This window comes from Odocoileus virginianus, chromosome 34 (assembly GCF_023699985.2).
Source record: "Odocoileus virginianus isolate 20LAN1187 ecotype Illinois chromosome 34, Ovbor_1.2, whole genome shotgun sequence".
Lineage (NCBI taxonomy): Eukaryota > Metazoa > Chordata > Mammalia > Artiodactyla > Cervidae > Odocoileus > Odocoileus virginianus.
Window position 1 is genome coordinate 15621314 of NC_069707.1, and position 144179 is coordinate 15765492.

The window sequence follows — 144179 nt, forward strand, 5'->3', positions numbered from 1 at the left end:
CTACAGTCCATGGGATGGCAGACTCAGACATGACGGAGACAGTGAGCACACACACCCTGTCATTATCATTCCAATCAATCCCCCCAGCGCACCACCCTGCGAGGCGCTCTCAGGGCCCTGACCTGACCTTGCTGAGCCTCTCTGACCCAGGTGCTTGTCTGCAGACCCGGCTCCATCAGGGCTGCCCTGGTGGAGGCTGCAGGTCGCAGCTGTTTGGGATGCAGGCTCCTTGGGCCATAGGGCCCCCACCCTCCTTTCCACCACTGTGTCCTGTGGGACTGGGGGCAAAAATAAAGGTCCTAACCACCTCCTCCAAAAGACGGAGTGGGGTTTGGGAAGGGAGCCTTTGTGCTTTTCAACATTAAATCACAAACAGAAAGGAATGGAATGGAGATAAAAGAGATAGGCGGAAAGGAGAGAGGAGACAGAGCTGGGGGAGAGAGGGGGTGGAGAGAGGAGATGAGGCTCTAAGAGGGACAGAAGGAGAGGGGAGGTGGGGAAATGGGGGAGGAGAAGGGAGGGGATGGGAGCAGAAGGGGAGCTGGAAGAGAGGAAGGGAGAGGGGGGGAAGGGCAGAGGAGTGGTGGGAAGCAAAGGGGAGCCCACACGAGAGGGACACTCCAGGCCCAGGCCAGGTCTGGGAGCTGTTCCAATGACTCCCCGCATAAAAACAACCCATGACCACCAACCTCCCCAGCACCAGCTGTTTCCACTTCCGTAACACATGTTCCCTCACGTAAATTGTTTACTAACTTCACATCCAGATTTTTTTAAATAGAGGAAAACCTGGGGTTTGTCTGCACCCACCAGAAGAGCAGAGATAAGGGGGGAAATTCAACAACAAACAAAAGGAAAAAGCAGAACGAACGATCCAGGAGATCCCCCGACTTTCTGCAGAACAGCCACAGCTCCTTCACTCTGCTGGCTTCCTGAGTCAGTGAGGGGCCGCCTCCTCCACGCGGCTGCATCTGCGTCGCACCCACAAAGCCCAGCATCCCACTTCCAGAGCAAGAGGAGAGCCAGCACCAGGGGAAGGGCAGAGCTGGCACCCACAACCCTGGCAGCAGCAAGCAAAGCGCCACACTTGAAAGCCCGGCTCACCGCGAGAGGACACTGAAACCTCTGTTGGGTGGTGTTGAGAGCACGGGGTCCCAAGCCAGACCTCCAGGTTTGAGTCCCATCTCTGCCACTTGGGAGCTGTGTGACCTGAAGTGAGTTACCGAACCTCTCTGTGCCTCAGTTTTATCATCTATTAAAGGGGAGAAAAATAGTCTCCATCTGCTGGGGTGGCTGTGGTGTAAAAACGAGTTAAAATAAAGCACTAAGAATAGTGCCTTGGGTTTTACTAAGCCGTTTACCTAATTTTACAGACTAGAATTTTTTACCTAATTTTTAAAACTAAAGTTTTTACCTAATTAAAAAGATTAGAATTCTCTGCATCTCTTTGATATACTCACCCCAGATTTATCATGGGATTCTAGTTGAACATGATGTTCCCAAAGAAACATCAAAATCACAAAAGTGGTCAGAAACATTGCATATGAGGGTCATATGTGAAGCTCCTAGCAGTATACATACTCTTTCAAAATGTATGTAGGAGGAAAATACAAGAATTTCAAAATTGAACAAAGATTAATGTTCAGATACATTATGTCATTGGTCTAAATCTCTAAAAGAATATTTCTGTTCCCAAAGTGAACAGAAAGTTATGTATTTCTAGCCACAGTTCTTTCAACCCTTAAGTAGCCAAGACACTAGATATTTATCACAGACACTGCATTTGAGCATTAAAAACAGTACTTTGCTCCATCAAGGGTCCTTCAAAGGCAGTTTATTTACATCACCTCTCTGATTCCACAGCAGATACACTGAGGAGAACGGGATGATTGTATTATTGCTCAGTCTTACTCCCAAGTGTATCTTTAGTTCTTTGCTAAAATTTGTCCACATTCAAATATTAATTACTTCCAAGTATTATTCTAGATTAGTAGTCTGGTTTCATTATTAATTTTCTAATACTAATTTTTCTTATTTTATAACTAGCACATACACATGTTACACAGGTTTTATTTGCTTCCTCTAATTCATTCTCCACTGATCACAGCCCCAGGATGGAAGTATCAAGGTGTTTCTCAACTCATTGGTACTGACGATGTTGTTTGTATTTCCATGTGTTTTTGGCATGTGGCCTTTTCTTATATTTAATATTCAGAAACTTTGCAAGCTTGTATTATTTTGGGTTTAAGGGTGAAGCAATAGTGTGTCCATGGAAGTTGGTAAAAGATGCATCAGGAATATCAGGCATGACATCATATTAAACCAGAATCCCGTGATAAACCTAGGTAGAGAATATCAAAGAGAAGTGATGAATTCTAATTTTTTTATAATTTGGTAAAATTCACTTGTGCATGCTAAGTTACTTAAGTCATGTCTGACTCTTTGTGACCTCATGGACTGTAGCTTGCCAGGCTCCTCTGTCCATGGGATTCTCCAGGCAAGAATACTGGATTAGGTTGCCATGCCCTTGGGCTTCCCCTGGTTTGATTCCTAGATCTGGAAGATCCACTGGAGAAGGGATAGGCTACCCACTCTAGGTTTCTTGGGCTTCCCTTGTGGCTCAGCTGGTAAAGAATCTGCCTGCAATGTGGGAGACTTGGTTTCGATCCCTGGGTTGGGAAGATCTCCTGGAGAAGGGAAAGGCTGCCCACTCCAGTATTCTGGCCTGGAGAATTCCATGGACTCTATAGTCCATGGGGTCACAAAGAGTTGGACATGACTGGGTGACTTTCACTTCCTCCAGGGAATCTTCCTGACCTAGGGACTGAACCCGCATCTCCTGCACTGCAGGCAGATTTTTTACTGTGAAACCACTGGGGAAGCCCCAAAATTCATGTGTACATATAAAAAAAATAATGCTTGGTAAAGCCCAGGCACTATACTTGGTGCTTTAACTCATTTTATCCCACAGCCACCCAGGAGGTAGAGACTATTTTTCTCCCCCTTTGGTAGATGATAAAACCGAGGCACAGAGAGGTTCGGTAACTCACTTCAGGTCACACAGCTCCCAAGTGGCAGAGATGGGATCGAACCTGGAGGTCTGGCTTGGGACCCCATGCTCTCAACACTCCCAACAGAGGTTGCAGTGTCCTCTCGCGGTGAGCCGGGCTTTCAAGTGTGGCGCTTCGCTTGCTGCTGCCAGGGTTGTGGGTGCCAGCTCTGCTCTTCCCCTGGTGCTGGCTCTCCTCTTGCTCTGGAAGTGGGATGCTGGGCTTTGTGGGCGCGACGCAGATGCAGCCGCGTGGAGGAGGCGGCCCCTCACTGACTCAGGAAGCCAGCAGAGTGAAGGAGCTGTGGCTGTTCTGCAGAAAGTCGGGGGATCTCCTGGATCGTTCGTTCTGCTTTTTCCTTTTGTTTGTTGTTGAATTTCCCCCCTTATCTCTGCTCTTCTGGTGGGTGCAGACAAACCCCAAGTCATCCATAACTGATCGTGGTCCAGCGAATCGCATGGTGAGTGTATTTTGTGTATATATCAGCATGCTTTACATCCTTTCTGGTGGCTCAGAAATGAAGAATCTGCCTGCCATGTAGGAGACTTGCAGGAAACAAGGGCTCTATCCCTGGGTTGGGAAGGTCCCCCCGAGAAGGAAATGACAATGCACTCCATTATTCTTAGCTTTCCTGGTGGCTCAGATGGTCAAGAGTCTGCCTGCAATGCAGAAGACCCAGGTTCGATCCCTGGGTTGGGACAATCCCCTGGAAAAGGAAATGGCAACCCATTCTAAAATCCTGGAGAGTTCCATGGACAGAGAAGCCTGGGGGGCTACAATGCCCGGTGTCGCAAAGAATAGGACAGGACAGAATGGCTAACACTTTCACTTTCAGCGTGCTTTTGCTTCCAAAAGCCTGCACCTACGGGCCTTCTGCAGAGCCTGCCATGGGCTGCTGGGCCCCTCCGTGAACACCAACAGAGCTTGCACAGCCCTGGGGGGCCTTGGCCAATGGCTGATAAGTCAGAGCTCTGAGAGACCAGCTCCGAGGCATTCGGGCAGGACAAATCGAAGGCATAAGTGACACTCCAGAGTACTGTGCAGCGATGCTCCTTGGAGCTTCATCTCAAATTGCACCCCAGCTGACTTCCTGTTCCTTGTTTCGCCTTCCCCACCGCCCTCCTGGTTTCTCCTGGGGGCATCTTAACAAAAGTGAAATGTGAAGATCACTCAGTTGTGTCTGACTCTTTGCAACCCCAGGGACTATACAGTCTGTGGAATTCTCCAGGCCAGAACACTGGAGTGGGAAGCCTTTCCCTTCTCCAGGGGATCTTCCCAACCCAGGATCAAACCCAGGTCTCCCTCATTGCAGGCAGATTCTTTACCAGCTGAGCCAGCAGGGAAGCCCAAGTCTTAATAAAAGTCTTCACCCAAATCCCCCCCTCAGGGTCTGCTTCGGAAGAACCCAAGCAGGAGGAAGAAGCGGGCTTAAGTGGAGAGCAGAGTGGTGTCCGTGAATGGGAGGGGAGGCAGGGAGAACTTGGGTGTGGGACGAGAAGGATCTTTCTGGGTGTTTCTATGATCTCAGTCATTAAAAATACTGTCTCCCACAGACATAGAGAATAGACCAGTGGACACAGCAGAGGAAGGAGAGGGTGGGATGCATTGAGACAGTAACACTGAAACATATACTTTACTATGTATAAAACAGATAAGCCGGTGGGAGTTTGCTATATAACACAGGAGTGCAACCCGGTACTCTGTGACATCCGAAAGGGGTGGGATGGGGTGGGAGGAGGGAGGGAGGTTGAAGAGACAGGAGACATAGGGATACCTGCGGCTGAATCACATTGTTGTATGGCAGAAATCAACATGATATTGTAAAGCAATCATCCTCCCATGGAGAATTTTAAAAAGAGAGAGGAGAATTCCTTGATTAATAGAGGTAAGGCAGTTTCGATGGTTTCTAATAGCTGAGAGAATAAACACACTCTATGGAAAAAAATACAAAGTCTCCAGTTGCTAGGGAGTAAGAGGGGTGTGAAACAATTGGCTGCAAGCGTCAGAGCGTGACTGCTGTGAAGAAATCTGGTGAGGCTTCTAGGCAGTGGGCATTGATGTTCACCAGCCACATCGGCTTCTCAGTGCAGGCTTGAGAAGGTGGGGGGTTGGATTGACCAAGATTGGGGTTATTATAGGAGAGTAGGCTGAAGCGTGGAGGGAGCTATCCTGGTGGCTCAGACGGTAAAGAATCTGCCTGCAATGCAGAAGACCTGGGTTCGATCCCTGGGTCGGGAAGAACCTCTGGAAGCGGGAATGACAACCCACTCCAGTATTCTTACCTGGAGAATCCCATGGACAGAAGAGACTGGTGGGCTACAGTCCACGGAGTCACAGTCGGGTACAACAGAATGACTAACACTTTCACTTTTCAGGCTGGAGGGAGAGAAGTTGAAGGGTGTTGGGGCAGATGAAGGGGGGGTGGCTATGATGATGAAGGACCTTTGATGGATATAGAAGGAAATGACAACATTGGAAGGGTGACCTAGGAAAGTGAGTGAGAACAGTGGATTGTAGATCCTGGTGAAGTTCGAGTTGTCGGTGGAGTGGTCACAGGCTGTTATGATGGGAAGTGTTGGGCAGCTGGTGGGGCACCCAGAAGACAGGCTACAGAAGTGATGAGGTGATCATCATGTCAGGGTCAAAAGTGGGAGGCTGGCATGGAGGAGAGAGTCAGACCACCAACTGTTAGAGGCTCGACTCTCTGAAACCTTGTAACTAAATGTTTAGATATTCTATACATTTGCCTTTTAAATTTGTTTTTGCTTGTTTTTCAAGACTTTAGCAAAGGGATGAGGAGCTGAGGGTAAAACACAGAGAATGAGATGGTTGGATGGCATCACCGACTCGATGGACATGAGTTTGAGTAGGCTCCTGGAGTTGTAATGGACAGGGAGGCCTGGCATGCTGCAGTCCATGGGGTTGCAAAGAGTCGGACATGACTGAACTGAAGCTGGAACTCAAACAAGCTGCTCCCAACCTGTTCTCACTGGATCCGTACTGTGCCCTGGAAGGCGGCCATGACCCCTGCACACACACACATTTGGATGTGGTAGCTTTCACTTCACCCCAGAGTTTCTCTCAGCTTTGACTGTGAATTCTTCAGATCAGTAATCTCTAATTTCCATGGTTTTCTTCCAAGTTGGTTTGAGGGGAAAGAGCTGTGAGCCTTGTTCTCAAATAGACTTTGAGCAATTATTCAATTCTATTGCGCTTCCCAGGTGGCGCTCGTGGTAAAGAATCCGCCTGCCAATGCAGGAGATGCCAGAGACTCAAGCTCAGTTCCTGCGTTAGGAAGCTCTCCTGGAGGAGGAAATGGCTACCCACTCCAGTATTCTTTCCTGGAGAATCCCATGGACAGGGGAGTCTGGCAGGCTACAGTCCATAAGCTCGCAAAGAATTGGACACAACTAAGGGACTGACTGAATTACTCTACACACCCTCTTGAAAGCCAGGCCTTTGTCTCTACCCTCCCCTCCTTTCTGCAGAAGTTCAATCTTTTAGAAGGAAACTCATCTCCTACAATCAAGTTAGCACTGCGGGGTCTCCTTCAGTTTTCCTGGTAACACTTAGTCTTGGCGGCCCAGTGACTCTGACTAGCTTACGACAGAGTGACACCAGAAAGGAGGCAGAATCTCTTTTCTCAGCATCTCTAAACCAAGCATCACTTCCTCCATCATACATGCACATGCAGACACACATGTAGTGCACACAGGCTTGTGAGGACCTCGTATAACCCAAGGAATGATTTCCAAAGCAGAAGCACTGGCTAGGATGGCTGAACAGTAGAAGTCAAGAGAAATGGGCATGCCCCATGACTCTCTCCTGGTTTTCAGATGAGATGTGACCTATGCAAGTGAATCCTCAAGCACTGTGAGGTGAGAATATACTTTTCTCCAAAGTGCTGAGCATGGCAAGCAGGAAGGGGAAGGCCAAGGAGATGCTGGCAGCATCCTTTTCTGGATCCAGTGGTGGCCCTGAGACTGAGCACATGAATGATGCAACAGCCAACCTGGAGGGCATCTGGCAGCACTTGGGGCTTCTCTGCAAATGTTCTTCCTGCCCTCCTACCAAATACGAGTGCGGGATAAGGGAGATACTGGCTGTAAAGATCTTTTCTTTCTTTTGAACATATGCCTGTGTCATGTGGCTGTAACTGAAATTTTTTGTCCAAATGGCTAAAGTTTTTGAGAACCCCCGTGAGCACAGTTAATCCCCCTGCACAAGCAACAATTTCAGCAATGAAGTTCTTAACATGAAAGGTGTTGGAAGAGTTTCTGCGTTGAACTTTGCTTCATGCCTGTGAACAGAGCAGTCACTGCCACCATGAATTAACTTTTTCTCCCAGCAGCTTGCCAGGTGGCACTAGTGGTAAAGAACCCACCTGCCAATGCAGGAGATGTAAGAGACTCAGGTTCAATCCCTGGGTTGGGAAGGTACCCTGGAGGAGGATATGGCAACCCACTCCAGTGTTCTTGCCTGGAGAATCCCATGGTCAGAGGAGCCTGCTGGGCTACAGTCCATAGAGTCACAAAGAGTGGGACATGACTCAGAAGTATCACTTAGCAGAAGCTAAAAAAGATGGAGAAACTCCAATTTTCTCTTCAATTAAAAAAGCTTGGCTCCACTCCTGTCTTGTCTAAACATACAGTATGTATGATTCTTTATTTACCACCTGAAGCCTGGACTCTGCCTTTTACCAATGTCAACTATAAATATTGCATCCACTAAATTTATTTTCCAATATTTATCCAGCGATCTGCAGAGCCAACTCCCCATTATCCGTGGTGCAGGTTACCTGGGCTCTGCAGAGCACCTCTCGGTCCCCTTGGCTGGTCCAAAGCCTCCTTCCAGTCTTCACAGCACCATGTGTTGGATGCTGGATCTGTAGAGCTCCCCAAAGAGCCAGCCACCCTTACAGAGAGGGTGATAGAAAGCATTAGGATGTGGATGGAGGAAGAAGTGGGGGGGTACCTACCACATCGACTAGTTTCATTATTTCTCCTTCCTCATTGTCAATTGTTAAAATGTTAACACACATGCTTAACATGTTACCTCCAGTCTTACTGAAGTTACCTGGATTATATACTATGTTCAAATTAATTTCTTCCTAAAACCTGATGCAGAACCATGAAGCCGGGAAGTTTGTAATATGTGTTCTATTTTAGGATAACATTCAAAGCCATGCAAACCTGTCTATCACTGAAAGGTTCATTTCAAGTCGTGTTAATTGAAGGCAAGTTGATTCATTTATACACAACAGTTCTCTCATTTCCCTTTGAGCAATTGTCAAGCGTGCTTGACGCAGAGCAAGTGACCTTCAAATGCTAGGCAGGGAGGTGGGGGTGTTGGTCTGGACTGTCAGTGTAGATTTGGCAGCATGAGTTGCTCCAAAGAATCCTGATTTCTTATGCATGAACTATTGACCCTGGCGCTGGGGCTGGGAGAGCAGGACGGGAAGGAAGGTGAACTCCCGCTGATTCAGGGGGCCCTCCCAGGCTGTCTTTTCCACGCTGTCAGCGTTATTCACCTCACTTTCCTCTCCTCCCTCTTCCGCCCCACCATTAGTCCTGTCCCTGGAAGCACTTTTCAGTTGCCAGGAATCAGGAACATTGGGAAACCATCCAAAAAAGCTGGGTGGCTACTTTGTTTTCCATGGCCCGCACGGTAACACATGGCCCCGAGCTTAGCACCGGGTCATAGGTGCGGACACAGCATGGCTTAAAGGAAGGAACGCAGCATCAGAAAGAGAGGTCTTCCGAGGCTTGGGTACCAAACAAGCATGGGACCTGGAGACCAGCCTTCCTTACAGGCCTGTCCAGGTGAAGATGGAGAAATGTTCCCTAGGGGTTTCAGGATTTTCTCCTTCAGCTCCTTTACTTGGAGCAATGCTTCTCATTTGAAGCTGCTGGTCTGAGGACCACTTTTTCAGCAGGAGGACAGCAGGCCCCCCAGCCGTCTAATTTCCAGGAGGTGGAACTACCATGTGTGGAAGAGAGAGCTCGTGGGAACCACAGGGAGGTCAGCGTGGTGCTCTGTGGTAACCTAGAGGAGTGCGATGGCGGATGGAAGGGAACTCAACAGGAAAGGGATATATGTATGTATGCATACACCTGATTCACTTTGTTGTACAACAGAAACTAATGCAACATTGGAAAGCAACTATGTGTGTGTGCATGTTCTAAATCACTTCAGTCATGTCTGACTCTTTGCGACTCTATGGACCGTAGCCCACTGGGATCCTCTGTCCATGGGATTCTCCAGGCAAAAATACTGGAGTGGGTTGCCATGTGCTGCTCTAGGGGATCTTCCCAACCCAGGGATCGAACATGCGTCTTCTGCACTGGCAGGCAGATTCTTTACCACTGAGGCATCTGGGAAGCCCCTTAAAGCAACTAAACCCCCACCTTGCCCCCCCCAAAAAAACAGGGAGGAAATTCCCAGAAGTCAATGTGCCTGCCCACTGAGGATCATAGGAAATGCCCTTGAAACCAATATCAGGTCCTGAGCTGAAGAAACGTCTCCTGTCTTGGCTTTCAAAATATTGCAAACGTTCCGCTGTGTAAGAAACACGTCAAACGCCTCCACTGGAAAAACAGGCTTCAGAGGCAAAACGGTGCCCGTTGCCCTTGATTCGTTCAAGCTGCTGCCTGGGGACCAGTTGTTGCATTTCATTAGCTCTCTGATGACAGGTGTAGCTCAACTGTATGTCAAGCAGCAAGGAACTCAGTTCTGTGAGCAAACATCCCTTGTTCACATCTGACAAGTCTTTCTATTAAGTAGTGAGGTGATGAAACCTTCCTAGCTCCTCTCTCACTGGCCACCTCATCCCCTCACCTGCCTCTGACTCTCTCATCCTCTAACCTGGTTGCATGGATGCAGAAACTGCAGATTCCTTCTGCCAGTGCCTTGGTCATTCAAAGATGCCCCTATAGGTGGCCCATGAACAGTCCTGTGTGTGAGCACATGGCTGTTACTGACAGAGTGCCATGGGTGGTGAGCAGTTCTTTTCACACTTCAAATCTTTGAGCTTATCCTGTGAGGTGCGTGGGGAGCACCTGTTGGCCTGCTCCCCTCCTCCCCCGCCATCTGAGATTCTGCCTCTTAGACCCCTGGGCAGGGCAAAGCCCTTTTTCTCTCCTCTTAAAGCACCAGCTCATTCCTGACTTCTGTGTGTCAAGGTGGTATGTCTGCTCTGCTTGTTAAGAGTCATTAGATTGCTGTATAAGAGAAACTAACACAACGTTGTAAAACAACTATACTCCAATACAAATTAATTTAAAAATAAGGGGAAAAAAATACTCTTTAAAAAAAAAAATGCTCCTTGGGAGTAGCCAATATGATCATCCATTTAAGGGAATTCCCTGATGGTCCAGTAGTTAGTACTCCAAGCTTTCACTGTTGAAGGTCTGGGTTCAATCCCCATTCATGGAACAAAGATCACACAAGCTACTCGGTGCAGCCAAAAAAAAAAAAAGATCAGTCATGTAAGTATTTTCTGCATTCTACTTTAACAGTAAAGAGGCCATGCAATCCAAGGAAACAAACATCTAATGACTTTTGAAAAAATAAACAAACAACAAAACATCTTCCAGAATGAGTTGATTTCAACACAGGTTTAACCTGGTTTCTTACACTTGCTTTACTAACTCAATAACCTTACCTGATGTTTAGAGAAAGCAGTTGTTCTAGGACCCCTCACCAAACATCAGAAAGCACTAATAAATTCAATATTTTACCTGAAAGCAGGAAATCAAACTAAATTTTTAGAAATAAATAGCAACTAACAGAGTGACTAGCAAAGAAAGAGAGGGACTGATGCATCCTTAGGGAAAAGCTCATTTTCTGATGAGTATAACAGAGAGCTCAGTTGCTCAGTTGAGTCCAACTCTGTGCGACCCTATGGACTGTAGCCCACCAGGCTCCTCTGTCCACGGGATTCTCTAGGCAAGAATACTGGAATGGATTGTCATGCCCTCCTCCAGGGGATCCTCCCAACCCAGGGATCGAACCCGCAACTCTTTTGTCTCCTGCATTGGCAGGCAGGTTCTTTACCACTAGCGCTACCTGGGAAGCCACCTATCCTCATAATGGTCATAAACACAGCCCGCTTATCATTACTCAAGGTTTCTGACACCCATATCACCATTCTTCCCAGCAGCCCAGAGACGTGGGTCTTCTTATTCTCCTTTATCCACAGAAAGACTGGAGATCACCCGACAAACTGCCTGGTCTTTTGGCAAGAAGGCAGGACAGACGTATTTTCAACTGAGGCATTCTGGATGCCAAAATCCATGTTGGTGCTTTTATGATAAGAAGTCAAAGCAAAGTGTTTACTAAATCTTAACAGTCAATCTAATTCAGCAGTTACGGAGCACCTACCATCTCTTGGTTGTGATAAGGAGGACAGAAATTCATGTTAACAGCCTTCAGTTGAGCAAAAAACGCTTTCTTTTAGGGAATCTTTCAGAATGAACACTTCCAGAAAATTTTCCTAATTGAGCTTGAGGTACTAAATTGACCCTTCACTCAATTTTTCTTAACCAACCAACTGAATTATCAATAGTTTCAAAATGACAACTCCCACACAATTAAGCATTCTGTGTTTGGTTGTTCATTTAACCCGCCGACTAATGAAAAACTTTAATATTATTTCTTCTAAAGAAGGAAATGGAAGCGTCTTTTCTTGTCACACCATAAAGACAAGTAAACATCTTATATTAATCATATTTGTTTCAGATTACAACTAGAGACTGCCATATATAAGACAGAATTGAAAAGAAGCAAAACTAAGCCTTAGCCCCAGGTTTTCTATGTAACAGAGTTGGAGTATGGTTTCTAAAAACTTATAATTTCATGTGCATAGTGGCAATTGTGACAGGAATTCTGGAACAAGAGTTAATTATGTGAGTGAAATTGCTTTGTATTTCAAATTACACAGTAAGCAGCCTCCATGGCCCAGAAGAAGTTCTTCAGAAGAAATTGCTAAACGTGTCTGTTTATGAACATTTTTGGTGTTTTAAAGTCTCCTGAAGCACCTGGGACCTCTGTGGGAAAAAACACAGAGTATAAACAGATCTTTGTTTGTTAAGTCCTCAAAGGATGTTTTTTGAATCTGCTTCTGTAGGTGAATAAAGCTGGTGATTGTGGAGCCTTTCTTCACCAAAAAATAACAACGCTGATTTAGTAGGCTGTTTTGGAAAAGAGCCCAGTAAAATCTGTTGCAGAGTTAAGATATACTTTGAAAAAATTTTCTGTTTTTAGAAGTAGGCTGATGGAGTATTTTCTTTCCTTAAGTGATATTTGTCAATCTGCTTCAAATCTGTTCTGAAGTAAAACTGGACATTAAAAACTTCATATAATCATTAAGTTTAATAAAATATAATTTAATAATGCCCATGTTTTCTAATATCCAAAGTATTTGATCTATTACAAGCTTACCAATAGTAACCATCTCTTAAGTCAATGTCTAATCTGTTATGACATCATCCAAAGAAAAATAATTTTAACAAGACTAGAATAAAGTTTTTTTAACTGCTTTTATGAACCTGTATTCAACCAAAATAAAACTTTGGATGTGACAGAAAGTGTATAAACAGATGAAGAACCAATTTAGCAACCTCTGAGTTGACTTGTTTAGTTTCTAATTTGTGTCTGACTCTTTGTGACCCCATGGACTGTAGCCCACCAGGTACCACTATTTATGGGATTTCCCAAGCAAGAATACTGGAGTGGGTTGTCATTTCCTTGTCCAAGGGATCTTCCCGACCCAGGGATCAAACTCACATCTCTTGCGTTGTGGGCAGATTCTTTACCACCGAGCCATAGAAATTAGCCATAGAAAAATTTGGCTTTATTACAGCCAACCTTAATCTGGGCCCAGATGAATAGCAGCATGAGGTTAGGAAGTGTTTGAAAGTGTCTGAAAAATTGTGGGGCAGGTGGAGAGGACAATTTATTTAATTTTCAAAATCTTAATTTACTCTGTGTTAGTGCTTTTCGGAGTTCATTATAGTCATCAGTGCACCTAGAGTTCATAGGACTTTAATTAGCTAATTTAGAGATAAGAAAACTGAGGCAGGGAGAGGCTGAATAAGTTGCCCAAAGTCACACAGAGCTAGTGCTGCAGCCAGGATTCAAATCCAGGCATCCTGGTTCCAGAGTTTTCACCCTTCACCACTGTGCTAGGCAGCCTTCCAGATATGCCAACTGTGTGTGTGTGTCTCTGTGTGTGTGTGTGTGTGTGTGTGTGTGTCTGTGTGTGTGTGTGTGTGTGTGTGTGTGTGTGTGAACACTTACAACACTGACTTGGTGTCTGTGCAACTGCCCTAGACCTCCCCTGCCCACCTGACTGTAACTTTCAAAAAGTCCTGTGGATGATGTATGGTTTCTAGAAGGACACTACTGCAATGGCAATATATTAACTGGGAAAGAAAATTCCAAGCCATACGCAGTGACATTCAGAGGAAACCGTTTTCTTCTAAGATATGAGTCATCAGAAAGAGGTCAAGGCTTTCAAAAATAAAGCACAAGATCACTTTGAAGGTAAAAAGAGAAGACAAATGAGCTCACATCAAGTCCTGCTAACAGAGGAGGTCTGGATGCAGACTCCTGAGAAGCCTGAAAAGAATTTTGAGAAATTAGGCCTATATAAACTCATGGAAGCTTTATTTTTAATAGTGAGAAAAATAGAAACATGCAAGAATCCATCAACAGGGGATTGATTAGTTTATATGCATGTGATGAGCTGATCCATTTAACCACTGAAAGATGAGATTCTATACATTAAATCAGGTATGATCCTATTTGGTAAATATGTACATAAATTAGTGCTGTGAATGTATGAAAAATCTCAGAAGAATATACTTATATCAGCGATTATCTTTGAGGGATCAGATTTCTGAAAATTATACATTTTGTGCTTTATATTTCAGAATTATTTGCACTTTTGTAAAGAATATGTGTACTTTTATAAGAACAAAAAGTCATAAAGAAATGGGTCTTTTTTATAGAGACAGTAAACACTGTGTGCTAAGGGGGAGGAAGGGAGAAGGGAGAGATTTGCAACATTAATGAAGAGCTGTGCCTTGGAAATTCAGAAATCACTCTGCTTTCTCTCCCACATCAACTCCTAACCCCACAAACAATGCTTTTATTCAACTGCACTTTGATGTTATCCCATGGGCCTCTCCCCCGTGGTTCAGCTGTAAAGAATCCGTCTGCAATGCAGGAAGCGCAGGAGATGCAGGTTTGATCCCTGGGTCTGGAAGATCCCCTGGAGGAGAAAATGGCAGCCAACCTACTCCAGTATTCTTGCTGGCCAATCCTATGGACAGAGGAGCCTGGCGGGCTACAGTCTACAGGGTTGCAAAGAGTTGGACATGACTGAAGAGACTGAGAACATGTGCACATGTGGGCCTCTGGAGGAACATAAGAAACAGGTGCACAAAATTTGTCATTATATCTATCGAAGAAAATGTTGTTGAGGATGGTGTCCATTACATCTCGGTTCTTTTCATGTGAGAATTTATAGGAGACATTTTTCTCGGGTCTCATTTTCATGAAAAGCTACTTTCCTCGACAGCTGGGCACCTTACCTGAAGGATGCTGTGACTGGTAAGGCATCTTGCATAGCTCTTTGCTTCAGTTACTGGGAAGCTTAGAGACAAAATTCTCACCTGTCCAGCAGCTGGCACAGATCTGAGTATGCTCTTTTGACAGCCAACTTGGCTCTGATTTTTTTCCTTTCTTTGGTTCTTCTGTATTTTCTGTATGTTCACAGGTTACATCAAAGAACCTGTTTCCAGAGTAAGTCACTGTTGAATAGTAACAGGCATTACTTTTGCAAACACACACCTTTGTAAAGGACATCCATCTGGGTGGAGAGGAACCTCGTGTTTCATGTAGGTGTTATAAGGGCCACATCTGCTTTTATCTATTCTACAGACTGGGATTATATGTGGAACTTCAGTTAATAGAAGAATTCAGCTTCCTGAAAAATAGGTTTAAAAAAAACAACCCTGAAATAGAAGCCAAGTTGTATGCATTTTAAGGCATGAACTTGAATTGTTTTATAAAACACATTTCAGGTATTGAGTTACACACAATATTCTTTCAATATCTTCACCTGTATATTATATAAATATACATATACATACACACGATTTACTGGTTACTTTAACCTTGACCACATGTATCCCTTCTGCCAAGTCCAACTCCGTTCTCTGGTTCAGAGCCAAAGTTCTCAAGACCTGTCTTTACCCACAGTCTCCATTTGCCCACCCCTTGCTCACCACCCAACTGTCTGGCTCATTGTTTCCCTCATCATCCTATTAAAACCAACCTCAAAAGCCTCAAGGTCATTAAGTCCCATGAACATTTTTCAGCTTTCTGACTTCTCAGCAGCACTAATGCAGTGGACTGTGGACCACCATCACACTTTTGACTATTTCTGGAGACTCTGGCTGATTCCCTTCCTCTGTGAGCTTGGTGGTGGTAGTCGCTCAGTCGTGTCTGACTCTTTGCAACCCGTGGATTGTAGCCCACCAGGCTCCTCTCTCCATGGAATTCTCCAGGCCAGAATACTGAGTGGCTTGCCATTCTTTTCTCCAGGGGATCTTCCCAACCCAGGGATCGAAACTGGGTCTCCCGCATTGCAGGCAGATTCTTGACCATCTGAGCCACCAGGGAAACCTCTGTGGGCTTACCAGCTCCTCATAGCCATTAAGATCATGAATTCTGCAAGGCACTGCCTCTGTCCACTCTTCTTACCTGGCTCAAGTCTTCTGATGATCCCATGCCTGCCTGTGTTTTCAATGATAATACCCCAGGGTCTCCCAAACTCGAATCTCCATCCCCAATCCTTCTTCTTATTGCAGACCTACAAGTCTGATGGCTTATTCAAGATCTCCATTAAGGTGACTTCACACCCTAGAGGACCAAGACTACACTAAGAATGACCTCATGGTCTTCTGCATCAGCCTGTTCTTCGTGTAGGGTTTACTACCTGACTGACTGTCTCTTCCACCTGGTTCTACAAGCAGAAGCTGAGGAATTCCTTGCCCCTCCAACTCCCAATTTTTGCCCATCTACATGGTTCTCACAGATCTCTCTACACCTCTTTTCCTCCACAGCCACCACTTCAATCTAAGCCACCATCTCCTCTCACTAGAGTTATTTTAATGGCATCTTAACGGGTCCTCCTTAATCTATGCTTATCTGTCTTCAGCATCATTCTTCATGCTTCAGTGAAAGTGAAAAAAATCTCATCATACCCATTCACTAACATTCTCTTCCTGGATTGACACATGGCTTCTCATTGCTCTAACAGCAAAATCTTTAAAGTGACCTTAAAGGTCCTGCATTGTATCACTTTACCTAAGTCTCTTCTATACTTTCTTTGCTCCAGAATCTTGAGCCTTCTTTGAACATGCCACAGAGCCTTTGCTTATGATGTTATTTCTGTCTGGAATGTTCACCTGTCTTATCTCACCTACCTTACCCTTCTCTGTTAATCTTTACTCTTACTCAGATGTCAACCCAACATTACTTTCTTAGAAAAACCTTGCCTACTCCCAGGATATCTCTCATGTCATGACTTAACTATCATTTACAGCACATATCACACTTTGTAATTATACATTTACTGACAAGATTATTGTTCAATACTTGTATTACACACCAGGCCACAAGCTCAGGATTGTAGTGGAAGTATCAATTATAGTTCATTATTACATTTATAGCATCTAGAGCAGAATTTGACCTCTGTACGTGCTTGGGAATATTTCTGAAATGATTAATGAATGAAATAAATCCTTCTTTTTATATACTGATTATGTACTAATCTGTGTTTCATTGGGCCCTAAATCAGATGGAATTTTTTATTAGATTATAGATCTAGTGTTATTTTGGCATGTATTAGGTTATTAGTATATATGAAAAGGAGATAAAAGATATTCCCAAACTAAAAAATTTTAACCAAAATACTGGGATGACCCTTTAAGAGGATAACAAAAATTATACCTTATACAATCAAGACCACATTTAATGATCACAGCTAACTAGAAAACAAAATAATAAATAACTCAATATAAATTATTAGAGTTTTATTATTAAAAAATGATGTTAAAATTTAACAGCATGATATACTCTTAGGTAATAATGTTGAACAATCTTTGTTGACTAAGCTGTTACCCTTCAAAACATAATGGTTGAACTTGAAAAGCAGAAGACCAACAAAATGAGCAGATATTCAGATGAACAGTTCACTAATTGCTTTCCTTTGCATCAGTTTTCATGTCTTTAAAAGCCCATGCCCTTCTTAATACACAGAGAGACTGAGGTGCTAAAGCAAATCTTCAAAGATCGGTATTACCGACTGATTTTTTTCTTTGTGAATGACTGAAGACTTCTGTGCTTAACTCTCCTTATTTTAGATTACAGTTCACTTCTGTCCCCTAAATTGTGCATGCTATCTCATTTTTATTACCAACATTAGAATGAGTGAAGTAATAGAAAAAGAAGATTTATTCTTTACAAAGGGTCTATTGTGGCTTTGCTGCTTCTTGTTCTACCCTTCCCCAGTCTTTGTCAAGACTCTGACAGATGAAGATGCTATACACGCAATAGATTCTGAGTTACTCAGTATGATTTATTAGATGAGTTACTTTTCATGTATTTGAGTAAGTGCTGTAAGCGGGAAGACAAGACTGAAACCACACGAAAGCCTGAGAGCTGCCAGCCACTGAAACATAAAACCAGTTCAGAAGAGACTCGCTCTAATACAACACACATGTCTCATAAATTGATACACTGACCTTCATCAAAATTAAAATGTTCTGATAACAAGATGCTGTTTTAAAAAGATGAAAAATTTAAAAAGCAAGCCAAAGATGAGGGGAAATATTTGCAAAATCACAGATCTGCTAAAGAACTGTGTCCAGAATAGATAAAGACTCTTACAGCTCAATACTAAGCAAAAAAACCAATTTAAAAATTAGCAAAAGCTTTGCGTAGACACTCCATCAAAGAAGATATACAAATGACAAGTATATGAAAAGATGCTCAATATCTTCAGTCATCGGGAAAATGCAAATTCAAACCACAATTAGACATCACCGTAATAGAATGGCAAAAAACCAAACCAAACCAAAACAGAACTGACATTAAGCGAGTATGTGGAGCAACTGGAATTCTCACACTGCTGGTGCAAAATGGCACAACTCTTAGCAGTTTCTTGTAAAATTAAGCATACACTTCCCATACAACCCAGCAATCCCACTCCTACATCTACATCCAAGAGAAATCAAAACTTATATTCACACAAAAATCTCTACATGATTGTCTTGGTGACCTCATTTTTAATTGCCAAAAACTGGAAACAACTCAAATGTTCATGAACTGGTGAATATGTAATCCATCTGTTTTACATCCATACATTGGAATACTATTCAGTAATAAAAAGGAATAAAGGGCTGAAACAGAGGCAATGCGGATTAATCTTTTCTATCCTCTATGCCCCCAAAGGATGTCAAATCAGAAGTTCAAGTTCACCTAGGTGGGCAAATGCTCTCAGAGCAAAAGGAACTTTGGTGCTTCTCCTTGACCTTTCTAGGTTTCAGTTTTCAATAATATTCTGACCTGATCGTTCCTTACTATCTTACTGATGCTTTAATAGTTTTAAGAAGATAGTTTAAAATCTTTTCATCCAGAATTTTTAGTTGTCAGAAGAAAGACTGATCCAAATAACATAGTCCACCATACTACCAGAAGTAGAAGCTGAGTACCTGTATGGAGTAACAGCCAAAGAAAGGACTTGGTATGGGTGGATTTCAGGAACGTGGAAGGAGATTCAGGAAACATCTTTAGGAATAAGAAAAGCTTACTCATGTCTCCTCAGAGGATGGTGGTGTCTAGCCATTGTGCTGGGTGGTGGCAAGAGAAATCCCATGCCAAAGCAGTATCTTTCAGGGAACAGCATCAGAATAACCTGCAAGGGAATGAGTCAGTTCTTTACTTTTCCTTAATTCACCACCACTTCCCCCAGTCCACATAGCTAGAACCATAGGAAAATGGGACCGCGATGCTCTCTCCATCGCCTCCAGCAGCACCACTTGCAGTGTTCTCATCTCACCTCTCTAGACTCATTTCCCCCCTCCCTTCCCCAGCTTCTTTAAATGTGGCCCTCTTGGCATTTAGTTTTGGTCCCCTCCTGGGTCTGTGCCCCTCATGCTTCCTGGCTCCACCTGCCCCTGGGCTGCCCGCCTGGGTGAGCCCCCTCGGAGGATGGCCTGCTGCTGACGTTATCAGAGCCTTGAGCAGCAGCTAGATGGTCCATGAAGGCTTCATAGCCCTTTGCACTAGAATCTTCTACTCAAATTCAAACGTGAAAGTTAATTCAATCCTCACAACCTCTCTTCACTGTCAAGTGATCCGTTTCTAGGGTCAAAGGCATTTTAAATGCTACTGGAAAGTGCAAGTTTCAATTTCTTACATTTAGCATCTTGTGTGACTCATTTAAGGGTTTCTCTGGTAGCTCAGCTGGTAAAGAATCCACCTGCAATGCAGGAGACCCTGGTTCGATTCCTGGGTCAGGAAGATCCCCTGGAGAAGGGATAGGCTACCCTCTCCAGTATTCTTGGGCTTCCCCAGTGGCTCAGCTGGTAAAGAATCTGCCTGCAATGTGGGAGAGAGACCTGGGTTTGGTCCCTGGGTTTGGAAGATCCCCTGGAAAAGGGAATGGCTACACTCCAGTATTTTGGACTGGAGAATTCCATGGACTGTACAGTCCACGGCGTTGCAAATAGTCAGATACGACTGAGTGATGATTAGCTAGCTATGACTCATTTAAAAATTCAAATGGAAATGAAGTATATGCCAGTCTGATTTTAATATCTTTTGTGTGTAGTCTCTACACCACTAAGATACAAAGATCAGCTTTGGGGGCATCCAAGGATAAACGATTAGAATCATATTGTGTTGGCAATTAAATGACTGTTTCTCAATATCAATATCTCATGCAATAAAGATGTGTAATTGTATCACAAAGCCCAAGTCTGCAAGTCGATGCCTTGGGTCAGCTTGGTGTCCTACAGGCCCCAGGCTCTTTTGCTCTACTCTGACGCCCTCATGAGACGCCTCTGTCCAGGGCGAGTCTCGCACATCACAGGATGGCTCCAGAGCTCCAAGTCCCAAGGCTTCACACATCACGTGCCAGGCAGCAAGAGGGGAGGCCGCTCCTCACAGCCCTCTCTTTTCATTATTAGGGGGACAAGTCCTCACTGAGCATGTGGACCAGAACACACTACGTTCAGGCCCCAGGGCTGCCATGATAAAGGACCACAGGCTGAGTGGCTTAAGCACCAGCGCCAGCACTGGATTCTCTCCCAGTTCTGGAGGTCGGCCGGCTGAAATCTAGGTGTCAACAGGTTGGTTCTTTCTGAGGGCTGAGAGGGAGCCTCCATCCCAGGCCTCTCTTCTTGGACTGTCCACAGCCATCTCCTCCCACTGTCTTTCCCCTGTTGCATGTCTGTCTCTGTGTCCAAATGAAACAGAAGGAGAACCAAGGACATAAAGAACAGACTGGTGGGTGCCAATGGGGAGAGGTTTGGGGCAGGGATGGAGTGGGAGGTTGGGGTTAGCAGATGTAAGCTTTTATATACAGAATGGTTAAACATCAAAGCCCTACCGTATAGCAAAGGGAACTATATTCAATATCTTGTGATCAACCATAATAGAAAAGAATAGTAAAAAAGATGTATATATACATACACACATATATGTGTAACTGAATCACTTCGCTGTATAGTAGAGATTAACATAACATTGTAAATCAACAATACTTCAATTAAAAAAAAATTAAAAAAAAAAGAAATGACCATTGCCTTGATGTCTCATGATTAAAATGAGGTAATACAGAAGAGAATAAGAGGAGAAAGTATTGATCGGACTGCAGTCTCCTGTGGCCCAGACATCCTGCGGTGAGAACTCTCTAAAATAGAATCTGTTCTCAAAAATGAAATCGTCAGAATTCAGCTGGACCTTGCAAGCAGTCCATGCCACACTTGCCAGTGCCACCCACTCATTTTCCTCCTTGACTGACCTTCTGTTGAATTCTTCTCTTTTCCTGAGTTCAGGAGGCCACATGCACGTACAGTTCCTCCAACTTAATGTACATTCACAGGAAAAAGAAAACACAATAGGAACAGAGGAACAAATGCAAATTAAATGAAATCAAATTCTCAGGAAAAACAAAACACAGTAGAAGCAGAGGAACAAATGCCAATCAAATGAAATCAAATTCTCAGGAAAAACAAAACACAATAACAGCAAAGGAATCAAATGCCAATCAAAATGGAATCAAATGTGATTGCAATGTGACTCCAACCAAATGGGAATCAAATGTGGCACTGGAATCAAATGTCAATCAAATGGAATTAAGTGCAAATATTAAATAATGCAGATATTTAACTATATATTGAGTTGTCTCCTGTACATGTGGCACTTCTTGGAATAAATGATGACTTGCTCCCAGACTGTCCTCAGAAATCCTGCAATGTCTCTGAAATGTAAAACTATGGTGTGTGTACATACATATATGTATGTGTATGTGCACGTGCACATATATACTAGGTACATAAATGTGAAAGTGTATATACACACATGTACACGTACTATGCACGTAGTACAAAAGCATGCACACATACTATATATGTAAGTAGAGATTAGGGGTGCTGCCCGTGTCCTTGGCTCTTCTTCATCACTTCCTGTCATGTTCTGGCCTCTCACTGGCCCCAAGTGGGCCCAAGAAAGGAGAGCAATTGACTTCCTCCCTCACGGATCATCAACAGAGCCTGACTCATGGGTCACCAGCCCTTTTTCATGTTTCAGAAAGGAACCTATAGCTCCCTAGTATACAACAAGAGTTTCATTTAAGGCAGTGACTTCATGCTTTAATGACTTCACACTGTCCCTTCATTATTGGTTTCTCTGCCTCATTCCATGACCACCAATATTTTTATCATTAAGATCTGTTTTTGGATTGTTCAAAAGGACTATGAAAGATTGCCCATGAACTTGGGCAAACTCTGGGAGATGGTAAGGGGCAGGGAGGTCTGGCATGCTGCAGTCCATGGGGTCTCAAAGAGTCAGACATGACTGGGTGACTGAACAACAACAGAAGGATTATGACCTGAAGGAAGATGACATCAAGGTCACAAGTAACTGAAATGTTAGAAGCAAAAAGAGAATATCTGTCTGACATTGCTCTGTCCATGTTATTTCTTAAGCTTATTTGCTGCTGCTAAGTCACTTCAGTCATGTCCGACTCTGCGTGACTCCATAGATGGCAGCCCACCAGGCTCCTCTGTCCCTAGGATTCTCCAGGCAAGAACACTGGAGTGGGTTGCCATTTCCTTCTCCAATGCATGAAAATGAAAAGTGAAAGTGAAGTCGCTCAGTCTTATTTAGAGGTGACATAAATTGATCTTTCCACATATGGCCTTATCCTTCTTATGCAGTTTTATGGGGAGGGGGAAACCGACAGCATGCAATCTCCACTCTTTCCCAAACATCCATCAGAGGTAACTTTCAAGCCATGTGGAAAGCAGCTGAACCAAGTGATCAATTTTAAGGGTTTTGAATTGATACAGGGAAAACTGGTATATGCTAGGCCTAAGGCAATCTACCTGTAATATTAAACTTAAGCTGCTATTCAATATCCGGAGAAGGCAATGGCAACCCATTCCAGTACTCTTGCCTGGAAAATCCCACGGACGGAGGAGCCTGGTAGGCTGCAGTCCATGGGGTTGCTAAGAGTCGGACACGACTGAGCGTCTTCACTTTCACTTTTCACTTTCATGCATTGGAGAAGGAAATGGCAACCCACTCCAGTGTTCTTACCTGGAGAATCCCAGGGGTGGGGGAACCTTGTGGGCTGCCATCTATGGGGTCGCACAGAGTCGGACACGACTGAAGCGACTTAGCAGCAGCAGCAGCAATTCAATATCATACTTTAACACACCAGCTGTTGATGTGTGTGTTTAGGCAGAGAAGTATCCAGAGCACCAGACCAGACAGAGAGGTTCTTAAATTTCTGAAAACTGACATTTTGGTAAATCTCCACCCAGATATACAAGGCTCTGACTCCCGTCGGTGGCTATTTAAGTTCCCTACTTCTCATTCGTTCATTATATGCTAATCAGGCATCTATATTCCAGAACTTTCTAAAATTAAGAATAACTCTTTCTTCTGAAATAGACTACCTTTTGACTCTCTTACTAGCAATGAAATGGAAATTTCAGGACATCTACACACAAAGTTCCATAAAAGGCTTCACATCCCTCTTAATCCCTTTTGAGGGTAATGTCTGTGCTGCAGGGACATGGAGGAGGCTGGGGTAAGGATGGCTATGAGGAAGGGAATCTGCCATATTCAACTCAAGATGCCTGTTAGACATCCAAGAAGTGAAGTCAAGTTGGCAGTTACCTAAGGTCAAGGAAGAATTACAGATACAAGCTTGAAAACCACTAGTACACATGTGACATGTAAACCCATGGCAATGGTTGAACAGCCTTGGGAAGGCTGAGGACTGAGTTCGAGAGCATTCCAACAATGACTAGGAAGAAGAGACCAGAGAGGTCAAAGGAAAATAAGGTAAGTGTGGTGGCCTGGAAGGCAGGTGTTTAAGGAGATGTACTTACCTGGTTTGATGCTGCTAAGAGATCAAGTGAATGTCAACGGAGAACTGTCCACTGAACCTGGTCAGATAAAAATGGTACAGAAGACTTCAAGGCTCATGTCCATGGAGAGGTGCAGGTGAAAATCTGATGGGGTTGAGAAGTGAATGAGAGATGGAGCGCTGGAAACATATGGATGATTCTTTTAAGAAATTCTGCTGTAAAGCAAGCAGAAACTACCTCTAAGAGACAGGTGTCTTTTACAAGGGTTGATCCTTCAATTGTCCCCTCTAATTTAAGCAGCTGCTTTTGTTTGTTTTTTTAACTTTTTATTTTGTATTGGGGTAATGCTGATTAACAATGTTGTGATAGCCTCAGGTGAAGAGCAAAGGGATTCAGCCATACATATACATGTATCCATTCTCCCTCAAACTCTCCTCCCATCCAGGCTGCCACATAACATTAAACAGGATTCCCTGTGCTATACAGTAAGCCCTTGTTGGCCATCCATTGTAAATACAGCAGTATGCACATGTGCATCCCAACCTCCCTAACTATCCTTTCCCTTCATCCTTCACCCCAGCAACCATAAATTCGTTCTCTGAGTCTCTTTCCATTTTGTAAGTTCATTTATATCATTTCTTTTTAGATTCCACATATAAGGGATGCCCTTTGATACTTATCCTTCTCTGTTTGACTTACTTCATTCAGTATGACAATCTCTAGGGCCATCCATATTGAGCGGCTGCTTTCTTGAACCAGTTTCCTCTTGTTCTGTTTGTACCACAGTCCAGGGTAAGGCACTCTTAAATGCCTCTCCTATTGGTGGGTATCTTCCAGGTTGGGTGCCAACTAAACAATGAATCCCATTGGAGACAGAAATCAGAACACTGAATAAAGTTTTCCTGAATAAAGCTATTTGTTCATCACCCCTCCTGGCTGCAGGTTTTGATTTTGAACCACTTCATGTTTCTTGTGACAGGGCCTAAGGTAAAACAAGAGTTGGATTCATTTCAACATTGTTGTTGTCAACAAACCAGATTTTATGTGGTTTGAATATTTTCTTTTCTAAATTCAGTTTGAGGTAGAAATCTGAGTTAAATACAGTGCCGAAACATAAAGTTAGGCTATAGATTTGGGTCTTCCCAGTGCACCAGGTCCAAGCACTTGTCTCATGCACCCAACCAAGGCTGGTGATCTGTTTCACCCTAGATAATATACATGTTTCAATGCTGTTCTCCTGAAACATCCCACCCTCGCCTTCTCCCAGAGTCCACAAGTCTGTTCCATACATCTGAGTCTCTTTTTCTGTTTTGAATATAGGGTTATCGTTACCATCTTTCTAAAGTCCATATATATGTGTTAGTATACTGTAATGGTCTTTATCTTTCTGGCTTACTTCGCTCTGTATAATGGGCTCCAGTTTCATCCATCTCATTAGAACTGATTCAAATGAATTCTTTTTAATGGCTGAGTAATATTCCATGGTGTATATGTACCACAGCTTCCTCATCCATTCGTCTGCTGATGGGCATCTGGGTTGCTTCCATGTCCTGGCTATTATAAACAGTGCTGCGATGAACATTGGGGTGCATGTGTCTCTTTCAGATCTGGTTTCCTTGGTGTGTATGCCCAGAAGTGGGATTGCTGGGTTATCTTCTTCTAAAAGGGAAAATTCTAGCTGTGCATTACACTTCGGGATAGGAAAGCAGAGCCCTAAAGATCCTGCAATTGCATTGCAGGTGAGTTACAGCTTTAGGAAGTCCTGTCCTCCTGTGGATAAGGAAGCAAGCCCTAGTGACACAAGCAGGTTTGGAGGGAAAAGGCTCTTGGACATGTGATAGTAACCTCCACCAAAGGGCCACCATGGGGTGTGCATGCCCCCCCAAACCCACCAGCTCCACACCTTTTATATGAACATGGTTGAATGAAAGACAAATAAGTGAAATGCCTTTCTCACTTTTGGTTCCATTAGAATAAACCTAAGTCTTATTATGGCAGAAAGCAAAGAAGAACTAACAAGCCTCTTGATGACCATGAAAGAGGAGAGTGAAAAAGTTGGCTTAAAACTCAACAATCAGAAAACTAAGATCATGGCATCTGGTCCCATCACTTCATGGAAAATAGATGGGGAAACAGTGGAAACATTGACAGACTTTATTTTGGGGGGCTCCAAAATCACTGCAGATCATGACTGCAGCCATGAAATTAAAAGATGCTTGCTCCTTGGAAGAAAAGCTATGACCAACCTAGACAGCATATTAAAAAGCAGAGACATTACTTTGCCAACAAAGGTCTGTCGTCAGAGCTTTGGTTTTTCCAGTAGTCATGTATGGATGTGAGAGTTGGACTATAAAGAAAGCTGAGTGCTGAAGAATTGATGCTTTTGAACGTTGATTTTGGAGAAGACTGTTGAGAGTCCCTTGGACTGCAAGGAGATCCAACCAGTCCATCTGAAAGGAAATCAGTCCTGAATATTCATTGGAAGGACTGATGCTGAAGCTGAAAGTCCAATACTTTGGCCACCTGATGTGAAGAACTGACTCATTTGAAAAGACCTCGATGCTGGGAAAGATTGAAGGTAAGAGGAGAAGGGAACGACAGAGGATGAGATGGTTAGATGGCATCACTGATTCAATAGACATGAGTTTGAGTAAACTCCGGGAGTTGGTGATGGACAGGGAAGCCTGGCGTGCTGCAGTCCATAGGGTTGCAAAGAGTCAGACCTGACTGAGCCACTGAACTGAACTGATTCAGGAACAGATTGAAAACCCAACCAAAAAAAAAAAAGTGTTCCATTATGGAAAGAGGGCCAGAAGTGTAGACTCGGAGGAGTCTAGAGCTGGGGGGGGTGGTGGGCACCATCAGAAATTATGCAGCAGAGCCCCTCCTTCCACAGGACTGAGGCTGAAGCCTCCCCAGAACACAGCCTCGGGGAGGAAGATGAGAAACCTACTCTCGGGGATCGCTGTAAAAATCCCATGACCCTCATCTCTCTTTAAACATTTTCAAAATTGTCAACTTTTATCATATATCCCAAAGAACCAACATATCATATACGTACTGTTCCCTCCTCCTTCTTTTCTATATTTTTTGTAGAAAAAAAAAAATCCAGGATGAAAGAACTAGCCTTTTGCACATCAGTGCTCAGAAGGGAGTGGGGATGACCAAGGTGGGAGAGCCAGATGTCATGCGTACATAAGCATTACTTACCAGGTAGGCCTGGGTAGCTTGATAACCCCTGATTCACTCTGCATTATCTCCCTCTGCATCGTGGCTGGTGGGGCCAATGCGGGGCAGGAATCTGGGCAGGGCCAGTCCCTTCACCCAACCTTGCACCCCTAGCAGCTGGCTGAGCAACACGGTAACAGCACAAGGCTGGAGCAGCAACCATTCTTCTTGTCACTGTTGAAGCCGTGACCTCTTCCTGCAAGACAGTCCACAAGGACAGGACTGCAGGAATCCCCTAACTCTGCACAGCTTAATGCACATATTTAAAGGCACCAGGCACATACATAAATTGGTTATCTGCTCTTTGGAAAAAAATTTTAGAGCCATAGATCCTGGTTCTTAATTCGTAAGGTAGAAACCCTTTTATCCAAACATTATTGATTAAGGGACCAGGGCATCAACTGGTCATCTAGTTAAAAATAATCCAACTGAGTGGATTGCATAATCCTAACAGCATTGCAGAAGTTGCCCTTTTATTGATTCTTAACAAATCCTATGATTCTCATGGGTAAATGGAGTCATTGTCCCAATGGGTTGCGTGCCCCACACAGCTGCCTCTTCACCCCTGGGCTTGGCACAGAAGTTCCAAAAGCACCTTCCTGCCCCAGGGCTCTTCACTCCCGGGATATTTGCAAGCTACACCTCTCCAACTCCCTTGCATCTTCTCTGTGGCCAAACTTCATCTTAAAATCCACCCGACACCTCAGCTCTATGAGCGAAAAAGGACCTTCTTCACCCAGGCCTATTTCCACTCTGACTCCAGGAGCCAGGTCAAAGTCCAGACCCACCTTCATGTGTCTGAGGGTTGGATGACCATGAACGCCTCACACTCCAGACTCCCGGAGGCTCCAGCCTGTCCCCAGACATCCTCGCTCATTGTGCCCTTGGGGCTGGTCCTGCGGCTACCTCTAGTGCCTCACCAGGATGCGGTGTGTCAAGAAGGAGACCCTTCTCTTGCCCTTCACTGTTCTGAGCAATAGAACAGGTCTTTCGGGCGCGGTGTTCACAGTCTAACTGCAGCTGCAGGAACTGCGGCTGGAGATGAGAACCCACCAAAATGGCGCCTTCAGCTTCACCACGTGGCTTCATCTCTTCCAAGCCCAGAGATACGCACCCCAACCGGAGGCCCTCCTGCCCCTTCTCCCACTGCTGGGCTTATATGGGCCACATTCATGTCCAAGTTTGTGAAAATAAGTTGGGGAAAGAAGGGGGAATCTCTGATGGGAACGTTCCTGCCTCCCTGATCATCAAGATGGATTGTTCTCTATTCTTTTCCCGTTTTGCTACATGACCACTTAGTGTACTCGCTGAGGCAAAGTGTCCTTCCCCTGCGGTTTTGGGCGTGGCCACATGAACGACTTCAACCAATGAAATGTGAGGAGGCACCACCCACTCGGGCAACTTCCTTCGATGTTCTCGTGAGCTTTGGCTCATCCTCTCGTCGTACGTCCGCCTTACTCCATCCTGAGGGCGGTTTTTGCCTGGCGCGCCTATCAATGTGGTCATTGCCAGGCGCCTATCTGTGTTCTCATTACCTGGCTCGGGAGTAGAGATAGATGTGGGAACTTGGAGAGTGACGAGGAGTGATCAGCCTCTTTGCCCACCTAGTACCTCCGCTTAACCCGTGTTCAGGTGCTCCAGGACCCTCCTGCTCCGGCCTTTACCAAGACCTCTTTGGTTTTTCTGTCTCTTGTGGAAGATGTCTCCGCAGGTTCCTCTACTACGTCTAGGGCTGCTACATCCTTTAATCTGATCCCACTTTCGCTTTGGCTCTCAAAACTTGAACGATTTCTGTCATCAACTGACCCTTTGCCTTATACCTCAAATCACTAATTGCTTTTCCTACTAACTTGTCACATAACATCAGTGAGACAGTTTTTCAATAAAGCACTTAAAGAGACCACACTTTTGAGTATAATAGCAGAGGGCAGTGAGCACATTTCTATTAAAGGAGAAAGCAACAAAGGAAATGGGATTTGGAAATATCTAAGTGTATTTTCAAAACCCATTATATCAAAGATTTTTAATTTTTTTTAATACGAAAGTGACACAATTCCAAAGTGTGTTAAATCTTGCCAGCCTGGGGACATTTGCAGACACGTGTGTGGTACTCAGGCAGGCCTGGACAGCTCTTCCCCAGCATAAGCATCTCACAGGCGAAAGTCCACTTGTGCCAGTTCAATATATATGTTAGAGGAAAATTCATTCCTTTGCAGGATTATAGAAAAATTATTCCAGGGCTGTTTAATCTTGCTCTATAAGACAAATTCTTAGTGAGTGAATTAACTCTCTCGGAGTAAATTAGACACATTTTGGAAACTGCCTTAAACCCTCAACGGGCATGCCGCCTGTTCGGTTACCCAGGGCCTGCACTCCGAAAGAGACTGCTCCTGCGCTAGGAGTCTTGGAATTCTTAATAATCATTGAACAGAGGCCTGCATTTTTCAGTTTGTACTGGGCCCCAAAAATCATGTAACTGACCCTACTTTCAGGTCCCTATAAGAAAGAGAGAGGTTCTAAATAGTCCTTTGGTATTTTTTGTTCCCTAATTGTTTGTTAATCCATGTGTATTCTTGGCATCTACTTTGGTGACTGAAACCCTCTTCCACAGTAGACCAAACTTCTAGAAACCATCTTTCACCTCTTTTAATCGTGGCTGGAAGAGTCATGGGAGTGGGTCTGATGTCACTGGTTTAATGGCCAGTGGAAATATCACATTCCCTCATCAATTCACAACACACCCTTTGCTTTATGTTCACTGTCCCCAAGCCTGCTTTTCTGATGCCTGCCTTCTTCCCAGAAATAAACGGTGAGAATTTGCTCTTTAGGGAAAAGTGGCCAGTTCAGCCATCTTAAGTTTGTTTGCGCTTGTGGCAATGGTTTAAAAAGGAAACCGCCCCCCAAAAAGAACATGGTAGGCAGTGAAGAGATTCAAAGGACTGTTGACTTGCAATGCGGGTATGGAGAGAGGACGGGAGGTGGCCATCAGCAGGTGGCTCTGAGGGAGATGAATGTCCCTTAAAGAAGAGGCAGGCAGCCCACCTCCTCCTGGAAGAGTGCCTGTTAAGGATGTGGGATTGTGCATATGAATATTTAATTTGTGCCTTTTAATGGGTTTGTTTTTAGCATCTTTCTTATTTAAAAATAATTCTGACTTCATTTCCCCCCCTCCCCCAAAGGTAAATAAAGGCAAAATAACGCTGAGAAAGCATCTCCAATGGTTTCCGAGTCATTTTGCTTGTTTAATGCCTGAGACTCAATGCTCCTCGGGTGTCCTTGAGGTTAAAAAGATTCTCTGAAGCACACCATCTTTTCTTGCCCTCCTCCCACAGTTTTTGTCCTTCACCTTTTACAGGAAGATCATCTAAATGACAAATTACCAAAGAGAGATTAGATTAGCCCTGGATCTTTAACCTCCCCCACCCCAAATATTCGGTATAATTATCAAGGCAGTTCGTCTTGTGGATGATGGTTATGCTGGTCCTTCTCCAACAGAGACAAATGGCAAGAGGTGATTAGCCTGTTTGCCAAACTGATAACTCGTAGACTCGACTACCTCCTGAGGGTCACTCAAAGAGCAACACAAGATGAATGGAGAATAAGCACCTTTAGGCTGAACTGCCAGTGGTGAGAAATATTGAAGGAAAGACAATATTTAACCATCTGAACTGTCCCTCTGTGACCTGGCTCTAATCTAGGCTCAACTGATCAATAGCAGCTGACATTGATGTAGGTTCCTACTGATTATAAAGTGCCTTTGGGTACATTATCGTATCTTCAAGTCCCTGATCTGAGAACATGCAAAAGGGTAACTTCCCACTGGAGAGACTCATTACAGACTTGGAAAATAAATAATGAAGACAAGCCCTTTATTCATTTCAACTAAGCATCTGAGGGGCTTCCCTGGTAGCTCAGCTGGTAAAGAATCCTCCTGCAATGTGGGAGACCCTGGTTTGATTCCTGGGTCAGGAAGATCCCCTGGCGAAGGGATAGGCTACCCACTCCAGTATTCTTGGGTTTCCCTGGTGACTCAGATGGTAAAGAATCTGCCTGCAATGACGGAGACTTGGGTTTGACCCCTGGATTGGGAAGATCCCCTGGAGAAGGGAATGGCTGCCCACTCCAGTATTCTGGCCTAGAGAATTCCATGGACTGTATAGTGTATGGGGTCACAAAGAGACGCTTTTGCTTTCACTTTCAAGCATCTGAAGGGGCAGTGATGACTTGACAGTAATGCCTGGGTTATTGCGGTTGCTGTTCTGCAAAATTACCTAGTGGGTGGGTTTCCTTCATCCTTCTTGGCTCCTTTTCCCTGCTTTCTGTACTCTTCTTCCACCTTTAGGTGCCAGTCTCAGTCTGTTCCATGACTGACTTGCACCGTCCCCACCTGGACCTTGGTTCCCATTGCCACATCTTCCTGGTTCAAAGCTTCCTCCCCATTCCATGCATGGCACTGTCTAAGTGAAAGCCTTGACCACTCCATGATGTGACCCTGGCCTCATTTCCTCCTCTCTCTTCCTCACCTCCATGCCCAGATCACACTACCCACAACGGGCAGCTCTCCATGTACACCATGGATTTTCTCACCTGGAGCCTCTCCCACAGTGTCCCTTCTATCTGGGAAGGAAGTCAGCACTTTCTGCTCAGAAGAAGGTCACTCTCAAGGGCTTGAGAGTAAACATTTGAGGATTTGCCTGCCACAAGGTCTCTATGGGGGCAACACAACATGGAAACAGTCATACACAATACATAATTAAGCATTCTGGGTTCCACCAAAACTTGATTTTGAGACATGAAGATCTGGAATTTCATATCATGTTCACATATTGTAAGATAGTTTTCTTCTCTTGATTTTCCCCCCAATCATTTAAAAATGTAAAAATTTCTCTCAGGTCATGGGTTGTGTGAAAACCAGGAGCTGTCTGAATTTGGCTCACGGTATGTAGTTTGATAATTCCTTGATCTAGACTAGTATTAGCTCTTCACAGCCATGTCAGGTAGTGTCTTCAGGAAACTTCTCTGAATGTTGGGCACGTTTGGCAAAAAAAAAAAAAAATTCTTTGTCTGTGCTCCTGTGGGACCAGTTCACATTTTTTCATCTCTTCCCATGGGATCTTCCGGTCAAGTGCCCTGCCATTGAGATGCAGCTCCATACCCAAAGCAATTGGCAATGACCTGCTTTTGTCCCTGACTTCCTGCTAACAGCTCAGTCCCCCAGGGCAGAGCTGGAGCCTGCCTGCTCCTGAGCTCCAGGCCCAGCCCTGTACCCCCAGCTGGGTCAGGGCCTAGGCTCTGAGTGGCCCCTGGGTGGAGCTGGGCATTCTGGGGTGGTGTCTGAGCCATCTCCCCTGGTTTGCCTGGGCCTTGCAGGGCAATGGGCTACCCAGGTGGCACTAGTGGGGTAAAGAACTCACTGGCCAATGCAGGAGACCTGAGAGATGGGTTTGATTCCCTGGTCGGGAAGATCCCCTGGAGGAGGGCATGACAACCCACTCCAGTAACCATGCCTGGAGAATCCCATGGACAGAGGAGCCCGGTGGGCTACAGTCCATGCAGTTGCAAAGAGTTGGACATGAGTGAAGTGACTTAGCACACACACATGCAGGGAGAAAAACCACTGTAAATAAGAAAGCAGTGTATAGCCTACACTGTGAACCAGACAGTTACTTGATCCAGACAGAAGGAAGCAGTGATTATGGGAAAAAAAGAAGCGCCATGTACTTGGAACATATGAGAGCTCTGGAAAGGAGAGGGACTCTCAAAACATGGGGCCTGTGAAGGGGAGGGCATTTCCCTGCCACTGAACTCTCCTGAGAGCCAAAGGTGCCCTTCTGCCTCAGAATCACCAGCCTCATCTCAAGTCTACAGCTCAGAATGGCCAGGGAAGCTTGGGGATCTGCATTTTAGTTAGCTATTGATACAGAACAAATTGCTCCTAAATTTAGAGGTTCAAAATAAAAATAACCATTTATTATCTCACTCCATTGCTATAGATCAGGAATTGGAGAGTGGCTTAGCTCATAGTTCAGCTGGTAAAGAATCTGCCTGCAGTGCAAGAGACCCCAGTTCAACTCCTAGGTTGGGAAGATCTCCTGGAGAAGGGAATGGCTACCCACTCCAGTATTCTGGCCTGGAGAATTCCATGGACAGAGGAGCCTGGTAGGCTACAGTCCATGGGGTCATAAAGAGTCAGACACAACTGAGTGACTTTCACTTTCGCTTCACTTAGCTGAATGGTCCTGTCTGTGGCTCTCTCAGAAGATGATGGCCAAGAGGTCAACCAAGGCTGTGATCACCTGAAGTCCCAACTGGAGTTGGAGGATTTGATTCACAATGGTATACCCAGTGGTCCACAAGTCGGTGCTGGTGGTTAGCAGACCTCCTTTCCTCCTCAGGTGGATCTCTCCATGCTTTTTGTTGTTGTTGTTTGTTTTTTTTTACTGCTTCATTTTACCAGTGTTTGTAATATGGTGTGATAGATCTGATTTTGAAGATGTTAGGATTGGTGGCCTCTTTTCATGAGCATCTGAATCCATCATGTTGCTTAGGATCTTTCTTCTTCACAAGGGATTTTTTTTCACCCATTCACCACAAGCACGCAGCTCCATGCCTGGTAGCTTCCTCCACCGGGGCTTCTTGGATGTCCTTAACAACATGGCAGTTGGATTGCTCCAAGAGACAAGATGGAAGCTGCAATGGACCTCAATGTCACATTCTTTCATTTTCACAATGTCTGTGGTTACCCAAGTCAGCCCCATCCCAGCATGGCAGGAAATGGTACCAGAGTGTAACTCTCAGGAGGCAGGAATCACTGGTGCCATCTTGTATGCTGGACATGGTAACAAAGGACTTAGAGCCTGTTTTCTTAAGGGCTAGATTAAAACAACTTAAAAAAAATTATGTATGCTGTTTTATAGAAAAACTTCCTTGATACAAACTTCATCAAGATTCCTTAATCTAGACAAATGCTAAAAAACAGGAAGCTATTTCCCAGGGCTAGCTTTTGCTTGTGGCTGACTGGGTCTGGTATGAGTGGACTGGGTTTGGGGGAGTGGAACATGACATTTCTCACCCTGAAACAAATAGTTTTAACAATAGTTTTATATCTTATGAAAATCTATATTGCTGGTGTGTATGTATAGTAAATGGGCTTCCCTGGTGACTCAGGTGGTAAAGAATCCTCCTGCAATGTGGGAGACCTGAGTTTAATCCTTGGATTGGGAAGATTCCCTGGATAAGGGAACAGCTACCCACCTCAGTACTCTTGCCTGGAGAATCCCCTGGACAGAGGAGCCTGATGGGCTATAGTCCATGGGGTTGCAAAGAGTTGGACATGACTGACGCAACTTGGCACACAGACACGCTTGTGTGGTAAACACTGGACTATTTTACATCAATATCCAAGTTCTTCTCTTCCTGGCAGGATTCCTGAAACTAGTTCTTATTGATGGAAGGTAAGCAGAAGTGGTGTACGTTACCTCCACACTGAGGCAGTTAAATGAAATAGGATTTACCCATCCTCCTCCTCTCCTGGCTGCTGATTGAATGCAAAGCACTGATAGAGGAAACCAAAGCACTAAAAAATGGCAGCCCACCAACTGGATCCCTGAATGCCTGGAGCCAGGCTCCCTCCCTTTCTCCTGAGAGACTCATGTTAAGCTGTGAAGAAAGTGAGAAATAAACCTCTGCTTTGTTAAACCACTGAAACTTTCAGGTCTTTGTTAGTGGAGCCAGCACTGCTTGTTATGACTCATGCAAAGTATAAATCTTATGTAAATCTTTGCTATCCTAGAATTGAATTGAATTTTTACAAAACTGAATCTCTGCCTCCTTTCTTTCATATTTGTGCTTTCTCATAATATATTTCATTTTTAAACTAATAACAGCACCAAAGCCCCAGACTGTTCTGGATCTTTATGATGGGTTTGTAACAGCTGTTGAAGGCCTTTAGGGGGAAAAAGTGTTGCCTTCTGGGTTATAGCTTATGAAGTACAAATGTATTATATAATGTCACAACATATGACATGACATCTGGATTAAAAAAAGGAAAGTAGGGATTAAAAATAAAAGTAAATAGGGGTTATTAAAAATGATATCCTGTATACAAATTGATCCAGTATATTCAAAAATTGAAATAACTCTACTTCTTCATAAATGTCAGAGGACCACAAAGTTCTTTTTATATCCCAAGGACCGAACCAATAAAAACAAAACAAAACTTTAACCATATACTTCTAGAATTAAAGGTCGGCTCTGAAAACTTTTATAACAGACTTATAAATACTAACAGTTCCTAAAATGTTGTCTGCATAATCAAGGACTGTTTCTCAATCCTGCTCTATAAAGAACTAGATCACACCCTTGTTTTGAGATTTAGACTATGATTTTTTGTCTTTTCCTCGTGGAAACCGAGCTCCACAAGAGAATTGAGGAAAGCACGGTCAGCGTGTCCCCTTTATTCCATCCATCTTTGACCCTCTTGAGTCTACTGTCCCTTCACACCACCTACTCCAGGGGCCACCAACACCTCCAGGGGCCTCTCCTTCCCTTTCTTGGCTCAGCAGCAGGGCCCCAGCCAAGAGGTGGGCCTGCCAGCCCCCAAGCTGTCCAGCTTTCCACTGCCACACAGGTAGCCTCTTTGTGGCCACATTTGTGGCTTGGTGATGTCAGACTAGCTAACTCTAATTTCTCTCTTCCGGCCTCTAAGTCTCTCTGTTAGTTCCCTTTATTGGCTCTGGACTTATTCCACATGCTGTCCTACCAAACTTTTCCTCTGGGGGCCTGTGTCTCGCTTTAGAGGGGGTGCTGGCTGGCGCAAGGGTTAGACTGGGAGATGGCAAATCTCAGTGATCACAGGCTCGTAACATAGCTGGTCTCGCTGGTTCAGCTCCAGACTGTGAATATTTCCTCTTCTCCCCACTTCCTCTTTTTTCAAAAGGCTAAGGCAAATAAAGCTGAATAAAGAGAACAATCATTTGTTTTGTATCTTGGGACATTTCTCTAACATCTTTCCAAAAGCTGAGCCCCTTACATGCAAAATAAAATGAGTGGCATCTTTAAGAGGGTTGGGGAATTGATACAAGACAATTTCCAGAACGTTCAAGAGCATAGTTTTCCTCTCCATCAGTGTGTGTATGAAAGAAAAGAGACCCAGATCACTGATGTAAGTGGATGAAAAGTAAAACAATGTGTGGCAAAGGAACAGTCAGAATACTTGAACTGAAGACAAAGGAGAGTGATCATTTTTACAGCCTCGCCTTAGACACTGAACAGTTGATTCGGGTGACTAACTCTAGCACATCTGTACTTACATGATCTGGAAACATAAATTACGAACACACAGGAAAATTCGGGGGTTGCCCGCGGAGAGAGAAAAGATAGTATCTGATTGCATTGGTGAGTCTTTGTCCTTATCTATATGAAGTCCTGGTCTAGCACGCGTGCGCCATCTGGTGGAGTCACAATACCTACCTTCACTTGGAAATGGATTCAGTTCAGCAAGATGCTTTGAATTTCCCATCAACTGCAATGAAAGGGGATTGAAAAAGTGTTTCTGTGGCAACCACATGTAGGGTATTTCCAAATTATGTAAGCCAATGGTGAGTGAAAACTTAAGAACTTCATGCAAATGCCTGGTTTCTTCATCTAAAGGCACCCATTCAATGTCCATCCATTGATGGACATCCATCCAAGGCATCCATCCAATGATGTCTCTGGACACCAAAGACACCTACCAGCTCTGCAGATGGTTCCTGCCTTCCAAAGCAGTTACAGACTTTTCCCTTCTGTTTTCAAGGTACTAAGAGGTAGTGATAGTACTAGAGGCAGCTAATAAAGATAGAGAAGACGAATCCCTAAACTCAGTAGCCATCCTTCAAATAACCCAAGGCTGATGTTTGCCATAAAGCAATAAGCTTGACCTACCAAATCTCTTGCTCTGAAATTGTGATTTGTTTTTTTTTTTTTGCAAATATTTGCTCTAAATGTGAAGCCTTCCCACACCAACTCTGACTCTCTCTTTCTTTAAACCATTTTTTAAATTAAATTTTTATTGGCATATGGTTGCTTTACAATGCTATGTTACAAAACTATATTAGTTTCTACTGTACACCAAAGTGAATCAGCTATATGTGTATATATATCTCTTTTCTGGATTGCCTTCCAATTTAGGTCACCCCAGAGCACTGGAAAGCATTCCCTATGGTTCTCATTAGTTATCTATTTTATACTTTTATACATACTAGCATATATATGTAGGTTCTCATATACATATACAGTGGGTTCTCATTAGTTATTTATTTTATACTTTTATACATACTAGCACATATATGTCAATCCCAATCTCCCAATTCATCCCACCCCCTACATTCTCCCTTGGTGTCCGTATTTTTTTCCTCTATGTCTGTATCTCTACTTCTGCTTTGCAAATAGGATTTCTAGATTCTGCACGTATGTATTAATATATGGTATGTGTTTTTCTCTTTCTGACTTACTTCGTTCTGTATCTGATTCGCTATTTACTTGGGGTCTCCTGCTCTCTCTGACTTGTGTTCTGAATGTCATCAATATCCACCTAAAGTTGTCCCCAGCCCTCAAATTTCCCTACTTCTGCGCAATTCTCTGATCAGCTACTTAAACACTCTCAACTGTACCACCCACAAGGAAACAGTCAGAAGGAACTCAGGGAAGAGAAAATAGAAAATATCCAGAGTTTTTTTTTGCAAGTTGCTTTGAAATGATTGCACATTTTATATGGAATCTACAAAAGCATAGAAATATACAGAAAGGTAAAATAGCCGACATGAGAAAGAAGCAAGACTGGGGAAAATATCTCAGCAACTTTTGGAAACATTGGAAAAGTGGAAACGTGCCAAATTTTTAAAACATGGATTTTTAAAACACGAAACTAGAATATTTTAAATAGTTGATGATGTTTGTTGGTTTATTTACTGTTTTGTTGTCGTTGAGACATAATTCATATAACATAAAATTTACCATTTTCAAGTATATAGTTCAAAGTTTTATTTTTCATTCACAAACTTGTGCAACCATCACATCAAACCAATCTTAGAACATTTCCATTACTCCCCAGAAAAACCGCACACCCCATACTTCACTCCCTGTTCCCTCTTCTCATACCAGCCTCTGGCAACCAGTAATCAATCTACTTTTTATCTCTACAGATTTGCCTATTCTATATACTCTGTGTAAATGGTAGCATATAGTAAGAGGTCTTTGGTATTTAGCTTCTTGGCTTAGCACATTCAAATTTCATCCATTTTATAGCATTATAGTCCATTGTATGAGTATATAACACATCATTTTTCATACATTCAGTAGTTAATGGACATCTGGATTATTTCTACTGTTGGTTTTATTGTGAATAATGCTGCTATGAACATTCATATACAAATTTTTATATAAATATACATTTTCAATGCCCTTGAGTGTATATTTATATCTATGAGTGGAATTGATGGGTCACGTGGTAATTGTATGTTTAACTCTTTGAAGAACTACAAAGCTGCTTTTCACTGTGGCTGTACCATTTTTACAGTTTCAACAAAAATGTATGAGTGTTCTAATTTCTCTGTATCCTCACTAAGACTAGTAATTTTCTGTTTTAAAATTACCATTATTATTATTGCCATCCTACAGGGTGTGAAGTGATCATTGATTTTTAAGAGTGAGTATTTCAGGTGGTGCAATGGTAAGGAATCTGCCTGCCAATGCAGGAGGTGCAAGAGACACAGTTTTGATCCTCGGATCAGGAAGCTCCCCTAGAAAAGGAAATATATTCTCCAGTGTTCTTGCCTGGAGAACTCCAAGGACAGAGGAGTATGGCAGGCTACAGTCCGTGGGGTTGCAAAGAATCAGACAAGACTAAGTGACTGAGCACACACTCAACACACGTTAATGCAAATACAGACTAGAAAACAAAGGAGATGATCTTGGGCATAGAAAAGAACTTTATGTTTCTATATTAAGGTCAACTACATACTTGGCCCTCATCTAACCCAAACAAGAATAATTACCCAGCTTGTTTACCTAAGTATTCTGCTACCAGGGCGTTTATAGAATCACAGAGTCTTGGAGTGAAAACTGCCATAGAGAAGATTCCTCAACTGATGCTACAGTGTCTGAATTGCAGAAATTTCTCTACAATTTACCTGACAGTTAATCATTTCATTTCACTCATACAATGACAGGGAACTCTTTTCTTCACAAGGCTTCCCATTTTATTTATAATTTCTAGACTAGCTTGCCTTCTTGTAACATCATGTAAATTTTGAGACCACATGAAAAATCTTGAACTCCATTAGACCACCTGTCATGTCCTTGTGGGAGAAGAAAATGGCAACCCACTCCAGTATTCTTGCTTGGAGAATTCTGTGGACAGAGGAGTCTGGAGGGCTGCAGTCCATAGGGTCTCACGACTGAAGTGACTTAGCATGCGTGCATGCATTGGAGAAGGAAATGGCAATCCACTCCAGTATTCTTGCCTGGAGAATCCCAGGGACAGAAGAGCCTCGTGGGCTGCCGTCTATGGGGTCCCACAGAGTTGGACATGACTAAAATGACTTAACAGCAGCAGCATGTCCTTGTCCTCAATATTTCTCTTCATCAGGCTAACTATCTTCAGATTGTTACCTGTCCTATAAAGTCATGGATTTCATTCCTTCACCATCTCCGATGTCTTCCTCTAGATATTAAAATGGGTCTATATCCCTCTAAACATGCATCACTGAGGCATAAGCCCAGCACGCTCTGGACAGTGGGGAATATGGTGAGAGCATTATTTGGCTGTGATGCTGTGCTTCCTCTAATGATGTAGTCTGAGACTGCATGCTTTTCTGCAACTGTGTCATATGTTTGCTCAAACTGTGTTTGAGCCAATCAGCTAAAACCCCTCAAACTTTTTAGAATGACCTGCTCTCACTCCCCTGTTCTTGGGCAGTTGGTTTTCAAAGCTTGTAGAACTCTATCCTTTTTAAATCTCATCTTTCAAATTTTAGTATCTAATTCCAAAGATTGTGACAATCTTTTGGACTCCTGAGTCTTTTTCTACTTCACTACCTCTCTCAGGTTTTGTGCCCATCACAAATTAGAAAGACATTTTTGTTGGTCTTTGATCAATTCATGGTTATGAACCATATATCCAGCCTGCTCTCCTGGATGGCATCTGTTCTCACAGGCAGCACCACTATGCAGTTCAAACACCTGTTCACGTGTCTTCCTATTAGATTGGACTCACATTGTTCTTTTAAGTACTCATCATTCAGTAAGTTTTGTTGAATCGAGTTGGACTGAATCTCCTTTTCAAATGCCAGCTTAGAGTTTTCTTGATAGGACCACTTGCCAAACACGTGAGAATATCTCCTGTCTTGCTAAAATCTCACTAATTAGTTATGTTAAACTATGGTCGAGGGGGAGGAAAAAGCTGTTCATTTATACCTTCTGCTTAGTTAATAACTCATTTTCTAATACATCATCCTTCATCTGCTAAGTTCTTGTAATGATATGTGCTAGGATCTGTGCTTTTCTATGTGCTAGGATCTGTACTAAGCATTTTACATAGATGAGATGAGATAAATTTCATCCTTAAAGCAAACCTGTCAGGTACAATTATTTCCCAGTCTAGAGATGAGGAAGCTGTGGCAAAGGTGTGATTTAAGTAAACCATTCAGGGTCGCATGTCTAATAACTAGCCAAGCAAGCATCGAAACTCAAGTCAAGTCTACTATGGAGCCAGAAAGCCAATGGCTATGCACCTCGTCACCTTTTATGAAGTCATGACTTTCACCCAGAAAAGAGATGAAATGTTATTATAATGTGTCACTGAGAACATCCATTTCCTTATCGGCATCCACAGATTCCTGCTGGTGATTAATACCTTCCATTCAAAGTGAACCACAGAGAATGGTTGCCTCAGAAAAAGGAAGGAAAAACTTGAGACCTTGAGACCATAGAGGGTCTAATGAGATCTTAACATGCATTTCTAATGCTTTGTTTCTTGTATTTTAAAATAAAGAATACAAAATTACACAATGCAAATACTCACTAATACAAGGTGCTGGATTCATGTGTATTTTTATGTTCTCAATACTTGCCTGCATTTTTCAAATTACCAAAATAATATTTCAAAACAAAAATCTGTAGATACATGGACATTTTGATACATGTGAAACTGCTGATGCCACAGTTCCTTTTGATGTGGCTAAATGAGGTGGGTCACAGATTTTCCTGTTTCATCACAACAGGTTTAATGTACATCAGTAAAAAACATAATTTAAAAATCACTTCAGGCTGTTTAGCTGGATGTATATAATTTCTTCCAGAACAGCAATTCACTTCCCAGCACTAGAGGAGAGAGGGAATACCCAGAATCCTCTTGGCTTTGTGGACTCCTTGCTGGAGTCCCAACAATTAAGTTCTGTTTGAAGAGCTAGGCTAAGCCATTAGAAAATGAACTAATATGCATTCTTAGTGCTGCAAACTTATTACACACGTTGGCAATGGGAAGAAATAAAAGGTTCCCAAAGATTATTTCTAAGTCATAAGATCAATGGAAGATTTTTTTTCATATTCTTTATACATGTGCCAATTTTTCCACAGGAAAAAATAAAACTTTAATGTATTCTCTTTTGTCCTCCAATGTTTTAATTTCATCTAGAGGTTTATATGCTCTGAAACAGTGATACTGTTAAACACTACTGAAGTTGTGAGCACTTTAGATAATTAACCGTCCCCAGGTTGCTAGCAGCTAAGTGCATTGAGGCTTCTATCTGTCTGTTGCCTCACTGGTAAATGGTCACATCTTTCTTAATGTTGCTTCTTCCGTTTTTTGTCACCTTCCAAGTTCCTATTTCGTTCACTGTATCCTAGGGAATTAAACGAATATGCTTTTTAGACCTGTTTGTAGAGTAAATAGACCTGACTAAAGGTCTGAAGACCTTTGTCGTGGAGGACTGCTCTGGATCTTTAGGGTGGGTTTGTGACAGCTGGTGAAGGCCATGAGAGGTGGGGAATGTTGCCCTCTGGATTTCAACTTGTGAACTAGAGGATTGAGATTTTTTATAAATCCAAATATCTGTCAAGTGAGTCATTTCCATACTTGATATAAACTCTATTTTTTTTGTTGTTTAGTCGCTAAGTCATGTCTGACTCTTAGAGACCCATGGACTGTAACCCTCAGGGCTCCTCTGTCAAGGGGATTCTCCAGGCAAGAATACTGGAGTGGGTTGCCATTTCCTTCTCCGGGATTGAACCAGAGTCTCTTCCATCGGCAGGCGGATTCTTTACCGCTGGGCCACCAGGAAAGGTGCATATACTCTATACACATCTCCTTTTTACCTTTAGAGGGTGTGTGGAAGAAGTTATATGCTTGCTGCTGAAAATAGAGTTTTGAAATCAAAGCAAAGACACATGAGCTTTGTGAAGACATTACAAACTTTTCTCTATTTTTATTCTTTATTAGATGAAGAATGCCAAACTTCTGATTTTTTTAAAAAATCTAGTATGTTTTATTTGGAGCAAGTCTAGTTAACAATTTATGCCCTGGGATTAAGTTATGAGATTAGACATTATAGATTGATTTTTGAAAAGTACCATCTTAGCATATTATCACTGTAGTTGTTGAGTGTTTAAAATACGTTTTATACATTTGTTTATATTTCCCCCAAGAAGCCCATGATTGGATCTATTGTGTGTTGAGACTTCAGATCATTGGAAAAAGTTTTGATTTTCAGAGATTAGGGAACTGTTTTGACTCCACCGCAAGGTGTTTATTTGACTTGCTGTCTGTCCAAATAGAGACCAATGATAAATGGATCCATTTCAGAGGGATATACTTTGGGTTATTCTTTAGGAGTAGGAATAGTTTGCAATGAATCGCCATCATTTCTGTCTTCACTGTGACTGTTGCATCTCATATATAGATGATACTTTATAGCTTCAAAATATGAATCATCTCAGTTGATTCTAACACCAAACAGTAGGAGTGATTACCCACCCCCCAAAGAGGAAGAGCCCAGAGGTTGTCTCCTAATTCTTGGTATAGGCAGCTTCTGACTGCTCAGGGTGGCAGAAAGTGTCTGCTCCTGAGACGGCTGGTTTTCTTCAGTCTAACGATCCTGATTGGCCTGTGTTGGCTCAACGGTTTTATCTGTATTTGCTTCTTAATTGTCAGCTATGACAAAGAATCCTCACTGTTAAGTCTTCGTCTTATAAATTAATAATTCCAAATGAGAAACAGTGAATCTCACACATACGTTTTAGAAGAATGTCAGTGAGCTGCTCAGAATCTCTCCTTCTAACCTTGACTTTGAGAAAGACTGATCTGGTAATTGGCTGGCACGTATTCGAGTTTACTTTTATGATCAATCATAGAAATATGGCTTAGAAAAAGGAAAATGGCATTTTAAATCATACCTATTTGTTTGTAAGGCTTGGAGTTGGTTTAATACTTCAATATAATTCATCATTTTGAAGTGAGCCATTTTTCTCAATGACTGTGGTATGTAGCTTCTTCTATGAGTAATATGCCATATATCATATTAAAATTGTCAAAGACTTCAGTTTTCTGTGATGAAGAGCAAACACTGAAATATTCTTTAGAAAAGCCTTTCCATACCCAGACTATTGTCAAAAGGTCTTATGTTTAGATAACAATGTAATGTGGTCATTTGACCCTAAGAATGGTGGGAAAAGCAAAATATCGCAGAAATCGCCTTTGTTATTGCCTCTGTTGCTCCCATTTTCTGTTTGCTTTTTTAAAAAAGAAGTCTCAGTAGTGTCAGCTGCCTTCAATCTTTATTGAAAGTAGATATATTAAAAAATAAGGAAGAGAGATTCATGCATTTAACAAATACCCTTGTGTGCACGCCTGCTCAGTCGCTCAGTCGTGTCTGACTCTCTGCGAGCTCATGGACTGTAGCCCACCAGGCTCCTCTGTCCATGGGACTTTCCAGGCAAGAATATTGGAGTGGGCTGCCATCTCCTCCTCCAGGGGATCTCCCTGACTGAGGGGTCAAACCAGTGTCTCCTGCATCTCCTGCAGTGGCAGGTGGATTCTTTAACCACTGAGCCACCTGGAAGCAATAAGTAAGAGATTCATGCAGTTAACAAATAACCACATGCCTCAAATATGGATGTAGCCTTGAAAACTAGGGTTTTGATACAAAGTCTTAAAGAATTAAAGCTACCATCCATTACTTTTGATATTCATGCCTGTATTAGTTTTAATTAGTGGACATCTGCCTCTTTTAAGCTTTATTTTCCTCCAGCTTCTCCCCCACAATTTTTACCTTTATACCTTTATAGGTCACTACTAGAGTTCACGCTGTCTCTGGTTTAGTTTCTGCCTCTAAGCTATGAAACTCTGAATTTGACCTTCAGCATAAAAAAAAAAATATTCATGCAGTGGATAAAAACTGGCATAAGTTAAATCACTTCACTCCCTTGGACCTTAATTAAGGAAATTGCAGAAGTGTTTATTTAATTACATTTAAATACCTAATTGAAGATCAGAAGTCCACTAGCTTCTAGGCACACGAGTTTCTGATGAAAGTTTCTTCATTTCAATGTTATGAACTGAATCATTGAAGCTCACATGCTTGATATGGTCCTTTTTTGTTTCAATAGTTAATAGTCTGAGCCTAAGACCATGAGCCTCCTGGGATCACTAGCTCAATATTTATTCTTTCAGAAATTAATACTATAGAGGTAAAGAAAGAAGACCATATATCAATAGTTTTTTACTTTTAATTTTAAACATGCTCTTTTCTTTTCTAGATATATTAGTGAGCACCAGAAAAAAAAGGGTTCCCTGTTCTAAAAAAATTAAAAAAAAAAAAAAAAAAACAGGGAAGAAAGGAAGGAGGAGGAAGGGAGAAAAGAAGGAAGTCTCAGTCAATGAGAAGCACTGGTGGGAGTTCGGAGCATCAGAGGAAGGGTGGAGTCAGGGAACTTCTCTGTGTGTGTCTCAGACTGTGTCCTGAGCTGCATAGCTCTGGGGTCTCTACCTGGCAGGCCATCCATGTTCCCAGCTTCCTGCAGGTGGCCCCTCGGGGGAGACCTTCACCATCACCCCTGTCAACATCTACTTTGGTTTGGCAGTGCTCCCATCAACTTTGCAACCAATTTCTTTTTTTAAATCCTCTTATGTAAATAAATGATCTCTGTTTAGGCCGGACCTGACTGATACACTCCATAATACCTTTCTTGGAAGGCAGCTACATGGGTGGCATCCACCCTTTCCAAGGGCAGAAAATGGGCTTTCACTTCCTTTTTCACTTTTCACTTCCTTTTTCAGACCAAAACTATTTATTAAACATGGTGTTTAGTAAGTCCAATGCTCCAGTTTATGACCAGAAATTAAATTATAAACTCAGAGTGCCAAAGAGTGAAGAGACAGCATTTAGTTTAATCCCATCCCACCAACCCCTCTCCAAATACTTACCTCTACTCTGCCCATAATTACGTGGGGTTTGTTGTAACTGGTTTATCTCACCAGCAAATCTGACAGACCCAGGCCTTCCTTTTTTTACCCCCAAGAATTTCCCAATGAAAATGCAGAAAAGGTTTTGGTGAGGTCTCCCAATCATCGAGTGATAACATCAAATTGCAGGGCTTCCCCACAATGTGAATCGAATCAGACAATAATCACCAAGCACCTACCATGGGCCAGGCCACGTGCTAGGTGCCCAGGGGACACCAAGCTTGGTTCCTGCTCTCTAAGAGCTGAGGGTCTAGTAGAGAGCTTGGTGGTAGAGAGCCACCACTTCCCAGGGTGGCAAGTGCCCTGGGAAGGGACACCACCAGTGCTCGAAGGAGAGGGTCTGACCTTGGTCTTTGCCTCTGGAAGTCTCATCGGAGAATCTGGGGGACTTCTTCAGCAAAGTGGCAGCAAGTTGGGCCTTAAAGGATGGAAGATAAAGCTGTGAGAAGTATACGTAAAGGTTATCTGGGTCTGATCAGGAAGGGTAACCATGGGGAGTTGGGGGGCACAGAAAATGGTCCAATAGGACTAAGCAGGAATCTGAGTGACAGTGGGACACTGCAAGGCTGGATTCTTGGGCTGGTTCTCTTTCATGTATTCTGGCCAAATGCTCAGTCTAGTTCACTTCTCTCTCTCTCCAGGTATCCCAGTCTGGTGGAGCTGTTCTCAAGGAAGAGAAGACCCTGTTACTGCCTCTGTGACTCACATCCCCACCCCTCTCTGCCCGCAGCCCATGATCACTCCCTCTCTCCAATTGCTCCCCTTCACCCCCACTTTGGGGGTTTTACTTTCCATCCCTTTGGTAGCCCTGCTGTCGGCTCATTTGCTAAGTGATGTATCATTCCAGGTTGGATCCAAGACAGTGCGGGATGAAAACCAAACGCAAATGCAAGTAGGAAGAAAGGCCAGAAGAAACACAAACTTTAAGACCTCAAGCGAACAGCTCCCAAGGCTGAGCCTGGGTCTGAGCCATCCGCCAGGGCTCTGCGGCTCAGCCCGAAGCAGCCCCCAGGGCTGCCTTGCGAGGACTTGCAGGGAGCTAGAGGGAAGAACTCTAGGTGTTCCTTCTTCATCTTTTAAAGACTGATGTGATCTCAGGGCTTCCAAAGGGAGCCTCTGCTGGGTCAGCATTCCCTCTGCCAGTGTAGTGGCCTATCCCCCTCCCCTCTCTGTCCCCTCGGCCAAGATCCCCCCCATCGGCATAGCCTCACGGTCCCTGGCAGCTCTGTTCCTATACTCTTGGATCAAGGCTCACCTTCTGAAGAATCTTCAGACCTGTGCCCCCCAGCTCCAATGGCACATGTGTTTGGCTTGTACCAGCTCAGCCACGCAGGACAGCCCTTGAGCTGTCAGTGTGAACTCACTCCAGACTTTCTTCCTGGGGATAGAACTTTGGGCCCATAGCCCAAGGGACTGTGTTTACAATAACTGCTTCCTCTCAGGCTTCAGGGAAACAGCAGCCTGGGCTTGAATCCCAGCGCTGTCCTCAAGACAGTCGGTAACCCCGGATAAGTCACTGTACCCCCTTGGGCCATCATATCTTCAGCCATTCAGCAAATATTCGTGTCTCAGCTACTGCTCTGCAGAGACAGGGTGGAGCATGCACCTCTTAGAAGTCAAGTCTTGTAATGGGAGATGCTCAATAAGTGAGTTTTCAAAATCTGGGGCGGGGGAACCTTGGGAGAACAATTTAGTTGAAATATCTAATTGAAATATGAATGCTTTTTGACCCAGCAATTTTCTGATGATGTATATACCCTAAAGAAATTCACATTTACACAAGGAGAAAGAATGAACATAAAAGAATTTAAATGCCGGCTCACAAGAGATTCAGTTCGTGGTCTGGTTCAATTCCTGGGTGGGGAAGATCCCCTGGAGAAGGGATAGGCTCCCCACCCCAGTATTCTTGGGCTTCCCTGGTGGCTCAGATGGAATCCACCCGCAATGTGGGGACCTGGGTTGGATACTTGGGTTGGAAAGATTCCCTGGAGGAAGGCACAGCAATCTGGTCCAATATTCTTGCCTGGAGAATCCCCATGGACAGAGGAGCCGGCAGACAGTCCATGGGGTTGCAACGAATCAGACACAACTAAGTGACTAAGCACAGCACAGTGCATTTAAATAATTTAAAACTAATTACTTTTGGGAAGAAGGGCTTTGATTAATGCTTGATTAAAACTCAAGTTGAATAAATAAAACTCCCTTAAAGCATCTGTCTCATTTACCAGAATCATTTATTATAATCTCTTAAACATTTTAAACTCCTTCTATAGACTTAATCATAGTTGATTTTCTGTTTTAGCACTTCATATAATTGACCTGGCAAGTTTATCACCAATTAAGCCAAAATGTTCTCATATACTTAAACAGCTCTTCTAAACCTGATAAGTTAAATTGATACATATAATGAATCTATTTTAATAGTGTTAATGAGCTACACTGTAAACTTTCTTACACCTTTCAACATAAAATTATAAGCCTAAATCAATTTCACATTTTAAATTGGAATCATAGGTTTAAAAAATGTAATTACTTAATAAGAAACATAAGCAAGTTTGAGAGTATCATTATTATGGGTTTGATTTATTTAATCATTTCTGTATTGATTCTAAACATTATCAGACTTGGGAAGTCATTTATTCAACAAAGGAACAGATTTTTGACCTCAAGGGAGTCAAAGTTACTTCATCAAGGACTCATGACCACAATATGGTGGAATCTCAGATAAGCCAAGGGCACTGAGGAGCCAAAATTAGAAGGAGAGCCAGCCCCCTGACCCTTTCTGTGGTTACCATGACAACAGGGGACACCTTCAGAGGGGTTTGATTTTAGAAGCTTCATTCCAGTTACCTCTTAGTTATTATTCTTTATTCTTAATCATTAGAGTAGAAAGAAGTTGTCAACTCCACCTCCACCCTAGTTAGCTGACTTCCTCTATTACATCATTGGCTTCTAGGTTTGCTTGGCTCTCTGCAAACACTGCTAACATACTTCCAGATTGCTCTAAGGACATTTTATTGGTCTTGAATTGAATCCTGAACTTTTGGTTCTGCACCATGATTCTAAAGTCATAAGAATAACATGAACCATTCCTCTTCCTTGTGACTTTTCAGGAACTCCCCACATGAGATTATAGCATCTTACTTTTCATCAGCACTACCAGTTAACCCACAGGGTGTCTGACCCGGGGCACTGTTATCCCTGCAGACTGTGCATCCTGGGTGTTATCTGAGTCACCTGAAGGGGGCGCTGATCAGGTCCAACCTCAGATGCATCAGTCCTTCAGTCCATTCCAGCCCAGGGGGTCTGATCTCCTTACCATCCCCACCTCCTGTTCTCTTCATTCATTTATCTCTAAAAGTTAGAGAAGTTCCTCCTTTTTTGAATGTCTGGTCTTTTGTGTGTGTGTGTGTGTCTGAAAGTGAGGCCACCACAGCAGAGCTGGGGTCACATTTGTTTTAGACTTATCATTATTTATAGATCCGTGTGGTTTGAAACATTACAATTGTTCCCATTTCATGAAATTCATACTTTGGCCACCTGATGGGAAGAGCTGACTCATTGGGAAAGACCCTGATGCTGGGAAAGATTGGGGGCAGGAGAAGGCGGCAACAGAGGATGAGATGGTTGGATGGTATCACCGACTCAATGGACGTGAGTTTGAGCAAACTCCGGGAGACAACGAAGGACAGAGAAAACTGGTGTGCTGGAATCCATGGGGTTGCAAAGAGTTGGACACAGCTTAGCGACTGAACAGCAACAACATGAAATTCTAAGGTGAGCACCCTGTTTATATCTGGCAAAATAACAGTTATATTCCTCATGTCCCTCAAGCAAAATATTCATTGATAACTGTTTTCTTTAGGGTTATAGATACTCTTAAAAATGTTTACAAAAAATTGTTTTATTTTATTATGCTAGTTCAAATACCTTTAAAACACCAACAGGTAGAGAAATTCACTGGTGGATCATCTTTATAAGGTGAATACTCACTTGTAACTTGTACATTTGGCTTAAAATGGAGTACAACTTTGCTTGGTTTGGACATGTAGAATAACTCATTTTTCCCCTAATTTCACTAACCAGAGAAGTCCTTCTTCCTTCATAGGGATGAGCAAGTGACATGAAAATAGGGACTTTCCCTCAGCACTTCTGAGATGTGCTTAGTCACTCCGCCGTGTCTGACTCTTTGCGACCCCATGGACAGCAGCCCACCAGGCTCCTCTGTCCACGGGGATTCTCCAGGCAAGAATACTGGACTGGGTTGCCATGTGCTCCTCCAGGGGATCTTCCCAATCCAGGGATCGAACCCAGATCTCCCGCATTGCAGGTGGATTCTTTACTATCTGAGCCACCAGGGGTGCCCACTTCTGAGACAGAAGTTTTGATTTTGTGGACAGAGGGAGGAATGTTTAGGAAGAAGGGAATTTGAGTTTCCTTCTCAATACATTTATATTAACTTTCTTGGCCTAAATTTATGCTGTATTTAAAAGCTGCATCAGACAAGTATCAACCAATTTTAATGTTTACTTTTCAGAAGAGAATCTTTATGCCTTGCACCATCCTAATTCTAATTTTGTCCATTTCTTCAGCCTTCCTTTCTCTCTCCACACGTTTTTTGTATCCAATTTTATTTCTGAAGCCTTAAGTTACTTGTTTGAGAAGAAAAGACTTCTAATGCTTGTGTAGCCCCATCTCAGTTCCCTCTCCTTCTGGACACAGGAGGGTGACTTTTCCTGGCTTTCTGATGGGGCCACATGACTTAGTTCCAGCCAGTGGGCTGTGGGGGTGAGGAAATCACTCCTGGTATGTAATCTCTAGGGTGAGCGCTTCCAATTTTCTCTTCCTCAACTGTAATTTTTAATTAAAAATGTTAAAAATGCATGTAAGGAGTAATTACCCAATTGCATATCGAATTGATAACATTAACTACAACAGAGGGGAAAAAAAGCGTTTTAGGCTCCCAGTGGTGACATCTGCTGGGAAGCTCTCTGACCCAGTGTAGCTGACACCCTGGGCCACCTTCAGCTGGCCTGCAGCTGCCACCTGAACCCCAGCCAGGCCTCTCATCTGAGAGGAAGGGGTCCCTCACCCACCCCTCTAATCTTAGCTCACCTGGAACCCAAAGTAGGGCTGCCTGAAGACAACAGTGATGTCAACCATCACCTTCACATCAAGACGCTATCACTTTTAAATGCTGTGTACCAGAGACTATGCCAGACCCCACAAGGTAACGTATGACTCACCCCATTTTACACATCAGATACGAGCCTTGATTAAGCAATTAGCCTAAGACTACCAAGGACTTTTCCCTTTAGATGTCTGGCAGAGCAGGGATATAATAAACCCAGGCTGAGTAACTCTCTTGTGCTCAACCATTGAGCCCGTTGCCACCACTGACTCTTGGACGTGGCCTCGATGGTGATATTGACATATGAGGCTGCAGCATCTCCTCCTCTCTCCCCAACTGGCTAAGAAAGGTCTCCCCTCACCTGTCATTGTTAGGCCTTTATTACAAGGATCAGAATAATTTATGGGGGAGAGGGAGCAGGGAGGACAGAAGAAACAAGAAAGGCCAGTTGGATTTATAATGGTGAAAGTGAGAGGAAAAAAATAGTCACAGCCGACAGAAAAGAGCAAGCAATGCAAGTCTCCATAGGGTGAGTCTATGACAAAATGTTCAGATGATTAACAAATGTGTTAATTGCTCCGTTGTGTCTGACTCTTTCGACCCCATAGACTGTAGCCTTCCAGGCTCCTCTGCCCATGGGATTCTCCAGACACGAGTACTGGAGTGAGTTGCCATTCCCTTCTCCAGGGGAATCTTCTCAACCAGCGATCAAACCTGGGTCTCTCACACTACAAGCAGATTCTTTAACAAGTGGGGACAATATATAACTTGGGAGCAGCTGTCTACGCCACATTTAGATTTGCTTCTTTTTTCTGACACTGATTGTCATCGTGGTATCTTACTATGTGTCTTCATTGTCTCTTCCCTGAAAAAAGTTTTCCAAGGATGCTTTTCCCTACTATTAGATAGATCTCTGTTGATAGATCTCTGGGGTAGTGGGGGAGAATGTGGGGAAAGATAGGGAGTTTGGGATGGACATGTACACACTGCTATATTTAAAACAGATAACCAGCTGGGTCTTACATATAGCACAGGAAACTCTGCTCAAGGTTATGTGGCAGCTGGATGCAGTAGGGAGTTTGGGAGAGAATGGATACATGTGTGTCTATGGCTAAGTCCCTTTGCTGTGCACTTGAAACTATCACAACATTGTTAAGTGGCTACATGTCAATATAAAATTAAAAGTTAAACAAACAAAGATAAAAAGACCTCTGTTTATAGATCTTACTATTAAAGAGATTCCGAAGTCCCATCCAGAGGCTCCCAGAACCCATCAGACATAGTCAAATTAACCTCCATCCTCAAAACAGGCTCAAGCTGAGACAGCAGACAGAGTTCTTTCATGTTTTAAGATGATTTAATGCATTAAGGACAAGACTCTTGAAGGGTGTCATTTTATGGTTTTAATTTTCATGGTCAAATGTGCATAGCACATAGTATTAATCAGAACAGTAATAACATTCATAATAATATCAAGTTCAGTTCAGTTCAGTCACTCAGTCGTGTCCTACTCTTTGCAACCCCATGGACTGTAGCATGCCAGGCTTTCCTGTCCATAACCAACTCCCGGAGTTTACTCAAACTCATGTCCTTTGAGTCAGTGATGCCATCCAACCATCTCATCTTCTGTCGTCCCTTTCTCCTCTCGCCTTCAATCTTTCCCAGCATCAGGGTCTTTTCAAATGAGTCAGCTCTTTGCATCAGATGGCCAAGGTATTGGAGTTTCAGCTTCAACATCAATCCTTCCAATGAACACTCAGAACTGATCTCCTTTAGGATGGACTGGTCGGATCTCCTTGCAGTCCAAGGGCCTCTCAAGAGTCTTCTCCAACACCACAGTTCAAAAGCATCAATTCTTCTGCACTCAGCTTTCTTTATAGTCCAACTCTCACATCCATGCATGACTACTGGAAAAACCATAGCCTTGACTAGACAACCTTTGTTGGCAAAGTAATGTCTCTGCTTTTTAATATGCTGTTTAGGTTAGTCATAACTAAATAATACCAAGAAAGAAAGTGAAGTCGCTCAGTTGTGCCCAACTCTTTGCGACCCCATGGACAGTAGCCTGCACCAAGCTCCTCCGTCCATGGGATTTTCTAGTCAAGAGTACTGGAGTGGGTTGCCATTTCCTTCTCCAGGGAATCTTCCTGACCCAGGGATCTAACCCAGGTCTCCCACATTGTAAACAGATGCTTTACCGCCTGAGCCACCAGGGAAGTAATATCAAGAACCCTCAGTCAAAGCTAGCACCAGGTGTCACGTACCCTATGCCAGGAACTATAATGTGAATCATCACACTCGATCAAAATAGTCCTAGGTAAGCACTACACTTCTCCTCATTTCACAGATGAAGAAAATGAGGCTGAGAAAGATCCAGTTCCCCATGGCCACCCAGCTGGGGAGAAGTTGAAGGGGAACTTGAATCCAGGCCTGTCTATGCTGGGCTATCCAGATGAAGAATTATGAATAATCCTATCCTCCAAAGAGAAAGCTAGCTGGAGCAGCTCCCAGAGCTGCACCTTGGCAACTCAGTTCAGCATCCGTGACAGATCAGAGCTGTGTTTCTGGATGGCATGATTAGAAGGCAACCAAATCAACTCTTTGCTCAGGAGCTCTAACTCATGTGACTGGACTTCTCCTTTCCTCTCAAGAGACTTTGCACTTGAACAACTGAACCCAGACCCCCACCCCTGGCGTGGATTCCTTTTCCACCCTACATCCGGGAGGCAAGTTTCCCCTTTTCCCTCACCTCTTCAGCAGGATGCACTGAAACTAGTAAAGAACCCCCTGGGTTCAAACAGCTTCAAAACAGAAGAAACACAAGCTCATAGATACAACTTCAGTTTCTTTGCATTGTGATACCAAAGTGTTTATTGTTCTCCCATTGGGACTCAAGAGTATCTTTTGTCCTTTTAAAAACTACTGGAAGTACTGTGATTAGGTCTAATAAAGCCGCAATGCAGTTAAAACAATGTTCGTTTACAGTGAAGAGTTCAGGACAAACACCTATCACAGTACTAATAATTGGCTGAAAAAGAATAGAAACAAAATATAGGAAGGGAAGGATTTAGTAAAATGTGTAGACTTGGGGAAAAGAACGTCTAGAGAAAAAAAAGATTTAGATGGAAGATTTGGGGCATTCTAAAAGAGACATCTGGCTACTTCAAAGGATTTCAAAGGTCAAAAGCACAGGTTCTCATAATACCTAATTCTGTGTGTGTGTGTGTGTGTGTCTTTTTTTTTTTTTAAGTTTTCTTTCTTTTTTTCTCTTGGCCAAGCCACAAAGCTTGCAGGATCTTAGTTTCCAGACCAGGGATTGAATCCACACCCTCAGCAGTGAAAGCATGGAGCCCTAACCACTGGACTGCCAGGGAATTCCCTCTATATTTTAAAGGGGAAAAAAGTCTTCCTTTTCTATGATTCAGATTTGTCACCAGCCCTGACTCTTATCAGTGACACTGGAGATGATCCTATCAATGCACTGTGTGACTCACATACAAAGTGACATGAGGCAGAAGTCTGAGTACAGTTGCTTGATGAGCAATTATCTGAGCTACTCCTGTGCCATTGTGAGCCGCACCCCTGGAAGGGAGACAGAAGTGACGGGTGAAGGGCTGGAGCTGGCAGTGTCCCCCCACCAGCAGCTTGTGGCCCCATGGGTTCCAAACAGTGTGACTGCCATCTGGAGAAAAAGGATAAGTGCGTTTCATGGAGGAGAGTGGAAAAGACGAGGGACATTGTTAGTGTCTGGAAAACAGTGCTCTTAAAGAAAAAGAAAGCAAGTCCTAATTTGTGTGTCTGCCACTTGCCGTGGTGTACTCCCACCATCGGCAATTTCAAGCTACAAATGGTTTAATAACTGGCATGAAAAATTCATGAATATTTAACCATCAGCTTCCACGAGCTGGTGCGAGCCAGCTCCAACACACACTGGGCTGGACAGTGCGACTAACCATTTATATCCCAGATGGTGGCCAGTTCAACTCACCTGCACAAGCATGCACTGTTCTGTTCTGTGCTTGTGAGGTTTTAAATATTTTGAAGGCTACTTACTGAAAACTAGCAGAGTATCCATGAAGCTCAGAAAAATTTCCTCTTAAAAATAATCCCTGCTTAAAAGCCACCAGAAAGCACCAGAAAGATTTGATCAATCTAAATTTAAATTCAGAAATCATCACACAGCTGAACTCTTGGGACTACACTAAATTTTCTGATAACTCTTTCCTCTATGAATTTTTAAAGAGCAAAGGAGAAAAAAAATCCCCCATTATTTTTCTGGAACAATTTAGAAATACTTAAAAACCAGGGCATATTCTTAATAAACATTTAATGCATTTCCAAAGTGAATAAGGAATGGAAGGGAACATACCTGTTCATCCCTTATTCTGTATGTTCAGCTAATCACACTATCGGAACCAGGCCTCTCAGACTCAAAGTGCTGGAGAAAATGGAAAGGCTTCTTGACTCACATAGTGGCCACCCCTGCAGGGTGGAGTGCAGGGAGACGGAATGCCCAGGGAAAGAGGAACCGGAGAGGGGAGCAGGGCATCTTCCAGCGTCTGCCTGCCTTTGTCCTGCCTACACAGTCACCATGATCTGATCCAGAGTTTTCCGTGTGAGGTTGGGCACCGTGGCGTCTTCGCTGGGGTACCCCACAGGGAGCAGCATCAGGAGTTTTTCATTGGTGGGGCGGTTCAGAAGCACTCTCAGACGGGGGCCACAGTTGAGAGGCGTGGTGGTGACAGTCACCAGTCCGGCATTCTACAACAGGAGAGAAAAAGAAAAAACACTTAAAAGTCAGCAGGCAAAACCCCAGCTCTACCTGTAGCATGGGCACGTTCTAGTCCCCGTAAGACTGTTTGTCCCATAGTTGGGCAGAAAAGAAGCTACCAACTTGGGCAATGGTGTCTTGAATCTTTCCTACCCTCCTTGACCTCCCCAGACTCCATCTCTGAACCACACAGTGTGAAGCTTCTCAGAGAAGAAACTACCAGTCTTATTCTTCACTGGTGCTTAAAAAATGGGAATGGTTGTTTCATGGAAAGAAATTTGAGGTATCTAATCATACCCAGACACCATATTATATGTCAGCATACCTAGACAGCATATTGAAAAGCAGAGACATTACTTTGCCAACAAAGGTCTGTCTAGTCAAAGCTCTGTTTTTTCCAGTAGTCATATATGGATATGAGAGTTGGACTGTAAAGAAAGCTGAGAGCCAAAGAATTGATGCTTTTGAACTGTGGTGTTGGAGAAGACTTTTGAGAGTCCCTTGATCTGCAAGGAGATCAAGCATGTCAATCCTAAAGGAAATCAGTCCTGAATATTCATTGGAAGGACTGATGCTGAAGTTGAAACCCCAATACTTTGGCCATCTGATTAGAAGAGTCGACTCATTGGAAAAGACCCTGATGTTGGGAAATATTGAAGGCAGGAGGCGAAGGGGACGACAGAGGATGAGATGGTTGGATGGCATCACTGACTCGCAATAGGCATGAGTTTGAGTAAACTCCGGGAATTGGTGATTGATAGGGAAGGCTGGCTTGCTGCAGTCCGTTGGGTCTCAAAGAGTCAGACACGACTGAGCGACTGAACTGATTCACACCAAAGAAATGGAATGACAAAAACCAGTTCCTGTGATTGTACAACCAACCAGTGGAAGCAAAGCATCACCCCAGCTGAGAATACTTGACGTCCAGCGATGGAGGACCCAGTGGCCAAGAGCTACGTTAAGAGGTAGAGGACATATCCCACCAACCTCTGCCCAATCCCCTTGAATAATAAACATTCTATAAAAATCACGTGTCGCTTCAAGCCACTTTTCCAGCTGGCTCTCTCTATCCTCCCCCTGATTTTCGCGTTAGATGGTCAATGGGAAGCCTGGGCCAGAAGGAAGTTCTGGAATTGTCTTTGGGAGTCAAGCATATCTACAGTCCCTGAAATCTGTCCAGGCGGGCTCCCAGAAGATTCCTTCCTCTCTCACAAAACGACTCATCACAAAACCCACACTCATTACACTTTACAGAACGCTAGAGGGCAGCAAACTCCACGCTAAAGTGGAGAGGTTTGCCTAGCCAAACGCGCAGAAGCCGAAGCTTGAAGGCAGCGGCACAAGGCGAAACTGCTTCTTCCGGGACCCTGTGTAGGATAACGGCGGTGCCCTGCGGTCTGACCTTCGTGACGTTTGTACAGCACCTCTTTTATTTATCTGTTTCAGAATCAGGAAGGAGACCGGACGCCAGCTCCTTTGTAACCATTTTTCAAGTCATCTAGTGTTTTTTATGTTTTTTTTTAATGTTTTATTTTTTATGGTTTTTTTTTTTTCGCCTCTTTTATGCCACAGTGACTATTTTGCAGGCTTTCAGCAAGCACGTTTTCCTTTGAGATAATGAAGAAGCACATAGGTTTTTGCCGTCGACTGTCCCTTGATCCCTTGAAAGCTGGCTCATTCGCTCTAATAATACTGTTTGCTTTGTTTATTTCACTTGTTTACCATCTCTCCACCCCTTCCCAGGACTGCAGTCCCCACTAGAGTATACTGTTCACACAGGAGGCAACTATTCCTGGTGCCTTCTGGAATCTGCCACATAGAAGGAGCTCATAAAATATCTGGTGTATGAATGACTTGAATCTTGTGAAAGGCAGACCTCAATTCCTGCTCAATTTCATGCTTAGTGTTACTGTAGCTACTATATAGATGGATTTTTTTTTTTAAGCACATGGACATGTTCCTTCTTCTTTTTGTTTTTTGTCATGGACATGTTTCTAATGCAATATATAAACTACTTCTCGGGATAGGAGCTCCACAATAGAGTCCCCCTTATGGCTTTTTAATCATCCCACTGACTCAGACAACAGTGAACACAACTGAGAAGCCAAGCCCTGCAACTTTCAAGTTCCGAAGCTTCTCATGTGTGTTTACCAAAACCCTTAAAGTTTCATGTCCTTACAAAAGAAGGCAAACACAGTGACCATTCTTTTGACCCTTAACTGATGTTGTAAGTAAACTTCCAGGAAGGATTCCGGATTGTTTGAACCATCATCCTCACCAGTCCAGCTTTCCAGAGGTAGTTTATACATCAGAGTAACTTGCCTTAGGAATTCAACTTTAGATGAAACTGTACTAGCCCCTGAACTAGAAACTCAGCTGAAATTTACAAATAAAACCACAGTCGGCCCTACATATCACTTCTCTCTCTTGGACAGAGAGGGAGAGCGGCATACCTGTAGGGCAGCTAGGAGGATGCCACAAGCGATGGAAACGCTGATCTCATTATAGTAGTGAATCTTTTTCTTGCCATTTGCAGCAAATCCGTGGACTTGCTTGAAAATGAGAATCAAAACAGGGGCAGTGTCCAAGTATTCTTTAATCCAATTGGTCCTGAAGGAGAGAAAAAGATTCAGAAGAATATTTTCTGTTAATGGTTCTTTTGTTCCCCTCTTACCACCTTACTGACATGAAAAATAAAAACATTTACTTGTCTTTTATGTTAAAATTGAAAAAGACCAGGATTATTCTTTTGTCATATTTATCTTTTTCTAGCCAAAGCCAATAAACAGATATTCATAAAAAGTCATATGGCAAGACTGAAAAGACACAAAGATGGATCCTATAACCCAGAGGGTAATAAGTCACATTAAGTAAAATAAAAACTTGGTAAGTTTTATGAAAGAAAAATAAGCCAAATGCCTTAGGAGCTCAAAAATGAAATGCTAATTTTAAAAAAGAAGATTGTCAGATTGTATCCAAGGTTTCTCTTGAGGAGGGATGCTGAAGGCCAAGTGGAAAAGGAGCATTGAGGAGGCACCCTAGTGAAGAGATGAGCAAAGGGCAGAGTCGGAAGGAGAATCCTTGGCCAGCCAGGGATTTCAGAAGTCTGATAGGCTGGAGGATGGTGTGAGAGGTGGAGCGTGTGTTGGAGGGCTGGCAGTTTTCATACAGATTTTGCACAGGGTTTTGTTTAGCAGGGCAGGAAAAGTTACCACATTTCTGAGCAGAAGCATCACATGATCAGATCTGTTTCAGAAAGAGCCAGGTTGGTGTGGACCAGCTCCGGGGAGACCAGAGAGGAGATGATGGCCATGGCCCAGGAGAATCTGGGGAGCTGTGAAGGCTGGAGCTGACAGATATGATACAGGGGTGCAAAGGGAGACAGAAAATGTGACAGTGAGGCTGAAGCGAGTCTCCAGATGGTGATCCTCTTAGCCCAGTTATGGAGAGAAGGAAGGAAACCTTTGTGGGAGAGGGACATAACTTATGGGAGGTATAAATGCTGAGTTTCCCTTTTTGTTTTCCAGCTAAGAGCATGTCTTTCATTACCCTGCCCATATATTTTGGCAAATCTTCATTCTAGCATGGGCATTCAAAGGAAAGACTCTCATTCAACGCTATATATTAGAATTTTCCCTTAGGGTATATAATGTCATCAGTAAACAAGAGACAGTAATCATTGATTTCATTTTTAACCTAGGAAGTATAATACTTCCTTGTTTAAAATACACTAAACTCACATGTATATCATGTATATTTTTCTATGGTTTCTTTTACCCTACTTAAGTACTGTAGGTTACTTGTTCAAAGCTACTTCACCGTACTTCAACCAGCTTACTCACGTTTGACTAGGATCAATGCTTTTCCTCTTTAGAAGGAGGGAGAATGTTACTAGTTTACCAGAACACTCTGGAGTCAACTAGCTTTGCCATGTTAGGTAAGTCTCTCCCTTTCTCACAGCTCATCTTCCTTATGTGTAAAATGTACTCACCTCAAAAGGTTTTGTGGTGGTAAAATCAGTGCAAATAAATCAAGTGTTTAGAATGGTACCCAGGACATGGTGCCATGCTTGCAATGACTATTGTTATTATCACAACTATATTTTATCTTACAGTGAATAATTAAAAACAATTTTTAAATATAAGGTGAAGAATAAGCAATTTACTATTTTTGGAGCCAGGGTAGTAATTTTTTACCATTTTCGTACTTATCTGCCAGGGCATACATTGATGGCTAGTATTTTGGTTTGTTCAATTTTACAGGAATGTATTATGACATTGTATTAGAACTAATACAGATTGCCACATGCCGACGCCTGTTAAGAAAGGACAAGTAACACCTTCTGCCTGGGGCAGAGGGCCTCGTGCCAGCAGCAGGAGAACAAAGCTTGACAGGTAAGTTGGACCAGATTGTATATTATAGGCTTTAATGACAGCCCTGAGTTTGAGAACTGACCTAAATTGGATATCAGGAGGTGAGTGAGGTGAGTGTTCATTTGCAATTTAGCAAACATTTATTCAGTTACCTACTATACATTAGCACTGTGCTAAGTGATACAAGGCTGGGCCCTAGATTTTTTATGAACATATCTGTATGTACATATTGTCTGCAGAGAAAGTCCATAATGCTCATTGGACTCTCATGAGTATCTTGGTGTACAACAGAGGTTTCCAAAATATGGAAATGAAAATGAGAAGAAAAGCAAGCCAGCAATTGAAGTACTGTGTGCTGTGCTTAGTCACTCAGTCGTGTCCGACTCTGTGACCCCAGGGACTGTAGTCCACCAGGTTCCTCTGCCCATGAGGATTCTCCAGGCAAAAATGCTGGAGTGGGTTATCATGCCCTCCTCCAGGGGATCTTCCCAACCCAGGGATCAAGCCCAGGTCTCCCTGCATTGCAGGTGGATTCTTTACCAGCTGAGCCACCGAGGAAGCCCAAGAATACTGGAATGGGTAGTCTATCCCTTCTCCAGGGGATCTTCCCAACCCAGGAATCGAACCAGGGTTTCCTGTATTGCAGGCGGAGTCTTTACCAGCTGAGCTACCAGGGAAGCCCAAAATCCTGTGTGGTAATGGCTATTTCAGATGCATGGAAGGTGTGTATAAAGTGCTTTGGGCATAGAGACAAGAGAGCAGCCGATTCTGCCTTCACTGGGGAGAGACGGGGCTGGCAGTGTGTTGTAGGTACTGCATACACACAAGAGCAAAATGTCTCTCTAAGAGGGACGGGCTCAACTGGACTTTACCTGTCTGTGTTTTCTCATAAATGTGCTGTAAGATTTATGTATTTATTATTAATACCCTGCACTTATTCCAGAACACAACTATAAGTTACATTGCCAATAGACATCCATTTTGATACGGTTTAAATAGTATCTCAGGAAAAAACAAATGTCCGCTGGGGCCAAAGAAATGAAAGGAGCAGGTCTAAGAGGCCAGCCTTCTCATCACCCAGCCTTGTCTACCAGAGGAGACCCCCGCTTCACTCCACAAGGTGGTGAGCCCATTGCCTTTCCTCAGGCTTCTGTCACAGTGGGTGTTGGGTGGCTGGTGCTGGAAGTGGCCACTAAAGGCCCACAGCTGACAGCCTGGGGCATGAGAACTCCTACCTTCTACACGCCAAGGGCTAGAGTTGGCACCCCACCCCTCCACATGCTCAGCCTGAGAAGACTTCAGAGGGGAAACGAAACACCTATGACGAGTGCAGTGTTTGTAAAGAGGACCCTGCGACCAGTGTCCTAAATGACAAGGCTGAAGGGGGCTTCCTTTGTGGCTCATCTGGTAAAGAACCTGTCTACAATGCGGGAGACCTGAGTTCAGTCCCTGGGTTGGGAGGATCCCCTGGAGAAGGGAAAGGCTATATAATCCAGTGTTCTGGCCTGGAGAATTCCATGGACCATATAGTCCATGGAGTCGAAAAGAGTCTGACACAACTGAGCGACTTTCACTTTCTCTGCAACAAGCTAAGCCATGTGCCTCATCTTGAGAAAGCTCATGTGCTACAACAAAGACCCAGTGCAGCTGAAAAGATAAACAACAAACTTAAGAAACATTTTAATTAAAAAATAAAATAACAAGGCCTAGTCTGAAAAAATGGAGTGTTTTTAACTATGAAAATGACTGAGAAATTACTGAATTCATCCTAGATATAATGTAGAGTGACTGGTCCTCAACGGGGAAAATGTGCTCAACAGGGCATAGTTAGTTGCAGATTCTAGAAAAAAATGAAACTTCACATGTGTCTGCTCTAATACATTGAAGCTTCATGGTAAAGCCAGTTACACTGAATTCCAACTCTCTTTCCCTGGAGTTAAGGAAACCTGCAAAGTTACTAATGCCTAATGGATATTATAACTGCACTAAATTTGTACTTTTATTGAGCATATACTAAAACTAAAGCCTGCTCAGTGAGATCATGGGGAAGATGTGATCATTATAGAAAGATGTCATTTACTCATTCAAGATCCTGAGAATTTCACAGTCTTATGCTCCAGATAGTAGAAAAGTACATCCTCAAAGTTTTGTTTGCTAATAATTATTTGGGTCAGAGCCTACTTGTTTACTAGACTTACTATGTGTCATCGCTGTTCTGCATGCTTACAAACACATCCAGATTTCATAATGAAATAGACACTAGACTTATTTCCATTTTGCAGATGAAGAAACTGAGGCACAAAGAGTTTCATAAATAGTAGATCTCATATTTGAACCCAAGCACTCCAGCTTCTAAGACCCTACTCTTAGCCTCTATCTTATTTAATCCTGATACCAAGTTTTTAACATTATTTCGGGTGAAAAAAATAGAAGCTTAATGTGATGGTTAAGTTAATGTGCCAACTTGACTGGGACACAAGGAACACAGATAGTTGGTTAAGCATTATTCTGGGTGAGTCGAAAGCATGTTTCTGGATGAGATTAACATGTGAATTGGCAGATTGAGTAAAGCAGATTAACCTTCCCAATGTTGGTGGCCTGATCTAATCTGTTGAAGCCCTGAGTAGAGAAAACACAGGTGGAGTAAGGGATAATTTTCTGCCTGACTGTCTTTGAGTTGGGACATCAGTCTTCTCCTGCCCTTGGACTCAGACTTGGACTGGAACATACACCATCAGTTCCCCTGATTCCCAGGCCTTTGGACTCAGACTGGAACAGCAGCATCAGCTCTAGTGGGCCTCCCGCTTGCTGAGTGCAGGTCTTGGGATTTCTCAGCCTTCGTAACCATTTAAGCCAGTTATAATAAGTTGGCTCAAGTAATTATGAGCCAATTATAAATAATAAATTGTCTATTATAATAAATAATGTGCTAAAATGTGCTTAGTCTCTCAGTTGTGTCTAACTCTTTGTGACCTCATGGACTATAGTCTGCCAGGCTCCTCCATCCATGGGGATTCTCTAGGCAAGATGCTGGAGTGGGTTCCCATGCCCTCCTCCACGGATCTTCCCAACCCAGGGATTGAATGTAGGTTTCCTGCACTGTGGATGGATTCTGAGCTGAGCCACCAGAGAAACCCAAGAATACTGGAGAATATCCCTTCTCCAGGGGAACTTCCCGACCCAGAAATTGAACCAGGGTCTCCTGCATTGCAGATGGATTCCTTATCAGCTGAGCTACCAGGGAAGCTCTATAATAAATAATATTATCTGTTATATGTAATAATATGATAAATCTCTTTCTTGTGTGTTTCTATTTCTCTCTGTCTTTGTCTCTGTCTCTGCACTGATTCTGTTTCTCTGCAGAATCCAGACTCATGCACTTGGAGACAGCAAGCAGACACCCAAGGTCTTGCACTTGGAAAAACCAGAGCTGAGACATGAACTGAGCTGTGATCCCAGCCAGCATCTCTGATACCTGCTCAATATGTGTGCTCAAGGCAACACAGCGGTGAGGCCTGGTTGCACTTCCCTTATTTCTCCCACAGGTAAAATGAAACTTTTTAACCCCTAAAACAAACCAGGAAACTGAATCTTAGTTATCTCATTTTAAGAAGCCAAACGGAACATGCCTGATTCTCCCCACTTTTGTACCTGAATTTCTTCAGGTCTGTGACCCACCGAGGTCCCATCCTCTTCAGGTAGTTTATTTCCTCTTCTTCCTCAATGATCTCCCGAATCTTATGCTTCACGTCTGGGTCCTTCACCACCACAAATGTCCAGGGCTCTGTGTGGGCCCCACTTGGGGCTGTTCCTATCACACATTCAATTAGCATCAGAAATTAAAACTGCAGGAGAATGTGACTGTTAGCTAAGAATTCCTATAACTCATATTTGCTCAAGATAGTGTTAAATCATCTAGTGCACAAAGGGCCCAGCGGTAGCCTCTGGGGTCTTGCTGACATCCTGTTTTGCTCCATCTCGCTGTCAGGATATTTGAACCAACTAACTGAGATCAAGGCCAGTAGTTCCTGGGCTATGGGAGTTTATCACTGCTTCTCTTATTATGTGGGAGAAGACGTCCTTTGAAAACTATACCGTGGCCAGTAAGGAAACTCAGAGGGCAAGCTCTATCAGGCAAAATCCTCCAAAATCCTATTTGTTTTGGTAGTCTTGAAAAAAAGTGTTAAGTCGTGAAGGTTATTGGAATTCAAAAAATTTAAATGGTAAAAAGCGTTTAAAATTTTTACATGGTTAAAAGCACTCTCCAGGGCTTCCCTGGTGGCCCAGTGGATAAGAATCCTCCTGCCGTTGCAGAGGACATGGGTTTGATCCCTGGTCTGGGAAGATCCCACATATGAAGAAGCCACTAAACCCATGTGCCACAGCTATTGAGCCTGCGCTCTAGAGCCCAGGGACTGCAACTAGTGAACACGTGTATCACAAGAACTGAAGCCCCAGCGCCTGGAGCCTGTGCTCCAACTAGAGAAGCCGCCTCAACAAGAAACCTGCACATTTCAGCTAGAGAAAAGCATACACAGCAACGAAGACCCAGCACAGCCACTAAAGAAATTAATAGATTTTTAAAAGAGCACTCGCCGAAAGGCAACTGAACTATAAATTGTTTAGTGCCTATATCACAGTTCTGAGGGGTTGTGGTCCTATGTGAATACATGAAACTTCTTGGCCCTGGGCGCTCAGACACATAACAGTGGTGTCTTTCAGCTCTCACAGGCTTTGGGAAACCTCAGACCACACTTGGATCAGTCCCGGTATCCCCAACAAAGCTTCACAGTGCATCGGGGACTCAAGGACCTTCAATTCTCTTTAAGATTTCAGCTAAGGAGCGAGCCAGGTTCTGGTCTGGATGTCACCTCTCTGTCCTAGAAATCGCTCACTATTTCTGGAAGCAGACCACGGTGTGGGATATTTCAGAAGCAAGTCTTTTTTTCTTCCTAATGAGTAAATCAATGGCATAAACTCTATAGAAGGGGTCTCAAGCCTGCCAGCCTTCATGAGTTCACCATCCACCAGTCCCCGTGATAGAGAGAGCATAACTGAAATGTTAAATGCAAGTCGAATCAAACATAAAGCCCAAATTTCTGAATAGAGAGATTCCAGTTCACTTTGTACATGTTGTCTGTTCACTAAATATTGGTGCCATTGAACACAAGAAATAGGTTGCCCCCTAATGTTTTCAGTTATGCCAAACTTCTCTGAATGTCACGTGCATGCATAGTTAAATACAGATATACACACAGAGGATATTTAGTAACCGCTATTAGTTAGATAAAGGACTCACCAATATAGTTCATTTGTGTTCTTAACTGAAATAAAATTTTTCATTCTTCCTTTTAATTTGGGCAATGGATTTATAATGTTCGTGCAGTAATTTCTGAAAATTAACTTAAATGTGATTTTGTATAGGAATAAGAACCCAGTCAGAGGAGACTCTCAAATAGGGGCCTTTCTCTTATATATCCTTCCCATTGTCTGTAATTCTCATCTCTTCTTCTAGGGAGATATTTATTACTTTGCATTAAAAATGGGTTTATCTTGCTTCAATTTACTTTGTGAATTCACATGAAGTTTGCTAGTTCATTGGAACAGAGCATCATGGTGTGTAGTCCAAGAAATTTGGTCCCCAAAAGAGAAATATATAAATGTGAGTATGGGTCTGTGTGAGTGTGTGTCTGTGTGTGTGTGTGCTCATGCACGTATGCATGTGTTTTAAGGGGAGGGGAAAGTAAGAGGATGTTTTTTCTCTTCCATTGTGTAATATGTTCAGAAATTTTCATTTTTCATAAAACTTTATAATGTTGAATAATTTTAGAAGTTTTGAACTGTTGTCACATCTGCTCCCAGAAAGTCTGTAAAAGTTTGTAGAAAATGGAAGTCATTATGTCCCTAGAAGTCAGTCAACATGTGGGTAAGACTGTAACCAAGAAGGACCCTATGGGGCCTTTCTAGGATGGGCTTTTCCCATATCCTCTGCTTTAGCTCCTCTTGAAGTACCTAGATAACAGTATCTGATGCACATTTCCAGAGCTGTTTTTTTTTTTAACCCCAGACATCACTTTTTTTTTTAAAGTTTATTTATTTTTTAACTGAAGGATAATTGCTCTACAGAATTTTGTTGTTTTCTGTCAAACATTAGCATGAATCAGCCATAGGTGTACATACGTCCCCTCCTTCCCTCTTTAACCTCCCTCCCATCTCCCTCCCCATCCCACCCCTCTAGGTTGATCCACAGCCCCTGCTAGTGTTCCCAGAGACAAACAGCAAATTCCCATTGGCTATGTATTTTACATATGGTAATGTAAGTTTCTGTGTTACTCTCGGTGGTGAAACCCCCCACCAAATGGAAGGTGTTAACTATTTGACCCCACGAGCTCATAGCCTCAGGCCTCCTGGAGCCTAAGGTCTGATGAAGTTAATCCCTATGACACCACCCATCAGCCAGAGACTCGTGCCTGAGTGGATCACATACCCTGCGACTTCTCTCCCTCACCTGGTTTTTAAAAACAGAGTGAATTAAGCCAGAAAGATAAAGACCAATACAGTATACTAACGCATATATATGGAATTTAGAAAGATGGTAACGATAACCCTATATTCCAAACAGGAAAAAAAGACACAGATGTACAGAACAGAATTTTGGACTCTATGGGAGAAGGCAAGGGTGGGGTGTTTCAAGAGAACAGCATCGAAACATGTATATTATCTAGGGTGAAACAGATCACCAACCCAGGCAGGATGCATGAGACAAGTGCTCGGGCCTGGTGCACTGGGAAGACCCAGAGGGATTGGGTGGAGAGGGAGGTGGGAGGGGGAACGGGATGGGGAATACATGTAAATCCATGGCTGATTCATGTCAATGTATGACAAAACCCACTAGAATGTTGTAAAGTAATTAGCCTCCAACTAATAAAAATAAATGGAAAAAAATAATAATAATAAAAAAAGAAAAACTAAAAAAAAAAATGCTTTGAACTCAGGGGGCTTTTAGGGAATGAACCACCCCTCTCCTCAATAAACCTTTCTCTGCTCCAAACTCCTACATTTTGGTGTGTTCGGCCTCATTGTGCACTAACAAGACTTCACAGGTAAACCTATCACTCCAGGCTTTGTCTGCTGTGTTTGAACTTCAACATCGCTCTACTACTATCTCTTGCAGCGGACACTCTCAAAGACCCACTGCGAATGTACAGACCTGCTGCTTTGATGACATTATCAATGACCTCCATTGGGACCTGCTCATGGCTTATGAATCTAACAGACCGTCTCTTATTGAGAAGTTCATAAAACTCTTGGGATCTCTTAACCATTTCCTTCTCTGGGTATCTGGTGTGGGAGAATGGGATATGTTCCACCTCTTCCTCTGATTCTTGCCATTCATCAGCCTCTGCAAATAGGAACAAGACAGCGAATTAAATGATCTCTTGGTTTTGAAAGGGGATGCCCCCTCCCCACCCCCATATGCCTCATTAGCATAAGAATTCTTTTGAGTTGACTATTTTTAGGAAACAGAAGACACAGGAGAAACTCTGAAAACCAGAGTAGAAGTCACTATTTGGTAAGCAGACGTTTACATTTATAAAGGAATTCTTCATTTGGAAGTATCTTCCTCTGTGCACCAGGAAGAGAAGGATGATTCTAAATCACAATAAACTCTTGTCAATAGAGAAGGTGTGGCCGTAAATCTCTGTAACAACTTTACCCTTATTTACTCTGCTTTTTCTGATAACCTCCCATAACTGACTCTGCCCAGCCCCCAACACCTTTCTTTTGTCTTTATCTGAAACTGATATTTAAGGCGGTGGCTGGGGCCATTTCCCTGGCAGCTCAGCTGGTAAAGAATCTGCCTGCAATGTAGGAGACCTGTGTTTGATTACTGGCTCGGGAAGATTCCCTGGAGAAGGGAAGGGCAACCCATTCCAGTATTCTTGCCTGGAGAATTCCATGGACAGAGGAGCCTGGCAGGCTACAGTCCATGGGGTCACAAAGAGTTGGACATGACTGAGCGACTTTCACTTTCTTTCTGGAGCCATTTCAGGTGGGTTACTCAGTTTTCCTGGATCTCTCCCATGTATACAAGAAATATACATATTGTTAAATTTCTGTTTGTTTTTCTCTTGTTAATCTGTATTTATTACGAAAAAGAGATGTCTCAGCAAAAAACCTAGAAGAATAGAGGGAAATGTCTTTTTCTCTTTTAGAGTCACAAGGTGGCCAGTGGGGAAAGGGAAATCAAGTTCTCAAAAATATCTCTAAGGATATGAGCTCAAAAACATCATAAAAAAATGAAAAGTGTCTGAGAATCCTGAACTCTGATCTTGACTGTCCTTCAAACTCTAGACTTGTTACAAATCAAAAGAAAATTTTTGCTTCCCCAAAGATGAGAAATATGAATTTCTGTTAATGGTGAACTAGCTTATTGAAGCAATCTCCCACCAGCTGAAAATCACTAAAGTGAAAGTGAAGTCGCTCAGCTGTGTCCGAGTTTTTGCGACCCCATGAGCTGTAGCTTACCAGGCTTCTCCGTCTATGGGGTTTTCCAGGCAAGAATACTGGCGTGGGTTGCCATTTCCTTCTGGAGATCTTCCCGACCTAGGGATTGAACCCGGGTCTCCCACATTGTAGGCAGACACTTTACCCTTTGAGCCACCAGGGAAGTCCAAAGCGTTAGTGGCTCCGCCGTGTCCGACCCTTTTGTGACCTCATCAATTGTAGCCCACCAGGCTGTTGTCCATGGAATTCTCCAGGCATGAATTCTGGAGTGAGTAGCCATTTCCTTCTCCAGAGGACTTTCCTGGCCCAGGGATCGAACCCGGGTCTCCTGTATTGCAGGCAGTTTCTTTACCATCTGAGCCACTAGGAATCATCGAACATCACTAAGATCTTGAAAAAAAAAAAAGTATCACTTTAAAACCTATTGTAAAATCATTAAATTGCTAACAGCATAGTAAGATATACCCAGGCCAAAACTTAAGGGAAATTAGGGACCTGCGAAGGTAAATAAGTGCAAAAGCTGCATTTGCCCTGTTAGTACCTGCCAATACCTATATATTTACATGTTTATTTTTATATTTTCAGGGATCAAGAGAGACAGAAATCAAAGCTCAGACCCATATACAATAGGAAGTCTAACAAGCTGGGGTCCCAAGACCACATCCTTAGAAAAAGTAAGAAATGTAAATAAGTCAGCCCCCAAGGGGTTACAGCATTTCTGTGAGTCATGCCTCGAACTTGGAACAATGTGGTCCTGCCTAAAAATAGCCCCATCACCCAAGAGAAGCAAATGCTAACATACAGATAATTTTAAGTACAATTGTCAGCAACCCACCAAAGACAACCAGACATACACAAAACCAAAACACCTTGAACAAAATGTAGCAGAGCAGATTTTTAAAAATAGAATCATACACCTGAAGTCTCCAAATATGGAATTGTCAGACTCAAAACGTAGAAAAACTTTGATGGCTAGGTTTAGAGGGAAAAAAAGACAAGCATTTATAAATCTGTAGGGTATAGGAACAAATGAAAGTTACATGGAAAATATTTTAAAATAGAGATTTTAGAATTGAAAAATAGAATAATAGAACTAAGAACTTGGTGGATGAGTTTAACAGCAGGTTAGACATACCTAAAGAAAGAGTTAATGAACTGTAGATAACTCAGAAGAAAATATCTTGAATAGAGCAAGGAAAGACCAAAAGATGGAAAACATAAAAGAAAGATCAAGAAAAATAAAACAGAATGAGAATGTCTATTTTATGTCTGATGATAGTCACAGCAGGAGATGGGAAAGAGGATGTGGCAGAGGCCATATTTGAAGGAGACTATTTGTTAAAAGGGCTTCCAGGGTGGCTCAGCAGAAAAAAAGCTGCCTGCAATGCAGGAGACTCAGGCTCAGTCCCTGGGTGTGGAAGATCCTCTGGAGGAGGGCATGGCAACCCATTCCAGTGTTCTTGCCTGGAGAATCCCAGGGACAGATGCATGCATCTGATTAAAAAAAAAAAAAACAACTGATGAAAATGCCAGATCTACAGATTTGAGAGGCCCAGTCAATCCCAGGTAGTAAAAGAGAAGGAAATGGCAACCCACTCCAGTATTCTTGCCTGGAGAATCCCAGGGATAGAGGAGCCTGGTGGGCTGCCGTCTATGGGGTCTCACAGAGTCGGACATGACTGAAGCGACTTAGCAGCAGCAGCAGTAAAAGAGAAAAGAAGCCCACATCTTTTATAATCAAATATAAAATCTCAAAATCATCCAGAGGGGGAAAAAAAGATTCCTTTAGGAAGAGGCCCAGATGGCTTCATAAGGGAGTTAGTTTTCAAAGAACATGCACGCATGCATGCATGCTGAGTCGCTTCAGTCGCGCCCGACTCTCCAGGCTCCTCTGTCCATGGGATTCTCCAGGCAAGACTACTGGAGGGGGTTGCCATGCCTTCCTCCAGGGGAGCTTTCCAACCCAGGGATCGAACCCTTGTCTCTTATGTCTCCTGCATTGGCAGCCAGGTTTTTTACCACTAGCACCAGCTGGGAAGCCTGAATAACAATGGAGTGGGTTGCCATGCCCTCCTCCAGGGGATCTTCCCGACCTAGAGATCGAACTCTCATTTCTTAGTTTCCTGCATTGGCAAGCAGGTTCTTTATCACAAAAAATAATTATTACTAAATTTTCTCAAACTCTTACCAAGAATAGAAATAGAGGAAACATCATCCCCAACTCATTTTATGACACACACAGCCTTGTTTACCAAGTCTGACTAGGACATTAAAAGAAAGAAAGGCTACAGATTCAACTTCCTCATAAATATAGATGCAAAGAGTCCTGACCAAAATATTAGTAAACAGAATTCAACAATATATAAAAAACAATGCACTTTGACCAAGCTGGAATTATCCCAAGAATGCAAGTTAACAACATTAGCAAAACCATGTTTGTTACATTCACAATTATTACATTCGTTGTAATACAGAAGAAGTGTTTGATAAAATTAGGCATTCATCTCTTAGTAAATTGGAAGTATAAAGGAACTTTCTTAACCTGATAAAGTCTAGCTATGAGGAAAAAATGAAAACAAAACACCCCAGAACCAACTGTATAGTTAATGGTGAAACATTTAAACTCTTCCATCAGATATTGAAAATGAATTAATATTGCCTATTCTCACCAAAGTTTTAATTATGAAAGACTAATTTTTGAAGCTTTTAGGAAAGAATGTAGGAGACTATCTTCATGACTTTGTAGAGAAGAAGAATTTTTTAAATAAGACATAAAAATATTAACCATAAGGAAAAAATCTGTTCCACTTACCTACACTAAATTTATCTTTACACCTGCCTGCTTCTACCATGTTCTTCCATGTTATATTATTCTACCATATAACTTATCTATATACATATATATAATACATTCTACCATATTATATATATAATATATTCTATCATATTTTATATATATATATATGTATGTGTACATGTGTACATATGCTTAACTTGAGTTAGTCTTAGACTTCTGGTTATTGTTGGGCTTCACCCAGCTACTAGAATCTTGGAGACAGAAGATCCCAAAAAGAGACCAGTACAGAAAGTGGACTTCAGTACATCAAATCAGAATAAATTGATGTGAGTTGCACTCTTCAGGGAAACTTAAATCAGATAAGTAAGGCTTCACCAAGAAGGCTGCCAAGGAAATAGACACTGAAAATATCAGTGGAATCTAATGAATAGATAGTTCTTTTATACAAAGGCTGAATTCTTTCCTAAACCTGATCTGATATTTTTCAGCCTGATGGGGATTGGTGCAGAGAAGCCACATAACCAGTAGAAGGCAACTCCTACTTAGATAACAGCAGGTAATCAGAATCCACTATGATTAAATTCCCAAAAATGCTCAGCACTTACTTTCATTAAAGTAATAGATTTAGAGTGTTTTAAAGCATAAAATTTATCTGTGTGCATGTGCATGGCTTACCTGAATTATTACTGTACTACCTAAACTGTACCTTTAGAAAACTGAATATAATGCTATCATATATCTTCCTCATTCACAACCCAAAACCCAATGAATGTTTGCCTAATAAGACATATTATATCCCATGCCTTCAGCTATGTGACAGAAAACAGTTAATTGTGACTTTCTTCCTTGAGTAGATACAAATCCATTTTGATGCCATGGATTAACTGATGTTGGGGTTATGATTATATTGTGGTTGTTGTGACATTTACTAAAGGGTTCTCATTTCCAGTAATGGTTATTTACATAATTTAAACCAACTCTGTAAAGTAAAAAAAGCTAAAATGCCTAGTAAAAGATAATTTAGAACGTTTTTTTCTACATATTAAGAGCTAATCTGTAATTTCCCTGGTGACTCAGTGGTAAAGAATCTACCTGCAATGCAAGAGACTTGGGTTCGATCCCTGGGTTGGGAAGATCACCTGGAGAAGGAAATGGCAACCCACTCCAGTATTCTTGCCTGGAGAATCCCATGGACAGAGGAGCCTGGCAGGCGATGGTCCATGGTGTTGCAAAGGGTGGACACGACTGAGCAACTAAACCACCACTACCAATCTGTGACTATAGGACATCATAGTTAAAAATCTAGGTGAAGGTTAGTACCAGGAGAGGTAGACCAGCAATTCAGTGTCCAGAGAATATTTTCCAGTTGCCAAGAAGCAGCCATGAGGCTGAGTTCAGACAAAGAGATGGTGACAAAAGTCAAAACCCCAGGGCCACCCAGGGCTTGAAGCTTTATATTCCAACAGTAAGACTAAAATGTAAGTAATCCAGCCCTGGTGTCTTAGAGCCTAGGATAATATCCTGTGAGTGATCCAAGGAACCATAAGTCTTGACCTCATATGAAGTTGTCCCAGTGTGACAAAGTTGCTCAAATTGTAGGTGCAAATGTGACTATTCCCTGGAGTAAGTAACAATATCTTCTTGTTGTTGTTGTTTAGTTGCTAAGTCATGTCTGACTCTTTTGGGACCCCATGAACTGTAGCCCATCAGGCTCCTCTGTCCATGGGATTTCCCAGGCAAGACTACTGAAGTGGTTGCCATTTCTTTCTCCAGGGGATCTTCCTGATCCAGGATTAGAACCACTGTCTCCTGCTTGACGGGTGGATTCTTTACCACTGAGGAAAACCTAACTATATCACCTGGGAAGCCCTAACTATATCTTAGGTCTCAAAAAAATTATGAGTAATTTTCCAAAAGAATAACCAGTGTACAATAAAAAAAACTGTGTTCAAGAAAATAAGAAGTCATGAATAATAACCATAGAAATCACAGGCTTCAGAAATAGACCTACAAAGACTTGAGATATTGGAATGATCAGACAGATCATGAAGCAGTTTCAAACTGAAACTAGTTGTAGGATGTTTATAGGAAGTACCTTTGGGAACAAAATCTGTGGAAAGGAGAGGGAAGAAACACGATTGGACAGAAGACATCATACTTCATTGTAAGCCTTGTATGATGGTTTAGTCAACAATAGGGCATCTTTGGAAGAAAAAGAGCCCATCAGAGTTGTCCTCAACTAGGTCCAAATGACTGGGCCTTTATACCCCTAAGCCAACCAGTCATTGCATATAAACCACCCTGGGAAAGGCAGAATCTTGGGCAAAGCAAAGGTAAACTCTGGAGTATGCAGACAGTTGAAGGCTATTTGCTTACAACACTCCTAATAGAAGGAGTAACAAGTCTTTCCTTGAAGGGTGATACATTTCCATGCCCATCACACTGTAACTCTGCAATCCCATGCATACCCCAGAGATAGTCATGTGTGTGTATCCTGGAAATAAGTATTAAAATGTTCTTACAGGCATAGTTTATCATAGTCCTGAATTGGAAATAGCCAAGATCTTCCTCAACAGTAAAATAAATAAATTGTGATATACTCATGAAACAGAAAACAGCAGCAAAAATGAATGAACTGCAGTCACATGCCTAACCTGAATGAATTTTACAAATAAAATGTTAAGCAAAGGAACAAAGTGAAAAGAATATAGGCAATAAAACGCTAATGTTTAGTAATGCATGTTTAGGTGATACACCTATAAAGAAAAACAAAGAAGTAATTCCCGTAAAATTAAAAATAATAGTTTTGTCTGTGGGATGAAAGAGGTGTGACTGGGAATGAATGGGTTTATGGAGTACTAGAAATTTATACTTCTTGCTCTAAGTGATAATTATATGGATTTTTGCTTTCAAATTATTGTTAAACCATTCATCTATGTTTTATACACATTTCCAGCCAGCATATTACATATCACAGGCTTCTCTGGTGGCTCAGGATTAAGAATCCACCTGCAATGTACCATATGCGGGTTTGATCCCTGTGTCCATGAGGTTGCAAAGAGTTCAACATGACTTAGTGACTAAACCAACCACTAGCTTACATTTCACAATTAAGGGATTTGTGTGTGTGTGTGTGTGTGTGTGTGTTTTGTTTTAATAAGAAAGTCATAGAAATGAATTACGCAAAAAATTCCAAGGGTAGATCAACTGAACACAACTGTTAAGACACTTCACAGTCTCTTAAGTGAGTCAGAAGGATGAGAGATAAATCATCTGGGGAAGGTGGGGCAAAAGTAGGAGATGGAATGAATGAATACGGTTAATTTGTCCTAAACATGCAGTAATCTCTCATGGAGCCAGAACTATAGCTTAGGTTTCTTAACTCTTAAATCAACGTTCCTCCCTTCCTGCCCCCCGAGTACAGAGGTTTTGCTTTCTGAGGCAGGTTTCAGTTACCCAGGTTCAACTGTGTTCTGAATATATTAAGTGGAAAATTCAAGAAATAAGCAATTTATACCAGTAGTCATGTATGGATGTGAGAGTTGAACTATAAAGAAGGCTGAATGCCAAAGAATTTATGCTTTTGAACTGTGGTGTTGGTGAAGACTCTTGAGAGTCCCTTGGACTGCAAGGAGATCCACCCAGTCCATCCTAAAGGAAATCAGTCCTGACTATTCACTGGAAGGACTGATGCTGAAGCTGAAACTCCAATACTTTGGCCACCTGATGCAAAGAAGCTGACTCATTGGAAAAGACCCTGATGCTGGGAAAGATTGAAGGCAGGAGGAGAAGGGGATGACAGAGAATGAGATGATTGGATGGCATCACCGACTCAGTGGACATGAGTTTGAGTAAACTCCGGGAGTTGGTGATGTACGGGGAAGCCTGGTGTGCTGCAGTCCATGGGACTGCAAAGAGTTGGACATGACTGAGTGACTGAATGGAACTGAAGTTTTAAATTATGCACCATTCTGAGTAAGATGATGAAATCTAATGCCTGTCCCGCCCCATCCCCCCACCCACATGAATCATCCTTTTGTTCACGTATCCACCTAATTAGACACTTAGTAGCCTTAGGGCTTACCTGGTGGCTCAGATGGTATAGAATCTGCCTGCAGTGCTGGAGACCTGAGTTTAATCCCTAGGTTGGGAAGATCCCCTGGAGGAATATATGGAAACCCACTCCAGTATTCTTGCCTGGAGAATCCCCATGGACAGAAGAGCCTGGCAGACTACAGTCCGTGAGGCCACGGAAAGAGTCGGACACGACCGAGCAACTGAGCACAGCACAGTTATCAGGTCAACTGCTGGGGTGCTGCTTGTTCTCAAGTAACCCTGATTTTACTTAATAGTGACCTCAAAGCACGTGAGTAATGATGCTGGCAATTTAGATATTCTCTTCAGTTCAGTTCAGTCATTCAGTCGTGTCCAACTCTTTGAGACCCCATGAACCGCAGCTCGCCAGGCCTCCCTGTCCATCACCAACTCCCGGAGTTTACCCAAACTCATGTCCACTAAGTCGGTGATGCCATCCAACCATCTGATCCTTTGTTATCCCCTTCTCCTCCTGCCCTCAATCTTTCCCAGCATCAGGGTCTTTTCAAATGAGTCAGCTCTTCGCATCAGGTGGCCAAAGTATTGGAGTTTCAGCTTCAGCATCAGTCCTTCCAGTGAACACCTAGGACTGATCTCCTTTTCTTACTGTGTCTAATTTAAGCTTTACCATAGGCATGTATGTATAGGAAAAGGTTAGGGTATGTAGGGTCCAGTACTATCTGTGGTTTTAGGTATCCACTTGGGGTCTTGGATGGTTGCAGAAGTATGCATGGGTGTCAAAAGATGATGAAAGGCCAAGATGAAGCTGAATTCCTTGCTTCTTATAGCAGAGGAAAGCTAGGTGGTCACGAGTGCTGCTCTTACATAGCGTTTTTGTCAGTGGTGCCCCTCGGGGCACCCCCAGGATTAGGGGGGATTGCAGGAGGGGAGATGTTGCTTAGGGATCCCTCAAATAAAGATGAGAATGACAATCAAAATAGAGGATCCAGAAGGTCCAGAAGAATCCAAGAAAATCCAGGGCCTGGATTAGAGCAATGCTACACCAGGGGAAGTGGACAGAACTTGTCTTCTGAGCCCCTCCACCTCTTCTGGGGTCCCCAGTGTCCTGTGTTGAACTTCACTCTCCCCAGCAGCGCTCACCCAGATTTGATCCCAAGGATGACATCTCCATCAAATCCTTTCCTGTCTCTAATCTTCTCTCATCTGAATTTGAATTTACCTCTTCTTTATCCTAGGACCATGATGTCTTACAGGAGGCCTGGTAAACCAGCCTTTTAAAATTCAGGTAGGAGAGAGTCCTCCACCCCTGCGAGCACCCACACATTTCACTGCTGGGTATGTGATGATGGGGAAAAGAAGGCAAGAGGGAGAAAAGGGGATTTGGGGGAGACTGAGAACCCAACTACAATACTAGTAGCGATCATGGTAGCTCATTGGTAGTAGTGAGAAACTTCTTACACTTTACTAGCTGGGGGCAGTGGGAGCCCACACGGTACACATTTAATGAGATGGCCCAGTTACTAAATCAGAAGGTACTAGATGTGATGGGGGAGTGGCCACTAACACCTACCAGCTTTCTGGTGTTCTACCCTGAACCAAACGCAGACATCATCAGGTCAACTTTATCAAATGCATCAGCAAATGCTTTCGACACCAGTGATACTCCCCTACCATGTGTCCAAAGTCCAGCAAACTCTGCAGTCCGTCAATGGTAAGTGAGCGAATGCATGAAAGGCCTCCTTAACTTCAGGTCCGTCCACCATTTGCAGAAACTAAAGGCAGCCACGGGGCATGAGTCGGCAGTTTCTGCAGCCACTGAGGTCCAGGGTAGGCGCTCCTACTCGGGCAGAATGAAGGGGCTGCCTCTCAAGCCTTATCAGCGCAGCCTTGTCTCTGAGCGGGGCAGACACACGGTCCCAACCACCGGTGGGTTGGATTGTCCTGAAGGGCTTTCTGAGCAGAGCACAGGGGGGCTGCTGTTCCTGGAGCCTCTCCCCAGCCTACACTCAACCTGGGGAAAGGGGTCAGCTGAGCCAGATGGAGAAAAGTTCCAAGGGACTGCAGGGCAGTGAACCAATACAAAAGGCACCGCCCTCTCCTTCCTCTCCAACTCCTAACCATCCCCCCCACCCCCAGGGAATGTGGCCTCACCAAAGGAGAGGGAAGAGCCTCCATTCTGTGGCTTTTCTGCTTCCAGCCCAGACCAGCCAAACCACTCTGGTGCATTCATTCAAGTGGTGGAGCCCACATGTTCCAAAATAAATGCACACCGCTGTGGTCTGCTTTTAACAGAAGTCCTGTGCTATCACACATGCAGTTTGCTATTGACACCAAAACCAGCTTGCCTTGTATTGTGGCTTGAATGCCAGGGAGCCAAATTGCTCCCTAATTAGGCTTAATGGCCAAGTAATTCTAGGTTATGTTTATCCTTTAATGTTTAACTTGGAGGCATTTTTCTGGCTGCATTTTTCTATGTGAACTGCTTTTGTGTTTTTGCAGTTCCACTTCCAAATCTTGGCAAACGGGCCAAATGTTTTCCGGCTATGAAACCGCTAGGCCAATTTGTGTCGTATCATCCTTGTTCCCTCCCTGCAATTTTGGAGGAGCCTTGAGCTACCATGTTAATAAGGCTCTGGGTGACGCAGCTCTTGCAGTTGACAATGGGAACAGCTCTGGGGCTCAACATTGGCCCAGAGAACATCTCCTTCCCACTTCCTCAGCCATCACTTTCCTTTCTGTGTGGGCCTCTCTGCAGTTTGTTACAGTGTAAACTGACTCACCAGCAACAGCAAGAGTGGGCGGGGTTTGGGGCGTCTGGGAGTGTTCAGCTGGAAAGATCTGGATTAGAGCAACGCTACCCCAGGGAAAGTGGACAGAACTTGTTTTCTGAGCCCCTCCACCTCTTCTGGGGTCCCCAGTGTCCTGTGTTGAACTTCACTCTCCCCAGCAGCGCTCACCCAGATTTGATCCCAAGGATGACATCTCCATCAAATCCTTTCCTGTCCCTAATCTTCTCTCATCTGAATTTGAATTTACCTCTCCTTTATTCTAGGACCATAATGTCTTACTGGAGGCCTGGTAAACCAGCCTTTTAAAATTAGTCATGCAGAAGTATGCATGGGTGTCAAAAGGTGATGAAAGGCAAAGATGAAGCTGAATTCCTTGCTTCTTATAGCAGAGGAAAGCCAGGTGGGTCACGAGTGCTGCTCTTACATAGCGTTTTTGTCAGTGGTGTGCTAGTAAACCAGCTCTCTGAGAGTAGGGAGAAAAAGATCACTGAATTATAGCACTGGCCAATTTCCAGTGCTATAATATAGAGTCAGCACTTCCATCATGGCCTGACTTCAAGCTACTAGCAAGTGAACAATGGCCCATAAATTTCCTGAACCTCTAAGATCTCAGGCTAGTTCTTGCACACCACTTGGTTGGAAAACATGGAATTCAGGCATTGGTTGACTTCCAGGCAAGTAAGAGGGTTGATATCATCTGTAGGAACAGTGTTACTTGGTTGAGACTGTTGTTGATTGGTTGGCATGCAGAGGAGCTGGTACTGGAATGAATCCATCTCTAATTGGTTGACTTGTTAAGCTTTTACTGAAATGAGCTGTCATTGATCCAATGAACAGGTTTGAAACAGCTGCATATGGGTACATAAAAATCTATCTGTTCCTAAGTCTGAGGAACATTTTTATTCTCAGGTGTTGAGCACATTAGATAAAAATTTTGGCAAAGCCTTTATTAGCAGTGACTGGGACAATAAAAATTCAGTTAGAATACTAGCTTTTGTATGGCTAGCAAAGCCAAGTAAAGAAAATCCCCACTAACATTAAAATGGACACATCTGAATGTGTTTCCTGTCTTTTCCTCCTATTTCCAGTTCCATGAGTTTTCATGAATCTGGGGCTGACTGGAGGGTTTTTGTGTGGTATCTTCAGTTCACTTTGGGGAAGCAATCTGAGGCTTCCTGTTTGAGATTAAATATGGGTCATTTCTCTTCCTCAGGCCTCTGCCACAGATAAAGAGGGAACTGAAAATCACCATCAGGGCACCATGTGTGACTGGTCCCCAGACAAAATCTGTGTCTGACATCTAATCAGCATGTCTTCTCTATGACCCGCCCCCTACCCCACACAGGCTGACTCCCCGATCTGTGAATGTGGAACAGGAATCTGGTGAGTCACAGCTGGCAGAGGTTGGATTGGTGCTCATATTTTCCTTAACTCACACTAGAATGGCCTACAAAACTTATTTTACTGTTTTGTCTGTTAATTTTCAAAATGGCTTGCCCCTGGTCTCTATTCACTGTTATCAAAGCCATCTCATGTTTTCTTGGTAATGGTAGCCTTCTCCTCTCCTCCACTGGAGCCACAGTACTGGCAGTGTATCCTGTCTTAGACTGTGTCCACCCACCCAGTGGTTAAGAGCAGGGACTTGGGTGGCAGAGGAGACTGAGTTTAAACATTAGCCCTAACTACCACCTGTGTGCTCGTGTGACCTCAGGAAATATCACTTAAGTAGACAGCAAAAATCCCAACAAGAGACTGTGAACTCTACACTTGGGGAAAATTTGCCCATGGCTGCTGAGGGGGCCGCTACACGTTCACTTCATTCCTCTTTGTAAAGAATAGAGAATGGAAAGGGAATCAACAGGCAGAGAAGGAGAACAGGGCCTGCCAAGCTTTGGTGTCTGGTCCCAACCATCAGGCGCAGGTCCCTGGTTCCCCACCGGCCACAACGATCCCTTTGTATCCCTTCAACCCTTGGGTCTTCAGAGTCAGTGGGCTTTCCTCAATGCACACACTACTTCTGATCTCTCAGTGAATGTTTAACCCTGTGGGCCATCTCCTGCCTGCTCTGTTCTGGGTCATTCTTTGGAAAAGATGTCTAGCTTGTAAGCCTAGAACCCTGCAACCAGCCCCCGCTGGGTCCTGGCTTCACCACTAGCTGCTTGGACAGATGATTTAGATGATCTGAGCTCAGCTTCCTTATCTGTAACATAGGGATGATAATAGTGCCTGCTCCCTGTATTATGAAGACTAAGTGATTCACCCTGTGTAAAAGTGACCTCGGATATAGAAAGTACCTGGGAGGGCTTGTTATGACTACTAATCTGGCCCTTCTTCCCTACGTCTTGTCTTCTAAGTCCATTCCTCCCAGGCAGTTCCTCTCATCTGAATGTGCTCCCCACCAGGTTCTCTCCTCAGCCTTCTCTTTAGCAATACATCCTAGCGAATTCATTCGTTTTCCAAGTTCCAAGCATCACTGTAAGCTAGTGACTCTCCAATCAGTGTCTGTGGCCTGGATCTCTCACCTAGAAACCTCCCTATCTTTCTGCTTCAATGTGCCACTGTTCTCTCAAGTCCAGCATGCCCTGCACTACACTCAACAGCTTCCTCTTTAAACTGGGTCCCCGCCCCTCACCCTCATATGACAGCGTTGTTCTGATTCTTCCAGTCTCCAAATCATTGCCCTCTTCTTCCTCTTCATCCTCTTCTTCCTCGACATCTAACTTATTGCCAGAGCCCACTGTTCTTCCTTGAGCGTCCCTCTGAGTCACCTCTTCTCTTGCATCACACTGTCCCCACTGCCCTGCCCATTGTTACCGGAGCAGATCCTTACCCAGCTTCAGAGTGGATCTCCCCTCGTTCAGGGGAGTGCTTCTCAGCTGGCGTAGTTGGCATCCAGGGAGGAGAGTAAGAGGCAGCCCTGCTAGGAGGCTGCCTGGGCTTGGACCCTGTGTGGTATATTCAGTGTACATGGTATGGCCAGTGGTGCATGGCTTCCAGCATGGAGTGCCAGCTGTGTACCCCACCCCCAAATCCTAAGGTTAGGACAACTCAGAACACACACACACACTTACACACACATGCACACATATACTTCCAGGTGGCCTCTTTTGGAGGGAGGGTGGAGCTTTATTTTGGGGGCGGGGGGCGGGCTCCAAAATCACCGCAGATGGTGACTGCAGCCATGAAATTAAAAGACACTTGCTCTTGGAAGAAAAGTTATGACCAACACAGACAGCATATTAAAAAGCAGAGACATTACTTTGCCAACAAAGTTCCATCTAGTCAAAGCTTTGTTTTTTCCAGTACTTATGTATGGATGTGAGAGTTGATTATAAAGAAAGCTGTGCACCAAATAATTGATGCTTTTGAACTGTGGTGTTGGAGAAGACTCTTGAGAGTCCCTTGGACAGCAAGGAGATCCAACCAGTCCATCCTAAAGGAAATCAGTCCTGAATATTCATTGGAAGGACTGATGTTGAAGCTGAAACTCCAATCCTTTGGCCAACTGATGCTGGGAAAGATTGAAGGCAGGAGGAGAAGGGGACGAGAGAGGATGAGATGGTTGATGGCATCACCGATTCAATGGACATGAGTTTGAGTAAACTCCAGGAGTAGGTGGTGGACAGGGAGGCTTGGCATGCTGTAGTCCATGGGGTTGCAAAGAGTCGGACATGACTGAGCGACTGAAAACTGGAGCCATTACTACTCCAGCTGAGAGTCACTGAGCCTCTTCCAAGTCAAATCCAGTCTACAGAACCACCTCAGACCCTCCCCAAACACAGATCACTCAGAGCTCCCCAAAACCTCTCCCTTCCTGCCTGCCTCCTTCATCACCTTGTCTCTCTTGGGACAACCATGCCCCAGCCCATCCTCAACATCCCACTTCATTTTTGCCCCTTCCCTGGTCAGCATAGTCCTTCCATCTTCTTAGCATCTTTCCTAGCGGTTCTGTATTCAGGCTCCTTCTGTTCCTCTTAACCTCATCCTTACTATTCATATCCTAGTAATCCACCAGGCCTGGTTCAGCCTTTCTGTAACTGCTTCTCCAAGATCCTGAGCCTTCTCAAAACACCTTATAATCAACCAGTTCCGCCTATCTCTTTATTATTCTCTTTTAGCTGTCCATTCCATGCCTTGTCTACTGACTCAGACACTCAGCTTTGAGGACCACAGCCACTCTTGTCTCTAACTCACAGGGTTGCTGTAATGAGTAGTAGTGAGTCCCTACACAGCTGCCCCTTCTTTTATTTCAAAGTTCTTGATCAAAACCTGACTACTTAACTCATGGCCACATCAGCCCATGCTGTGCCCCCTGCAGAAAGATTTTAGCAGCCAGTCAGGACAGGAGCTGGGGAAAGCCAGCCCTTCAACAGTTCTTTTACTGACAATCCAGCTTTTTACTTGGTGACAGCAAATGACAAGCTGACACCCAAGAGAAGTGATGTCTCCGTCACACACTAATTTGTTTGCACAGTAGAAATTGATGATGAAACTGACCTGCCTGCATTTATTTCTCCCCATAAGCCCCACCACCCACTTGACCTCATTGTAAAAATACAGAAGGTGGAACTGGAGCAGCAGAGCCAGTGTCTTTACCTGCTTCCTCCTGGTGGACATCGGTGCTACCCATCAAGTCTTCATCCACCCAGGGACGGGCCTCAGCCCTAGGCTCCCCATTCCTTCTCTCAGTGCCTCCATCAGCATTTTTAAAGATCCACAACATCAAAATGCAGACGACTGCTACCAAGAATGGAGTCAGAAGAAACATGGTGGTGAGGCTGATCCTGAAGGGTGTCCATGCTTCCCAGGCTGGGGTTTAAACAAACAGGGACAGGCGTGCGGAACGCTGGGAGATGAGTGAAGAGAGGGAGGGGTTTGCCCAGGGAAGGAACAGTGAACCTGCTGACTCCACGAGGACTTTGCCAAGGAGCAAAGATCGCAGCTGTGTGCATCAGGGTGTGCTGTGGGTCTGGTAATGCATGGGTGAGTGCACTTTTTTAAACTGCGTGCTCAATCAATATATTCTTAGACAATCATTGCCAGGATTCAAGGATATACTTTGAAGCACTATATCTTGCCAGCCGTGGTGGAAGGTATTTCACCTTTCTCCTGTAAATTTTGCTGAAAGCAATGTGTCTTCAATCGATGTGTCTCCTGATGCTAGGAGTAGCTTAGTGTTGGCCCTTCTCAACCAACCTCCCTGGCCCTTTTGAGCAGTTCCCAAATCTGGGATGTTTTCCTGCGGTTTTAGAGACTGGGCAAAGGATTGGCTATCTCAGGTCTCTCGTGCACATTTTGGCTTATGTGTATCTATATTATTTGAACTCTTTTCAACCAGTGTGTGCTATTTTTTTAAATATTTCTACTTTTTTTATTGTGATAAAATATAATAAAAAATTTACTACCCTAGCTCTTTTTAAGGCTCCAGTTCAGTGACATTAAGTACATTCACAGTGTTGTAAACCCACCCCCACTCTTACAAAAACTGCTTCATCATCCCAAACAAGAACCCTCTAACCATGAAGCAGTAACTCCCCACTTTCTCTTCCCAGAGGCCCTGGTAACCTCAAAAACTGCTTCATCATCCCAAACAGGAACCCTCTAACCATGAAGCAGTAACTCCCCACTTTCTCTTCCCAGAGGCCCTGGTAACCTCAGACCCACTTCGTGCCTCATGATTCTGACTATCCTAGGAACCTTCTGTAAGTGGACCCATACAGTATCTGTCTTTTTGTGAATGGCTTGTTTCACTCAGCCGAAAGCCTTCAAAATTCATCCCTGTTTTAATATGGATCAGAACGTCATTCTTTTTTGTGGTTTAGCAGGTTCTATATATTTTTATGGGGGCTTCCCCAGTGGCTCAGCAGGTAACAAATCTGCCTGCAATGCAGCAGATGCAGGTTTGATACCTGGATCAGGAAGATCCTCTGGAGAAGGAAATGGTAATTCACGCCAGCATCCTTGCCTGAAAAATCCCATGGACAGCGGAGTCTGGAGGGCTACAGTCTAAGGGGTCTCAAAGAGTCAGACACAACTGGCTCGGCACAGCACATGTGTTTTTATACCTAAAAAATAGATACTAAATAAATGTGATATTTTAAAAAAGACCATTACAATACAGTGCAGTGAGTGCTATAACAGACAAGTATGCCTGGTCCCTTATTCCATCTGAGATAGGACAAGACCCCACGGAGGACAAAGCTTCTACTGTCTCATCAAACTCAGTGTGACCTGGGACAGTGCAAATCAGGGAGCCTGCGCCAGAATCTAATCTACACACTCTTCCCTTCCTTGAGAAACTTGCTACAAAAAAAAAAAAAGTCAGCTGACCTAGGCAGTGTGTAGGGTAGTGATATGGTTGCTTTGCCTGAATTTCCATTCCTCTGTGTGCTCATGTCTCGTTTCATGACTGGTGATCATGAGTGGATGGATTGGTCAGTCTGAAGACTGCACTGTGAACATCTTTACTCTAGAGAACATATTTTCCCAAGACACACATATGAGTCTTTACTTCCAGTGCTGGTGATGAATCTAATTATCCCTGTCCTTGAATCCTTCTGCTTTAGTAACACCCTGCAAGTGTATTTGCAGGATAAGTGAAATGAGGTGAAAGAGAACTTTCCAGGAAAGAGACTTCCCGGGGCATTGAGTGAGGCAGCACCGTTTCTAATGATTCACACAAACAGCCTGTCATCAAGCATTTCTATCAAGTACTTATTTAACAAGTGTTATATCAAGTATTCACACTAAGAGCTTAAAATAGGACATGCTGGAGACTTCCCTGGTGATACACTGGTTATAGCTCTGCACTTTCACTACCAGGGGCATGTTCAAACCCTGGTTGGGAAACTAAGATCCCACACGCCATGTGCTGTGGCCAAAACAGAAACAGACTCACAGATTTAGAGAATGAACTTGTGGATGCCAGGAGGAAGGATGGAGAGAAGGAGTGGGGGAAGGGATAGTTAGGGAGTTTGGAATGGACACCTACACACTGAGTCCCTTTGCTGCCCCACCTGGAATTGTTACAACATTGTTAATTAGCTATGCTCCAACACAAAATAAAAAGCTGTTTTTTTTTTTTTTTTTAAAAGAAGAGCCTTATGGCTAAAAAGACAAAAACAATAAGATATGCCTATGTCTGCACCAAAATCTTATCTCAGTTCAAGTGTGAAGTTAGGGGAAAAAATTCAGAATGTTTTTAAATCTAACTGGCCTCACCTATACACAATCCTTACTAATAACTTCAACACCATCAAAGGATATTTAGTTTATATAGATCTAATGACCAGAGGACTGTGTGATGCAGAAGTTTATGTTTCTATGTGTGATCACTATGTTGATTCTTTATCTACGTTATCCCATATAATCCACAGGATGAGGTACTTGATAAGAAACTCCACTGCTCCAGTCATTCCACTACTGGATATATATTAATACATACAAGAATTGAAAGCAGGGTCTCAAAGAGATATTTGCACATTTATATTCACAGTACTATTTTTCACCATAGCCAAGAAATGGGAGCTACCCAAGTGTCCATGGACAGATGAATGGATAAACAATATAGTAGAGACACTAGAATATTATTCAACCTTAAAAAAGAGGGAAATTCTGACCCATGGTGCAGCATCAGTGAATTTGAAGCCATCTGCTACGTGGAAAAACATCCAGTCACAAAAGGATAAGCCATGTATAAATCACATGTATGAGATCTAATGTAGACAAATTCATAAAGACAGAAAATAAACTGATTGTTCACTGTGGCTGGGGGAGGGGAAAAGGAGAGCTATCACCTAATGGATGCAGAGTTCCAGTTTTGTAAGACAAAAGGAGTTCTGGATGGTGGTGGATAGTGGCGATGGTTACACAACAGTGAGAATGGACTTATACTATTGAACAGTACACTGAAAAAAAGCGAAGATGGTACATTCAGTGTTGTGTGCTGTGCTGTACTTAGTCACTCAGTCGTATCTGACTCTTTGTGAGCCCCATGGACTGTATGAAGTTCACCAGGCTCCTCTGTCCATGGGGATTCTCTAGGCAAGAAGACTGGAGTGGGTTGCCATGCCCTCTTCCAGGGGATCTTCCCAACCCAGGGATCGAACCCAGCTCTCTTGCAATGCGGGTGGATTCTTTATCATCTGAGCCACAGGGAAGCCCTTAATGTTGTATATATTGTACCTAAAATATTTTAATTAAAAAAAAAAATCTCCTCTACCCTGAAGGAAAAATGAAGAGCTTGTACACAGTGGCTAAAGCACCATGAACAAGTGGAAGCGAGGTCCTTAAAGGGTAGTCCTGGATCGCCATCATCCACATCCCCAGAGGATTTGTTACAACAGCAAACTCTTGGGCCCTACTCCAGATCCACTGAATCAGAAACTCTGGAGGTGGGCCCAGCACTCCGTTTCAAGAAGCGCTCCAGGTGGTGCCTGACACTTGCTGAAGTCCCAGAACCCCTGGACTCAAGGGTCTCTCCTCATGTTCCCTTGTTGTTGTTGTTTAGTTGCTCAGTTGTGTCTGACTCTTTCGTGACCCCATGCACTGCAGACCTTCAGGACCCTGTGTCCATGGAATTCTCCAGGCAAGACTACTAGAGTGGGTCACCATTTCCTTCTCCAGGGGATCTTCTAGACCCAGGGATCGAACCCACATCTCCTGCTTGGCAGAGGCATTCTTTACGGCTGAGCCACCAGGGAAGCCATCAGTTCGGTTCAGTTCAGTCGCTCAGTCACGTCCACCACTTTGCAACCCCATGGACTGCAGCATGCCAGGACTCCCTGTCCCTCACCATCTCCCGGAGTTTACTCAAACTCATGTCCATTGAGTCAGTGATGCCATTGAGTCATCTCATCCTCTGTCATCCCCTTCTCCTCCTGCCTTCAATCTCTCCCAGCATCAGGGTCTTTTCCAATGAGTCAGCTCTTCCCATAAGATGGCCAAAGTACTGGAGTTTCAGCTTCAGCATCAGTCCTTCCAATGAACACCCAGGACTGATCTCCTTTAGGATGGACTGGTTGGATCTCCTTGCAGTCCAAGGGACTCTCAAGAGTCTTCTCCAACACCACAGTTCAAAAGCATCAATTCTTTGGCACTCAGCTTCCCTTATAGTCCTACTCTCACATCCATACATGACTACTGGAAAAATAGCTTTGACTAGATGCACCTGTGTTGGCAAAGTAATGTCTCTGCTTTGGGAAGCCATAGCCCAGGGAACTATAGTCAATATTCTGTAAAAATGTATATGGAATAAGAATCTTAAAAGGATATGTGTGTGTGTCACACACACACATGTATATGAATCACTTTGTTGTACACTTGAAAGTAACACAACATTGTAAATCAACCATAATCAAAAAAGAACCACTACAGCCGTTCAGATGAGAGCTAACTGAGGGCTCATTGGGGAAGGAAACTGGGGGAGGAGGAGGAGGAAATGGTGGCATAAAGTTTGGAGATGGTGGAAGTTGACCAGGTCCAGATGTGGGGGTATTACAGAGCAGGAATCAGAAATGACATCCCTCCTTCTCCCAGCATATTCCAGTCTGTACTTTGTCTCATTCTCTTAGGAAAAGACTTTGGGATTTCATGGACTTCATGTTATTTAACCCAACGAGCATTTAAGTGGTGAGACTGCTATAAAGAGCTCTCAAGGGAAAAGCTGAAATGACAACACAGCGCTCACAAAGCAGGAGATTGTTCCGGAACGTAATTCATCAAGTGAGACTGGCTCTGCCTCTATCAAAACATGACTTCTGAGACTGGGGGATTTCCCGAGTGCTTCGTTTTCTCACTCAAGCAATATCCAAACAGTACTGCCTGGTCACGGGTTGGGGCCCACAGACGAGAAATGACAGCAATTCCTCAACCTCTGTATTACATTATCTTTTGAAAACAATGCCGTTTTATGCAAGAGTTTAACCACAAATGATGTGGCATCCAATCTAGACAAGAAGACAAAAACTCTGTGGTGATATTAGTCAGAAACAGTTTTTAGCAGAGAAATGTTATGTTCCAGAGCCACATTCCTTAGCATTTATCGATACTGTATTTGCTTCCAGTAGAGATTCATTATTGCTTTTCTGCACAATAAAAAAATTATCATCTGATGATGGAATTATCATCACCATCTTATTTCTCCTCCAAGAAGAAAATTATGAGGCAGAATGTTTACAAAGCAAGGTGACTTGTAGGAGAGGCATTGATTGCTTGGCATTTAAGAGAATGTCTGGTGAGTTCCTTCCCTAAAGTGTGTCTCTCAGTCATGTCCAACTCTCTGTAACTCCACTGACTGTAGCCCGCCAGGCTCCTCTGTCCATGGAATTCTCTGGGCAAGAATGCTGGGCTGGGTTGCCGTTCCCTTCTCGAGGGGATCGTCCTGATCCAGGGATCGAATCTGGCTCTCCTGCACTGCAGGCAGATGTTTCGGGGTCTGAAGCCACCGGGGCAGCCCTCAGGCAGCTGTAAGAAAGCCCCGCAAACTGGGCGACGTGAAAGGACAGAAATGTGCTGTCTCTCAGTGCTGGAGGTCAGAAGTCTGAAATCAAGGGTTCAGCAGAGCGGGGTTCCTATGGGGAAATCTGACCAGGGCTTTCTTTTTATTTCTGGTGGAGGCCAGCAAGCGCTGATGCTTCTTGGCTGGTAGAAACATCACTCTAGTCCTGCCTGTGGAGTCACATGGCATTCACCCAGTGTGTTTTCAGTTCCCCTTCCCCTTGTAAATCTGCGTCTGTATGTTCCTCCTTTTCTCACCAGGATACCAGACATTTTAGACTTGGGCCCACCCTATGACTCATCCTAACTCAACTACACCTGCAAAGACAGTATGTCTTGGTGGACGTGAGCATATCCCTTTGGGGCACCATTCAACCCATAACACCTGGTAAAATGGAAAGGAAGATACTTCCTCCTCTTCTGGTGAGGGTAAGTTCACTGTGAAACATTAATCAAGTCATGGTGAGTCTCCAAGTTTTTAGCCTATCTGATTGTAAAGTGGGCAGAGCAGGAGAAATTGTACTCCTTTCTCTCTAGGGCAAGCACCCCGTCCGTAATCAATGACTCATCTGCCCAGCTGGGAGGCTGAGATTGCTCAACACAAATGTTGGGAGATCAGAAATGTCTTTTATTCATATGTCTAGACTCTGGAAAGTCTAGAGGTCCAAAGGTTATATTTTTAAATTATCCTTATATTTAAGTTTTTGATTAGATATTAATGTTGATTACTTTAACTCGAAACAGCCGGTCAAGTTTTTTCCCCATTACATTACTCTGACTTCCACCTCTACCCCTCTCCGTCCAGTGGGAGAACCAGGGGGAGAGAGGACAGGAGCTCTTCTGATTCCATGGGCTCCATCCTATAATCCAGGATGATCTCCCTATTTTAGTATTTCCTTGAAATATTAGCATAAAAGAATATTTCTGCAGACCAAGAAAGGCATTCAGTGCTTTTCTGAAACATAATGACATAAAATCTCTTTAATACGGCAGGCTAGGCATCACTGTTTCTCTATTCCTTAGTAGATGAAGTGAGTTACTATACTCTTGTTTTATGAATGATTCATCTAAACTAAGCCTAAAGCCGATTGCATAATATTCTAATTGCAAAATATACTTTAAAAAAATGGTGGTAAAAGTTTATGCAAAACATAAACTTTACCATTTTAGCCATTTTTAAGTGAACAGTTTGAAGGTGAGGACATTCACGTTGTGGTGCAACCATCCCCACCTCCCATCTGCAGAATGGTTTTTTATCATCCCAGTCAGAAAGTCTGTTAAACAGTAAACATTAAAAATATCCATTAAACTTTAACTCCCTCTTCCCTCCTGCCCTAGTCCCTGGCAACCACCATACTATTTTCTATCTCTGCATAGTTGACTACCCTGAGTACCTCACATAACTGGAATTATATTTGTCCTTTCATGTCTGGCTTATTTCGTAGCTCAACATTGTGGCTAATGTCAGAATTCCTTTGCTTTTTAAACCCAGATGATATTTCATGGAGTGTATACACTGCATTTATTCATTTACCTGTTGATGGATCTGTTGGGTTGCTTCTACCTTTTGGGTATTGTGATTAATGCACCTATGAACATTGTTGTACCATGTTATTCTTTTTAACTCTATTAATGATTCAATTTGACAGACTAACTGTAAAATCAGTTGCCCAGAACACATCGGGCTGATTCTTAATGAAACACTATATGATACAAATTTCTGGAATTTCTTTTTCCCCCTAGTTAGCAATGTGTGTGTGCTCAGTTGTGTCCAACTTTTTGTGGCCCCATGAACTGTACTCTGCCAGGCTCCTCTGCCCATGGAATTTTCCAGGCAAAAATACTGGAGTGAGGTGCCATTTCCCATTCCAGGGGATCTTTTTGACCCAGGGATAGAACCCTCATCTCTTGTGTCTCCTGCATTGGCAGACTGATTCTTTACCCTTAGCACCACCATTACAGTTACCCTTAAATTCTTGTATTTCAATTTTTAAACGTTTCTCTAAAAAAAATTTATTTATTAAATAAATAATGGCACAGATTCTTTAGAGAAAAAAGGACACAGCATACACTAGCAAATGTAAATAAGAAAAAAGCAATTTAACAAAATTAGAACTAAGGTTGTATCTCAAATAGTTACAAAGGGACATTTTAAATTACATCAAACTTCATACAATTCAGTGTGGATACATTTTAAAGCTCAATAAAATCAGCAATTTCCAGGGGAAAACAAGCAAAATTCTCAAACTGACTAAAAAATATCAGTTACTATGATAAAAAATTAAAAACATTGTCAAAGAATGTTATGTTTAAAAAAAGATGTGTCCTACCTCAGATGGTGACCTTTTCAAATACTCAAAGAACAACATTACCCAGGCTAAATAAAAAACCTCAAAGTATATGTAAATCTCAATTTATTGAGCAAAAATAGGAATAATTCTACTAACAAAGCTCAACAAAGATAGACCAAAAACAAAACAAAAGCAACCACATTTATAGATCCCACTTGTAAATTTTACAGAAATAATTAGAAATTTAAATGAATCAATATATTTTAAACATATCTTCACTAAATACATTCAAATAAGATTTATAAAAAAAAAGATTTATCCAAGCAACACAGAATAATTAAATATGAGGAAGTCTAAATATATTATACTATAAAAAATGGTTATATTTTAAAGTTATGCAATAATCTTCAAAAATTTCCAAAAGCTAGCTGATATTCTTTAATACCCAATCTGACTTTTACAAACTTCTTTAGAAGTCCTAAAATTTTCTTTTAACATGATTTTGAAAATTCACCTTAAACTGAATCAATAATATTCTTAATGACAAACACTATAGGCAATATCATTAAAATCAGAAATCAAAATTTAAAAAAAGAAAGGAAAGACAAAGTGAGAGGGGGAAAGATAGAAAAAAAGAGCTTACTCTTGAGCATCCTTATTCTGAAAACTCTGGTCAAGATAATAATGAAATTGTTAATAGACCTTCTAGATCATCACAGCATGGGTGCCACATTCTTCATCTGCATTTTACCAATAATAAAACTGATATTTTTGTTCCCATTTATCTATCACCTGAGTCTCTCTGAACTCCAAGTAGCAGAGAGAGTGGTGATTAATTATTAATTCATTACACTCAAACCCCAACCATAGGCATTTTTTTCCTTCCAGTTTTCAGTTCAGTTCAGTCACTCAGTCGTATATGACTCTCTGTGCCCCCGTGGACTGCAGCACACCAGGCTTCCCTGTCCACCACCAACTCCCGGAGCTTGCTCAGACTCATGTCTATCAAGTCAGTGATGCCATCCAACCATCTCATCCTCTGTCATCCCCTTCTCCTCCTGCCTTCAATCTTTCCCAACACCAGGGTCTTTTCCAATGAGTCAGTTCTTCTCATCAGCTGGCCAAAGTATTGGAGCTTCAGCTTCAGCATCAGTCCTTCCAATGAATAGTCAGGATTGGTTTCCTTCAGGATGGACTAGTTTGATTTCCTTGCTGTCCAAGGGACTTTCAAGAGTCTTCTCCAGCACCACAGTTTGAAAGCATCAATTCTTTGGTGCTCAGCTTTCTTTACGGTCCAACTCTCAGATCCAGTTTTATTGAGAAATAATTGACATACAGCACTGTGTAGACCATGTAAAGACCAGAGTACCTAGGTTAGCCCCAGGGGTGTAGCACAGCTAAGGGAGTGCCTATCTCTGCTGGTTTGGGCTGTGAGGCAACATCGACGTCAGCAGAGGCAAAAGGCTCTTGTTTTACTTGATAAAAAGCCTGCCTATTTTATATATAGTAGTGTGGACATGTTAATCCCAAACATCTAATTTATCACCTTCCTATCTTTCCCCTTTGGTAACCACAGATATGTTATCAACGTTTGTGAGTCTTGTTCTACTTCTATCATAAGTTCATTTGTATCATTTTTTAAAATTCCATGTATAAGTGATATCATTTGATATTTGTGTAGAGACAGGGAACTCTACCCAATACCCTGTAATTACCTATTTGGGAAAAAAAAATCTGAAAAAGAATGGATGTATGTATATACATAACTGGATCACTTTGCTGTGCATCTGAAACTAAAATAATCTTATAAATCAACTGTATTCCAAGATAAAATAAAAATTAAATTAAAAAAAAAGAAGCCTTCATGTGGTGGGGGGAAGGCAAAGCTCACCACAAGGTGGCAGGTGTGTGCTTAGAGAGAGTCTCAACGTCAGCTGAGAACAATGCCTGGGTCTGGCAGGGCCAGGCCCCCAGTGCGGACTTCTCAAAATGCAGGAGCACGTCCTCTCCTGGGCATGCCATGGTCTCCGGGAAATGGAGGAACAATGGTGTCAGAACCTGAAAGGCAAGAGAGCAGTGCTGAGGGTCATTTTCGGGGTGAGCTGGAGAGCTCCACGAGCGAGCCTTCCACAGGGCTGAGGGCATCATTTTGCAAGTCTATTTCCCAGGTCACGGATTCCATAGTATCCTCTTCAGTCTAAACGTTTTCTGGACACTTAGTGGGGAAATCTTGGATTCCGTATCCTCTCTGGTTATGAGTTAAATTGTATCCCCCCAAAAGGTATGCTTAAATCCTAACCCCAGTGCCCCGGGGTGGGACTTTATTTTGAAATAGAGTCATTGCAGATGTAATGAAGTAAAGTAACATGAAGTCATACTGGAGGAGTGAAAAGTGAAAGTGAACGTTGCTCAGTTGAGTCTGAATCTTTGCAACCCCATGGTCTATACAGTCTGTCTAATTCTCCAGGCCAGAATACGGGAGTGGGTAGCCATTCCCTTCTCCGGGGGATCTTCCCAACCCAGGGATTGAACCCAGGTCTCCTGCATTGTAGGCAGATTCTTTACCGTCTGAACCACCAGGAAAGGGTTGGCTTCAAATCAACAAGGCTGGTGTCCTTATTAAAGGAAGGGAGGCATAGAAACAGGTTCACAGGGAGACAGCCTTGTGATCATGGAGGCAGAGATTAGAGTGATGTGTCTGCAAGTTAAGGAACACCACAGATTGCTGGCAAACACCAGAAACCAGACTAGAAAGGAGGGACTTTCCCCTCCAGATTGCAGAGGAAGTATGACTCTGCCCACCCCTTGATTTCAAATTTCTTGCCTTCTCACTCCTTCTCACTTCTCACTCTCTAGTCTAACAGACTAGAAATCTGTTATTTTAAGCCACCCAATTTGTGGTACTTTGTTACAATAGTCCTAGGAAAGTAGGAAACTGGTCTTCCCTGGTGACTCAGTGGGAAAGAATCCACCTGCCAATCAGGAGATGAAGGTTTGATCCCTGGGTGGGGAAGATCCCCTGGAGAAGGGAATGGTAATCCACTCCATTATTCTTGCCTGGGAAATCCCATGGACAGTGGAGCCTGGAAAGCTACAGTCCATGGGGTCGCAGAGTCGAACACAACTTAGGGTATGAACAACCACCACCTAGAAAACCACTTAACAGACACTCTTCTAAGAAAAACGCATTCTAATCCCAATCTTTATCTTCTTTTTAGCCTGGATACTTTATTTGCTGTACCATTTATGTCATTCTACACCCAAGAGTCTGACCAGGAAGGAAGAGGTTAAACGCTCGGATCAAATTTCAGAGAAAACTCCAGAAGGCTCATGGGTTTGCATTCACAGCATCAGACCAAGCTTCCCCACCATTTCAAGGTTCACTTGGCAGTAATGATTTCTTCCGTCCTCCCTGGTTGCCTGCCAGGGAGGCTACCCACCCCCATCTGCCTGTTGGCAGAAAAGACCTCAGCAGAGAAGGCCCTCAGTGGATGCTATTTGTGTTTTCACCTCACACCCTCAATCTGGGTGGGAAGAAGGGCAGGAGAGAGAGCTTGTCTCTTTTCTGGAGAGTGCATCCATGTGAATGACAACAGAACAAGAGCCAGAAACCATAACCCTCAATCCCAGTGGAATAAAATTAAATCAGAGGTTAAAGTGTTTCAACAAGAATGATAGAACTGAACTGTCTTTTAACTAAGATGCTTCCGGCTCATCCCGCCATCTGTTTAATAGATCATCGACATCAATTACCACTGCTCTGCAGTAAAACAAGGAATAACAGAGCGATGCTAAAAGCAGGATGGCCCCAGGAGAGGAGGAGAGCATTGCTGAACAGAAGTGTGGTACCAGGGGCTCCCGGGAGGGATGGTGGTGGCTGCCTCACCCAAACAGATCCATTTCCTCTCAAGGACTTGAGGTGGAGCTGGTATGATGATAACTTACTTCTTTGTTGGCTTCTTCTTTGGGGTTGGGGGCAGTGTTTGTGGAGGTGTTACCACAGTTACCATAGAAATCAAGACACTATTCAGAAAACTGAATCTCATTACTGACAGGGAAAAGGTGAGTTTTGGGGTCAAAAACACCAGCAGGAATGTTACTGAAGGAAATGTGGAGATGACTACAGGGAGAAATGCAAAATCCAAAGTAACCACAACACCGAGAATTCAGACTCTGTTATGCCCTCTCACTGCTCACACTCTAAAATGACAGTCTTCCTAAGACACAATTACAGGTTCACTTAATAATCGTGGTTCTACAGGATATCACAGCGTTTCCTACCTTATTGTAATCAGGCAGCTTGCTAGCAGCTCATGGCAAAGCCAGAGCTTAATTTTGGATTTAGGCAGCACAAATTGCTTAAGGAGGTTTGGAGCTACTGAGGAATTTTGCTGATTCCCCAGTGATTTTTCAGCCTCTCTGTACTTAGAGGAAAGAACTGAAATCTCACAGTAAAGTATTATCCTGGGCTCCTCATTCCCACATCTGAAAATGACTTCACGAGGGTCAGTGGGAGGGAAAATGTGGCTGGCCCCACTTCTCACCAGCCAACATCAAAGAACCTCAGGGATTACCCAGCTGACCCCAGCCTCTTGCTTTCCTGTTGACAAGTGACTCACAAGGGTTGCACAATCTAGAAACCTGCAGATCTAAAACATTAATCAGATGTCTTGAATATTCTCCCCACCCAGCCTGGAGTTCTATTCCTGTTCAACCACTGACAGATTGTTTGACCTTAGGCAAGTCACTCAGCCTCTCTAATCCGCTTTACCTTCTCTATAAAATGAGGACAACAAACTCTTTTCTTTCTGTCTCACAGGTGGGTGTGAAACTCAAGTGAAATGTGTGAAGAAAGTGCTCCTAATTGGCAGACATGTTTACAAAGGGAAGATATTATAGGACTTCCCCTCTATGGGCGGGACTTCCGTCTGCTGACATGAATGACAGGAGGACAGGTCCTCAAGTCTCTGTCAGGAAGATGCCAACAAAAATGCACCACGCCCTTGAGATGTGTGTGCGCATGCTCAGTCATGTCCGACTCTTTGCGACCCCAGGGACTGCAGCCCGCCAGGTCCTCTGTCCTTGGTATTCTCCAGGCAAGATCACCAGAGTGGGTTGCCATTTCCTCCTCCAGGGGATCTTCCTGACCCCAGGATCGACCTTGGGACTTGACAATTTTTTTAAATACTTAACGTGCAGATTTTCACATGGGTGAGTTAGGAGTATGGATCGCTGGGACAGCAGACACACCAGAATAAGTTCCAGTAGATTAAAAAGAAATATGGCACCACTTCCTCTTTCCCACTTCCTTCAAGCTCAGAGGGCTTTTCCTGTTAGCCACGACCCCTCATCAGCACCTATCAAAGAATAAAAGAGAAAGTGCCAGGAGCACATAGGGGCATCTCCTGCATCATTATTCCCATTGCTTATCCTTTAGCCAGGCTTGCATCTTAATGTAAAATGGAAGAGCAAGGACAGTTCCTGTAAGTTACTGACCACCTACCTTCTAATAAGATCTTCCCTCATAGCTCAGTTGATAAAAAAAATCCGCCTGCAATGCAGGAGACCCCTGTTCTATTCCTGGGTCTGAAAGATCCCCTGGAGAAGGGATAGGCTACCCACTCCAGTATTCTTGGGCTTCCCTTGTGGTTCAGCTGGTAAAGAATCTGTCTGCTATGTGGGAGACCTGGGTTCGGTCCCTGGGTTGGGAAGATCCCCTGGAGAAGGGAAAGGCTCCCGTATTCTGGCTGGAGAATTCTATAGACTATATGGTCGCATGTGGTCCATGCAGTCGCAAAGAGTTGGGCATGACTGAGTGACTTTCACTAAATAAATAAAAATAAGCTAAGTCAAAATAAATTAAAAGTTCCTTTAAAAATAAGAATTAAAATAAAATAAGCTATAAGGATATACTGTACAACATAAAAAGAATAGCCAATATTTTATAATAACTATTAATGGAATAGTTCCAATGGAACTATTAATGGAATATAACCTTTAAAAATTGTGAATTATGTACTTATACCTTGTATAATATTGCATGCCTACTCTACTTCAATTTTAAAAATTAATGAGAATCATTACCTGTGAATCACCATCTTTGAGGAGATTTCACCCTCCAGACTCTGGGCTTACTGCTACACAGGTGAGGTCAATAACCCAGTGAGGTGGGTCTTCTTACCGCACCCATTCCACAGATGAGGAAACTGAAGCTTAGAGAAGTCAAGAAGCAGTGCCGGGCCCTGGGGCAGATCCCTCGGGTCACCTGAATCCCAGGGTCAGTCACTTCCACGTTCTCACTTCTTCCTCAGCACCAGGTATCTACTGGTCCTTCTGAAAGGTTTGAAGGAAAATAAACACACACCGGATCTGAGCAGCTGCTGGGCGATCCACAGTGCTCAGTGACCTTAGATGGAGAAGAGGCAGCTCCCGACTCAGAGTGGATTAGTGACAAATAATGACATTTTCATCTTCAGCAGAATCACTGATGGGATGAGGACAGAGTAGGAAAATCGATAGGAAAGAACTTGTATTCTTTTGCCCTCTGGAGGCAGGGGGTGGGGGGAAGGGAAGGGAGAAATACAAATAGGTACTATTTAACTAATTCTTAAAATGCAATTGAGAAAACATTTTTAGGAAATTAATATAACATCATAAAGCAATTATATCCCAATTATAAAACAATTGAGTACTGAAGAAAAATAAAAATCAGGCATGGAAAAAGTAAAGAAAGAAAACATTGTTAGCAATGGAGTCAAATCTTCAGTGTGAAATGCACCCTGATAAGCCTGGGGGTGACCCAAACATTGCAAAGAGAAGCCCCTTCATAGGGTAGCACTCAGCCACAGGGAGAAGGCGGCGAGCCCTGAGGCCTCTGCTTGGGGCCCCTGCCAGGCCTTCTCTGATGCAGCCGGCAGCGCCAGGGCTGTGCTGGGCTTCCCGCCCTCGCTGTCAGGCGACCTGGGCTTTGCTCAAGAAGATGACAAATGTAATCAAAAACCCCGGGAGATAACACTGTTGGTGGGAATGGTGTAACCAACCACTAAGGAGAAAAGTGTGGAGCTTCCTCAAAAAGATTAAAAATGGAGCTACCATTATGATCCAGCAATCCCACTACTGAGTATATATCCAGACAAAACTATAATTCAAAAAGAGAGACGCACCTCAATGTTCACAGCAGCACTATTTACAATAGCCAAGATATGGAAACCACATGGAAACAACCCAAATGTCCATCGACAGATGAATGGGTAAAGAAGATGCAGTGCATATATGCAATGAAATATTACTCCACCAGAAAAAAGAATGAAATCATGCCATTTACAGCACCATGGATGGACCTGGAGATTATTATACTGAGTGAAACAAGTCAGAAAGAGACAGAAATCTAAATATATGTGTGAAATCTAAAATATGACATAAGTGAACTTATCTCTGAAAAAGAAACTGACTCATAGACATAGAAAATAAACTTGTGGTTGCCAACAAAGAGGGCAGGTGAGGGAGGGGTGGGGTGGGAGTTTGGGATTAGCAGATGCACACTATTATATATAAAATGGATAGGCAACAAGATCCTACTGTATAGCACAGGGAACTATACTCAATATCCTGTGAAAAACCATCATTGAAAAAATATGAAAGGAATACATATATGTTTATATAAGTGAATCGCATTTCTGTTCAGCAGAAACTAATGCAACATGGTAAATCAACTATAACTTAATAACAAATTAAAAATATATAAATAAAACAAAATCTTTGTTGTAAACGGGGATGCTACCTTTAGTAAATAAAAATGCAGAATGGAAACTAAGAAAAAGAGAGAGAGGAAAGCCCAGGAGGTTTGGTAGAGGAATTGTCCATCCTCTCTGGTCACTTCACTGCTGCAGGGTCAGGAAAGGGGGGACAAGTTAAGGAGCTGCCACTTGTCCCAGAGCTCAGTTGCCTCTGCTGTCCCAGCAGAAGGGCCCAATTGCCGGCTTTGATTCTCGTGCAAAGGACAGTTTGGAGGAGCTGCTCCCTCAGAGCTCATTCCCTTTTTCCTCCTCAGTTGGTTTGGCCAGGATAACACACGTAACCAGCACCAGCCTTCATGTCTGACTGGTTAGATGGCCTGCCCACTTATCCATGCTCACGGCAGGCCCTTCTAGCTGGCCAGAAAGTGGATATTTTTTATCTGTGTGTCTCTGCCTAACCCATGGTAGTGCCAATTGATGGGTGTTTGATATAAGGGATTAGCACTGAAGTCTAGATTGCCTAAGGAGATGGGAGCAAGCCAACTGGTCCCTGCCCACGGGCTTCTGATGGAGATGAGGCTGCAGGAATCAGAGTGAAAACATCCTCAAGACACAGAAAATGGGAAACATATGGAGAAATGGAAAGGCAAATTCCTTCTACTTCTCAGCCCCGTCCAGAGCGGCTCCTACACAGGAGAGTGTCCCCATGGGAGACTTGACCAGTCCATCTTGCAGAAGGGCCTGTGTGTTCAATGGCTCATGTCACTTAGGATGATTCCCTCAGTTCAAAGTGAAAAAGGACAACAAGGTCCCATTGCCTTCTGTGGCAGCTATATATATATATATATTTTAATTTTTACCTCTATATTATGACATGAATGCATCCGAAAGACTTGTATTGAAAAGGAAAGTTTCATACCTTTGCATTCTTAGAGTACTATTTGTTTTCAGTATAGGGCAATTACTCTTTTTAAAATATGAGATTTTCCTCTGTATATATAATATGCTTTCTTTTCTCATTAATTAAATTTAGTCTCTGAGTTGCCCTCACTCATTCTGGGTGTTAAGACGCAGACCTGCCCCTGATCTTCATCCTCAACGTGTTTACTGATCACCAGGCTTGGTGTTTAGGTCTAAGGGGATAACTGTTGACAAGGTGTCTGCCTTCACGGCATTTATTTCCCCTAGGAACAAAGAAGCAAAGTGAGCCAGCGTATGGAGCTGTGCCAATTGTGACAAGTGCTGCAGGGCAAAGACCAGGGTGCTGTGACATAGCCAACAGTCACCGAGAATGGCCTGCGGGCTGAGACCAGAAGGAGGAGAATGGGCAGAGGAGGGAATAGTCAAGAACAAGCAAACCAGATGGAAGCAGCAGCAGGTGTCGAAGCTCTGAGGGCCTGCGGGCCCCAACCAGGCAGCAGTGCTGGGGTCTGCAAGGAAGCTGAGAAGGTGCTTGGGCGGGAGCTTGGGTGTATTCTAAAAGGATGGGAAGCCATTGAGAGATTTCAGCAAGGAGGTAGCATGACTGATTTACAGTTCTTGAAGATCATTCTTGATTGTGGTGGTGGTTGCATGAATATGCACACACACATTCACACATACACACACACAAGAGTGGAGGTAAAAGTGCTGAAATCAACTCTGTCGGTTGCACCATTGTCAACTTCCTGGTTTGATACTCTTTGATAGTTATGTAAGACTTTACCATTGGGGGAAACTGGGTGATAGGTATATGGGATCTCCTTCTACACTGTTCTTTGCAGTTTCTTATGAATCTATAATTATTTCAAAATAAAAAGTTTATAAAAATGACCATTTTGAGTCCAGTGGGGAGAATGAATGGGAAGCTTTGCAGGAGGTGCAGAAAGAGATATTGGGGCTTAGAACAGAGATGGAGGTAGAAAGAAGTAGAAGGATTTGAAATGCATTTTAAAAGTAGAAAAAGCAAGAGCTCTCAGCAGATTAGATGTTGCCTGGGCCAGGAATGGGGGAAAGGGGTTGCATGAAGGATAACTTGGTTTTTGGTTTCAGTAGCTCGGTGGATCGTGGTGATATTCTATACATTTATTTTTGGAAAAAAAAATCCCAGCCAGCTATCACTTCAAAACAACATGCAAACAAGCATCTTGGGGGGAAAAATGTATCTTTAGTAATATTAGGGGACAAAACTTTTTAAAAGGAGTAGATTTCAGACAGTCTAAGAGTTGAACTGAAGTTAGAAACTCTAAACTTTAATCAAGATTTTGCTATGAAATTTGTGACCCGGACAAATCACTTCATTGCCTTCAAGTCTCAGTTTTCTCATCTGTTTAAAAAAAAAAAATGAGGAAGGACTGAATAGAAGCTCTCTGAATTTCTGGGTTTAAAATTCTGTAAAACCTGAGGTATTTGCGTTGAAGCTGGTGACTGTGTTTTTACTGACCTCAGGCATGGTGAGTAACACAGCAGTGTGAATGTTCTCTGGACACCAATTCTCAGGACATCAGCTGCTTTTAATTCCGTCCCTATGCCAACTTTGCATTGCAGGAAGAGCCCTCAAGGGGCTCCTAGTCCTGGAAAATCAGCACCTTTGCAAGACATCACAACTAAGGTATGAGTTGTTACATGATACCCTGGATGCTACTCTGTCGCCCATAAACCACCCAAGCTCTATCTGGCCTGCAGCAGGATTAGCTGAGAGACACAGAGAAGCCACTGCTGATGGGGCTGAAACTGCATCTGGGCCTGATGGATGGGGTCAGTGCACGGCCTGGCTCATTGCCTGGACACTGCGCTGCGTCGGGCCTCCTCGGCTGCCGTGTTAGACCATGCACTTCCGTCTTGTCCTAGACCATCCGCAGGGTCATCTCCCTGAAGACTCTATTTTGAGTCTGATTTGACCGACGTACTGCACCTATCACACTGTAGATGTTGCCTGGCATGTATATATCTCTTACTAAACAAAGGGAGGGTGATCTTTGAGAAGATGTGGCCTCCAGAAGGATACACTGTTTCCCAGAGTTGGCTCAAGCTCATGTCCATTGAGTCGGTGATGCCATCTAACCATCTCAGTCACTCAGCCCTACCTCCTTACAAAAGCCTTAGAGAAATCAAAACTCTGCCCAAGTAGAAGGGTGTTCCACCTCTCCTTTCAGTGGACACTTACTGAGGGCCTGCTATATTACAGGTGCTGCCAGGGGCCTGGGGAGCAGCTGCAGACTTCAGGGGGGTCTTGCTGAGGCCACAAGTCCCAGACAGAGCAAGGGACTCAAAAGTTCAGGCCCAGGAACCCCTTCCCCAGTGAGTAAATCATCTTTCAGATTACATGAAATTTGATTTTTTCAGACGGGAGTGTTCGAGTGATATTAACAGTCTAAACATAGCCCTGGGTATCACCCTCATGAAAGTGTTAATTGCTCCATCATGTCCAACTTCTGAGACCCCATGAACTGCAGTCCGCTAGTCATCCATGGGATTCCCCAGGCAAGAACACTGCAGTAGATAGCCATTCCCTTCTCCAGGGGATCTTCCTGACTCAGGGATTGAACTGGATTCTCCTGCATTGCAGGAGGATTCTTTACCATCTGAGACACCAGGAAAGCCACCCTCATGTCTAGTGGGTAGAAAATTAAAGTTTGAAAGAACTAAACCTTCATCATCACAATTCAAACAGCCGGTGTCTCGTCCTGGGTCTTGCCTTGCACCTGAGTTCCTAAACACCTGGCTCCCGTGACCCTCTGGGATCCACCTCCCCTCCACTGGCCAGCTTTCCATCCCCTCTGCTCTATCACACCCCTACCCTGGCTGGGTAAGGACTCACTGCCCTGGGATCCCTTTGAGCTTTAACTTTTTCTAAATGTAATAATCCAAATCATAGCTACATTTCAAGACCCAACATAATTGCCCCCTCCTCTCAGGAGAATTCCTTGATCACTCTAGTATTCATTCCTTTCTCTCCCTTTTCATTTATGGTACTTTTTAATTTTCTCGGTACTTTTCCATCTTGCACTTCTCTATGTGTTTTTCCCAGCTGCTTAATATGTCATAGCTGTCCCTCTAATGAGACGGAAAGTGTACTAATGACAGGCATTTTGTCCCACTCACTTTTGTGGTCCCCTCTGTAGCTCTGAGCTACACGGCTGGACACCATATATTAACCAAAGGATTGACAGTAGATCCTGAATAAATGTACCACTATTGCTTGAGACTGGGGCTTCAGTGACCAGGGATGTAAATCTGTCTAGAGTCAGCCTGAGTTGTTGTCACAGGTTCAGAAAGTTCCCAGGCTGGCAACACTGCAAAAACATCATTTTGAACTCAGGTCTCCTCGGTCAAGGAAACGGAGGAACTAGTCTTTCCTTTCTCCTGCCCTTCCTTTCATCCTCCATTCTCACTCCCCACCCTCGTCTTTAAACTAAAACCACTGCCCACATCCAGCTGGTTTGGGACCCACAGAATTAATTTACTGGAAAATGTATCACCAATTTGTCCAAAGAAGACCATTCTGCAGAATTCCTTTAAAATCAACCATGAACTAAGATTTCCAATCTCATAAAGTCTATTTACTATACTCCAAAAACTCTTTCAAATATTTAAAAATGAACCCATGTATAATGGAGCGATCATCAGTGTGTTCATGCTATTTTGAGTTCTGGGTGGGTTTTTTTTTTTAATTTGCATTATTTCAAATGCTGTATCTATATTAATCAACATTTTCACACAGCATCTTATTAGCTAGCTCGTATTTCATTATGTTCAAGTGGCATAGTTTGCGAAGTCTACAAAATAGCCTTTAAAATATATTTTCAGCATACTGCATGGTGGGGTGCCATCTGCACCGGCCCACTGGAGCCCCGCCGGGAAGGAAACCCTGACATTTCATTTCTCTTTCACAGTCACTGCCACAAACCTTTTTACAGTAGCTGCCTCCAGCTAAATGCCAGATTGCACCTCAAGAATGGGGGTGGGGAAGCTAATTTCTACTCCAGTCTTTCACCCGTCTCTTTCTATTAGAAGCTCAGTGCAGGCAATTTTATCACTGGGAGAAGGAATCCAGGCTACTGGTTGGTGTTTTATTTTTACATCCACCTATGCCTCCTTTGTGGTCAATGTCACATCAAAAATCATACGTGGGGGTTGTTTGGTACCCGTGATTCTGCACTAGCATTCCTGTGTTGTAAATACAACCCCGGAGTTCTCAGCATGGCAGGCAGGAAACACCCCAAAGACCCCGGAAGTTGCTGGTCTCACTCTTACTCCCTCTCGTTGCCCCTGCCCTCCATCTATTCCATCCAGACATGGAATCCACTGTCTCTGGGAACAGCCAAGAGACATCATCTAATAGTGAACACATCTGAAAGGCATGTGAAAGGCATCGCTTTCAGATACCGAGGCATCTGAAAAAAATGGACCACGAAAACCTCTACTGAACACACTGCACATTGGGCCCAGGGAAGTCAGATGTAAATCACACAGTCGCCATGTTCACTTGCTAAGGTCTACTGCGTATAGAGCATGCAGTAGAGAACGCTGTTGCCGAGGTACCCACCAGGTATGAAGGGAACTGCAGCCTCTTCCCAACCCCGCCCCGCTTCTACCACCCTGGTACCTGAAGATTCACTGCTCCCCTGTCGCCAGCCAGGCCTGTGTGGATGGAGCTGACTCCACCCCCAGCTCCCAGGAGGCAGGGGCAGCTGATTGGTTGGTTTATGCTAATTACTGTAGCTCTTCTTCCTGGTCTCAGTGATCAGTTCAGGGATAGATGCTTGACTCAAGTGGTCAATATGGCAGGAGGAGATTTAAGGGGGCTTTGGGGAAGGGGAAAAAAAAAGTCTTTCTTCCATTGGAACTATAGGAGCAAAAGCTCTCTTTCCCTTTGGATGGGACGGAGGGTGGATCTAACTGCAGGACTTGCTCGCAGCCCCCTCCAGTCCATCTGAGACCTGGGAATGGGGCCAACATCATGGAAGCAGAGCCGAGGAAGGAAAGTGGGGCCCAGTCACACTACAGGGGACCTGAGTCCAACCAGACCTCAAGCCAGGCAGACAACTGGATCTTTCAGTTACATAAATGAATCAGCTTTACTACCTGAGCCTGCTTGATTTGTGTTTTCTCTTTCTTTCAACACAGCAGTAGAACTTGAGCATTATTTGGCTGGGAAAATTTGCAAGCCAACAGCTGGCTCTGATATGATGTGATAGGTGCCACTTCCACCGAGGCCAAAACCAAGTAGACGAAATGATTTGCTCTGACTCAGAGAGAAGGGGTTCTCCTACTTCACAGAAGACCGGGGAGTGACCTGGTGACCGATTCCCTCTTCAGACACCTTCACGGGCGATTAGAACGCTGGCCCTTAGAATGTTTAGCTGCCATTTCACAGTCATAAGAAAGCTCCAAGTCAGACAGGGAGCACAGCACCGGAGGTCTCAGAGCTACATGTCACTGCTGGAACCAGAATAGAGACCTACAGATTTTTCATGATTTTTAAAAATTTTAATCCAGCAAGGTTTTAAAGATTTTTGTTTATAAATTCAAAACTGGTTTGTTATTTTTTAATTATTATGATCTTTTCATTTGGGATCTGCCTGCAGTGTGGGAGACCTGAGTTCGATCTCTGGGTTAGGAAGATCCCCTGGAGAAGGGAAGGGGCTAGCCACTGTAGTATTCTCGCCTGGAGAATCCCATGAACAGAGGAGCCTGGCAGGACTCAGTCCATGAGGTCACAATGAGTTGGACATGACTGAACGGTCTTCACTGCACTTCACTTGTTGAGCAGTAAATCCAGCTTTTCTCTACATTTGAAATCATCTTTTTTGTTAACTCACAGATAGAAGGGTTGGGGGCTGTAGACATTTTGCAGAGTGGAAAAGTGCTGACTTGGAGGCAATGTTCCAAGTGTCACAGGATCCCATCACGAGGCAAGTTGTGATGCTGTTAGACTTCTTTTGAGAAAACCCCTTGGGGGGTTTCAAGGCTCCATATCCTAGGTGTCTATGAGGATGGAGGCGCTTTGGAGTCATGAGGCCATAAACAGAAAAATGGTCTCAGTCTTGGAATTCAGCATGAAAGAGGCAGCACATGTTAGAGTAGAAAGGAGTGAACCTGAAGCAGTGAAACAGTCACCCATATTCTTGGAGGAGGGAGAGGTAGTGGTGGAGGGGGGAGCGGAGGAGAGAAGGGTTACCAGAAGAAAAAGTCAGCACCATTCCTTATGTTCCCTTTGAATAAAATCTTACCAGGAGAAGGCTCAAGAGGAGGAGGAAGAAGAAGCAAATCCTAGGAATAGCATTTTCTACATCACAGGCATCAGGGTGAAGATGGTGAGGAAAAACAATGGAGGGACCCAAATTGTTTACAAAAAGACTGAAAAAAAGAGGTCACATTGGATTAAGGAGAGTAAGTGCAGGGTAGTAGCATGTGTCACCCCAAAATATGACTGCAGGGATTCAGGACATACCATCCCCAAATATGTGGCTTTGGTGGATTGATTATTTTGACCTGTAGACACTTGAGAAACAGCAAATGCAGGATGAGGCTTTCTCTGCCAGGTCCCCTTCTTGGTCTAGAGACACTCAGCTGTCAACACCTCTCCTCTTAGGGAGTCTTATCGACCACAGAGGACTGAGTCATCACAGGAGAGGAGGTTAGAGGTCAACACAACACCTGAACTTCGTCCCAGACAACCACACCTCCCAGGGAGTCTTCTCATCTCTCCTAAAAATTCCTCTTCCTTAAGAAACCTACACCCTCGCCCCTTTCCTTATTGAGATCATGTGCATGTGTGCTAAGTCGCCTCGGTTGTGTCCGACTCTTTTCAACCCTGTGGACTGTAGCCCTCCAGGCTCCTCTGTCCATGGGATTATCCAGGCAAGAATACTGGAGTGGGTTACTATTTCCTTCTCCATCCTGTGTGCATTAGTGATGGTCATAACAGACTGTGATTGCAGGAGTGTGCATCTTCACAAGCATCCAGGTAATCCCATGCAGGCACATGGCATCTGTATTGGGGTGGGGGAGGGGGGACCCATCCAGAGCAACCCCTGGGAGAAAATGTTCAAATCAGCTGAATCACCTGGATGAGGACAAACCATCAGAATCAACCTGACCTCCTGTCCTCTTGGAGTTGATGGTTTACTCGTTCAGTTCAGTTGCTCAGTTATGTCCCACTCTTTGTGAACCCATGGACTGCAGCACGCCAGGCTTCCCTGTCCATCACCAACTCCCAGAGCCTGCTCAAACTCATGTCCATCTAGTCGGTGATGCCATCCAACCATCTCATCCTCTCGCATCCCCTTTTCCTCCTGCCTTCAATCTTTCCCAGCATCAAGGTCTTTTCCAATGAGTCAGTTCTTCGAATCAGGTAGCCAAAGTATTGGAGCTTCAGCTTCAGCATCAGTCCTTTCAATGAATATTCAGTACTGATTTCCTTTAGGATAGACTGGTTTGATTTCCTTATAGTCCAAGGGACTCTCAAGAGCCTTCTCCAGTACCACAGTTCAAAAGTTAATTCTTCTGCACTTAGCTTTCTTTATGGTCCAACTCTCACATCCATACATGACTACTGGAAAAACCAGAGCTTTGACTAGATGGACCTTTGTTGGCAAAGTGATGTCCCTGCTTTTTAATATGCTGTCTATATTTATCATAGCTTTTCTTCCAAGGAGCAAGCGTCTTTTAATTTCATGGCTGCAGTCACCATCTGCAGTGATTTTGGAGCGCAAGCAAATAAAATCTGTCACTGTTTCCATTGTTTCCCCATCTATTTGCCAGGAAGTGATGGGACGGGATGCCATGATCTTAGTTTTTTGAATGTTGAGTTTTAAGCCAGCTTTTTCACCCTGATCTTTCACTTTTAGTTGGTAAAAAAAAAAAAAAAAGATTTCTATTACACAAGAATGTACTTTGTTTTCTTAGCTGTTTTACAGCGATGGCTCCCCAGCTTTTCATTATGAAGTATCATTTGTATTATTTTTTAGTGTAATAGTTAAACAGAGTTTCTGACCAGCATGACACAACCAGGACTTGAGAATAACCTGACCCAAATTCAGGCCCAAAGCAAAGAATCTTGATTTTAGATGTGGGGTTGTAAATACATGCTAAAGAGCAGGTCATACCTAATCAAGCAACCAGGGGTGTGAACCCAGCAGAGCAAGAATCATGACCAATTGAAGCTGACACTGTCTTTCTGTGAAGGAGACAATAGGAAACTGTGTCTCTAGAACAGGATGTTCCCCCTCTAAAGAAGGCTGCAGTTGCCGGACTCCAGCCTATGGTTGCCATGCAGAGGAACATGACCAACCAGATTGCTCAGTTTTTCAAGAGTAGACAAAAATCAGCATTTGCAAGTGAAAGCTCTGGGTTTGAGATCTCCAGGCCAGAATACTGGAGTGGGTAGCCATTCCTTTCTCCAGGGGATCTTCCCAACCCAGGGACCAAATCCAGGTCTCTCTCATTGCAGGCAGATTCTTTACCAGCTGAGCCACAAGGGAAGCCCTTTATTATTATATATATATATATGTACTATATACTGCATTCTTAAAATAAGTTATAGAAAATAAAATGTTATTAATAAAATCATAAGGAAGAGAAAATACAGTACTGTTCTGTATTTATTCATACTGTAAATTTATGTCATCTGTTTGAGTTGTCCATCTGTCAGTATATATTGACATCTATATTGTCTTATGATACAAAATGCTGCAGATATTATACATATTACCAGCACTAGACATCCAAAATGAAAAGATAATTTGAAAAAGAAACTCAGATGTTTATTTACATGAACAATGATTCATGCCCTGACTATGAAGAAGCAGCAATGTAACTGCCCTATTGTTATCTGGTATAATCAATACAACTGCTTCACGGTAGCCTAGCCTCTACAATAAGGAATGAATTGCTATAAAATGTTTATGGCAGACAATATTACAATCATATTCATACAATAGTATTAGAAACATTGTTACATTTTTTGAAAATCACTTACCTGTGATGATAGACCAATTCACAATTTCTCCAATTATTAGAACGTGAGATAAACTGTATGGTAATGTAATTCTTTGAAAGCAAAGTGATAAAACAGTACAAAAACAGACAGAGTATTAATTTTATATTCGATATCACTCACCTTATGCCAATGTGAGGATAGACTAGTATCTACAAATATTTTATGCATTCATGACATACCTTTTTCTTAATTTTTTTACATTTCTAGGTTTTGTGATTTTTTTCAAATTGTGGCAAATCTCAGAAAATTTTTCCAATGTATTTGCTGAAAAAAATCCATGTATAAGTGAACCCATGCAATTCAAATCCATGTTGTTCAAGGGTCAATGGTCTTGAAAAGAACTGGTCCAGGGGCCATTGCTCCAGACCACGGGTCAGAAAACTCCCTTAAAAGGCCAGATAGCAAGTGCTTCAATCTTTGCACACCACTGGCTCTCTGGTTGCACTGCCCAGCTCTTCTGTGGTGGCCTGAAAGCAGCCGTGGATCATTCATGAACTAGTGGGTGCTTCAGTGTCTCAATAAAGCTTAATTTACAAAATCAGGCAGTTCTCCTGTGGACCAGTTTGCTGACCCTTTCTGTAGAGTGTCTTGTTCCGGAAACTTTTGACATTTATCTGATCAGTCTGGTTTGCCTAATTAAAAAAAAAGAAAACAAAAGAAAACTATCTTTAACTGTTTAAGTTGAAATTTATTGTGATAGGAATCTTCCAGAAATAGCCTCGCTCCCTATGTGCCTTGTGGTAGGCATATACCACACAGGTGCCCAGGTGGTAGAGTACAGAGAAGGGGAAATGAGCCCCTACAAGCTCCAGCTGGCCCAGCACTGCAGTTCCAGTTCAGAGAATTGCTTTGGATCAGCCCCCCAGCTCTGCTTGTTTCTTGGGTCCAACGTGCTTCCCAGTTGGTGCTGTTTTCCACCCTCGACACAAGGTTTTGCTGCTGGAAACTGTGTCTCACACCTTGCATCCTTGGGATGTTGCTAGTCAACACCAATAAAGTCACATGCTAAATTTAGCACAGCCCTGCCTGTAAAACCAGTCAGAACTGTCACCCTGTAATTGCAGCCGGCAACACTTCCTAACGGCTTGATTCCTGCTGATTTTCCCTGTGTCACAGTGAAACTCAGCCTCTTGCTTGCAATAAACCTGTGTGGCTGCCTTTGATCTTTGTTGCTGGAGCTGCCGAAGCCACTAATTTATGCCGGCCAATCCCCCTCCACCTAGGAGCAGACCCCCAATGTTTTAACTGTCACAGCTATATCGGGGGAGAGAATTGTTGGGCTGAAGGAGCAATAAGTGGTCACAGCCATCCTCCTATAGAGAGCTGGGTGGAAGACTAAATCAGGACCACACACTTAAAGATTATCTCAATAAGCATATTTTTAGGGATATCAGCTTGAGCGTTAGAAGTGAGTTGTGGTCAAAATCTAGGGTCAAATGATAATATCTAAAACCATCGGCATCATGGGACTTACCTGATTATCCAATAGTTAAGACTCCATGCTTCCACTGTAGGGGGCACGTGTTCAATCCCTGGTCAGGGAATGAAGATCCCATAGCAATGCAGCCAAAAGTTAAAAAAAATAAAAATAAAAAAACCCATCACCGCCTTAGGTGCACCTGTGGGGCCCACCAGCTGGAGCCTCATATACTGACTTCATTCCCTCCTCGTCCAACTATCCACAGCCCTGACTTGTGAACAGAATAGAAAAGCAAGTGTTGTTTGTGAACGAAACATCATTGTGCATTGTGAGCGCTTGGTTCTGTACAGACTCTCTCCTGGCTCAGCCTTCAAAAAGCAAGTCACAAATTCGCATGAGTCACTGTCCAGACTGATTTGTCATGAACACATCTTAATGTGATTTTGAAAAGCTGACACTAATATGTTGGTGACATCTATCAACTCAGCCTCATCAGAAGAGAGCCCGGAGCCTCTCTTCACCCATGTGAAAGCTTCAAAGATCCAGGGAGGTAAAAATATGGATTATCTTAGCAACAACAGAGTCCATCCCATCAGGGAGCTCTGAGGTGGCCTGCAGGGAATGGGAGAATGTACGCGGGCTCTCTGATTCCCGAGGTCACAGAAAGGCTAGTTTCTGGGAGTCCAGGAGCACTGCGCAAGGCTGTTAGCTGCCCTGCACCGGAGGCTTTGTGCACAAATTATTTTCTCCCTCATAAGGGTGTGCCAGTGTTAGCAGGCTTCCACTGTGTCCTGTGGCACAATGCAGGGTCAGGTTGGGGACATCACAGGGCACGTGGAGGGAAATCCATTAGCAGCCTAAACAACCCCGCACTGTCTCCTTGCCCTCGAGTGTGCTGATAAAAGGATGCTTCTAGCTGTGTAGTGGGTGAGCCCTGCACTTCCCCTGGGTCTATGGGGATGAGGCAGCTCATTGTCTAGTAAAACACTGCCTGAATCTCTCCAGTAAAATAACAGAGAGAGTGCTGGCCTGCGGGTCAGAAAAACAGTCCAGGAGCAGACTTGCCACTCATAACTCAGCAGCCTTGAGGATATCAGCTAACCTCTTAGAACTCTGGTTTCTAATCAGACAGCATCGTTGGAAGAGGGTCACTCTAAATTCCATACTAAGAATGAGTCTGCTAACGTTTTGTGACCCATGTCTCTGTGGTACTGTTATACCAGAGCACGTGTGTCTGTTGCATAAAAGCCAGAATGTGCTGGAGTGTGTAGAAAAGAAAAAGGAGTTGTTGAATGCAGCTCTTTTCTCACGCGTGGCTTTCACTCAGCTCTCTTTCTGGCAGTGACTTATGTGTGGTTCAGCCTCACTTGTCCAGTAATTACCTGGGAAGGGTAGAGAGGTAGGTCATTGTCAAGCTCTGATCACTGCTGCTGAGGCCCTTCCATCTTACTTGACACCCTTTCCATCAGATTGCCAGGCCTCTTGCCCAGGCGTGTGTGCTCAGTCTAAATGAGACCTCTTTGTGCCCAAGAAGACAGACTCAGTAACAATGCTCTTCGGGATGGTTTAACCTAAATTCATTTCATCTTCCCTCTCACGGCTGCCTGCATTTCCCCTGCTCACCCCTCGACCGACTCACCCCCATGCTGAACCCCATACTGGCCCTTGACAAGCTCTACAGAAAAGGCTTGGAAGAGATGGCTTGGAAGGCGTTCTCTCCATATCCAAGCCCCATTCTGTCCCCTCTTGCCAACAGTCATCGCAGGGAGCCATCTCATAAATCTGATCCTCAGCCCCAGGGAAGCCTAGACCAACATCTGGATTGTAGCCTCCCAACAGACCCTGAGCCAGAACCAGAGTGAGACCACCTTTGGATTCCCGACCCACAGAGGCTGTGACAGAAGATTTTGTTGCTCTAAACCACTTGGTTTTAGGATCATTTGTTATGCAGCCATAGATAACAGATACTCTAGTTAAACTTTTAAGACACATACAGTGCAAATCCTAGATCTTGGTTGCCTGTTGCCTAGGGATATTACTGACAATACCCACCCCTGCAGCTGGGTATGAAATACTTGTGTTACAGAGATGGTCAGATATTCAGAGAGATAGCAGTAAGGGACATGAGGGTGGGGGCTGGCATAGCATAACTGGTGCTCTCCACCCGTATTTACTTTCTTTTCAGAAAGGCTAATTTCCATAGCAGTTGTCAGGAAAACTCGTGGAGCTCCCTGGCAAATATATTCTCATTCTTGTGGTGCTGGATCTCTAGCATGTATTGAAAATTTCTGGCATTTGCAGCTGACATGAAAACCTGGTCAGAGAAAGCAGTCCCAACTCCTCTCTGCCCCGGTAAGGATCACTGTGACTCCTTCCCAGCCTCTTGTCTACTGCCCAGTAAGCTGAACAAAATGCAAGTTTAACAGAGAAGAAAAGCACATCAAAACCAGCTTTCTCCCAGCATATCAGGAGGGACACTTAGACATTCCTCTCTTCAGGATCTCATGAGAAAAAGGGAAGATTTTCTTTTTCTCTCACTCAACAATAAAGTGTGAATTGTGTTGAATTGTGACAGAGGAGATCAAGAAAGACAGCAAAAGCAACTTTGAGCATGAGGGAAGGTTCTTTCCTCTGCGTGGTGGGTGACCGTCTGCAAGTGACAGCGGAAGGCCCCGTGCTACCACGGTACCCTGTCCCCGTTGGCCACAGTGCCTGGCGCTCTGTCCTAAGACGCACGGAGCCAGAGCATGCTGTGTGGCTGTTTTTTGTTGTCACTGGCATCAAGAGAGGCCAGAAAGACATTCCCCTGCAAAAATGTGTTTCCCAGTGCTTCCGAGGGACTGTGATTAAAAAAAATGAAAGAGAGAAAGACGGGGGAAGGGAGAGCAAGAGAAGAGCGAATAACTGGCAAGGGGAAGTTGTTTAGTCTCATGCCAAATCCCTTTAGGTCTCCTGCAGGCCCGTGGAGGGCGGAGGGTGGAGGGCAGCCAGCACCAAGGACCTGCCTGGGAGGTCAGGAGAGGGCCCCGGGTGGCCTATATCATTCACACGTGTCCTTGGCGAGCCCCAAGAAATTTTTTCACAGAGCCTCAGACTTGTTCCCAAAGGTGACAGCTATGAACAGATGGGCCCTCACATCAAGGTGTGGGCACAGGAAAAAGGTGAGAAACAGTGAAGTCATAAAAACCTGAAAAGTATAAGCAATTCTTTCAGAAAGCAGCCACCTGGCACATCTTCTCCTGGAATTTCCTGTAGGTACCAAGTGGACCCCCGTGAAACACAGGTGAGGATGTGAAAAGTTGTCAGTGGTCCAGAAGTTCCTCCTGGGCCCCCATCTCCTAGTCAGCCAGTTCCTCACTACTTCTGGAGGCAACCACCATTTTGACTTCTAATACTAATGTTTACTTTACCTGTCTTCAAACCGGATACAGCGTATAATAATTTCACATATTTTCTTTGATTCTGGCTTATTTTTCATAATATTATGTTTCTAAAATTTGTCTTTTTTGTAAAGCATTCATTGTTTTGGGCTTCTCCAATGGTTCAGCGGGTAAAGAATCTGTCTGCAATTTAGCAGACATAGGAGATGCCAGTTTGATCCCTGCGTCTGGAAGATTCCCTGAGGGAGGAAATGGCAACCCACTCAAGTATTCTTGCCTGAAAAACTCCACAGACAGAGGATCCTGGTGGGCTCAGTCCATGGGGTCGCAAGGAATCAGACGTGACTGAGCAACTGAGCGTGAGCACAATTAATTGCTTTATTTTAACAGTCATTCAGGATTCCACTGTATGAATGGGTCATCATTTATTCATTCTACTGATGATGGTTGGTTATTTCTAGATAATGATACTATAATCACTCTTTGCATATCTCTTTGTGTTCATAGGCACCATTTCTGTAGGCTATACACCTAGAAGTGTGTATCTTCAAATTTAATAAATAAAACTTTCTTGTAATGATGAATATATAGTTAAATTCAGAATGTTTTAATAATATAATGAGGGTGCATAAATCATATATAATATAATACAAATATTAAAAGACAAAAGTGTTAAAAATAACTGTAATTACAATATTTTTAATAGACATAATAAAAAAGATGTACATTGTGATATCAAATCATAAAATGTGGGAGGGGAGTGTAAAAATGTAGAACTTTTGTTTTTTGAACATCACTGACTGTTATAACCATAAGATGTTTTATGTAAGCCTCGTGGTAACCACAAAGCAACAACCTATAGCAGATACACAAAGGATACCTGCACACAGAAGGGAATCAGGCACACCTCTGCAGAATATCATCAAAGCACAAAGAAAGAGAGCAAGAGAGGAGGAGGTGAACTACAAAGGAGCCAGAAAGCAACTAACAAGGTAGCAATCGTATTTCCACACCTATCAATAATTTGTTTAAATGTAAATGGTCTAAATTCAACAATTAAAAGACACAGAGTGGCTGAATGGATTTTAAAAAAAGATCCAACTGTATGTTGCTTAAAAGAGACTCATTTTAGTTATAAGGACACACATAGGCTCAAAGTGAAGGGATGGAAAAGACATTTCATGCAAGTGGAAACTAAAAGAATGTACCAGTAGCTATATATGCATTTTTAAAAATAGATTTTTAAGAAAAGCTGTAACCAGAGACAAAAAGGTCAACACGTAATGATAAAGGGATCAATTCCCCAAGAGGATGTCACCATCGTAAACATTTATGCACCAACATTGGAGCAAAACTGACAACCACCATCACCACCACCCCCCCTAAAGAAACAACAAACCAATGAATTCCTCTATTCTCAAAAGAATGAACAAAGATTAGGCTTTGGCTCAATTGCCTGAGCCTAACCTGTGACTCTGCCTGGTCATCCCAGCACACACACATGGGTCTTGGGATGATGCTGGTCCACACCGGGGAGGAAGTGAGAGGCAACTTTGCTTTTACTCTAGGGTAGCATCACTGACTCAATGGATTTGAGTTTGAGCAAACTCTAGGAGATAGTGAAAGACAGGGAAGCCTGGCGTGCTGCAGTCCATGGAGTCACAAAGAGTTGAATACAACTTAGCGACTGAACAACGAGGTTCATTCTAAAACATTCTTCTCAAGACTCAGGAACCAAAGATGCTTGTAAAGAATAAATGCTCACTCTTTTTTTTTTTTTTTTTTTTTTGCAATGGTTCAGATCTAGCAGGAAAATGAAATTATTATGTCAAACAAGAAAGAGAAGAGAGATTTTAAAAAGTTGCTAGGTCACACTACTCAAAATAAAATCTCGGTTTAATGCAAAAGTCCCTAGGTAGGATTCCTCTTCCAATCCTGCAGACTCACTCGTTCATCTCCAAGTCTAATGCTTCCCACAGTGCCTCCTGCCCTTTATTTCTTATTTCTTGTCAGGGAAGCCCCAGCAGTTAGTGGCATCCCTTCTCTCCCCTGCATATATCTCCTCTTCTCCACAATCCAAACACTCAAAACTTCAAAGAAATGAGGAATTTCTCTTCCTCACAAAATAATCCTGGGAAGAACTGACCTGACACACCAAAGTACAATCAACTCCCTTTTCCATAAAACTTGAAGCAACCAGTAGTATTAAATCCCATTTGACCCCTTCAGGATTCCACCGGCAGGAATACACTGGGTGAGGGCATACCTGAATTCCTCTGGCTAAACAAGGGCATGTGTGCTATGATCCAAACTCTTCCATTTCACAGAAACTATTTTATAATATAACCCAAGTGTTTGCTATTGAGATATTGTATTCCAAACCTTTCTTCTGGGGCTCACCCTTGCCTTTAATATCCAAGCAAAATGGCATGATGTAATTGGAAAGGCCAGATGCCATGGAGCCCCAAGGAAATACAGGTGTTTCTGATTACTCAACAAAATGGATGTTTTTTGAGGACCTAAACTTATTATGTTAAAAGACTCAATGCTAGGTGTTTATAAAATACGGAGAGTTTAAAAAAATAAAAGTTATGGCCCCATCCTCAAGAGCTTTTATAATCCAGTGAGTTTTCTGTGTCCTTCACACCACTCCAGGGGCAGGTGGCTGTCCATTTCCTGTGAAGCCTGGAGAAGAAAAGTGACCGTGGACAGCCAGGGTTGAATCTTCAACTAGAAGCTAGTGCCTGTTTCTCAGGGTGGCCTGTGGTAGAAATAATCATACAACATAGTGGATCAATCATTTGCTGTTTCTGCAGGCATTTGGGACCATGTCACCTCTCTTCTCCTATCACATTTTGCCCCAGTAGGAGTTGGCAAACCTATTCCATGCAACCAAATGCTTGAGTGAAATGGGATTTAGCTCCTTAGGGCTCAGCTCCCCCGTGAGAAACGATCCCCCCAGCATCCCTACTAGGTCTCTCCTGTTGCCAGGCAACAGCCCTAAAGCTCCCTGAGCTTTAGGTCAGGGCCCTGACTGCGGGAATGACTTCCTTTGTCCTCATGTGTGCCTTCCTGCTTTCTAAATGTCCTCTAGTGGCTGAGGTCACCCCGCATGTGAGAATCTATACCCTGATTTGTGTCTATTTCTGAGCTTTTTCCCCCCCAAGAATCCCCAATCTTCCTCTTTATGTCATGGATGCTATATAATCTATATGCACACAGCATATATGAACACATTATACATGCAAGTGGAGCTAGCTCCTTGGAAGTTTTCTGTTTCTTCCTTGCCAGCTGCCAGATTTGGCAGGCCAGCTGACCCCCAGCCAGGCCATTTTATTCATTGTGGCACAAAACCGGGGTTTGGCCCCTCTCTTCCTAAGAATCACAGAATATAAAGGCTGGGAAGAGCTGGGGCTGCCCTCAATTCTCCTTTGACAACTCTGGCCCTTTCCTTGGAGCTAAATTAAACTGTTCTCCCCAGTTATTGTAAACCTGTCTTCCTTATGATGGAGTACTTGTGGTTATTCCTTGGGGGAGCACGAAAGACAGTGTCTAAAGAACAGCTGGATATGTAAGAAAGAGGGCAGTCTCAGCCTCCGTGGAGAGTGTCTATCAGGACCTGAGGTTTCTTTGTGGCAGGAATGTGTGTGGCATGATAAAAATCCTTCCCTTTCACAGAAAACTTGTGATGCAATCCAAATGTCTGCTTGGGATGTCAGTTCCCAAGTCTTTCTCCTGGGAGGTCACTCTTTCCTTTAAGATTAAAAAAAAAAAAAAAAAAAAGGAAGCTTGAGTATATTGCACATTCTTTATGAAGCCTGAAACCCAGTGTCCCATATGTCCTGGGAGTCTCAGAGGGATTGTATTCCTTATAGTGTCCTCTCCTTCTCTCTTTCTCCCCACCCCCACTCTTCTCCCCATCCCCTGGATTTCTCTCCCTCTCCTCTTTCTCTTCCACACAAGGTCTCTTTAATATATGTGAGCTGCTGCCTCAAGCTAAGCCATTATAGGGTAATTAAGGACATTTTTGCAAATTAAGTATTTCTTCTGGATTGAAACTAATCCAATCACTACTTTCCCATTCAAAAAAAAATGCAGCAATACATATTTTATCCCTTCATATAGTATTTTTCTAGCTTTTGTATTAGTTGTTACTGCCCCATGTAAATTACACCAAAATTTGGTGACTTAAAATAAGATACATTTATAGTCTCACAGTTTCTGTGAATCCCAAACCTGGAAGTAGCTTAACTGAGTGGTTCTAGCTTGGAGTCTCTCATGAGGGGTCTGTCAAGTCCAGGACTACAGTCATCTGAGGGCTCAACTGGGGCTGAAAGATCTTCTTTCTAGATGGTTCACTCTCATGCCTGACGTGGAGAAGGAAATGGCAACCCACTCTAGTGCTCTGGCCTGGAGAATCCCATGGACCTGCTCCTGCTCCTGCCCATGGGGTTGAAAAGAGTTGGATGCGACTGATCGACCGAGCATGGATGCCTGATAAGTTTGTCCTGGCTGCTGACAAGTGGTCTTACCCCTTGCATCAACTTCGCCTTGGAACTGCTTGAGTATCCTTACAGCATGGAAGCGGGCTTCTTCTAAAATGAGTGATTCAAAAGAGAACAAGACAGAAGCAGCAAGGTATCTTATCAGAAGTCATACTCAGTCACGTCTGTAACATCCTGTTGGCTTGCACAGGTCAGTCTTTTTCAATGTAAGAGGGGACACACAAGGGCATAGGAATCAGGAGCAAGAACCACGGTGGATAGGAAGGGCACCCTGAAGACTGCCTGCTGCATTGCTTAAAATGAACATCAGACCTCAAAAAACACACGTTTCACTGGATCTAAAATACCATTGACTGTAAGATACATCTTTATTTTATGTATCAACAAGAAAGAAAAAATGGCCAATATTGGGAGACTCTTCAAATAAAGCTGACCCACAAAAGCTACACCTTCAGTTTTGGGGTAAATAATAATAAATCCACCCCACAGAAAGAAACAGCAGAAGATTTGTAAGTCTCACTTTGCATGGGGTGAAGGTAGGGAAAAAGTGCTCCCTAGAGAATTTGAACTCAAGTGGATAGGAGCCCCCAGACTGAGACAGCTTTAAATAAAACCTAAAATCCCCTCTTAAGAAACTTGACCTCAATCAGGCTGAATGAAATTGAAAGAGACATTCGAATTTTAAACAAAGTTAAAATATGGGAAAATGTGTATCTTAAACTCAAGAAAACATAGTAAGTCACCTCAGTGAGGATTCAGGTATAATGTACAGAAATGGTTGAGAGTCAGCATTCTTTAGGGCAAAATCACAAACATGGAGTCTTATTTTTGACAAAGGAACAGAACCTTGGTCCATCTGCTATGTTTTGTTGGCCAATATTGTGTCCTTTCTCACGTCAGTTGCTTAGACTCAGCTAATTACAAAAGAAGATGAAGAGAAGCAGAAAGTTTATAAAGGGAATCAATGTAGAATCAGTGGAAATAAAATAAACTTTGAATTAGATCCAGGTCTAATTCAAAGTAGATTGCAGGTCTTTATAGCTGTGCAGTCTTAAAGAAGCTGCTTTCCCTCTCTGAGTTGTAAGAATTAAATAGCACCTATGAAACACCTAGCACAGTGCTTATCATATTTGTTCAAGAATGATAACTATTATTATAATTACTATATATTTATCAGTTTCTAAAACTACACTTCTTTTTTGAGATTTTTTTTAAAACCTCAACCAAGAGAAAGCCTAATACCCAGGGAAGACTACCTTCCTCCTGCTGCTCATTCAGTAATATCGGTCAATAACTGAACATAAGTCCTGGGCTTGAATGTTAGTCCAGCTGCAACAGCTAGACAAGGCACTTGGGTCTACATGATTTCATCTCATTCCCAAGGAGCCTTAAAGGAAGAGCACTATTTTGCCAGATTGATCACACTGAGGTCTTGCATTCATGTTGAGTGCTCTGTCTCTTGAGTTGTGTCCAACTCTTCACGACCATATGGATTATAAACCATCAGGCCCCTCTGTCCGTGGGATTCTCCAGGCAAGACTGCAGGAGTGGGTTGCCATATGCTTCTCCAGGGGATCTTCCCAATGCAGGGATCGAACCTGAGTCTCTTAGGTCTCCTGCATTGGCAGGCAAGTTCTTTACCATGAGCACCACCTGGGAAGCCCCATTGAGGTCTTAGGGGTTCACTGTATAATATCCACTTATTTTTTTTCCCTTTTCCCTTCTTCAATTGAAGAACAAAATGCAAGAGGTAGACAAAGGAGGTCAAAATGTCAGCTATATTGCTGAGAAAGTCCATTACAGAACATGGCGTTAGGCCTGTGATCAAAAGAGCATGTCACAAGGAAGAGGAACTGGACAGTGAGGAAACTGGACAGATGCTGGCTCAGCCAGGTGATCAAGATCAATATCGACAGTTGTAAACCATGTAGATACAAGTGCTCTTGACACGTACGGTATGATGAGAATAACACTTAATCTCCAAGGTCTTCCTCCCCAAAACCTATCATTCTGGCCTAGTCATCAGAAAAACTTCAGACAAATTGCAAATGAGAAATTGTCTGCAAAATACCCGACCAGTACACCATCAAGTTCCTCAAAAACAAGCAAAATCTGAAAAACTGACATAAGCCAAGAGGAGCCTAAGCAGAGGTGACCAAAAGATGCTGGAATGGAAAAAGAACATTAGGTAAAAGCTAAGGAAATTTAAATAAGCTATGGATTTTAGTCAATAAGAATGTATCAATTCGGGTTCTTTAACAAATGCGTCACACTAATGTAAGATGTTAATAATAAAGGAAACAATACAGATTATACAGCTCTCTCTGTACCATCTTCTCAAATTTTCTGTAAATTTAGAACTGTTGTGAAAAACAGAGGATTGAAGAGAAAAACAGGTGGGCCATGCCAATACACTCCAGCCCTTCATCCAAGTGTAGATGGTGGGGCAGCTACCTGGGAACTGCAGAGCAGGCCCCCTGACCCAACGTGGCTGCCCAGGACCACAGAGAGAGGAAACCAAATCCCCAAGACTTAAAGGTGTCTCCCTGCTTGACTGCACCCAACGTGGGCCACCAGCTGTGACCCTGCAGCAGGTCACGAAGACGGCCTCCATGGAGGGTCAGGGAACCATTGCAAGGGGCCAGACATGTGTCCAAAGAGGCTCAAGGCTAAGCAGTCAGCTTGGGGGTGCTTGGGCTCAGCTGTCTGAACTCAAAGCCTGGGTTTGCTACTTTCTACCTGAGTGACCCTCACAGGTGGCTTAACATCACTGAGCCTCAGTTTTGAGATCTGCAAGATGGTGATGGCGGTGGTATCTACCTCAGTGGGCTGGAGAGGATTAAATTAGATACTGCAGAAAAGTGGCTGGAACAGTCCCGAGGGCACAGTAAGTGCTTGATGATTGCATGTTATTACTATTACTCTCAGAGAAAGAGAAAGCCAGGGAAAGAGGGGCCCTCCCTGACCTGGGAGACGGCATGGGAGAGCTTGCAGGGGGCCCAGGAAGCAGCCCTTGCTGAGATAAGGAGGTGAAAGGCAGTGAAGGGGGCACGTCCAAGCTGTGGCCACAGTCCAGGGCACGTGTGGGAAGACAGGCAAGAGCAGGAGTAGAGATGAGTTCAGCCACGAGGCCAAAGAGCACCAGGTTTCTGTACTTCTCTAGGGAGAGACAGGACATATCAGGGCTGTGGTGGGTGTGCTGAATCGCTTAGTCGCGTCCAACTCTTGCGACCCCATAGACTGTGTGTAACCTGCCAGGCTCCTCTGCCCATGGGATTCTCCAGGCAAGAAAACTGGAGGGGGCTGCCATTTCCTTCTCCAAGAGCTGTGGTAGGCAAACTTTTTCTGTGAAAGTTCTGTGCATGCTAAAAGGCAAAATCAAGGATACAATGCATCTCTGATATGTAACGATAAATGCACACATACCTCATGTTATCATGCTTTGCTTTGTTGCATTTTTTCAAATTGAAGGTTAGTGGCAACCCTGCACCAAGTAAGTCTGTGAGAGCCGCTTTCCCAAGCGCATTTACTCACTTCGTGTCTTTGACACAGTTTGGTAATTCTCAAGGCATTTCAAACTTTTTCATTATTATCAGATGTGTTATGGTGACCTGCCATTAGTGATCTTTGATGTTATTATCATAACTGTTTTGCCATTTTTGATTTTTTTCTATTTTTCATTTTTTTGGTTTGGTGGCGCCAGGCAGCACGTGGGATTCTAGTTCCCAATCAGAGGTCGATCCCGCACCCTCTATGGTAGAAGCTAGGAGTCCCAACCACCATACCGTCAGGGAAGTCCCTTGGCATTTTTTCGTTTTAAGATATGTTTTAAATTAACACATGTAATTGCCACCTGATGCAAAGAGCTGACTCATTTGAAAATACCCTGATGTTGGGAAAGATTGAAGGCAGGAGAAGGGGATGACAGAGGATCAGATGGTTGGATGGCATCACCGACTCAATGGACATGAGCTTGGGTAGACTTCGGGAGTTGGTGACGGACAGGGAGGCCTGGTGTGCTGCAGTTCATGGAACTGCAAAGAGTTGGACATGACTGAGTGACTGAACTATCTTATGTTACTCTATCTTATCTTATCTCTGTTTCAATACTTGCTTTATCACAGTTGTCTGGACCTAAAACTGCAATGTCTCAGAGGTCTGCCTGGAAATAACTCCTGGGTGAGTCTAGTGCCATCAGATGACTTCATTCCTCCCCATCTCAAATGTCACCACTCCCATACTTTAATGTGAGTATAGGCGTAAGAATAAAAACAACCAGTATAAATTGCAGGATTTGCTGGTCTAGAGTTGTCAACACTGCTTGAGAGCCCAGAGCTTCAGAGTCACTCACTTCTGCTCTCCTGTTCTGCCTCCCTTGAAGTTTTTGGAATAGCTGGCAAGAAGAAGTAAAATGAAGTGCTCTGGTATGGCAGTAGGGATGACTTCCCAAATACTGCTGAGTTAAAACTGCACCCCTGAGATATGCAGTACAAGAGCAGCAGAGCCAAGTGATGAGGTCGTGGTTTGGGCTCCTGGCAACTTCTCTGCAGCCATGGCAGGAAGCAACCACGGGCAACTTGTAGACCAATGGGGTGGCTGTGTTCCAATACATCTTTATTTATAGACACTGAAATTTGTGTTTCAGGTAACTTTTACATGCCACAAAATGTCATTCTTCTCTTGATTTTTTCCCCAACCATCTAAAAAAAGTGAAGAAAAACTAGTCTTAGCTCCTAAACCCTACAAAGATAGCAAGATGAATTCAGCTTTCAGGTCATAGCTTGCCCACTCCTATTTTGAAGGATGGGTTTTCCTAGTAACTCCGTGGTAAAGCATCTGCCTGCCAGTGCAAGAGATGTGGGTTCGATCCCAGGGTCAGTAAGATCCCCTGGAGGAGGAAATGGCAACCCAATCCAGTGTTTTTGCCTGAAAAATCTCAGGGACAGAGGAGCCTGGCAGGCTACAGTCCATGGGGTTGCAAAAGAGTCAGACGTGACTAAGCAACTGAGCACGCATGAGCATGAAGTATAAAGAATGGTTTTAAATAAAGCCTTAATTCTATCAAGTCATCAGCAAACTACAGACCTAAAGCCTCTTCTCTATATTTTCCGGGGCAAATGGTAACAACTTCTCTGCAGAGAGGGTTCTCCGCATCAGAGAGGCAATTCACCTTACTCTGTTCATCCATCTTCCTTGTTTGCAGCATCTCACCCCTCCTTTCTATAAGCAGTTGCTGTCTCAGATGGCAGGAGAAGGAAACTCAGAGAAACCCTTATCACTCTCAACTGGGGTGATTCTGGGCTCCTGCCACTATTACAAAAATGCTTCTTTTAGCCTCATGACTGTTGCCAGAGCTGAATGAGCTCAATTCAGTTGCTATTACTCACTTCTATAGCACCTCCAAGGCAGGCAGGGTGTTACACTAGACGGAAGCTCTTAGCTCCCAGCCTCCTGGGAAGGGTAAGCTTAGGATGTGCTTGAAGAAAATGACGTGTAAACAACAAGGATATGGTTCAATCTAGTAATGATGCCTCCACAATTAAAATAGTCTTTGATTTTGTAATCAAGTGGCCTGCATGTTGAAACAGGAAATTTGAAATAGTAACAATAACGCTAGGTACTGACATTCACACGTTGGTGCAGAATAGCGAACAGATGCTAGATGAACAGGAGTTAACAAAGAAAAGGAGAAAGGGAACCGGAGCTCCTTAATCAGTCCTGAGATTGCACAACTGGACCATTTTTCAGAGAAGGAGACGAGGCCACAGAGGTCGGTGGTTTGTCCAAGCTCACCGGCCTTGTAGCGGGTACAGTGAAGGCTGGACCTCAGTGTCCCTGGTTGGGATGTACACATCCGGCATAGACTTCTACTAACAAACTGGCTGAAATCACAGGATTTATATCTGTTTACACTGACAGTCTCATGTTCTTCGACTTAAGGAAGAGGGCATTAGGGTGGGTGTCCAGGACAGTACCCTTTTCACTCTCAACAGTGTCTGGCCGAACAACAAATGACATGGTCACTCTAGCATTTGGCTGGACAGGCGGCCAATGTCTGCCAGACTTCAGAGACTAATCAGAGGGGAAATGTTCCCCAATTCAGCTTTAGGGTGGCAGCCTCCCTTGGGATGGCCAGAAGCCTCTGTTCAGAGTGCTCTGATTTTCCTCATCCAGTTCTTAGCCGAGGCATCAAGTTCAAAGAGTCTTTTGTCCTGCGCAGTCTGCAGGCATCTTCTTCGTGCTCTGGAGCTGGATCCTCTCAGGAGCAGGAGCCGCTCAGTGCAGATGCAGCCTTTCAGCACATCTGCCCCAGCCCCTCCCCTCGGAACAGCCCCGGCCCCTTCTGACCATCCCGGGAGAGCAGCCTCAGCAAAATGCAGACAACTTTTTCACCTGAATGGTATGGCTTCCAAGTTGGATGCCCTCTGGGAAACAGAAAGACTAGAAATGTTTTTACTTGGTATTGAAAAACAAGTACCTAACCATCTGGTAGGGCTTCCCATGGGTAGGTACACGAGATCACAAAGAGTCGGACATTACTGAGCAGCTGACCTGAGCTGAACTGAGGGCTTCCCAGGTGGTGCTAGTGGTAAAGAATCCACCTGCCAAAAAAAAAAAAAAGAATCCAGCTGCCAATGCAGAACACCTCAGAGACTCGGGTTCGATCCCTGGGTTGGGGAAATCCCCTGGAGGAGGGCATGACAGCCCACTCCAGTATTCTTGCCTGGAGAACTCTCATGGACAGAGGAGCCTGGTGGGCTACAGTCCATGGGGTCGCAAAGAGCCGGACACGACTGAAGTGACTTAGCATTCACACAACCTTCTGGACAAGGGAAAGTTAGAGGTAAACCCCACATGGGCTGAAGAAACACAGTGTGACCCTAACCATCCTGATGTTCAGTTAACAAAGGAAGAAAGGAGAGGAGAGACACTGTTAGATCAGGTATCCCCCAAAGTGACCCAAGGACCCCCCTGAAGGGCATGGTAGAAGGCAGGTTCCTGACCTCCCTCCCACAGAGAAGCTGAGGACAAGGTCGTGTGTGCCAAGTCGCTTCAGTTGTGTCCGACTCTTTGTGACCCCATGGACTGTAGCCCACCAGGCTCCTCTGTCCATGGAATTCTCCAGACAAGAACACTGGAGTGGGTTGCCATGCCCTCCTCCAGGGGATCTGTCCCACCCAGGGACAAACCAACGTCTCTTACATCTCCTGCATTGGCAGGCAGGTTCTTTACCACTAGGAAGCCAGAGGATGAGGTCGGAGAATGCATCTACCAAGAAGATTCCAGATGATTCTAATAGGCACCACATGCTGGGGAGAAACTGCTTCCGAAACATGTTTTAATAAATACACTCTGACCAGTCTTCTCTCTATATACTTTTTATACTGTCTTGTGGTGGCTTAACAGGCCTTTTTCCTAGAACTGAAAGGGTGAGATCCCCAAAAGACAGATTCTGATGAGAAAGAACCTGGCAATCAATCAAAGAGGGGCAAAGGGAGCAAGAAGAGAAGAACATGAAGTGAAGAACCCGTGAACATGGGTCTCTGGAAGCTTTTCCAGCTGCTCTGAGCTGAACACCCTCTCCCCTCACCTCCCCAGGTAATACAATGTGACTGGGCTTATTAATTCAAAATGTTCCTCTAGTGTTGTGGGTCTGATTCTTCAGAGGCCAACTTGTCCGTTTGCACCACTTTGCCTTCAGGTATCTCTCTATGCATCTTGTGAGGTGAAAACAATTGGGAAGCACTATAATTATTCCACCAAAAGCATATTTATTAGCCTCCTAATGATTGTGCATTCAAGTCTAATGTCTGTGTGGGTGTGTATGTGGCATGGATTCCCCACCACCAACAGATTCTCCCACACCAGCGGGGTGTTACACAATTCTGACCCTACCTACCAGGAAATAGCATCAAATCTCACAGATCAAAGAGCTCAGCCCTGTAAGAATGCCCCCAACCTACTTCAGATGCTAATCACAAGCCTAGGTCACCTGTGCTTCTGACTGACCAGCTATAGACCAGAAGTTCCCATGACCCCTCCCCTCGGGTTTGATTCATTTGCTAAAGTGGCTCACCGAACTCAGAGAAGCATCTTACTTACTAGATCACGGGTTTATTATAAAAGGATGTAACTCAGAAACAGCCAAATGAAAGAGATGCACAAGGCAAGGCTTGGGCAAGGGGCACAGAGCGTTCACGCCTCTCCAGGGGCCCTACCCTCCCCAAACCTCCCCAAACCTCCCCATGTTTACCCACCCGGAAGCTCTCTGAATCCATCCTTTTGCGTCTCTCTGGAGGCTTCACTTTATAGGCATGATCAATGAAATCACTGGCCATTGTTGATGGATTCAACCCCCAGCCTCCTTCTGTCCTCTCAAATTTGGGATTGGCACTAAAAGTTCCAGCCATCTATTCACCCACTTAGTTCCCCAGGCAACCAGCCCCCATACTTAGGTGACCCAGGGGCTTTCAAAAGTCACTTCATTAACATAACAAAAGACACCTTTATCGTTCTCATCCATTTTTTTAAACTTTATATTTAATAATCACTTTTGAAAAATCCCAAGGGCTTTAGCAGCTCTGTGCCAGAAACGGGACGCAGACCAAATACATATCTTATTTTAATTATAAAGCACATTATCACCCCATCTCTTAACAGGTTAACTTGGGAAAGGGGGGCAGGGAGCAGTGCTTTCAGCTTGCTGCTATTGAACGAAGGGAATGAGAATGCAACGTTGTCATATCCATGTGTCTCTATCAAAGTCCCACTGTCAATTCAGGGCTGGTTTATCCAGGAACAGCTGGAAGACTATGCTCCACTTCAGAAAAGGCTGAAGCTCACAGTGCTAATCTGATCCGAAAACCTCCCATCCAGGCCTTCTCCCCGCCCCTGGCTGGCTTTCTCTCTTTCCCGGTTTACTCCTCCCAGCCCTGACGGTGTTTCTGGATGTTTCTGAAGCACCAGCAATAAAAAGGAAAAGCCAGAGGCGAAACCCCGGTGGGGAGAAGGAACGTGTTGAGGTGACTGCTACCTCACAGCTGGGTCATTTTACATCAGGTCATTCTGCTCGAAAGACCGAGAAGGCCATTCACGTCCTTGTAACACAAATGGACGTATGTGGTCTTTCCCCTGAGAGAATCACATTAAGACTGATTTGCCCTTTTAAGCTACCCAAATGCAACTCTAGAACGTGTGGTGAGGCTATATTTAACCCCAGACCCAAATTTGCACGTCAGCCTCCAGTGAGGGTTCGTTGTTCCCCCAGGAACCGGCCAGACTGGACTTCGCTCTCACCCAACGTTCACTCAAGGGGCCGGGCCTGCCAAGGGAGGCCCTCTGGGGATCACGAGCTCGCAGCCACACCACAGACACTCCTTTCCCGGAGAAAAGACCACAACGGGCTAGACGGACACACCCCAGCCTGTCCTGTTCCGCAGCAGACAGGGAAGGAAAGCCATCTGCTAACTTCTCATGGGCTTAAGTAGCAGAGTCAAAACATATGTCCAGGGACTTGCGGAGATGCTGCCCATTGAGTGAGACTTTGGTCTACACACTTTCTAGAACAAACGCCCTTGTTAGTTCATCTACCTCTTCCCACTCCCCGGACGTCTGTCAGCCTCCTGACGATTCTTCCAAGCAGGTTTACATCTTCTGAAGGAGTCAGTGGGACTTTCTTCATATCTTCCAGAGAATGGGGGCCAGATGTTAATCTATCACTGTGGACCCGAGAAAATGGGCTATAACCACACCAGTTTTTTTTAATTAACTATTAAAAACAAAAAGAATTTTGTACATACTGCTATATTTAAGATGGATAACCAACAAGGACCTACTATATAGCACAGGGAACTCTGCTCAATGTTATGTGGAAGCCTGGATGGGAGGCGAGTTTGAGGGAGAATGGATACATGTATGTGTATGGCTGAGTCCCTTTGGTGTTCACCGGAAACTAACACAACAGTGTTAATTGACTATACCCCAGCACAAAATAAATAAAAAGGGTTTTTTTGAAGAGTTTTCTGAGAGACTGGTGAATATTGAAATGAAAAGTGGTGGTGTCTCCTTGATTATATTCCTTCAAGAAGAGAGAGCTCCAGCTACATGATGAAGCCCTCACTCCGCTGTTTGCAGATATGCATAGACTAACTTGTTTTCTTGGATTCCTTTTAAAATCCTGCGACCTGTGGGGAAAAAAAAGAAAAAAAGAAAAGTGCCAAAATGTGTGGCAAACAGTGTGTGGTACAATTATAGATTCGTTTTCCCTTTCTTCCTATTGGATGTATTTTGCAATGTTCTAGAACAAGCGTATATCACTTCTATCATCAGAAAGAAGGGGAGACACTGTCCTGGCACTGGGACAGTCATAGGTCATACTGTGCAGATGAATTAACTTAGTGGCAGATGCTTCGTGAGGGATGGGGAAGGGCTGGCACGGTGGCGTCATTTCCATGAGTCATGCAGCTGGAATCCAGAGTCAAGTCTTCCACGTGGGCAGAGTTGTCCTCTCTCAGGAATATGCCCAAATTCACCTGGGCCTGGGGTTAGATCTGGAAGCAGAGATGGTTGAGCTATTTCCCAGCCACCTTTATGCGTGCTTGTGTGCTAAGTCACTTGAGTCATGTCCAACTCTTTGCGACCCTAAGGACTGTTGCCCGCCAGACTCCTCTGTCCCTGGGAGAATACTGGAGTGGGTTGCCATGCCCTCCTCCAGGGGATCTCCCCAATCCAGGGACCAAATCCAAGTCTCTTATGTCTCCAACACTGGCAGGCGGGTTCTTTACCAATAACACCACCTAGGAAGCCCAGCAACATTTATAAAACCAGTTAAATGCAGCCTTCCAGAAACCTCCTTACAAATTTGAGACCCACAACTATGAGAGCTACCATCAGTCATCCAATTTTGGCTAAGTGATCCAGGAGTGATGAAAAAAGAAAGAAATGAATGGGCTGCTTCTGACCCATCTGACTCTGGTGTCTTTGGGCCATAAAAGAAACATTGTCAGCAATTCTCTTGGAGCTTGCCCCAGCCTGGTTTAGCAAATCATGTCTTCAAACTTTGGTTAGCTTGAGCACAAATTGGGGGCAAGGAAGAGGGTAAGTGTTTGGACTAGGCAAATATATTAAAAATAGGAAGCAAATGAGAATTTCCTCTCTTGCCAGCTCCCAGCATTGATCTTCTTTTTAATGGTATTTTTTTAATTCTTTTTTTTTTTTTGGAGTATAGTTGATTTACAATGCTGTTTGTTTTGCCATACAGCAAACGGAATCAGTTATACATAGACATATATCCATTCTCTTTTAGATTCTATTCCCATATTAGTCATTACTGAGTATTGAATAGAGTTCCCTGTCCTATACCATAGCTCCCAACTTTGCTCTTTAATAGCATGCGCTGGACAAAGGAATATTCAAATACTTTCTGAGTGAGGTGGAGATGGTAGCTTGGTAGCTCTTTATCTATTCCAACCTAAGGGCTATCATATGCTGCAATCACTTTGAAGGCTTAAAAGTAGAATTTTCCAGACCCTTGATGGGTCAATCCTATAATCATGTTCTTCTGAAAATCATTTCTGGGGACCCAGCCTAAAATCCCACATCTTTAGACCTCCCAACAACTCTGTAAGCAGCTAATGCTCTGTATCAAATCCCTTTGTGCTTAAACGATAATGAACACTGTTATCTGCAACTGAACCCTGACTTTCAGCAAAGATGTGCTGACTGCCCCATAGGGCAAGCCCTGTGCTACTTGATAAGGCATGGACAGTTTTCATCTGTATTGAGTACCTCTTATGTGCCACAGATCACTCTAATGTTCTTTTCCTCCAAAACCTTATTGATGATAATACAACTGGATAAACAAGTATAATTATAAATGTACATTATGATACAACCAGTTAATACTATAACAGGAGCTCTAAACAGAGTTATGTAACAGAAGAGAAGACAGAGATCAAGAGTTGGGTAAGCTTTCAAAAGTGGGGCTCCATACGCCCCATACATAACACTGCTATTAACTCCTAGGCTGCTCCTAAAGCCCTCTTCCTTTTCTGGTTGTCTGTCCACCTACTGAGGCTTAGTACATTTCAGTCCAGCCAGGTTGGTCTTCTCATGATGTCTCACCTCACCCCTGTTGTTTATTTTATCCCTCATACTTTGAGTGTTCCTCTTTGCCCATCCAATCTGACTCCTTATTCATCTCTACTTTCTCTGAATTCCTACACCATTTAGGGTTCCACACTCACTGTTTTGTGTTCAGTCTTCCAGATGAGAGGTCTGTATGGTTTGTCGTTATTACCCATCTGCTATCCTGCTTCACCAGCCCTTGGAAACAAGGAACTTTACACTAAGCACATGGCAGTCGCTGAAGAAGGCGCTGGATATGTTAACACTTTGTTTATGATTCACTTGTTTATCCACAGAGCCCTCACCCTTGCTGTCCTAAATGAGGTCAACACAAATAGGAATTCAAGGGAGAGGAGGAAGTGGGGTACTCAGTTTAAGAATGAAAAGAGGACAAGAAAGGCAGAAAATGGGGAAGGTAATATATTAGAAATCAAATGAAAAAAGGAAGGGAAAAAATGCTTTGTCCTAAGGCTAGACAACACATTTCTATCTTCCACCGGGTGTCATCTTCATTCTTAATGATACCGTTTGACTTGCTAAGTGCCTGTTTAGAGTATATGAACCATGTTAGAGTCTTCTGATGCTCTCGTGAGTATGTCAATAGAGGTCAAGTTCCCAATCATGACCCCAGTCTGCTGTTCACAATCCCCATCAGTTGCAATGGTGCAGACCAAGCATTTGCTTTATTTCCATCATCCAGGTACCAAACACAAAATCCTCTCCATTCTTTCCTGTCTACATTACTGCCGGGGAAACCAATCTGCCTCTTTTCTTCTAATGAACCAAAAAGAAAAGCAAAATGCTTCTCCTGGGAGTAAACTAGGATTTGGAAGTCTTTGCAGTATTTATTTCTACCTGTTTATCTTCCACATAAGAGTAGATGCATTCATTCATCTGTATTGAGCACCTCCTTTATGCCACAGATCACTCTGACATCCTTTCCCTTCAAGACCTTATTGATAATTACATTGGAGTAAACAAACAAACCAAAAATTACAACCAGCTAGTGCTATAGCAAGAATTTACCTTGCAGCAAACCAGGTTTGGAAGGCTTTGCAGTGCTTATTTAATCTCTCCACCCTCTGCATCTCCCCGTATAGAGCAGTACATTTGACCAATGAAAATGTTGATCAGCAGCTGAGCTGAATATGCTATGAGCACAGATAAACACCAAGCCAGCGTGTGAAGATGCATGGCCCTTAAATGGATCCAGGGTTTTTGTTGTTGTCTTTTTAACTTAGAACTCAATGGCCTTTGCTATTAACACGGAGACTCTCACTCATGCTACTGCGGTTCTTCCCTAAGGACACTTCTAGACACCATTTATTCACCTAGATGCTCCCAAGACAGAAATTACACCCTTCGTGTCAGGCTCTGAAGGCAGGCATGGTAACTCTCTGCTGTCCCGGGAGACTCGTTCATCACAGGCTGCTGATCATCCGCTTCCCAGAGCAGAGGGATGTCATGCAGGTGCATCCAGCTGGCAAGGGTGAGATGGGAGCCATGCGCACTGGAGCGCTGGGCCCTGCCCCCTTTAGACCCCCAGCAGCCTCCCCCCATCCAACACTGATATTTCCCATAGCAGGCTCACAATCTCTCTAAGCCGAGGTTCCCCTTATCTGTCTAATTACGCAAAAGGAAAAGTGAAGTTGCTCAGCTGTGTACAACTCTTTGTGACCCCATGGACTGTAGCCCACCAGGCTCCTCAGTCCATGGGATTTTCCAGGCAAGAGTACTGGAGTGGGTTGCCATTTCCTTCTCCCGGGGATCTTCCCGATCCAGGGATCGAACCCGGGTCTCCCACATTGCAGCCTGTCGCTTTACCTTCTGAGCCACCAGGGAAGCCTAATCATGCAAAAGAACAGACAAAACGAGCAACAACAAAACCCAGGCCCAGTTCAGTTCAGTTCAGTCGCTCAGTCGTGTCCAACTCTTTGCGACCCCTTGAATTGCAGCACGCCAGGCCTCCCTGTCCATCACCAGCTCCCGGAGTTTACTCAAACCCATGTCCATTGAGTCAGTGATGCCATCCAGCCATCTCATCCTCTGTCATCCCCTTCTCTTCCTGCCCCCAACCACTCCCAGCATCAGGGTCTTTTCCAATGTGTCAACTCTTCGCATCAGGTGGCCAAAGTACTGGAGTTTCAGCTTCAGCATCAGCCCTTCCAATGAACACCCAGGACTGATCTCCTTTAGGATGGACTGGTTGGATCTCCTTGCAGTCCAAGGGCCTCTCAAGAGTCTTCTCCAACACCACAGTTCAAAAGCATCAATTTTTCAGCGCTCAGCTTTCTTCACAGTGCAACTCTCACATCCATACATGACCACTGGAAAAACCATAGCCTTGACCAGACGGACCTTTGTTGGCAAAGTAATGTCTCTGCTTTTTAATACGCTATCGAGGTTGGTCATGACTTTCCTTCCAAGGAGTAAGCAAATTCTTTAGCCAAGGTCACACTGCAACATGGATCCTCAATCCTCAGGTACTACAATGGATCCCTGTGTGGATAAAGTCCAAGCTGCTTACCACATGTGTGAAGCCCCTTATAACCTGGCTGTCAGCTCCACCTCTCCTGACCTCACACTGCAGCCTCCAGCCCTGCTCAAATCATTCGTGTCCGGACACTTGAACTGTGCCATTACTGCTGCTAGAACTTCCTTCTCCAGCTGCCAACCCACTACCTCCCACACCTCCTCCTGCTCATCTCTACTCATCCTTAGGGTCCCAGCACCCCATCCACCCTCTCATTCAATCAATCCACAGGCATTCTGCTAGTCCTTTCCCTATGTGGTGTCATTGGACTCTGAGGATACAACAAGGACCAAGGGGACTGGTCCCTGCCACCCAGAGTTCACAGCCCAGTGAAGAGGTATAAGTAAACAGGCGGTGATAAGATGCTGGGGTAGGTGGTGTGACAATTAGAACAGGGTGTGTACTCAGGGTTGTCCAGAGGAACAGAGCCAACAGATACTAGAAGAGGTGTGTGTGTGTGTGTGTGTGTGTGTGCGCGTGCGCGCGCAGACCGAAATAAAGATAAAGAGATGTGTTATAAACACTTGGCTGTGTGATCACAGAGGTGAGGAAATCTCCAGTCCTGCAGGGTGTGAGTCATCAAACTGAGACCCATAACAGCCCATTGGCTCTAGTTCTAGTCTGTCTCCGAAAGCTTGAGAACCAGGACAGCCAGTGGTGGAGTTCCAGCCCAAAGGCCAGCAGGCTAAAGATCCAGGAAAAGCCGACATTTCAATTCTAGTCCAAAAGCAGAAAAAGATCCGATGTCCCAGCTCACAGGCAGGCAGGCAGGCAGGAGGCATCCCCCCTCACTCAGGGCAGGGTCAGCTTTTTGTTCTATCCCAGCCTTCAGCTGATTACATAAGGTCCACCCACACTAGGGAGGGCTATCTGCTTTATTTGGTCTACGCATTTAAATGTTAATCTCATCCAAAACACCTTCAGAGAAACACCCAGGATGATGCCTGACCTAATTATCCTGTAACCCAGCCAACCTGACACACAGCAGTAACCATCACAGGATGCTGCGGGGACACATAGCCAGGCCCTTGACTCTGGAAGTGCTTTCGTGACCACCCCCTAAGACTCCATCCAAGGTCCTTTCTCTCTGTTCCAACAGCCCTCACTACACTCCTTAACCGTAATTCTTGTGGGCTAGTATTCTCTCTCTCCTGATGTAGTTAAAATGCTATTGAGACCTTGCTGTGAAGTCAGACCTACTGGGCTAAAGTCCCAACTCTTCTACTTTTAGTTGTATAGCTGGGCAAAGGATACGAGTTGTATAACTGGGCCCACCTGGGCCTCAGTTTTCTTATCTGTAAAATGGGATGGCATTAGTGCCTACCAGCCTCACAAGAATATTGAGAGAATTAAATGAAGGAAAACGAAGAATGTGCTTAGGGTCTGCTGGCACACAGTAGGTCTCCAGAAAACAGTAGCTCTAACAGTCATTCTCTGTGTAACTCCAGCACCCAGCAGGCTTCCAGAGCATGACAGGTTCTTGTTGAGACCTGCACAATGCCACTTGACTTCCTCTCCTATCCTGCCAGCAGCTGCATCTGTGCCTATGAGCATCTCAGGGCCTTGTTCTTGCAGAACGCTCCTAGCATCTCCCCAGATAGGAGCGGTGGGAAGGGAAATGTCTTGTCTTGCCAGAAAGAAGGTGATGGCAGGATAGATGTCTGTGAAAGGCTGTAAGTGCTTGGAGCAGCTGCCCTGAGAACTATTCCCAACAGGTGACAAACGGTTGTCTTTAGTGACCAGCTTGACCTTCAGTTAATAGTAAGAGTGACTTCAGTAGGGAAATCGATTTTTGGCCAATCACCTTCAAAAGATGGAGACCTTGGGACAACTCATTATCCAGTATTTGATTTCCACTTCGAGGAGAAATGGGACCCAGGGGAATGAGTTGACATTGTGCAGTTTCATTTTTCCCACCATTAAGGCCGCTCCTGCCTTTCTGGAAGCTTTTAACAAGTCCTTAGTTAATTTTTTTTTTTATTGCAGCATAGTTGATTTCCAATATCAAGCTAGTTTCTATTGTACAGCAAAGTGATTCAGTTATACATACATATACATTATTTTTATATATTCTTTTCCATTATAGTTTTTCAGAGTATACACAACACTGTGCTATACAGTAGGATCTTGTTGTTTATCTATTCCATATATAATAGTTTACATTTGCTAACCCCAGTCTCCCACTCCAACCCTCCTTCAACTCCCTTCCCCTTGGAAGCCATAAATCTGTTCTCTATGTACCTGAGTCTATTTCTGTCTCACAGATAGATTCATTTGTGTCGTATTTTAGATTCCACATATAAATGATATCACATGGTGCTTTCTCCTTCTGACTTAACCTCACTTAGTACGGTATCTCTAGTTGCATCCATGTTGCTGCAAATGGAATTATCTCATTCTTTTTTAATGGCTGAGTAATATTCCAATGTATATATGTATCACATCTTCTTTATCCGTTCCTCTGTTGATGAACATTTAGTTTGTTTCCATGTCTTGGCTATTGTGTATAGTGCTGCTATGAACATAGGGGTGCATGTATCTTTTGGGATTAGAGTTTTGTCTGAACCAGTCCTTTGTGTAGTGTGAACTCAGTGGTGAACAGACACGAAAGGGTTTTTTTTAATTTATTTTTTATTGAAAGATAATTGCTTTACAGAATTTTGCTGTTTTCTGTCAAACCTCAACATAAATCAGCCATGGGTATACAAAAGGGAGGGTATATAGCTCCTCCTGTTTGAACCTCCCTCTTACCTCCCTCCCCACCCCACCTGTCTAGGTTGATACAGAGGCCCTGTCTGAGTTTCTTGAGCCATGCAGCAAACTCCCGTTGGCTGTCTATTGACACGAAAGGATTTGACTGTCCTTCTACCAAGGTCTTCCACCTGCGGTCATGGAATCAGCCCTGGAATGGTACCTCTATCCTGGCCCTGCTGCTCACTCTCTGGCATCTCAGTGACCACACCTGTAAAGTAGGGAGCATCACCTTTCCCACAGACCTCAGAGTGACATCTGAGACAGGACAGATAGAGTATCTATGTCAGCTGAGCGGTACTTGTGAAAAAGCGTGGGAGAGTTTGCAGTGTTACGCACATACAGGCCAGGAGCTTACATGGGAGGGCCTCAGCCTGAAGGCCTTCCATAACCCAAACTAATTTTTCATTTCAGTTCAGTCGCTCAGTCATGTCCGACTCTTTGCAACCCCATGGGCTGCAGCACGCCAGGCCTCCATATCTATCACCAACTCCTGGAGCTTGCTCAAACTCATGTCCATTGAGTCAGTGATGCCATCCAACCATTTCATCCTCTGTGGTCCTCTTCTCCTCCTACCTTCAGTCTTTCCCAGCATCAGGGTCTTTTCCAATGAGTCAGTTCTTTGCATCATGTGGAGCTTCAGCTTCAGCATCAGCCCTTCCAGTGAATGTTCAGGACTGATTTCCTTTAGGATTGACTGGTTTGATCTCCTTGTAGTCCAAGGGTCTCAACACTGGAATAAATGTAAAGTGGGAAAAATAACTTCTCACAGCATGTAAATCAAAAACTATGGAGTCATACTTTTTAAGAATAATCTAGCTTTTTCTCTAATACACCAGTGAGCTGTCTTTTGAATCATGTAACATGGTGTGTCAGGGTGTTTGGACTTTGTCATAGCTTTTTATTTCTTTAAATAGTTCCAACCCATCTTTCAGCATGAACACCACCAACTGAGTGTTTATTATGAGAGACAAAAAACGTGTTAAAATGACAGGGAATGTTAAACAACAGCATGATGGCCCCCGACTTCACTCTGGCTGAGGTTTTCCTCAGCATATGCCACTATGTGGCTTGAAATTGGGTATTTACTCATCAGCTAGAGGGTACTTCCCAGGCCAGAGCATAAGCTGATTATAATCCACTAGAACCCAACATGAAAGCTGAGTGTCGTGAGTTTGTGTCCCCCCAAAAGATATTGAAATCCTAACCCCAATACCTGTGAATATGGTTGTACAAAGTCTTCGCAGATGATCAAGTTAAGACAAAGTCATTAAGGCAGGCCCTAACCCTGCATAGCTTGTGTCCCTACAAGAAGTGGAAATGGATGCAGAGACAGACACGCATAGAAAGAAGACAACAGTCATGTAAAGACACAGGGAGGAGCCAACCTTCTACAAGCCAAGGAAGAGCTGAGGCTAAGCTACCGAACCTACGAAAGAAGCATGAAGCAGATTTTTTCCCCAGCCCTCAGAAGAAATCAATCCTGCCAACACCTGAACTTAAACTTCCCATCTAATAAACAATGAAAATAGGAATTTCTATTTAAGCCCCGGGGCTTGTGGCTCTTTGTCTTAGCAGGTATATTGCTTGCATATTAGCAAACTAATATACTAAGCTACCCTCTTTTTTTTTTAAATTTGGAGGGACTCTCTTCCAAAAGGTATTATCTTCTCAATTATTTAAATAGCACACAGCTTCCAATGTGTAGTTAGCAGTGATAACCTAGGAAATGTTTGAGAAAGAAGAACTTGTAGAACTCTGGCCTTCATATAGGAATGTGGAGCTTAAAGCAAAAAAGTCTAGGAAGATGCACAAATAATAAAGGAAATTATAGCTAATATTTACTGGCTGTTTCTACGTGCCAGGCACTGAGTTCAGCCCTTCATGTGCATTAACTCATTTAATTTGCACAACAATCTTATGTACTAGACACAATCATCACCCCCATTTTTCAAATGAGGAAATCAGTCAGAAAGGTTTAGTTACTTGCCTAAGGCAGCACAGCTAGTAGGGGGGAATTCTGTGAATTTCAGTCATTGACAGTCAGTCTCCAGAGCACACTCTAATGGATAGAAAGACCTGGAAGCCACTAGTTTTATGAGATATGGTTAACCCAGGGCCTTCCCTGGTGGTCCAATGGTTAAGAATCTGTGCTTCCACTGCAGGGGGCATGGGTTCAATCCCTAGTCTGGGAAGTAAGATACCACATGCCCTGCAGTGCAGCCAAACACACACACACACACACACATATATATACACACACACACACATACATATGTATGGCTAATTCCATCATCAGCATCTCTGAGATAATGAGGAAGTTTCATGTATATCCCTTGAGCCCATATTCACTGATGGACTCTCATGGCCTCTCATCATTCCAGGCACTGGGAAAGCAAAGCTGAACCTGATGCAGACCCTGCCTGCAGGGGATGCAGGCCATAGAACACAGGTTAGGGCATAAATCTTCAGTCTTATTTTCATTTCTCTGCTAACTCTTGGTTCTGCCCACCACAGAATTGAGACTTATCCTAGGAAAAATTTTTATCATATAGCTGTGATGGTTAATTTTATGTTTCAGCTTGGCTAGAATATGGTGTGAAGTGAAGTGAAGTGAAAGTCGCTCAGTTGTGTCCGATTCTTTGCGACCCCATGGACTATACAGTCCATGGAATTCTCCAGGTCAGAATACTGGAGTGGGTAGCCGTTCCCTTCTCCAGGGAATCTTCCGAACCCAAGGATCAAACCCAGGTCTCCCACATTGCAGGCAGATTCTTTACCAGCTGAGCTATCAGGGAAGCCCCAGACTATGGTACTCAGTCATTTCATCAAACAGTAATCTAGGTGCTGCTGAGAAGGTATTTTGTAGATGTGCATAATTTTTTCAAGTGGTTGATAGTAAATAAGGAAATTAAGCTCGATAATGTAGGTGGGCCTCATTCACTCAGTTCAAGACTTCAAGAACAAAAACTCAAGTTTCCCAGAGAAGAGAAATCCTGCCTCAAAACTGCACCATCAACTCTTATCTGAGTTCTGAACTTCCAGTCTGCTCAACAGATTTTTGAACCGACCAGTTCCTGTAATCACATAAGATAATCCTTAAGATAATAAAATGATAATATTAATAAATAATAATACCATAATATATAATTCTGAAACCTAAAATATTTTTAAAATATACTATTATATTAAAAATTGTGTATACACAAACACATTTGTATGGGTATATGCAAATGTATATATGTATGTGTGTATTCTATTGCTTCTGTTTCTCTGGAGAACCGTGAGGGAACAATATTCTCATTAAAAATCACGAGATTAAGGGTTGAAGATTTGGGTCTGAGTCCCAGATCCATCACATACCAGCTCTGGAAACTTCAGAAATTTCTGGAAGGCCTAAAAATTATCTTCAGAAATTCTCTTCAAGTTTTAAATTCCTTATTTATAAAATGAAAATCTTTTAAATGTTTGAATAAAATTTGCTTCACCTGCTTCCTAGAGATATGTCAAATGACACAGATTGGAAACAGTTTTGAAACAAAATGCCAAACCAGTGTCACTTATTACATTCCAAGGGTGTAATTCTTACAAGTGTAGGTGACTATTTATTTTTCTTTCCGACTTTGCACAACTGGCCTCAAAGTGGGACAGTAAAAAGACGTGCTGGGCCTCAGAGGGAATGAATGGAGACAGAGCTGACTGCAGGTCATGGTGAGTCGCTGGTGCCAGAAGGTGATCAATACACTCCGTGGGGCATCCTTCGCGGGGGCGCAGGGAGGACAGAGGCAGACAGGACCTGCGCGCACTGTTGGCATGGAGACAGAGGAGGAAGGTATCTGCCATCAGCCCTGCAATCTTAGGAGACGCATGACCAGGAAAATCAGCAGGCAGAGTGGCTGCTCAGAGCCGTGCGGTGAAACTGCCCTCTGAAGCTTCGGCATCTTGGGTCCAGAGGTCCCTGAGTTCCAGCTGAGCAGCCCCCTATGATATGAGAGGTGGAGAGGGAGCCCCCCTGACCCAATACAGGGCCTGAAATAAGCCTTCAGAAGCGTGGAGCCTTTGGCTGGGTTAGGAGTGATATCCCTCGGAAGGGGAGCCTTCTGGTGGGTTAGACATGGGGAGGGCGTGAGAGATGGGGTGCAAGGTGCCAGGGACCCCAGCGAGCGTGTCATGAGAGGAGCACTCTATTTGCTGCATTCAGAAAGGTGTAGACAAGCTAGCCACCTAATAGCACCCTCCTCACGGTGTCCAGGACGCCTTGCAGTTACTTCTCCATCTACACAGCAAGGATGCCATGCTGCTGGCTTGGCTGAGTTCCCCCGGAAGGCCCCAGTGACTCCACCTGCTTCAGCCTCACGTATTGCAGAGTGCTCACAGACACCCTCTCCGGTGTTTGGGGGGCAGTCTCCATCCACCCCTTCTCTCTACTCCTCTTTAAGCCAATGACCCCCAAAGCCAAATGACACCACACCTGTAGGGCCATAGGGCCACCGTGTCTCTCGTCTTCAGGGTTTTATCCAGGCCAGCAAATTATTTCTGAGAACAAAACATTTTCTTCTCAAATCCAACAGAACCAACCCATTCTGCTAATATTGTTGCTCTAATTTAAAATGTGTCAGGTGTGACTGGTGTGAGCTTGTTTGATGCCCTGCAGCCCGTGGTCTGGAATTTCTCTGTTTTCTCAAAGCTCTTTACCATACACTTTTCATGAAAAATATTGATTTTGTATTCAGCCTTCAGAAAGTGTCATATTTTTCTTTTGTATTTTCAAGACTGTTCTGTGTTAGTGTTTTCTTTGTCTTCCAGAACATTATCACCATTCCCCATATGCTTTCTCCCCTAGATAATCATAAAAATTAAAAGCCTTCATTAGCATGCACCATTAACAATGCCAGGTTTTCTAAGCACGTTTATGGCTTTGCGTCCAATGAACACTGTCTTCTCCCCTTGTCCCCAGGTGGCACCTGTTCTGAGGCTGTCGTTCTAGAGGCGGAAAGCATTTCCACTGTTCCCGCAGTTTACCACCTGCCCTGGCCACACACCAGTTTTCAGAAGTGGGATAAACCTCAATCTGTAAGAATTTTATAGAGGAAGAGCAACTCTGGCACTCTGCTCCTCCAAAGTAAACCTCAGAGTTCAACAAGAAGTTCCCATAGAAATGATAGATCATGCAACATGTAACCATACCAGATGGAAGGAAAGAGGAAGAAAGTCATAGACTATCAGGGAGATAGGGGAGATGACAGATTTTATGACATTCCAAAGTCATCTCAGAGCATTTAACAGTATCTAATAGGTTTACGAACGTAGGTAGCCTCATCTGAGTGGTACTCAGAGAAGGGTCAGGCACAGCCTAGTGGACCAAATCTGCCAGCATAGTGTAGACAGCCCTCAAATTAACGATGGTTTTTATATTTCTTAGAGGATTGTGAAGAAGGTGGACTGGAGGGAATCGACAGGGTCTGTCAAGAGCTTTGTCACCACAAAGCTGAAACAATTTATGATCTGGCCTTTTACAGGAAAAGTTTGCTCTAGAGTTTCCCAGACTTGCCTGATCACCTTGATTGACTTGTGAAGATGGTCACACACATAGATCCCCTGTAATGATGAGTCCATCACAGCGTTGTTCATAATCGCTGAAAGTCAGGGCCTAAACATCCATCCAGGGGAGAATGGGCACACCTCCTTTAGAGTAAATGAAGTGGCCAAATTATGAATATTTACACAGGAAATTCTCACATGTGAAAAGCAGGTTGCAGACAGATACATAGAATATGATGCTAGTTACACAAAGTTTTTAATGTAGTATTATTTATGGATCCTTCATAAGTAGTGAAAGTATGAAGACATACATGGCAAGGATACACACTAAAGTCAGGTTCATAGTTACCACTATAGAGAGAGGGATCAGCAGAGTGGTATAAAGAGGGCTTCAATTTATCTATGTTTCACATCTTAAGCTTAATGGCTTATAGATATACAGGTGATAAATAGATACAGATATTTATACAGACATAGATAGATACAAGTATAAAACATATTTAAATATTGTTCCTTGGATTTTTTTGTACACTATAAGTATTTTGTTATAATGATTTCTTTTTAAAATTATTGCTCAGTAATTTATAGCTCTTAATAGATATTCAATACAGTGTGGAAGAAGACTCTTGAGAGCCATTTGGACTGCAAGGAGATCCAACCTGTCAATTCTAAAGGAAATCAACCCTGAATATTCATTGGAAGGACGGATGCTGAAACTGAAGCTCCAATCCATTGGCCACCTGATGCCAAGAGCCAGCTCATTGGAAAAGACCCTGATGCTGGGAAAGATTGAAGGCAAAAGAGGGCGGCAGAGGATGAGATGGTTAGATAGCATCACTGACTCAATGGACATGAACCTGAGCAAACTCCGGGAGATAGTGAAGGACAGGGAAGCCTGGCGTGCTGCAGTCCATGGGGTCACAAAGAGTCAGACATGATTTAGTGACTGAACAACAACAATAGATATTCCAGGAAGCTGAAGTATTTAAGGGTCAATATGTGGATCACATGAAAGAAAGTGCACATTGTCTGTTCCCTTTTCTTTTTAGATTAATTAATTGAATGATGATTTAAAATATCAGCTGACCTTTTCTAATCATTTTGGGCACAATATCAGTGGGGTGGATGCTCAATTAAGAAGACTCCTCCACTTTGGTTTTTCTGGCTGAAGGAAGGAGCATTGCTTCCATAAGCTTCTTTCTGAAAGTAGCAAGGAATGCTGGCCTATATCTTGATTAAATACATGAACAGGTGGAGACTAATTCTAGGAAGAGCTGGGAATCAAAGTCAGTAGGGTAGCAATAGGCAGGGGGTGGTGGTTTAAGAGACAAAGCTGGCTGTGGCCTTAGCTGGGCTCACAACAAAGACACACTGGGAGAGAAAAAGAATGCAGCCTGAGGCAGCAGGGGAAGAAATCCTACAGATGCTGCTTCCACACACAATGAAACAGATTGGAGCTGTCAGAGCACTGTGAGACCTGAAAATAAAACCTCGAGGCTGGGAGGAAGGATTCTGCTAATTGGAGTGGATAATTTAAGAGGTGAACACAGCACAAAGCCCTAGAGGGACTGATGCAGGTTTAATTAAAGATGATTTTCCATAACCTTGTCCTTGATTTAAAAAACACTGGCCCCTAGAAACACTGGGGAAAAAAAAAAAACTTGTGTGCCTTGTTAGATGGATTTCACCTTCTTTGAGCCTTAGCTATGGAGGGCCATTTTCCCATCCATAATTTTGCCCCACTGGGATGATTGCTGGATTTAGGGTACTGACCCAAAGGCCATTTCCACCCCCAGCCATGTATGACACCAAGAAGAAGTGATACAAATACATTTCAGTACTAATGAGGACAAAATGTAATACACAGACAGAAGGATCAATTCAAAGTTCTTTCAGTACCTCCAAGCTTTTAACTATGGAATTGGAAAACCTGGAGAACCGTGGGGTTCAGATCCTGTTCCCCCATGGGCAGGTGCTCCAGCCTTGCCCCTGAGACTCTTGATGTTGGCCTCTCAGACTTAAGCTGTGCTGTCAACTCCACTGACTCCCCCGGCTTCACCCTTGTGGTTGAGCTGAATCAGATCAATAATGGTAACAGATGGAGAAGGAAGAGGGAGGAGAAAAAGCAAGGGCCCTAAGGGTAGTGATCATCATTTCTGAAACTGAGAATGAGCAAGAAAGATATTCTAAGTAATGACATGCATGTAATAGTAATAAGGTGCTGGGTGAGATATAAGATGTGAGAATTGGACCATAAAAAACGCTGTGCACTGAAGAATTGATGCTTTCAAATTGTGGTGCTGGAGAAGACTCATAAGGGTTCCCTGGACAGCAAAGAGATCAAACCAGTCAAGCTTCCAGTAGACGTTAATGCTGTGGCGGACCTTTAACATTTATTGTTCATTTGCTTCCTTCTACTCCACAAGATAGTTAAGGCAAATATTCTTAATTTTAAGAGGAGGAGACAGAAGCCCAGACAGAATCACTTGCCCAAAGAGACCAGGCTGGGTTCTGACAGATCCAAGTGCTTTTTTCACTCTACCAACCTCCTAGGGCCCACGTGGACTTTATCACAGTGAAGACCATACCTGCCCCCTCCTCCCTTTTGCAAACTTATCTGAGGCCCCTCTGGTAGTTTTCTGAGCTTTCCCTTTCTCTACAGTATTTGCATCACATAAACCATTCTGTGGAGGAAATATTCAGATCCACGTACCAGAATCACAGACTGCTTCATATAGTGCCAAGGCAGGGCCTGCCTCGATACATATTTAGTTTTGCTATTTTAGCATTTTTAATTACAAGAGACGCTGTTACTTTGTTTGGTGGTGACTTAGTCACTCAGTTGTGTCCGACTCTTTGCAACCCACGGACTGTAGCCTGCCAGGCTCCTCTGTCCATGGGATTTCCCAGGCAAGAATACTGCAGTGGATTGCCATTTCCTCCTCCAAGGGATCCTCCCCACCCACGGATTGCACCCAGGTCTTCTGCAATGCAGGCAGATTCTCACTGGTTGAGCCACCAAGGAAGTGCTTTGTTTGAGGAGCCCCACATCACAGTGGGGGCCAAGACACGATGGTCCATGCTTGACAAAAGCAAAGATGATTAAAGCCTAAGATCCCAGGAGTATGTGCTGGTTAACTTGAAGGAGAACGAATGCCTGACTGTGGGGCCTCAGATAAATTGGTAGGGGGGTCACTGTGTGGAGGAGGACAGGGCCCCAGGGGCCTCGCTATGGCTGCTGAAGCCTCTTCTAGAAGGTGTGTGCTAATCCCACCCCTCTTAGTAACCCAATCTTGCTTCCTATAAGATTCTTATAAAATCAGAAGCACAGCACTAAGGGAGCTATATTCAATATCTTGTGAATAACCATAATAGAAAGGAATTTTTAAAAGAATATATATATATATATATGAACATTGGGGTGCACGTGTATCTTTCAGACCTAGTTTCCTCAGTGTGTATGCCCAGGAGTGGGATTGCTGGGTCCAGTGTCATCGAAGCACTGTTTATAATAGCCAGGACATGGAAACAACCTAG

General features: G+C 43.6%; 1 protein-coding gene and 2 long non-coding RNA genes across 4 annotated transcripts; 2 read left to right on the forward strand and 1 right to left on the reverse strand.

Annotated features, from left to right (window-relative positions):
* The first annotated feature begins 1003 nt into the window (after window positions 1-1003).
* Window positions 1004-16879, forward strand: LOC139033042 (uncharacterized). Its single transcript, XR_011485666.1, has 2 exons — window positions 1004-3507; window positions 5826-16879. It is a non-coding gene; the product is annotated as an uncharacterized lncRNA (long non-coding RNA).
* A 35092-nt stretch (window positions 16880-51971) lies between these two features.
* On the reverse strand, window positions 51972-82719 carry IYD (iodotyrosine deiodinase). Of its 2 annotated transcripts, XM_020888226.2 has the most exons (5): window positions 82474-82714; window positions 66938-67129; window positions 63379-63538; window positions 57808-57964; window positions 51972-55344 (listed from the first exon to the last, which is right to left on the reverse strand). In XM_020888226.2, the coding sequence occupies exons 1-5, from the start codon at window positions 82643-82645 to the stop codon at window positions 55162-55164; spliced, it is 864 nt and encodes a 287-aa protein (XP_020743885.2). In that variant the 5' UTR covers window positions 82646-82714; the 3' UTR covers window positions 51972-55161. The 2 variants fall into 2 exon arrangements, with proteins under 2 accessions (XP_020743885.2, XP_070317787.1); XM_070461686.1 differs by lacking the exon at window positions 66938-67129 and having other exon boundaries at window positions 82474-82719.
* A 5845-nt stretch (window positions 82720-88564) lies between these two features.
* Window positions 88565-94605, forward strand: LOC139033021 (uncharacterized). Its single transcript, XR_011485644.1, has 2 exons — window positions 88565-88803; window positions 93884-94605. It is a non-coding gene; the product is annotated as an uncharacterized lncRNA (long non-coding RNA).
* The last annotated feature ends 49574 nt before the right edge of the window (window positions 94606-144179 follow it).

Coding starts and splice junctions, on each gene's coding strand:
- IYD (XM_020888226.2), bottom strand. CDS start 82,645: ATGTTTCTTCTGACTCCATTCTTGGTAGCAGTCGTCTGCATTTTGATG. Junction 67,130..82,473: donor TGTCCACCAGGAGGAAGCAG/GTAAAGACACTG, acceptor TCCTATTTGCAG/AGGCTGATGAATGGCAAGAA. Junction 55,345..57,807: donor TCCTCCTAGCTGCCCTACAG/GTATGCCGCTCT, acceptor CTCCTGTTGTAG/AATGCCGGACTGGTGACTGT.